The sequence below is a fragment of the Oncorhynchus clarkii genome, chromosome 20, assembly GCF_045791955.1.
Source record: "Oncorhynchus clarkii lewisi isolate Uvic-CL-2024 chromosome 20, UVic_Ocla_1.0, whole genome shotgun sequence".
NCBI classification, from domain to species: Eukaryota; Metazoa; Chordata; class Actinopteri; order Salmoniformes; family Salmonidae; genus Oncorhynchus; species Oncorhynchus clarkii.
Window position 1 is genome coordinate 40,192,601 of NC_092166.1, and position 144,179 is coordinate 40,336,779.

Sequence of the window (144,179 nt, forward strand, 5' to 3'; positions counted from 1 at the left end):
GTAGCCACCCTTTGCCTTGATGACAGCTTTGCACACTCTTGGCATTTTCTCAACCAGCTTCATGAGGTCACCTGGAATGCATTTCAACTAACAGGTGTGCCTTGATAAAAGCTAATGTGTGTAATTTATTTCCTTGTTAAGGCATTTGAGCCAATCAGTTGTGTTGTGAAAAGGTAGTGGGTTGTATACAGAAGATAGCCTTATTTGGTTAAAAAAAATGGTCCTTATTATGGAAAGAAGGTTAGAGAAACAACAGTCCATTATTACTTTAAAATATGAAGGTCAGTCAATGCGGAAAATGTCAAGAACTTTGAATGTTCAAGTGCAGTCGCAAAAACCATCAAGTGCTATGATGAAACTGGCTACTAAACCACTACTAAAGGACACCAATAATAAGAAGAGACTTGCTTGGGCCAAGAAACACGAGTAATGGACATTAGGCCGGTGGAAATCTGTCCTTTGGTCTGATGAGTCCAAATTCAAGATTTTTGATTCCAACCACCGTGTCTTTGTGAGATGAGTAGGTGAAGTGATGATCTCTGCATGTTTGGTTCTCACCGTGAAGCAAGGAGGAGGAGGTGTGATGGTGTGGGGGTGCTTTGATGGTGACACTGTCAGTGATTTATTGAGAATTTTAGGCACACTTAACCAGCATGGTTACCACAGCATTCTGCAGCGATACACCATCCCATCTGGTTTGCTCTTAGTGGGACTATCATTGTTTTTCAACAGGTCCCTGACCCAAAACACACCCCCAGGCTGTGTACGGGTATTTGGCCAAGAAGGAGAGTGATGGAGTGCTACATCAGATGACCTGGCCTCTACAATCCCCCAACCTCAACCCAATTGAGATGGTATGGAATGAGTTGGACCGCAGAGTGAAGGAAAAGTAGCCAACTAGGGCTCAGCATGCATGGGAACTCCTTCAAGACTGTTGTAAAAGCATTCCGGGTGAAGCTGGTTGAGAGAATGCGAAGAGTGTGCAAAGCTGTCATCAACACAAAGGGTGGCTATTTTGAAGAATCTCAAATATAAAATATATTTAGATTTGTTCAACACTTTTTTGGTTACTACATGATTCCATATGTGTTATTTCATAGTTTTGATGTCTTCACTATTATTCTACAATGTAGAAAATAGTAAAAATAAAGAAACATAAGTAGGAGTCTAAACTTTTGACTTGCAAGGTATGTATAAATAAATCTACATAAAAGCAATGAAGATGCTTGGAACTTTCAGGCATGGGTTAAACAAAGGATATGTTTTTCAGGTGTAACCCGATATGGGGCATTTGGGTAGAATGGTGGAAAACATGCTGCTGCAGCTCTCTACAAGGGACAAGGGGAGTGGTTAAATGGATCATGGCATAATTTCATAGCTGCATTATTATGTTGTACAATCCTACTCGGATAAAGAGAGCTATACTTAGAGAGCTACTTCCTCACGTCTCTGAATCACTTCTGTTTTTGGGTCTCTGGCCCATTTTCAATGTTTTGTCCCAACCTGTCGATGCAATGTGTCATCATAAGTCAAAAGCCTGTTTTGAAACACCATTACCCTCTAGTGGATATTCAGTGCACATGCATTCTTGATGAAATTATTATTTTTTTTGAAATAAAAAAAATTGACTTTAGTTTAGACTGACATGATGGTTGATACAGTAGATAAGTAGGTAGTCACATACACATGATCTGTGGTACTGCACCTTTAACATCCTGCAACAGATGTGGTTCCAGATGTTGTTGACTATCTGAGGGACATAATACAAAGCAGAGTCAATGATTTAGCCGGCCAACTTTGATGAGCAACCGGAAATAACCACAGATTTTATGGTTCACTTTAAAAGCTAAACTTAAATATGTCTTTTAGTTTGTTAAATCGATTAGACCATCACCATTTCAAGCTTATCTTTCTACAAAATAAAAAGTTATTTCATCATTGTTTCATCATAATTTGTCAACGAGATGTGGTTTCATTTTATTTTTGGCCGCGAAACGAGGCTACTCGTTGTATAGCCCAAATGTATAGCCCTGTTGGAAAGTGGACGGGTTTAGACATTTTCAAATATGTACTGTGATGTGGAATCTACATCGAAAATACATTGGATTTTGAAATAAGTCAACTGTTGTTTAGGGAGTGAAATTTCAACCACATGATTATGTAATCATGGTCACCAAATTTCAACATAGACAAACCTTATATTAAATATGTTGCATTTGTACCTTTAAAACAACGTCAGGTCTTGAACGTTATATCCACTATCAGAAAAAAACAATAGGCTGGTCAGCACCTCCTGCTAGAGTATATATATATCTATCTACAGTTAGCCTTTGGTCTCCCTGCCTGCCAAACCAGATCAATGTAAATCCATTCTGGGAGGGAGCCTCATCCTCCTCTTCTGAAGCAATAATTTATATGTTGGATTCACATCTCCATCTTTACCAAAAAGAATAGGACTAAATCAAATGTCATTTAAAAAGTGCATTTAAAGTTCGATTTGATTTAGTCTTATTCTTTAAGTTAGATTTTTGGTTGAGATGGAGACTTGAATCCAACATATCAATTATACATTTTTAGACAAACTGGATTTAAAGCCCCTGGCAGAGGTGGAACTATACACGCAGAAGATAAGCCTCCTTCAAATGTTGATATTTGGTTGCGTTGACAACCAAACACAATCCAATATCACTTTTGAAATACAATAAATAGCCTATTAACTTGTCAACAAGTTAACAAATTGTATGTTGAATTCAAGACTCCAACTCAACCAAAAATACAGGTTAGAGAACCGGATTAAGCCAGTGGCTCAGATGGAACTATCCAAGCAGTACATTGTTTTTCCAATTAAATTTAATTGCGCTTTTAGATGGTTGAAAGCATAGTGATAACAATTAACTTTTGGTAGTTTTTTGAGTGGATGAATATATACAGGCCCCCATGAGCCACCAGAACAGCTTCAATGTGTCTTGTCATTGATTCTTCAAGTGTCTGGAACGCTATTGGAGGGATGTGACACCAGTCTTCCGGAAGAAATTCCATCATTTGGAATTTTGCTGATGGTGGTGGAAAACGCTGTCTCCAGAATGAGACATACACAGACACACTCTTTAAGCCCCCTCTGCTCCCTCTTTTAAAGTCACAGAGATCTCTTCATGGAGCCAAAATAATGGGCAACTGGAAATAAATGACCCCTAAGCATGATGATCAATTGCTTAATTAACTCAGTAACCAGACCTGTGTGGAAGCACCTGCTTTCAATATACTTTGTATCCCTCATTTACTCAAAAGTTTCCTTTATTTTGGAGAGCAACCTGTCGGTTGCACTCTCATCGATCAATGTCTCAACCAAATATTTCCCAATTATTCAAGGACCTTACAGTCCTTTTTGCTCCAATCTCCCCCTTCATTCAATTGTCACATGACAGGTGAGACAGCCGTGGATACTTCAGCCCATAGAAGGACAACAGGGCCCCACACAGGTCTCTGTACCTGAGGCCATACAGGTACGGTGATTTGGGCAGCACTAGGAAGATGTTACACACCACTTGTAACTTTCGTCGTACGAGGTAGACCAAGGTGCAGCGTGGTACGTGTTCATGATTCTTTATTTTCTCAGAACACTAAACAAACCAGCAAAAGATTAACGACCATCACGTTGTGTAGGCTTTACAGAGCTAACAAGAAACAACATCCCACAACCTAAGGTGGCAAAACAGGCTGCCTAAGTATGATTCCCAATCAGAGACAACGATAGACAGCTGTCCCTGATTGAGAACCATACCCGGCCAAAACAGAAATAAAAAACATAGAATGCCCTCCCCACATCACACCCTGACCTAACCAAATAGAGAAATAAAACGGCTCTCTCAGGTCAGGGCGTGACACCACTAGGGAGGTCAAGGGCATCATGGTGGCAGTAGTGCCTGCAGCACCAGCATGGGAAAAACAGGAAGAGGTCTGGTCTGATATGTTCATTCTTAGCCAGTCCTTTTAAGCACTCTGGTCAAAAAGGGTGGTTCCATCACGCTGACAAGCTTTCTGACCTCACTCGGGTCGTTGCTATTTAATGTGCAAAGAAAACCAAAATCACATTCCTATCTTAAAAGCATACGTTCATCATTCTTCAAATTGTATTCACATCAGATTGGATGAGAACTTGACAGTTAAACAGGGTTTCCTTCCTAAGTTACAATGTTTGGTATATACAGTTTTAATAACATCAAAAATGACAAACAATATGACAATAGTTTTCTACATCTACCCACCGACCATTTCCCACATTCCCCGTTAGAGTTTTGGGCTGGCACAAGTATTCTGGGGACAAAGACATTCCATTAGTTGATACTTGAGAGCCAAGAGATACAGGTGAAGTCGGAAGTTTACATACACTTAGGTTGGAGTCATTAAAACTCGTTTTTCAACCACTCCACAGATTTCTTGTTAACCTATAGTTTCAGCAAGTCAGGTAGGACATCTATTTTGTGCAAGACACAAGTAATATTTCCAACAATTGTTTACAGACAGATTATTTCACTTATAATTCACTGTATCACAATTCCAGTGGGTCAGAAACTAAGTTGACTGTGGCTTTAAACAGCTTGGAAAATTCCAGAAAATGATGTCATGGCTTTAGAAGCTTCTGATAGGCTAATTGACATCATCTGAGTCAATTAGAGGTGTACCTGTGGATGTATTTCAAGGCCTACCTTCAAACTCAGTGCCTCTTTTCTTGACACCATGAGAAAATCAATAGAAATCAGCCAAGAACGAAGGAAAAAAATTGTAGACCTCCACAAGGCTGGTTCATCCTTGGGAGCAATTTCCAAACGCCTGAAGGTACCATGTTCATCTGTACGAACAATAGTACACAAGTATAAACACAATGGGACCACGCAGCCGTCATACCGCTCAGGAAGGAGACGCGTTCTGTCTCTTAGAGATGAATGTACTTTGGTGTGAAAAGTGCAAATCAACCCCAGAACAACAGCAAAGGACCTTGTGAAGATGCTGGAGGAAACAAAAGTATCTATATCCACAGTGAAACGAGTCCTATATCGACATAACCTGAAAGGCCGCTCAGCAAGGAAGAAGCCACTGCTCCAAAACCGCCATAAAAAAAGCCAGACTACGGTTTACAACTACACATGGGGACAAAGATCGTACTTTTTGGAGAAATGTCCTCTGGTCTGATGAAACAAAAATAGAACTGTTTGGCCATAATGACCATCGTCATGTTTGGAGGAAAAAGGGGAGTCTTGCAAGCTGAAGAACACCATCCCAACCGTGAAGCACGGGGGTGGCAGCATCATTTTGTGGGGGTGCTTTGCTGCAGGAGGGATTGGTGCACTTCACAAAATAGATGGATATATTGAAGCAAGACATCAGTCAGGAAGTTAAAATTGGTCGCAAATGGGTCTTCCAAATGGACAATGACACCAAGCATACTTCCAAAGTTGTGGCAAAATGGCTTAAGGACAACAAAGTCAAAGTATTGGAGTGGCCATCACAAAGCCCTGACCTCAATCCTATAGAAGACTTGTGGGCAGAACTAAAAAATCATGTGCGAGCAAGGAGGCCTACAAACCTGATTCAGTTACACCAGCTCTGTCAGGAGGAATGGGCCAAATTTCACCTAACTTATTGTGGGAAGCTTGTGGAAGGCTACCTGTAACATTTGACTCAAGTTAAACAATTTAAAGGCAATGCTACCTGTGGCGTACAGCAGGTCAGCCACCAGGGGGAGACTCATCATGTCCTGGTGACAGACGGTGTATACATCACGAGGCGATGGCTCCATCTGCTGGACGTGCCAGGTCTCGACGGGTTCTCCGACTAATTGGGGCTGATTGGGAGTTGGTGAGTAACAAAGGGCTGATTGCTCACCAGCTGTGCAAGGCCCATAATGCTGCCAGAAAGGACTCCTGTATAGTTGGGGAAGGTTACAGAGGTAACAGGAGTGAGTACAGTTTTGATCTCGACAGGATACAGCAAAACCCAGAGCCAAGAAGACGGTATCCCGGAGAGAGACTCATGGGGGAGACCTATCCTTTTCTTTTTTTAAATTTATTATTTAAATAAACACCCTTGAAATTGAGCTAATCCTACTCTGTCCGTGTCTGATCTGTGTAAATGTCTTGACCAAACCCCCTGGTCTGCCACATACCAAATACTAATTGAGTGTATGTAAACTTATGACCCACTGGGAATGTGATAAAATAAATAAAAGCTGAAATATATCATTCTCTCTACTATTATTCTGCCATTTCACATTCTTAAAATAACCTAAGACAGGGCATTTTTACGAGGATTAAATGTCAGGAATTGTGAAAAACGGAGTTTAAATGTATTTGGCAAAGGTGTATGTAAACTTCCGATTTCAATTGTAGTTGTCTCCTGTTTAATTTACGACTGGCTGTGAGGTGACAGAAACCGGCCCAGCCCCCCCTCTCCTCTTCTGTGGTTGAGAAAGGGCCTGGCTATTGACAACCATTGCCAAGCTGATCTGAGCCCTTGGATCCTCACGTGTATCATGACAGTCCCCCTCTGGTGGGTTCAACCTTGGAAGGATTCTGCAAGTTGCAACCCACCATAAAAATGAACACGGGATGTCCTGGTTTGTGGATCATCGTAGCGGTCCCCCTCTGGAGGTTTACCTTGGTAGACTGAAAACTGTTCAGATTGAGTCTGACTGACGTGTGTCAGTAAGAATTGATATCGACCTCAAGACATACATTGGGGCAAAAAAGTATTTAATCAGCCACCAATTGTGCAAGTTCTCCCACTTAAAAAGATGAGAGAGGCCTGTAATTTTCATCATAGGTACACTTCAACTATGACAGACAAAATGAGAAAACAAATGAAGGAAATCACATTGTAGGATTTTTAATTAATTTATTTGCAAATTATGGTGGAAAATAAGAAAAAGATGGTAGACCTCCACAAGTCTGGTTCATCCTTGGAAGTAATTTCCAAACGCCTGAAGGTACCACGTTCATCTGTACAAACAATAGCATGCAAGTATAAACACCATGGGTGTAATGCTCAATGAGTGAATGGGTGGGGAGTCAGGCGCAGAGAGCAAAGGATGCGGTAAAAAACACGCTTTAATGTCCAAAATCAAAGGAACAAAATAGTATACCCAAACAGGCATAACTATACAAAACAATATAGTACCCATAGGTAAAAATACCAGGACAGCGAGAAAACCCAACAAACACTAACACCTCTCACAAATACAGAAGAACAAGCCCGCACAAACAGAAGCGGGCTAAACGAACTTAAATAACCCCACCCTAACAACCAAACAATGAACAGGTGAAACCAATTAGACAAAACCAAACGAACACGGAACAAAGGATCGGTGGCAGCTAGTAGACCGGCGACGACGACCGCCGAGCGCCACCCGAACAAGAAGGGGAGCCACCTTCGGTAATATTCGTGACAGTACCCCCCCCCCCCCCTGACGCGCAGCTCCCGCAGCGCGCCGACGCCGGCCTCGGGGTCGACCCGGGGGCCGAGGCGCAGGGCGATCCGGATGGAGGCGATGGAACTCTCTCAACATAGATGGATCCAGAATATCCCCCACCGGGACCCAGCACCTCTCCTCCGGACCGTACCCCTCCCAGTCAACGAGGTACTGCAGGCCCCTCACCCGGCGTCTTGAGTCCAGAATAGCTCGTATCGTGTACGCCGGGGACCCCTCGATGTCCAGAGGGGGCGGAGGGACCTCCGGAACCTCACCTTCCTGCATGGGACCAGCTACCACCGTCCTGAGAAGAGACACATGAAACGAGGGGTTAATGCGATAATACGAAGGAAGTAATAATCGATAACAAACCTTGTTTATTCTCCTCAGGACTTTAAATGGCCTTACACACTGCGGACCCAGCTTCCGGCAGGGCAAGCGGAGGGGCAGGTTTCGGGTCGAGAGCCAGACCCTGTCCCCCGGTGCAAACACGGGGGCCTCACTGCGGTGACGGTCAGCGCTCTTCTTCTGCCGTCCACTCGCCTGACGTAATGACTCCTGGACGGCCCTCCAGGTCTCCTTAGAGCGCTGCACCCACTCCTCCACTGCAGGAGCCTCAGTCTGGCTCTGATGCCATGGTGCCAGGACCGGCTGGTACCCCAACACGCACTGAAACGGTGACATGTTGGTAGAGGAGTGGCTTAGTGAATTCTGGGCCATTTCAGCCCAGGGGATGTATCTCGCCAGCTCCCCTGGCCGGTCCTGGCAATACGACCACAGAAACCTACCCACCTCCTGGTTCACTCTCTCCAATTGCCCATTACTCTCCGGGTGATACCCTGAGGTCAGGCTGACCGAGACCCCCAGACGTTCCATAAATGCCCTCCACACTCGGGGGGTAAACTGGGGACCCCGATCAGAAACAATATCCTCGGGCACTGCGTAGTGCCGGAAGACATGGGTGAATAGAGCCTCCGCAGTCTGCAGGGACGTAGGGAGACCGGGCAACGGGATAAGACGGCAGGACTTAGAAAACCGATCCACAACGACCAGGATCGTCGTGTTTCCCTGAGAGAGGGGGAAGGTCAGTAAGAAAATCCACCGATAGATGGGTCCACGACCGTTGTGGAACGGGCAGGGGTTGTAACTTCCCTCGTGGCAGGTGCCTAGGAGCCTTACTCTGGGCGCACGCCAAACAGGAGGAGACATAGAATCGCACATCCCTCACCAAGGTAGGCCACCAGTACCTCCTCCTAAGACCTCGCACTGTCCTTGAAATACCTGGGTGACCCGACGAGGGTAGACTATGAGCCCACCGAATCAATTGATCACGAACAGCGAGCGGCACGTACCTACAACCCTCCGGACACTGTGGAGGCGCAGGTTCCTCCCTTAGCGCCCGCTCGATGTCTGCGTCCACCTCCCATACTACTGGTGCCACCAGCTTAGCCGCCGGAATGATGGGAGTAGGATCGATGGACCGGTCCTCAGTGTCATAGAGGCGGGACAGCGCGTCGGCCTTAGTGTTGAGGGAACCTGGTCGATACGAGATCGTAAAACAAAATCTGGTGAAATACATGGCCCACCTTGCCTGACGAGGATTCAGTCTCCTAGCTGATTGGATATACTCCAGGTTACGGTGGTCAGTCCAGATGAGGAAAGGGTGCTTAGCCCCCTCAAGCCAGTCTCTCCACACCTTCAGGGCCTTAACCATAGCCAACAACTCCCTGTCCCCCACATCATAATTCCGCTGCGCTGGCCCGGGCTTCTTCGAAAAAAAAGCACAGGGGCGGAGCTTCGGTGGCGTACCCGAGAGCTGTGAGAGCACCGCTCCAACCCCAGCCTCGGATGCGTCCACCTCTACTATGAACGCCAAAGAAGGGTCCGGATGCGCCAACACCGGCGCCTCAGTGAACAGCGCCTTCAACCTACGGAAAGCTCCGTCCGCCTCTGCTGACCACTGCAAACGCACCGGCCCCCCCTTCAGCAGTGAGGTAATAGGAGCTGCTACCTGACCAAAACCCCGGATAAACCTCCGATAGTAATTGGCAAACCCTAAGAACCGCTGCACCTCCTTTACCGTGGTCGGAGTCGGCCAATTACGCACGGCCTTGACGCGGTCACCCTCCATTACCACCCCCGAGCTGGAAATGCGATAACCCAGGAAGGAAACGGCTCGTTTGGAAAACTCACATTTCTCCGCCTTCACGTACAGGTCATGCTCCAGCATTCGCCCAAGAACCTTGCGCACCAGAGACACATGCGCAGTACGTGTAGCGGAGTAGATCAAAATATCGTCAATATACACTACCACACCCTGTCCGTGCAGGTCTCTGAGAATCTCGTCAACGAAGGATTGAAAGATAGCTGGAGCATTCTTTAACCCGTGCGGCATGACGAGGTACTCATAATGGCCAGATGTGGTACTAAACGCGGTTTTCCACTCATCTCCCTCCCGAATACGCACCAGATTATACGCACTCCTGAGATCCAGTTTTGTGAAGAACTGCGCTCTGTGAAATGATTCCACTGCCGTAGCGATGAGAGGTAGTGGGTAACTAAAACCCACCGTGATGGAATTGAGTCCTCGATAATCAATACACGGACGCAAACCACCATCCTTTTTCTTCACAAAAAAGAAACTCGAGGAGACGGGTGACATGGAGGGCAGAATGTACCCCTGTCCCAGAGCTTCCGTGACATATGTCTCCATAGCCAACGTCTCCTCCTGGGATAAAGGATACACATGACTCCTGGGGAGTGCAGCGTTTACCTGGAGGTTTTTCACGCAATCCCCCTGTCGATGGGATGGTTATTGGGTCGCTTTCTTTTTACTGAAAGCGATAGCCAAAACGGCATACTCAGCGGGAATGCGCACGGTGGAAACCTGGTCTGGACTCTCCACCGTTCTCGCACCGATGGAAACTCCTACACACCTGCCTGAACACTCATCAGACCACCCCTGGAGAGTTCCCTGTTTCCACGGAATCGTCGGATTGTGAATAGCCAGCCAGGGAATCCCCAGCACTACCGGAAACGCAGGTGAATCGATAAGGAACAGACTAATCCGCTCCATATGATTCCCCTGCGTAATCATATCCAAAGGAATTGTGGCCTCCCTGACCAGCCCTGACCCTAACGGTCGACTATCTAAAGAGTGCACGGGAAAAGGGGGTTCTACCTTAACTAACGGAATCCTCAACCTCTGAGTGAGTCCGCGATCTATAAAGTTCCCAGCTGGGCCTGAATCGACTAGCGCCTTATGCTGGAGAGAGGGAACAAATTTAAGGAAACAAATTAACAAAAACATGTGACCAACAGGAAACTCTGGGAGAGTGTGGTGCTGACTCACCTGGGGTAACCGAGGAGTGTTCTGCCTGCCCTCTTGACTCCCAGATGAACTCCTCCAGCACCGACCTGAAGTGTGCCCTCTCCGGCCACAACTGGTACAGGAGGAGCCTTCTCCTCCGATCTCCCTAGACGCGGCCCCTCCTAGCTCCGGGAGGGTCAGGAGATGGAACAACCTCTCACCCGCCGCTCGGCCCCCTGGAGGGTGATCGAACACGGCCCGGAAACGGCGGGTGAACTCCGGGTAGTCGCCCCTCGCTGAGTCGGGCCCGTTCCAGACAGCATTGGCCCACTAATGGGCTCTACCCGTCAGTCAAGAGACGAGGACACTCACGCTCTCCTTGTCCGAGGGAGCCAGCCGAACGGTGGCCAGGTAGAGATCTAGTTGTAGCAGAAATCCCTGGCACCCCGCCGCCGCTCCATCGTACTCCCTCGGAGGCGTAATGCGCAGACGCTTTAATGTCCAAAATCAAAGGAACAAAATAGTATACCCAAACAGGCGTAACTATACAAAACAATATAGTACCCATAGGTAAAAATACCAGGACAGCGAGAAAACCCAACAAACACTAACACCTCTCACAAATACAGAAGAACAAGCCCGCACAAACAGAAGCGGGCTAAACAAACTTAAATAACCCCACCCTAACAATCAAACAATGAACCGGTGAAACCAATTAGACAAAACCAAACGAACACGGAACAAAGGATCGGTGGCAGCTAGTAGACCGGCGACGACGACCGCCGAGCGCCACCCGAACAAGAAGGGGAGCCACCTTCGGTAATATTCGTGACAATGGGACAATGCAGCCGTCATACCGCTCAGGAGGAGACGCGTTCTGTCTCCTAGAGATGAAGGTACTTTGGTGCGAAAAGTGCAAATCAATCTCAGACCAACAGCAAAGGACCTTATGAAGATGCTGAAGGAAACGGGTACAAAAGTATCTATATCCACAGTAATACGAGTCCTATAGCGACATAACCTGAAAGGCCGTTCAGCAAGGAAGAAGTCACTGCTCCAAAAAAAAAAAGCCAGACTACGGTTTGCAACTGCACATGGGAACTTTTTGGAGAAATGTCCTCTGGTCTGATGAAACAAAAATAGAACTGTTTGGCCATAATGACCATCGTCATGTTTGGAGGAAAAAGGGGAGGCTTGCAAGCCGAAGAACACCATCCCAACCATGAAGCACGGGGGTGGCAGCATCATGTTGTGGGGGTGCTTTGCTGCAGGAGGGACTGGTGCACTTCACAAAATAGATGGCATCATGAGGGAGGACAATTATGCAGATATATTGAAGCAACATCTCAAGACACCAGTCAGGAAGTGAACTGAAAAAGCGTGTGCAAGCAAGGAGGCGTACAATCCTGATTCAGTTACACCAGCTCTTGCAGGAGGAATGGACCAAAATTCACCCAACTTATTGTGGGAAGCTTGTGGAAGGCTACCCGAAACATTTGATTCAAGTTAAACAATTTGAATGCAATGCTACCAAATACTAATTGACTGTATGTAATCTTCTGACCCACTGTGAATGTGATGAAAGAAATACAGCTGAAATAAATCATTCTCTCTACTATTATTCTGACATTTTATATTCTTAAAATAAAGTGGTGATTCTGACTGACCTAAGACAGGGAATTTTTACTAGGATTAAATGTCAGGAATGGTGAAAAACGGAGTTTAAATGTATTTGGCTTTGGTGTATGTAAACTTCCGACTTCAACTGTATGTACTTACGCCCTACAGTACCTCTGGGGAGCAGTCCTCCAGTGTGCCACAGAAGGTGTAGAAATACTTCCCTGGTGCTAGCAGGGTGGCAGAGCCAAAGTCAATAAGTCTGATGTGGAACTCTGTGTTGATGATGATGTTCTTATCCTTTATGTCCCTGTGGAAGATGCCTTTGTTCCTCAGATACGCCACTGCTGCCACCAAATAGAGAGAGAACGGGAGAGAAAGAGAGGAGAGATAAAGAGATGACATTTCACACAATACCCATCATTAGCACTTATATTTTTGTGCCCATAATTCACAGTTTCCTTTCTACACTCAGGTGCCAAGAGATTAAAGCACCCATTCTTCCTGAGATTGTCAACCAGAGAGAATGTCTCCCTCTCCTGTCCCAAAGATGTCTGAAGGCCCTCTCCATGCTTTTCCATCACCATCTGGAAGTAACTCTCGTTCTCAAACACCTCCCACACCTAGAAACAGACAGATGTATAGAGATAGAGGATGAACTGATAAACGAAGGGAAAAGAGACTTTCGATCTGTGTTTTTTAAGTGTATAAGGTTTGTGTTATTTTGTGTTTGTAGATGTTGGTTACCACAGAACCAAGTATGAAATGAGAAGGAAAAACACAAAGAGGATGAGAGAAAAGTTTGTGATCCCCTCTAGTCCTTTAAAATGTTGCCTCTTTACCTTGACAATGTTGTGGTGTGGTAGGCGGGTGAGTATGGCGATCTCCTGGCAGACACGGCCAAGCATGGGGTCATCTACCCGGCAGTCACTCACTATCCTGCCCTTCCTGATGAACTTCACCACCACCACCTGAGAAATTAGAGAAATTGATAATAAATTATTGTGGGACCTGGACTACTGTCCAGTCATGTGGTCAGGTACCACAAAGAGGAACTTTGGAAAATGACAATGGACACAGATCACGAGAGCTAACATTAATAATATGCATGTCAAGCTCTCCTGGCTCAAAGTAGAGGAGACATTGATTTCATCACCACTTGTTTTTGTAAGAAGGATTGAAAATATTGAATGCACCGCGCTGTCTGTTTAAACTACTAGTACACAGCTCAGACACTAATGCATACCCCACAATAAATGGCCTGTGAAGAGACCTCTGGTGGCAAGTCCAGAACAGACTATGCGAGGCACACAGTACTACATAAAGCCATGACTACATGGAACTCTTCTCCACATCAAGTAACTCATGAAAGCAGTAAAATCAGATTTAAAAAACTGAGGAACAGCGGACACACACACACACACACACACAAGGGTGGCACACACTAAACATGTTGTAAAATGTAATGTAATTATTATATATACATATATACAGTAACAGTCAAAAGTTTGGACACACCTACTCATTCCAGGTTTTTTCTTTATTTTACTATTTTCTACATTGTAGAATAATAGTGAAGACATCAAAACAATGACAAATCAAAAACAAATCAAAATATCTGTTATATTTGAGATTCTTCACAGTAGCCACCCTTTACCCTGATGACAGCTTTGCACACTCTTGGCATTCTCTCAACCAGCTTTACCCAGAATTATTTTCAAACAGTCTTGAAGGACTTCCCACATATGCTGAGCACTTGTTGGCTGCTTCTACTTAACTCTGCGGTGCAACTCATCCCAAACCATCTCAATTGGGTTGAGGTCAGGTGATTGTGGAGGCCAGGTCATCTGATGCATCACTCCATCACTCTCCTTCTTGGTCAATCAGCCCGTACACAGCCTGGAGGTGTGTTGGGTCAGTGTCCTGTTGAAAAACAAATGTAGTCCCACTAAGCGTAAACCAGATGGGATGGCGTATCGCTGCAGTTTGCTGTGGTAGACATGCTGGTTAAGTGTGCCTTGAATTCTAAATTAATCACAGACAGTGTCAACAGAAAAGCACCATCACACCTTCCCCTCAATGCTTCACGGTGGGAACAACACATGTGGAGATCATCAGTTCACCTACTCTGCGTCTCAAAAATGCACGGCCATTGCAACCAAAAATCTGAAATTTGGACTCATAAGACCAAAGGAGAGATTTCCACCGGTCTAATGTCCATTGCTCGTTTTTCTTGGACTAAGCAAGTCACTCCTTCTTATTGGTGTACTTTAGTAGTGGTTTCTTTGCAGCAATTTGAACATGAAGGCTTGATTCACGCAGTCTCCACTGAACAGTTTATGTAGAGATGTGTATGTTACTTGAACTCTGTGAAGCATTTATTTGGGCTGCAATTTCTGAGGCTGGTAACTCTATAAGGAACTTATCCTCTGCAGCAGAGGTAACTCTGGGTCTTTCTTTACTGTGGCGGTCCTCATGAGAGACAGTTTCATCATTGCGCTTGATGATTTCTGTGACTGCACTTGAAGAAATGTTCCGCATCGACTGACCTTCATATCTTAAAGTAATGATGGACTGTCATTTCTCTTTGATTATTTGAGCTGTTCTTGCCATAATATGGACTTGGTCTTTTGCCAAATAGGGCTATCTTGTCACGGTTGTTGAAGGATGAGGACCAAGGTGCAGCGTGGTTAGCGTACATTTTGCTTTATTTACGAATGACGCCAACAACAAACAATAAACCATACAAAACAAACCGTGAAACTCAAGGCTATGTTCCATCAAACAAAGTTAAAACCTTTTAACTTCTTGAGAATACTTGACACGCAGACGTCCCAAGTATGCCCCTGGAAATGCAAATGCGCTACGCTAAATGCTAAATGTACTCGTTACAACTCAATCTTTGATCAAAATTCACAAGCAGGGTATTGAATTAAAGCTACACTCGTTGTGAACCTAGCCAGCAAGTCAGATTTTTAAAATGCTTTTCGGCGAAAGCATCAGAAGCTATTATCTGATAGCATGCACCCCCCAAAATGCCAGCTCGACACGTAAACAACAGATTTTGCGATAGCCGGCGCTACCCAAAACGCAGAAATAAAATATAAAACATTCATTACCTTAGACGAGCTTCTTTCTTGGCACTCCTATATGCCCCATAAACATCACTATTGGGTCTTTTTTTCGTTTAAATCGGTCCATATATACCCAAAATAGCTTTGTATGGAAGTTGTGTCATTCAGAAAAAATCATCGTTTTTAAACGCTGCGTAATTTTTTAAAATTAAAAAAGTCGACGATAAACTTTCACAAAACACTTCGAAATCCTTTTGTAATCCAACTTTAGGTATTAGTAAACGTTTATAATCTATCAAAATGATTACAGGGCGATGTCTCTTCAATAGGTCTTCACTTCAAAAACAATGCCATCTGATCTCTCCCTCAACTGCATCCGGGTGAAGACTGGGAAAATGGAGGTCAGACAGAAGGATTTTCCAACAATTAATTCAATTGAAAATTAGGACAATGGCGCCATCGTGCGGAATTTGTATGAATTGCAGGCAGATTCCCATTAAATTCTGTTCTCTTTTAACAACTGGTGGAAGTGACTTATGGAAATTATTTTTTGCTTTCAGAGAGCAGTTTTTCTTGCGTTTTTCAATGAAACACACGATCTGTTATAGTCACAGCCGTGATTTAACCAGTTTTATAAACTTCAGAGTGTTTTCTATCCACACATACTAATCATATGCATATACTATATTCCTGGCATGAGTAGCAGGACGCTGAAAAGTTGCGCGATTTTTAACAGAATTTTCAAAAAAGGAGGGGGTAGAAGTAAGAGGTTTTCGCAGCTTTTTTTTACAAATCGCGCAACATTTTAACGTCCTGCTACTCATGCCAGGAATATAGTATATGCATATAATAAGTATGTGTGTATAGAAAACACTCTGACGTTTCTAAAACTGGTTAAATCATGTCTGTGGTTATAACAGAACGTGTTCAGGAGTAAAAATCCCAGGGAAAACTGTTCACCAAAAACACAAAAAAAAAATTCATCCGCCAGTCTTTGAACTGTCTAAGGCGATAGAAAATAGATGAGGTTCCGTTTACAACGCCTACAGCTTCCACACGATGTCGCCAATACTGGCATTTCTTTGCACGTTTATCCTTGGTGGGATGACGTATAGGCACTTCCTGTCTTGGGGTGCACCCAGGAAATTATGAAAGTGAAAAAAATGGACGATGATTTCAAGACTTGCTGCTATCGAATACAGATCGCCCCGTGATCAATTTTATTGATTATTAACGTTTATTAATACCTAAAGTTGGTTTACAAAAGTAGTTTGAAGTGATTTGTAAAAGTTTATAGGCAACTTTGTTAATTTTAAAAAGTGACGTTGCGTCGTGTAAAGGTGCATTTTCCTTGGATCAGACGGCCTTCATAAATGGACAATTTTGGCATACTTTGACGGATTTAATCGGGAAAAAGACCCAATTGTGATGTTTATGGGACATATAGGAGTGCCAACAAAGAAGCTCGTCAAAGGTAATGAATGTTTTATATTTTATTTATGCGTTTTGTGTAGCCCCGGCTACCGCAAAATCTTTTGTTTAGGTCTCGTTCAGGTATTTTGGGGGGTGCATGCTATCAGATAATAGCTTCTCATGCTTTCGCCGAAAAGCATTTTACAAATCTGACATGTTGGCTAGATTCACAACGAGTGTAGCTTTAATTCAGTACCCTGCATGTGTGTTTTAATGAAAGTTTGAGATTTATCGAGTACTATACTATAGTACTATAGGTGGCGCTCTGAAATTTCCGCTGATGTGGTTCCTGTGCAGGAACCAAGTCCGTAACAAGTTATTAACTTCCCACAAACACAGGTGGGGAAAAAGGGTACCTACAGTAAGTATGGTTCCCAATCAGAGACAACGATAGACAGCTAGCTGTCACTGATTGAGAACCATACCCAACCAAAACATAGAAATAGAAAATCATAGAAACACAAAACATAGAATGCCCACCCCAACTCACGCCCTGACCAAACCAAAATAGAGGTATAAAAAGGATGTCTAAGGTCAGGGCGTGACATATCTTCTGTATACCAACACAACTGATTGGCTCAAATGCATTAAGAAGGAAAGAAATCCCACAAATGATCTTTTAAGAAGGCACACCTGTTAATTGAAATGCATTCCAGGTGACTACCTCATGAAGCAGGTTGAGAGAATGTCAAGAGTGTGCAAAGCTGTCATCAAGACAATGGGGGACTACTTTGAAGAATCTAAAATCTCAAATATATTTTGATTTGTTTTACACTTTACTACATGATTCATATGTGTTATTTAATAGCTTTGATATCTTCAATATTATTCTATAATGTAGAAAATAGTCAAAAATAAAGAAAAACCCTGGGATGAGCAGGTGTGTCTAAACTTTTGACTGGTACTGTATAGAAAACACTGTCTCCTCTGGACTGACATGATGTTACAGTACCCACAACATGTGTGAGTACTGACCATCTTTAACTTTACTAGTAAAAGAGAAGCACATTGTCAGTCTCACCTTCTGTCAGTCTGAGAGTCTGCAGGCCTGCCACACAAAGCCGAAGGCCTCTTTCCCCATCTAGTGGAGTGGCTGGTATTCCTCTGAGAACTGGCCCTAGCACGCACGGGAGTGTTCCAGGTCCACCATGGAGTGGAGTGGCTGGTATTCCTCTGAGATCTGGCCCTAGCACGCACGGGAGTGCTCCAGGTCCACCATGGAGTGCAACGCCTCCCCGACCCCGCTGTGTCTGACCTCCATGGTCGAGTGCGTGAAAATATACAAATATATTATACATTTCAATAGTCTAAAGTGGAATACTCTTTTTGTACGATTTTATGTTTATGTCTTTTTTTTACAATACAAAACATTAACATGGCAACATACACAAACATACACAACATCACCCCTGCCCAGACCCACCTGCTTGCTCAACCTCAGTCTCCAGCTACCGTATCACTCTCTGCCACATGGCCTCAAACTGCACCATTTTGTTTGTTTTTCTCCATTGCCCACGCACTTTCAACATTTAGATAATAAAGCATGCTATTCCTTTCCGTTGTGTTAACGATGGAGGATGGTTGATTTCCAGGTTAAGTACACGTTTTTTCAAGATTGATGAGAAAAGTATCGTCCAACCCATTGGGTATCTCACTCATGCCTTGAAATATGCAGACAGATGGATTAAAAGTACATTTACATTGTAGAAGTTCTGACAGCTAACTTTCTAACTCCACTTAGGTCTGTTACGGTGACCGTATTACTGCCAAACTGGCAGTCATGAGTCATGAAGGTAGTCAAATTCCATGTGACTGTTTACTCACGGTAACTAGGCTTCTCCAAGCTCTGATGCTACTGTTAGTCATTTAGTAGCCTACCATACTTGCTAACTGCCTGGTACTCCGCACTCTATTGTCCCTCTAACCACTCTGACATCAATGCAAATGTCATCAAAAATCTAACCAAACACTTAATGAGAGCCCATGAGATAATGTTGCGCAACATTTCTATAGACTATGCAATTGTGTGAGAAAACAGAGTGATGGCTTCTACTAAATAGAGGAGGATCCCATCAGCTTTCTATAGACTAGGCCTTATATATTTATTTCTCAACTTTCCTAATATTAAGCACATTGCTTTTCTTAACAACAGTAGCATGGCCTACCTGGCTGGTATGACCATTAACCACGGGAAAAGCGTTCTCCATTTGCTATTTAAGTGCATGGATTACATGTATTTTTTCCACTGCCCCCATTTCAAAACAGGTGCATGATAATGGTCCATTCTAAATGAAATACATTTCACACATTATTTAGTATATGTAAAGACAAAATCAAGAATAGTCAGCCCATAACTTATGAACTATATATTTTCACTTGTGAATGATGCAAGAAGGCAAGGCCTTTTTTTGGCTACTTTTTCAAATTATAGTTGCACACCTCATGCAGCCTAGCCCATAGGCCTATATGTTTTGACAAGGTAGGTATCACAACTAATGTGGCCAAATAACTTCTTAAAATGAAGCACATTAATCTGCTTTACAAGGGTGTAGAGCCTAACTGGCAGACATAAGCAAGTATGATTTCACCATAAAAATGAACCTTCGTAATAAAAGCATTACACGCATAATCAAATTTGCGGTCACTTCTGATAATGTTTTTTTACGCTAACGGAACATTCGCGCTTATAGTCTACTGCTCTGTGCGCATTGCTGTGCTTATGTGAAGAAATAGCCTAATAGTTTATAAACATTACGTCCCAAAAATATTTTGATGCTAGTGGTTGTATTCATTTGGGATCTATCGGATCCCACAACTGTTCCAGAGTATGTTTGGAATATTTATTTCTGGCACAGAAATAGAATAGGTCAACTTTTGTACTATGGGGATAGTAGATTGATATAGGCTAGTGCTTTTGCTGTTTGTTAGGCTTACTCATCTTGTTGGCTGACAAAAAAGCAAATGTGGACAGTTCTTCCAACATCTTCAATATGCACCTTGGAATTGGACAAGGATGCAATCAGCCTGTGAGAAAGACCCAATCACATGGGGAGCCATGTGAGTGAGAGGTGTTTCGGAGTATGCAGCACTCAGGGAGAAGGGAATTATAATTATCATATTTAGCCCAGGGGCACAACGGCCACTGGCCGCAAAAGGCATGGATTTTTTGTTGTTGAGGGCATTACCTCCACATAAAGGGGAGGCCGCCGGGAAATTTGAGGCATTATTAAGTGCTTGTCAAATTGTGAATGAGAGACTGATGTGTCTCTCAAGTGTGTACAGCCTGTGCAAAAACAACAAAGCAGACAATGACGACTGGGGAAGAAACCAAAGGGAGTGACATATAAAGGGCAGGTAATCAAGGAGGTGATGGTGACCAGGTGAGTGTCATTATGCACGTACCGCTGGTGACAGGTGTGTGCCCTAACGAGCAGTCTGGTGACCTAGTGGCCGGAGATGGAGCACACGTGACAACTCTAAATTAAATAGGAGTACCTATTTCTTTGTTAATCGCTCAATACTGAATAGCCGCATGTGCGCAGTCCCTCAAATCACCTGGAGAAAATATTATTTTGATTTTATTCAGCCTTTTTCAATTGTATTCTTCATACTATAAAATAATATAAAATGACGCCACGGAATTCGAAGCAAATCTCGCTAAATGAACTAGTGTAGCCCACAGCCATATGGCATTGCCAGATCAGGACCTAACATAAGAACAACTCAGAGTATGACATTCTGTTCTTCTGAAATATACTACATTTTCTTCATATCATGTGTCATGACTGTCCTGTGAGGATCCAAATGGGTCAGATCAGGTTTGCAATGAATAACTCAACCAGACCCCTTTCACCCACAAAGAGGAGGAGGAGGAGGGAACTGGGCCGGGATGACAATTCATGTCCTGTTGTAAATTAAAGCAGAAGAAGACTCCCCCTCCAGTATTAACCAAAGGAATGGTCTTTGTTAACAGACTAACACGTTCAAAAAGTGAATACTGGAACAATATTTCTAACAACAGAAAGTATTTTTGTTAAGATAGTAAAGTGATTTTAGGCACCATAAGAGATAATTGTTTACTATAAACTTTGCATAGTAAGTAGCCACACCCAGAGTGAGGTCAGAGAGCATGTTAGCCTTACAGAACCGTCCCTGTCCAAATCCATAAAAGGATTTGTAAAGAAATGAACATTTAGATCAGGAAAGACAGGGAGTTGCAGCACACGTCTAAAGTGGTTGAACTCTGAATCTCATAGACCAGAACATCTCAAGGCTGCAGCTGTGTAAAGTGGTTTGAACCCTGAATACCAACAAGAGGTGGAGAAGAAAACTCCTCTCTCAAACAATCACTGGTACGGCTGAGTAGCTGTCCTAACTGAAGTATCTAGAAAAGTGAATTGAAGTGGGACCATTCAACTACTCTTCTCAAATCACCATAGTACGCTACTCTAATAACCAAAAGGTGAACCATCGACACGGCAGGCTAGCCTATCTTCAAATAAGCAGCTTCAGGAACAAAGCGAACTCTGTAGTTCTGTTCAGGACTACACAACGGACAAAGACATTCAGACGTAAACACATGAATGATTTCTTATTTCAAACGGGTGGCGGGTTCGTGTGCAAAGTATTTGATTAATGTGAGAATAGTTTCTAAAATGTATCAACGATAAGTCTCTCTCCCTCTCTCTCTCTCTCCATGTCATTGTGTAAGAAGCAGCCATATTCTTGTCAGTCCGCTAGGGACCTTTTTCTAATGTATTAAGTGTGTATGTTTATCCTGTGTTATTATTTAGTTAGCTAGGAAATAAATTATTAAACCAATTTGTGTAGTACTGAATCATAAGTATTGCTGTTTTTTTGCAGATGCGGGAGGTCACGACTGTTCAGAATTATGATTTGATAAGAGGTTATGATTAATACGTTGACTGTTTTATGGATGTTATGGGTAAAGACCTTTAGAGTTTAATTCGGGAGATGGTAACTCTTTAAACAACTGCTCTCATGGTGCCCCAAATTCCTAATGAGTTAATTGGTACCTGATTAATTTAACCAGGTAACAATTAAACATAGTTAGTTGATTTGATAAATAGCAGTCATCAGATTAATGAAAGTAAAGTCACAACATGTTTCTTTAGACCTAAAACAAATAATGCATTTATTTGAAGGTTTAGGCTATATGACATGGGTTTATTAGACTTTTTAAAATGTAGATGTTCCAAAGGTCTGCATCAGTGGATGTGTGGAAGACAGGAGAAATTGGTTTATGTTAATTAACGGTCAATTACTGTGAGACCGGCAGTTATTTGCTTGACAATCACCGGCTGCCAAAATTTCGTGACCGCCACAGCCCTAACTCTGCCCATAACTTTTAGACTTTATACAATTCCCAGAAGGCATGAATTACTGAGTCATTGTTAGTTTTACAAAGTGGAATACTCTCATATGTTTACTGAAAATAAAAATATTTCAACTACCTGTTTATTTAATAAAAACTAGTTTTTTTCCAGATCAATCAGGAATTTCCATTGTCTGTATACTGACCTCTACCAGACTAAGTGCGGCTGCGTCCTGTAGTGAAGCACTGTTGCTGTAGATGTCACTATGATGCAACATGGCATCCTGCTGGCCAGGCCTGCTCAGCCACACACCAAACACACACCTGCACTATGGAGCTCAGCCCTACGGATGTCACACTGCACCTCTGGAAGGAGGAGAGAAAACTAAAAAGCGGGTCGGACCAAGTCCGGGGAAGGGGTGTGCAGGAGCTTGGTGGTATCATCTGAGGTATAGTAGGAACTCGTCATTATCAGCATGCCCCCCAACACTAGGCATCTCTATACTTCCACTCAGGTCCGGCCCTCCATTCTCAGAGGAAAATGAATGTGAATTTACTACACGACTCTCAAACGATCTAATAACATTTTAAGATTTCAAAATCATATTTCTTGTCTGGCCAAAACACTGTAAAATGTACTTTTCATTAAGACCTGGTCCCACCCCGTTGAGGAGCTGCTGTCCTGGGCTACGGGTTGGAGGGTCAGTGGGTGACAGGTAGAGTGTCTCAGCCCCCTGGGACACGGGACCACCTGGGCTGCCTCCTCCATCAGCTCTGTAGTGTCGTTATCATCAGCCCTGTGGAGAGACACCTAGTTTTAGGTACCATCCCATATCAACCCCTCACCCCTAGGCACAGTTAAGCTCAGTCCCATATTTCCACCTAGCCTCTACAGCTCTGTAGTTTCATCAGCCTTGTGGAGAGACCTAGTTAGGCCCCTTCCAATATCAACCCTCTGCCCCTACAGAAACACTGAGAAAGTTAGGCCTAGTCCCATATCCACCCTTAGCCCCTACAATTGATCTTTACTTAGATCTACAAAGATTGTATTAGACATGCAATTCGCCTACTTGAGGGCCTCACCCCTGCTGATTTATCGTTATATTTTATTTGGTATTTGATTCATATGTGGGAGGTGTCAGTGGGAGGTATCAGTGCCATTTACTAGCCAAAGTGGAAATTAAAATCAGTATGAAAACCAAAGGGAGCATGACGCACCCACGCTATGTGGTTATTTCGGGACTGAACTAACTTGCCCACAGGTAACGAGGTGACTCACCTGACTATGGGTGTGGAGGTAACATCAGAAGGGCCCATGGTGGAGGGAGTGCTGCCCTGCTGCTCCATTCTTGTACTGGTCCCAGTAAAGATCCTGCCCTTTCCAGTGGAGCTGTTTCTCCCCAGTCCTGCCTGCTGTGCCATGGCCACGTCACCAGCCAGTAGAGAGGTGGGTTCTAGAAAAAAAAAAGTCATTATTTGAATAACAAGCACAATCCCTATTGAATTGTTCTTTGGCAGCCTTACTTTGATTACATAAAAGTACAAGTGATTTGGGGATTTGAGACACAATGAAGAAGAATCAGCGATGTGATCAGCACAACAATTGAAATCAGGAAGAATGGTTTGGAGGGTAGGTTCATTTTGGTATGTATGAAGGATGATCACACTTTGACTATGCAAAAAGGAAATGGATTTCATGAATAACACGAGCACGGGAAAAATCTGAAAAGTTAGTGATGAGTGAGAGCCAAACTTTTCCCTGCTGAAGTTTGCTTCCCATTGGGAGTGTGTGACTGCGATGAGTGACCATTCTAGGACAGGGTTAGGACGACGAGAGCATCTACAGGGGTCTGGAAGGAGTGAGATGGAGAGGAACAGACACTTACTGCTCTGTCTACTAGAGATGCAGGAAATAAGGAGTCTGACAAACACCCATAGCTGGCTGCCCTCCAACAGTGTTTGTTTTCATGGAGTGGAAAGCGCCAAATTGGATTACAGGATGCATCCCAGCCCAGGTGCTAATCTTGATGCTAAACCAATAGAGGTTCAGATGCCTTGTGTCCCTGGCACTATACACACACATTGTTAATCTCTACAACAGTGAGTGTTCCTCACTCCTGGTTCTGGAGAGACAGTGTGTGCAGGCGTTTGTGCCAGCCCAGCACTAACACAACTGGGACAATCAAAGTCTTTCTTGATGAATTGTCGATTAGCTGAATCAGGTGTGTTAGTGCTAGGCTGGAATAAAAGCCTGTACACACTACGGCGCCCTATAACAAAGAGAGAAAGAACACTGCTCTACAATGAAGAGAGAAAGTGAACTAGAAGAGTCAACCGTGTTGCTAGTGGAGGGGCTAGACGAGCCTGTGTGTAGAAACCCACCCACTGGATGATGGGGTAGAGGACTGGCACAATTCTCCGAGCCACAGGAACACTCATTGAAGGCAGGCATCAGGAAGGTGACATCCTGTAGGGACCAAAGACTGACTGAGGACTATTCAATAGAGCTACATTAGGGAGCCCACTACAGCATATGGACACAGCTACAAAATAAAAGTACTCTGAATTACTTTAGCTTATTGAATACAAAAGGTCCATAAAATGAGTCTAGTTTCTATCAGCCATTACCTCAAAATACACTGAAGGGTGCAGAACTCATAACTATGATAAAGATGGAAATGTATATTAGAAATGATTTAATTGAAAGCAAACCCCTGAACCAGAGTCTGTATGACATGAGGTGCAATTGAATACCTTTCCTGTAGCTCAGCGTTGCCATAACCCAGGAGGCTGAGGGTGGAGAGTGAGGAGACCACTGAGAGGGGCAAACACCCACACCATCCTAGAATACACCAGCCCCGAACCAGAGGAGAGGAGACGACTGTCCTCTTTGACTCCTGAAGGATGGCACATAGACTTCCGAGCAATAAATAATCTTGATCTTACATTATGCATGGAATTATATATAAAACATCATGTAAAAAGAATAGAAAACGAGAATACCATTCTGTCCTACCAGAGGACAGTTCCTTTCCATTTGGCTGCTCACAGTGTTGTGAGGGCTCTGGTGCTCTGCAGACTGGGAAGGAGAGGAGGGGGGAACACTGCTAGTTCTTGAGTCCTCCAGAGGTGTCTTTGGGTTCTCAGCAGACCAACCCATCCCCATCCCTCAGGGTTTCCCATACACCACCGCCCCCTGGGGTTTAATACAGAGGGGAAGGGAGGTTCCCCCCCTGCTTCGACTGGACACGGGGAGTACAGGAGGGGACGAAGTACAAACCTCTGAGGGGCCCCAGAGTTGAGGATCAGCATGGCAGATGTGTTGTTGCCTACCCTTACCACCTGGGGGCAGCCCGTCAGGAAGAACAGGATCCAGTTGCAGAAGGAGGTGTTTAGTCCCAGGGTCCTTAGCTTACTGATGAGCTTTGTAGGCACTATGGTGTTGAATGCTGATCTGTAGTCAATGAACAGCATTCTCACATAGGTGTTCCTTTTGTCCAGGTGGGAAAGGGCAGTGTGGAGTGTGATTGAGATTGCGTCATCTGTGGATCTGTTGGGGCAGTATGCGAATTGGTGTGGGTCTAGGGTATCCGGGAGGATGCTGTTAATGTGAGCTATGACCAGCCTTTCAAAGCACTTCATGGCTGCCGACGTGAGTGCTACGGGGCAGACATCATTTAGGCAGGTTACCTTCGCTTCCTTGGGCACAGGGACTATGGTGGTCTGTTTGAAACATGTAGGTATTACAGACTCGGTCAGGGAGAGGTTGAAAATGTCAGTGAAAACACTTGCCAAATGGTCTGCGCATGCTTTGAGTACACGTCCTGGTAATCCATCTGGCCCTGCGGCTTTGTGAATGTTGACCTGTTTAAAGGTCTTGCTCACATCGGCTACCGAGAGCGTTATCACAGTCATCCAGAACAGCTGGTGCTCTCGTGCATGCTTCAGAGTTGCTTGACTCGAAGCGAGTATAAAAGGCATTTAGCTCGTCTGCTACAGTGCTTCCTCCTTTAAATGTTGTGTCATACTGCGGCACACCTTGCGGGCTGCTGCAGCATTCTGTGGCATGTTATCGATTTGTTAGCCATTATTTCTGTTAATTGAAGTTGTTGCTAGTTTGACCACCAGATGACATCTTTGAGAAGCATTTGATAACCGGGAGGAAGGAGTAGACTGTCCTTGTAAATAAGAATGTGTTCTTAACTGATTCCATATGTGTTATTTCATAGTTGTGATGTCTTCAATATTATTCTACAATGTAAAAATATAGAAACTCCTGGAATGAGTAGGTGTGTCTAAACTTTTGACTGGTACTTGCTTAATTAATTTGATTAATATTATGGTGTTTCTATTCCATGAAAAACAAAAAACCCCAAGACCGTCTCGCTCTTGGAGCGCACACTGGATGTTCGGGTAGAGGAGTTGATATGAGCGTTCTAGCCTTACAACGGCAGTCAAGCTCCCGAGCTAACATTGGCTAGCTTGCTGGCTACTTCCAGACACAAATGAGACCACTCTGACCATTTTACACACCCTAGCAGAGCTAGTTAGGCAGTTTCTGTGTTAACCAGAGCGTTGGTGACTAACTGTGCTGCTGGAAACAATTTAATTACGCTTTTTTGCCGACGTTTACTGACACCGGCCATATTCAACGGGTGTTGAGCGCTCTTAAATTCATTATTCTGTGCTCTGGTACTCAGACGAGAGTGCTCTGACATCCGAGTAGAGAGACAGAGCGAATTTATGAACGCACCAGAATGTCCATTGAGAACGCTCAACGACTATACCATTTAGCTAAGCTAAGAATGACGGGAATAATCAAGTCAATAAACGTTGGATCGTTAGTTAGATAGCCTATAGTTAATATACTGGCAAGTTTGATGTAAAACTACTAACGTTATAGGTAGATAGCTAACATACCGGTACATACTGCTGCAATGATATACTATTTGGTTCGTAAGGACAGAGTAGCTAACAAATTGTCAGTCAACATAACGTGTAAGGTAACTTATTTGAAAAAAGATGCGCTGTATCGACTCTGCGGCTTGAGCATGCTTTTGGTGCATAGTCGATAGCACGCTGGACATCGGGCAAGAAGGTTTAGGGTTCGAAACCTGCTCCCTGCTTGTTTCATTTGAAGTCAATTATCAGTTTATTATTTGGTTTATATTGCCTATTCATTGTCAGCTAGAGACACAGCAGTGCATTTTCACACCAAACTCAGGCTATTGGACTAATCTTTAGTAAAGGTTGAATAGTCTATTGTTCAGCTATTATCCCCCCTCCCCAACTTGCATCAAATGGATGTCTTTTTGTCGAGAGCAAAACTTTTTTATTTTCAATCAACTTGTTCTGAAAGCAAAAATGAGGCTTCAAAGTTAAAAAAAAAAGAAGTTTTTGCAATCAAATATTTTGTAATAGAGTGCATAACGTTATGCAATTTATTCCCCCAAAATATTTAGAAAACAAAAAATGTATTTGAAAACAAAAAAATAGCTTTCAACCACCCTCCATTTTGTCAATTTTTGAGTGTCAGTTCGGCTACAACAATACTGTTCAGCCTTTCTTTCAGACACAAAGGAAGTCATAGCGGCCACCTACGAAGGACTGTGTGATGATGACATCTCAGGTAAGCAGCACTGAGCGTTCTTCCGTCCAACTTCTACATAGCTAGTAGTTAGCTCCTACGATGCAGTGGTGGTTCATAACATTCTACAATGAGACACAGATACATACATAAAGTAGAATGATAAATCATGCAATTATTATTCTCAAGCTAACCAAAAACATTTGGCTACGAACGCCTGTTCTTGCCATTTTCAGTTGAATTTATCTAACTTTCTTTCATGGCAACATGAAGCAGGCCATGTCCTATTTTTTTCATAGTCGATATTAAATGTTTCTCCTTAAACCACTTAGGTGTTGCTATAGCAGTATGCTTAGGGTCATTGTCCTGCTGGAAGGTGAATCTCCACCCAGTCTCAAATCTCTGGAAGACTGAAACAGGTTTCCCTCAAGAATTTCCCTGTCCAGTTTCCCAGTCCCTGCCAATGAAACACGTCCCTACAGCATAATGCTGCCACCACCATGCTTCAATGTGGGGATGTTATTCTCAGGGTGATGAGAGGTGTTGGTTTGCAGCAGACATAGCGTTTTCCTTGATGGCCAAAAAGCAACATTATGTCTTATCTGACCAGAGTACCTTCTTCCATATGTTTGGGGAGTCTCCCACATGCCTTTTGGTGAAGACCAAACATGTTTGCTTATTTTTTTCTGACTAGCTAATGTTAGCTAGTCAGTTAACCTGCTTAATAGCGATTTTCGTAAATTAACTTTATGACAGAAGAATATGCACAAACGTTTGTCTCTACATTAACTAACATATTCCTCTCAATTGTAAATGTTTTGCTTGACTGGTTATGATGTTAGAACTACTTACATTTGCTTCCACCGTAATGTTTTGTCAGCCATCTTTGCTGAAGAAAGTCACCAGCTTCGTCAAATTCATCATTGGAACCACTCGATATGATTGGTCATATAAAAAAACCTTGGGACCCAAATGCACCCCAGGTGGTGAGGGTAGGCAACAACATTTCCACCCCGCTGATCCTCAACACTGGGGCCCCACAAGGGTGCGTTCTGAGCCCTCTCCTGTACTCCCTGTTCACCCACGACTGCGTGGCCACGCACGCCTCCAACTCAATCATCAAGTTTGCGGACGACACAACAGTGGTAGGCTTGATTACCAACAACGACGAGACGGCCTACAGGGAGGAGGTGAGGGCCCTCGGAGTGTGGTGTCAGGAAAATAACCTCACATTCAACGTCAACAAAACTAAGGAGATGATTGTGGACTTCAGGAAACAGCAGAGGGAACACCCCCCTATCCACATCGATGGAACAGTAGTGGAGAGGGTAGTAATTTTTAAGTTCCTCGGCGTACACATCACAGACAAACTGAATTGGTCCACCCACACAGACAGCATCGTGAAGAAGGCGCAGCAGCGCTTCTTCAACCTCAGGAGGCTGAAGAAATTTGGCTTGTCACCAAAAGCACTCACAAACTTCTACAGATGCACACTCGAGAGCATCCTGTTGGGCTGTATCACCGCCTGGTACGGCAACTGCTCCGCCCACAACCGTAAGGCTCTCCAGAGGGTAGTGAGGTCTGCACAACGCATCACCGGGGGCAAACTACCTGCCCTCCAGGACACCTACGCCACCCGATGTCACAGGAAGGCCATAAAAATCATCAAGGACAACAACCACCCGAGCCACTGCCTGTTCACCCCGCTATCACCCAGAAGGCGAGGTCAGTACAGGTGCATCAAAGCTGGGACCGAGAGACTGAAAAACAGCTTCTATCTCAAGGCCATCAGACTGTTAAACAGCCACCACTAACATTGAATGGCTGCTGCCAACACACTGACTCAACTCCAGCCACTTTAATAATGGGAATTGATGGGAAATGATGTAAAATATATCACTAGCCACTTTAAACAATGCTACCTAATATAATGTTTACATACCCTACATTATTCATCTCATATGTATATGTATATACTGTACTCTATATCATCTACTGCATCTTTATGTAATACATGTATCACTAGCCACTTTAACTATGCCACTTTGTTTACATACTCATCTCATATGTATATACTGCACTCAATACCATCTACTGTATCTTGCCTATGCCGCTCTGTACCATCACTCATTCATATATCTTTATGTACATATTCTTTATCCCCTTACACTTGTGTCTATAAGGTAGTAGTTTTGGAATTGTTAGCTAGATTATTTGTTGGTTATTACTGCATTGTCGGAACTAGAAGCACAAGCATTTCGCTACACTCGCATTAACATCTGCTAACCATGTGTATGTGACAAATACAATTTGATTTGATTTGATTTGCATAATGAGTGCTCTAACTCCCCCTTGCGGTGGTCTGGAGCAATGAAGCCGTGACACTGGGTACCTCTAAAAAACTGATTTAAGTTTGCCTGCATTAAAGGCCCCGGTCACTTCCGGCCGCTTCTGGAGGAGCATTTTCTTGTCTGCTTACTGCCTTATAGAGTTGGTTGAGAGTGGTCTTAGTGCCAGCATCAGTCTGTGGTGGTAAATAGACGGCTACAAATAATACAGATGAGAACTCTCTTGATAGAGAGTGTGGTTCTCCTATACCTTCTACGAAAAGTCAATTTTGACAGAAGCTGCATCCCTTCCAGACAAAACCGGCTTTGGCAGAGGTACCAAACAGTGCATTGGTGAAAAAGTGATGAATCGGTGCATTGTGTGCATCAGTGCAAAAGTTAATATTCCTTTGAAATCAATAAAAGGTTTAATGTTGTTCAGATAGAACATCGAGACAATTTAGATATTTTATTGACTTCTGCGTTCTGGTGGAAAAAGCTACATAATGAAATTGGTAGGCTACATCCTTAACTTTAGACAAACATTTTCCCAATAAAGTCATCAATGCTACTCTGACCATTAATTTCACAAATATGAATCATGTTCCTTAGTCCTGTTAACTTGTCTTTTACTTTAAAAAATTATTACATATTTACAGTGCTGCTTAATATGAGGTGTTTTCTGAACAGAGAATACCATTGTTCACACTGGATATTTATTAATATATGTACAAATTAACTACAACAATAACAAATACAGTCTTCACTGAAAACTCAACCACTAACAAAATCTCATTATACAATTTTACATTTGAACAGACATTGTATTCAGTTTTACCCCTGCTGCAATGATAAAGGGCACAGCTAATAGCTTGGACAAAATGAAAATGCTTCTCGTGGTTTGACGGGTCATGTTTCAGAGGACTCGACCTTCGCCTCCCAAGCAGGTTGGGGAGTTGCAGCGATGCGACAAGATCGAAATTCTGGACAAAAATGGGGTAAAAATAAATAAATATATATATATATATATTAATATATATGTTTTAATGTTTCTGTACGTGCTTTGTGGGTAATGCTGTTTACACAATGATAAAACTACGTACATGAGTTCAATATCTATCAGCATAAGAGACGATCGAGAGAAATGGGAAGATGCTATGAAAATAGTATTCCAATAGTGTTCTGCTGTCCATCATTGAAAAAATTAAATGAGTTATCAGTCATTACAAATGTTTTGAATTTGAAATATTCAACCCAACACACACACCTCTGTTGGTATTTTAGCATCATGATGCAAAAAAACCCTCAAGATGTCATCATGTACCAGAGAGTTCATTATCACATCAACAATGCAGGGCTAGGAAAGCACTCAGTTCGTAGGGTAGGAAGGGCTCAGCCATGACTGACCATCATGGACAGTAGAGATAATGAGTGTATGCCACTGTCAGTCACTTTGAAAACAGGACCACAGTCCGATAGTTTTTCCTCAAAATGTGCTACTGTAGTCTACAGAAGTCAGCAGGATGGATAGAGAGAGGGTTCACTTTGGCTTCTACAGAATGCAGGACAGCTGTGTGTACCCAGAGCCATGTACAGTGGCAAGACAAAGTATGTGAACCCTTTGGAATTACCTGGATTTCTGCATAAATTGGTCATCAAATTTGTCACAACAATAGACAAACAGTGTGCTTAAACTAATAACACACAAGTTATTGTAATTGTCTTGTCTATATTGAATACATCATTTAAACATTCACAGTGTAGGTTGGAAAAAGTATGTGAACCCCTAGGCTAATGACTTCTCCTAAAGCTAATTGGAGTCAGGAGTCAGCTAATATTATACCTGGAGTATAATTAATGAGACAAGATTGGGGATGTGGTTTAGAGCTCCCTTACCCAATAAAAAACACTCGCAAAATGTGGGTTTGCTATTCACAAGAAGCATTGCCTGATGTGAACCATGCCTCGAACTAAAGAGATCTCAGAAGACCTAAGATTAACCTGGAAAGGGTTACAAAAAAGTAACTCTTAAAGCCTTGATGTTCATCAGTCCATGGTTAGACAAATTGTCTATAAATGGAGAAAGTCAAGCACTGTTGCTACTCCTTAGGAGTGGCCGTCCTGCAAAGATGACTGCAAGAACAAAGCGCAGAATGCTCAGTGAGGCTAAGAAGAATCCTAGATTGTCAGCTAAAGACTTACAGAAATCTATGGAACATGCTAACATCTCTGTTGACGAGTTTACGATACATAAAACACTAAACAAGAATGGTGTTCATGGGAGGATACCACAGAAGAAGCCACTGCTGTCCAAAAAAACATTGCTGCACGTCTGAAGTTTGCAAAGGTGCACCTGGCTGTTCCACAGTGCTACTGGCAAAATATTCTGTGAACAGATTAAACTACAGTTGAGTTGTTTGTAAGGAACACACAACACTATGTGTGGAGAAAAAAAGGCACAGCACACCAACACCAAAACCTCATTCCCACTGTAAAGTATGGTGGAGGGATCATCATGGTTTGGGGCTGCTTTCCTGCCTCAGCTTGCTATCATCGACAGAAAAATGAATTCCCAAGTTTATCAAGACATTTTGCAGGAGAATGTTAGGCTATCTGTCCGCAATTGAAGCTCGACAGAAGTTAGGTGATGCGACCGGACAATGACCCAAAACACAGAAGTAAATCAACAACAGAATGGCTTCAACAGAAGAAAATACGCCTTCTGGAGTGGCCCAGTCAGAGTCCTGACCTCAATCCCATTGAGATGCTGTGGCATGACCTCGAGAGCAGTTCACACCAGACACTGAAACAGTTTTGTAAAGAGGAATAGTAAAAAATTCCTCCTGACCGTTGTGCAGGTCTGATCCGCAACTACAGAACACATTTGGTTGAGGTTATTGCTGCCAAAGGATGGTCAACCAGTTATTAAATCCAAGGGTTCACATACTTTTCCACCCTGCACTGTGAAAGTTTACACGGTTTGTTCAGTAAAGGAAAATGTATAATTGTTTGTGTGTTATTAGTTTAAGTAGACGGTGTTTGTCTATTGTTGTGACCTAGATGAAGATCAGATAACATTTTATGACCAATTTATGCAGGAATCCAGGTCATTCCATAGGATTCACATACTTTTTCTTGCCACTGTATATAGAGAGTTAGGACACTTTTTTGAATATTGTTCTAATTCTAGACATTCAGTTAATTTAAATATTCCCCATGCAATTTTAATGAGGTGCTAACATGGCTGCCATAGAATGTTGACATTTATACAATGGGTGGGTCTAATCCTGAATGCCGATTGGTTAAAACTGCATTCCAGCCAGTGTCTATTCCACAAGTTACCACCAGCTAAATAAATGATTTACTCTGTTCCATCTGACTACGCAATCCGCTGTCTCATCAGCCCAGCCAGGCACTTTATCAACTTGATCTCCACTATAAAAAGCATCTAGACATTTTCTCACATTTCTTTTAGACTAACATTTAGTTTTCAACAGCGGAGATTTATATAAACCTTGCAATATTTGCAACATATTGTTTCAATATTCAAATTCGATCTCCAGCTTTCCCATAGTAATGAATGTGTCGGGAGCTGGGACGAGACAGACAGCGTTTCTTACATGCTGACCACACTGCTCGCGCACATGCATCTGTGTGTGCCATCACACGCACGTTGATTTTGTCCATATCAAAACGAACTCTGAACCAAATATATTAATTTGGGGACAGGTCAAAAAGCATGAAACATGTATGGTAATTTAGCTAGTTAGCTTGCTGTTGCTAGCTAATTTGTCCTGGGTTATAAACATTGGGTTGTTGTTATACCTGAAATGCACAAGGTCCTCTACTCCGACAATTAATCCACAGATCAAAGGGTAAACTGAGTTAGTTTCTAGTAATCTCTCCTCCTTCAGTCTTCTTCTTTGGATTTTGGTGGTTGACCACCAACTTTAAGGTGCATTACCAGCACCAACTGGACTGGATTGTGGACCTCAGTTCATCTTTCAGTCACTCACGTGTGTATATGCTCCTAAAAACCAATGAGGAGATGGGAAAGGCGGGACTTACAGCACGTCAAGCATCACAAAAAGACCCAAGTTCTATTTTAGCACCTGGCTACGTAGACGCTCGTTGATGCGTGCGAGCAGTGTGGATGCAATGATTGAATAACATGTAGGTGTAGATTTATTTTGCAAAGCTCGCACACGCTACGCGGGCGGTGTGGTCAGCATGTCAGCCAGTCGAAATCATGAATCAGCTGGCATAATATTTATGTATATATACAAAGAAATGTCAATTGAAAAAAGTTCAAACGAAACGAAGTGCAGCTAGTTTGCAGTCTTTCCAGCTTCAGTTTGAAGTCATTGTGTTAGCTGTGTTGTTGGTTAGCTCCTCTGAAAAACATTTTCCTGACGAGTGAGCACAATTTCAATGCCAGGCAAAATCGTGCCTCATTTGCTCCTTGTTATGGATGTTTCCAATTAAATGTCACCAGAAAACAGCTTAAACAAATGCAAATGCAGCTACTTTGCTGTTATTCTGTCTGCACGTTTGATGTGACTGTAAATTAGCCGTAGTTGGCTACCTATCAAGCAAGGGATAAGAACGATGCCAGCCAGTATGGCAATGGAACATTTAGAACGAACGACTGGGTCACGTCCATAGATACAGAACAAAAAGACTGAACGACTGGGTCGCATCTCTGGCAACCGAACCGATAGAACGAACGACCAGCCGGCTTGGGTAGCAACCCTAGATTTGTGTCGGGACTATATCTTGTGGAAGGATGAAATAGTATTAATACATTCTTCTAAATATGTTTTTTAATGAAAATATGTCAATCATTACTGGAATATGTGATAATAGTGATAGTGATAATGTCCTCGAACCGGTGTTTGGAGGATATATTGGCATGCGTTGTCACTTAAGTCATGTGAGCCTAGTGAAAACCTAGCCTAGCCTAGTGAAAACCTACGCACCGCTTGTACAGTCTTCAGATTTTGCTGCCTTGAATTTAAATCTGAAATAGGATTAAATAGGATTTTTGTTTTCCTGCTGATCTAGACAATCTACACACATTTTCAAAGTGAAAGGAGATGCATAGAAAATGTCTAAACGGATTCAAAAATATGAAGTAAAGATATCTTGATTGCATAGCTCTTGGTGGATGCACTATTGGCAGCAGTTAGTGCTATGATTCATTTTGAATAAGATTCCACCAACTTTGTACAAGTGTTAGGGCAACAAATATACATTGTGTTTGTCAAAATTGCTCAAGCTCAGTCAATTTGGTTGGGAATTATTGATGTATAGGAAGATTAAAATCTTGTCTCTGATTTTAAAGCAGATTTAGGCCAAGTCAGGACTGAGACTGGACCACTAAGGAACACATCTATTCGAAAGCCATTCTGGAGTGTTTTTGGCCTTTAAAGTCATATACATTTCCCTCTGAAAAATACAATTATACCCTAATGTTAGGTCTTCAGAGGAATGAGGCATGTTTTCCTGTAAAATGTTAGATTTGCTTTGCTCCTTTTATATTTATTTTGATCTGGACAAACTCCCCAGATATTGCCGGTGACATGCATACCCATAACATGATACTGCCACTACAATACTTGGAAATCCAGAGGTTTTCACTCTGTGATGTGTCGCGTTGGATTTGCCCCAAACGTTTCCTGTTTCCTTATTTAGGCCAAAAAGTTAATTTCTTTGCCATGATGTATTGCAGTATTACTTAATGGCCTTGTTGCAAACTGGATGGATGATTTAGAATGGATTTTTTAGCACAGGCTTCCTTCTTTTTACTTTGTCATACATGCCAGTAATATGGAGTAAATGGGATGTTGTTGATCCATGTATGTCTTTAGCCTCATAGTGATATCCCTGAGAAGTTTCCATTCTCAGCCACAGCACATTTAGGAAGGGTGGCCAGATCTTTGCAGTGTCTGGGTGATATGATACACCATCCAGAGATGAATTACCATACTTGACCATACTCAAAGGGATATTTAGTGGCTTGGAATTATGTTTAACCTCCCCTGATCCATGCATGTCTAAAAATGTATTACAGACATGCTTTTAAAGCTCATTGGTGGCTCTGAGAATGAATTATTGTTTGAGATGCACTATACACTATCCTCTGACGTTACAGAGACAGAGGAAGTTGCTCTTAAATCAAGAGAAAGACTACTTTTACAAACAGATGGACCCCATTCAAGAAATGGTGTGATTTTCTTTTATGAGCACATCTTGATAACGATGATTGTTTAGGCAAGTTTAAACTGTCTGCACTGTATCAGAGCTGTGGCATGCATGCTTTGTCAAGTAGAGCTCTCAGTTAACGACATTGAGTACAGGTTGATCTTCATACGGACGAGGCAGGCGGAGGAGCTGGGCAGAACACACACACATACACAAGAGCAGGGTTGGGCACACACTGGAGGTGCCACTGATGAGATCTTGTCCAGATTAGGCCTATCAATCACAGTTCTGTAAAATGGTCTATCCTAATGTGCTTGATGAAAGTCCTTCTTACTGTGCGGTCGGTTTCCCAAGACGTGGTCAATCTCTGTGACAATGCCTGCTGTCATCTTTGGAATGACCTACAATATATGAAGAGGAGAAACAAAACATTTGATTCAGTTAGTTGTAAAGTTGATAGCAGTAGTTAGTAAATACACCACAATAGATGTACTGTATCCAAAATATTCAACAAACAGTGTAGACTAGAGAGAGGGAACAGTTTTTGAGTGCTGAGAAAGGGATGCCATAAAAATGACATAATTTATTTACAAAAAAATGTATTTACTACATCCATGGTCCAAGTTCCGACCTGGTCGTCAGTAAGACAGCAGGTCTAGCTCAGTTGGTAGAGCATGGTGTTTGCAATGCCAGGATAGTTGATTTTATTCCTGGGATTACCCATGTGTAAAAATTGTGTCCACAGCTGACTGTATGTCGCTGTGGATAAATGTGTGTTCTAAATGTCATGTGTTGTTGTTATTATTATTATTATTATTATTATTATTATATATTAAAGCTTGAAATGTATTCTTCAAAGGGGTCCTGCTCCCCTAAATGTAGATAGCATATGAGAGATGCTCCTTGCCTCCATGGCCCTCAGGTTCTCTGCAAGCTGGATGGGGCTGGATGTTCCCAGCAACACTGAGCTCACTCCTTCATTCCTCAGGCACCAGGCTAGAGAAAGAGAGAGAGAGGTTAATCAGGACAAGTCCCTTGTGGAGGTAGTCCTTCCAAGACTCAAAATAGAGCAATCCTCTACATTTAGCATGGTTATCTGTCTGTACCGATATCTTACCGATGGCTAGTTGTGGCAGAGTGCAACCCAGCTTCTCAGAGATGGTAGTCAGCTCCTTCAGCTTGGCCTGTTGTTTTCTTCCATCCTCACTCACTATCTTCTCCTTCAACCAGGCATACGGCTGGAGGAGAGAGAATGGAGAAGGATCTGAGGACCAAGCAGACATTCATAAAACCCCTCAGATGTTGTTGGGACAAGAAGATACGAGCAGTACCTTCATGGAGGCCCTGGAGCATTCTGGGATACCATTCTCATACTTCCCAGTGATGATTCCACAAGCTAGAGGCGACCAGGATACCACACCCACACCTGCAATGGCACGTGGTAGTCAGGCCACATGACAGGCAAGGTAATCATCAGACGACCATGGTACTGAAGGACAAAAGAACTGGTATCTACACTTTACCTTTTGAGGCATGGAATATTGACTAGTGTCAAAGACCACAGCATGCACAGTCCAATATAGATGTCACTTGCCTATCTTGTGATAGAGCTCAGGCAGCTGTGTCTCAACCTTGTCCCTCTGGAAGAAATTATACTCGGCCTGCTCACACACTGGAGGGATCAGGTTAAACTGCCTAGCCACAGAGTACGCCTCCTAAAAGAACGAGGGATGAGAAAGAGAGGAGGAAGAAGGGGAGAGAAACATGGTGAGGAAAGTGGGATCTGAACTTTACTGACTGCATTCATCTTTTAAAGCTTGGCATTTCTTGTCAGACCAAACTTCAATATCTTCAAAAGCATTGATATTGCAAGACATCACCTGAACTTTTCAGACTTCATTTACCTTGTCAACCCCCTGTAGTGTTTGTTTACTTCCTAATGTCAGACTTCAGAAGCGTTCATTTCCCAAGCATGCTAGTGAATTATGTGGACAGAATCTAGATAGTAGGTCAACAGCAAATTAGAGTATGAAATTCATGTATTGTGAGGTTGTGAGGAAGTGTGTTCCTACTCACCATGATCTCCATGGCAGACCATCGTGATGTCCCCCAGTACATGGACATACCCTGGTTGATCACATGGGTCATCGCCCTCACAATCTCTGCAGAGACAAAAACAACAAACACCTGCTAGCTACAGGAGGGAAACATGGCTTTTTTGGACAAATGGGATGTTGTGGGTATTGGTGTAAGTTGGCATCTGCCCCTTTCTGCACAAAGGGAGTTGGGAGAGTATAGCAAAATAAGATACATTATGTTTTAGAGTGATGTTCCCCTGAAAATATACATTAATTGTCCGTTTACCTGTAAATGGAAGCCTGGTTGTGTTTTAAGTGGAACATACATAGAGGGAAACTGATACGATGAAGACACTCCAATGTTAAGGAGCAGGTGTGAGACATGAGGGCGCCTCACCTCCTCCTACAACAGATCACTTCTCATTACTAAAGGCTTTGTATCATTTCAGCCAGTAGTTTTGAAAGTAGCGCTTACAAGCCAAAACGGGTCCACGAAAATGTTTTATGATAACGTTCTGGTAAATAAATCAAATACAAAAATATTCCTGAAATGTGTATATGTTACGAATTCCAATTCCTACAATGTGATAGCAATTTGAAAGTGCTTAAAATCCTGTTCAATCTTCTTAAAGGCAAATATTGACTTTTGTTGTTTAATATCCTACTGGTCACACCAAGTCATTTCAATGTGGAGAATTTGGTAATATTTGTTAGATGAGATTCCAACCTATTTTAACCCTCTCAAAAAGACCCCTAAAGACCTAAAAGTTTGTTGAAATCACAATGTGTTATCACTATGCTTTCAACCATCTAAAAGCACAACCACATTCCAATGGAAAATCTCATTCTGATTTTTGGTTTAGTTGTCAGCTAAATGTGTTATCACTGCGCTTTCAACCATTTAATAGCAAAACAAAGATCAAATGGGAATACAATGTCAGATATTTTGTTTATTTCTACAACAACTTAATGTGTTATCACTGTGTTTCATCTAATAGCACAACCAAATGACCTGGATTGCAGTTGAGATTACATTAAAGTACATGATGCAAGTGTTCATTGCCGTCTGAGATTCTGTGTAGGTTATAATAGCAATTGTGAAGATTTCCACAGACCTGCGACCCTGAACTTGAATACTTTCTATGATTACATAAGAAGACATTTATTGTTACAGTAACTGCAAATTGTGGCCATGGATTTGTTACTCATTTTCAAAATGAATAAATACTGTTACATTAGCTTGTAAGATAGCCTTACCATTACGCTATTTACTGTCTTACAACCAAATATGAACATTTAATGGAGATGTATCTACTGCTTGGATAGTTAGATCTGAGCCACTGGCTTAATCCTATTATTTGATATATTTAGCTTGTATTGTTGGTTAGGATGGAGACTTGAATCCAACATATCATTTGTTAACTTGTCGGCAAGTTAATAGGCTAATTACCGTATTGCTAGTGTGTTATTGATTCGTGCCAGGTTGTCAACACAAACAAAATCAACATTTGAAGTGTCACGTTCTGACCTTTATTTCCTTTGTTTTGTCATTATTTAGTATGGTCAGGGCGTGAGTTGGGGTGGGCAGTCTATGTTTGTTTTTCTATGATTTTTGGATTTCTAGTATTTCCTAGTATGGTTCTCAATCAGAGGCAGGTGTCATTAGTTGTCTCTGATTGAGAATCATACTTAGGTAGCTTGGGTTTCACTGTTTGTTGGTGGGTGATTGTCTATGTTGATTGCTTGTTTCAGCACAGTTCTCATTATAGCTTCACGGTCGTTATTTCGTTTATTGTTTTGTATAGTTTGTATTCAGTGTTCAGTGCGTTCTTTTATTAAAAAATCATCATGAACACATACCACGCTGCGCTTTGGTCCGCTTCATACGACGATCGTGACATGAAGGAGATGTTTTTTCTGCTTGGATAGCTCCATCTGTGCCACTGAGCCTGGCTTTAATTCCATTTTGTCTACAAATTAATTATTGATATGTTGGCTTTAAGTCCCCATTTCCACCAAAAATCTAAGTTAAAGAATAGAGCTAAATCAAATCCAATCCAACTTTAAATGCACTTTAAATACAGTTTGATTTGATTTAATTCTATTTTTTTACTTAGATTTTTGGTTGAGATGGAGATGTGAATCCAACATACACTAAGAGTACAAAACAATAAGGACACCTTACTAATATTTTGCCCTCAGAACACTCTCACTTCATCAGGGCATGGACTCTACGAGGCGTTGAAAGCTTCCACAGGGATGCTGGCCCATGTTGACTCCAATGCCCCCCACAGTTGTGTCAAGTTGGCTGAATGTCCTTTGGTTGGTGGACCATTCTTGATACACAGTGGAAACTGTTGAGCATGAAAAGCCTAGCAACATTACAGTTTTTGACACAAACTGGTGCGCTTGGCACCTACTACCATACCCCGTTCAAAGGCACTTCAATATTTTGTCTTGCCCATTCACCCTCTGAATGACACACATACACAATCCATGTCTCAATTGTCTTAAGGCTTAAAAAACCTGTCTCCTCCTCTTCATATACACTGATTGAAGTGGATTTAACAAGTGACTTCAATAAGGGACCATAGCTTTCACCTGAATTCACCTAGTCAGTCTATGTCATGGAAAGAGCATGTGTCCTTAATGTTTCGTAAACTCAGTGTGTTTATAATTAACTTGTAGATTCAATTGGAAATCAACCAAAGCTTGAAACCCCAGGCCGACATATCTATTTTTAGTTGCTCCTGGACTGAATTCAAACAATAGCTGTTGGTGACTTCCCAGATATTAAATAGCATCATTGATGATGTATGATTGATAAAGTATGGTTCCATTTAACTTGCTCTGTTGAACCTACCTTTTGGAATGACTTCAATAGCAACAGTGAATCTATTTTTTTAAATGTTTTATTTCACCTTTATTTAAAAGTTCTCATTTACAACTGCGACCTGGCCAAGATAAAACAAAGCAGTGCGACACAAACAACACAGAGTTGCACATGGGATAAACAAACATACAGTCAATAACACAACAGAAAAATATACAGTGTGTGCAAATGTAGTAAGATTAGACAGGTAAGGCAATAAATAGGCCATAGTGGCGAAATAATTACAATTTTGTGCAAAAGATGAATGTGCAAGTAGAGATATTGGGGTGCAAAGGAGCAAAAAATAACTAACTAATAAATAACAATATGGGGATGAAGTAGTTGGGTGGGCTATTTACAGGTGGGCTGTGTACAGGTGCAATGATCGGTAGGCTGCTCTGACAACTGATGCTTAAAGTTAGTGAGGGAGATATAAGACTCCAGCTTCAGTGATTTTTGCAATTTGTTCCAGCCATTGGCAGCAGAGAATTGGAAGGAAAGGCGGCCAAAAGAGGAGTTGGCTTTGGGGATGACCAGTGAAATATACCTGCTGGAGCGCGTGCTACGGGTGGATGCTGCTATGGTGACCAGTGAGCTGAGATAAGGCGGGGCTTTACCTAGCAAAGACTTATAGTTGACCTGGAGCCAGTGGGTTTGACGAGGGCCAGCCAACGAGAGCATACTGGTCACAGTGGTGGGTAGTATATAGGGCTTTGGTGACAAAACAGATGGCACTGTGAAAGACTACATCCAATTTGCTAAGTAGAGTGCTGGAGGCTATTTTGTAAAGGACATCGCCGAAGTTACGGTAGGATAGTCAGTTTTACGAGGGTATGTTTGGCAGCATGAGTGAAGGATGCTTTGTTGCGAAATAGGAAGCCAATTCTAGATTTCGTTTTGGATTGTAGATGTTTAATGTGAGTCTGCAAAAGATAGTTTACAGCCTAACCAGACACCTAGGTATTTGTAGTTGTACAGAGTAGTGATGCGGGTGGTGATCGATTGAAAAGCATGCATTTAGTTTCACTTGAATTTATGAGCAGTTGGAGGCCACGGAAGGAGTGTTGTATGTCATTGAAGCTCGTCTGGAGGTTTGTTAACACAGTGTACAAAGAAGGGCCAGAAGTATACATAATGGTGTCGTCTGCGTAGAGGTGGATCAGAGAATCACCCGCAGCAAGAGCGACATCATTGATGTAAACAGAGAAAAGAGACGGCCCGAGAATATAACCCTGTGGCACCCCCATAGAGACTGCCAGAGGTCCGGACAACCTGCCCTCCAATTTGACACACTGAACTCTATCTGAGAAGTAGTTGTTGAACCAGGCGAGGCAGTCATTTGAGAAACCAAGGCTGTTGAGTCTGCCGATAAGAATGCGGTGATTGACAGAGTCGACAGCCTTTGCCAGGTCGATGAAGACGGCTGCACAGTACTGTCTTTTATCAATGGCGGTTATGATATCGTTTAGGACCTTGAGCGTGGCTGAGGTCCACCCATGACTAGCTCGGAGACCAGATTGCGTAGCGGAGAAGGTACAGTGGGATTCAAAATGGTAGGTGATCTGTTTGTTAACTTGACTTTAGAAAGGCAGGATAGTTTAGATTTAGGTCTGTAACAGTTTAAGTGGAGGTTCCTCAGCAATCATTCTCATGACAGCGCAATGGTTATAGTCAGTGACAAATATCAAAACTAAGCAGGGCTGGATGATGTTAAGACTCTGGATGGGAGACTAAAGGGATAGCTCTCCAGGAGGTCTTGCCCAGCCGACAGTTTTTTTCTGATAGTGAATATTACATTGAAGATCTGACATTGTTTCAAAGGGAAACATTTGACATATTTCATACAAGGCTTGTCTATGTTGAAAATTGGTTACCATGACAACATAATCCTTTGGTTGACATTTTACCCTCAAAAACAAAAGTTTACGTTGATTACTTTTTTCAAATCTTATGTATTTTCCACATAGATTCCACATCAAAATAATTTGACATATTTTACTAAACAAAAATATTAACGTAACATTCAACAATTTGAATGATTTTACTGAGTTACAGTTCATACGAGAAAATCAGTACATTTAAATAAATAAATTAGGCCTAAATATATGGATTTCACATGACTGGGCATAAGCCAACCCACTGGGGAACCAGGCCCAGCCAATTAGAATGAATTTTTCCCCACAACAGGGCTTTATTACAAACAGAAATACTCCTCAGGTTCATCAGCTGTCCGGGTGACTGGTATCAGACAATCCTGCAGGCGGTCACAGAGTCCGAGGTGCTAAAGGAGCTCCATAAACTTGACCCCCCAAAAAACATCTGGGTCAGATGGTTTAAACCCTTTCTTTTTTAAGGTTGCTGACCCTATAATCGCCAAGCCTTTCTGGGGAGGTTCCCATTGCTTGGAAGGCAGCCACGGTTCCTCCTTTTTTAAAGGGGGAGATCAATACGATTCTAACTGCTATAGGCCTATTTCTATTTTGCCCTGTTTATCAAAAGTGTTGAAAATAAAAAAAATAATCAACTGACTGGCTTTCTTGATGTCTATAGTATTTTCTCTGGTATGCAATCTGGTTTCCGCTCAGGTTATGGATGTGTCACTGCAAACTTAAAGGTTCTCGTTGATTCTAAGAAATGTTGTGCAACTGTTTTTATTGACTTGGCCAAAGCTTTTGATACGGTAGACCATTCCATTCTTGTGGGCCTTTATGGTCTTTGGCCTGGTTTTCTAACTAACGCTCTCTCAAAGAGTGCAATGTATAAAGTCAGAACATCTGCTGTCTCAGCCACTGCCTGTCACCAAGGGTGTACCCCAAGGCCCGATCCTACGCTTTTCTCAATTTATATCAACAACATAGCTCAGGTAGTAGGATGCTCTCTCATCCATTTATATGCAGATGAGACAGTCTTACACTCAGCTGGCCCCTCCACGGATTTTGTGTTAAATGCTCTACAACAAACCTTTCTTAGTGTTCAACAAGCTTTCTCTGCCCTTAACCTTGTTCTAAACACCTCCAAAACAAAGGTCATGTGGTTTGGTAAAAATAATGCCCCTCTCCCCACCGGTGTGATTACTACCTCTGAGGGTTTAGAGCTTGAGGTAGTCACCTCATACAAGTACTTAGAAGTATGGCTAGACGGTACACTGTCCTTCTCTCAGCACATATCAAAGCTGCAGGCTAAAGTTAAATATAGATTAGTTGGTCTCCTCTATCGTAATCGCTCCTTTTACACCCCAGCTGCCAAACTAACCCTGATTAAGATGACCATCCTGCCCACGCTAGATTACGGAGACGTAATTTATAGATCCGCAGGTAAGGGTGCTGTCGAGCGGCTAGATGTTCTTTACCATTCGACCATCAGATTTGCCACTAATGCTCCTTATAGGACACATCACTGCACTCTATACTCTGTAAACTGGTCATCTCTGTATACCCGTCGCAAGACCCACTGGTTGATGCTTATTTATAAAACCCTCTTAGGCCTCACTCCCCCCTATCTGAGATATCTACTGCAGCCCTCATCCTCCACATACAACACCCGTTCTGCCAGTCACATTCTGTTAAAGGTCCCCAAAGCACACACATCTCTGGATCGCTCCTCTTTTCAGTTCGCTGCAGCTAGCGACTGGAACGAGCTGCAACAAACACTCAACTGGACAGTTATCGCTATCTCTTCATTGAAAGACTCAATCATGGACACTCTTACTGACAGTTATGGCTGCTTTGTTGTTGTTGATTGTCTCTACCTTCTTGCCCTTTGTGCTGTTGTCTGTGCCCAATAATGTTTGTACCCTGTTTTGTGCTGCTGCCATGTTGTGTTGCTACCATGTTGTTGTCATGTTGTGTTGTTGCCATGCTATGTTGTTGTCTTTTGTCTCTCTTTATGTAGTGTTGTGTTGTCTCTCTTGTCGTGAAGTGTGTTTTGTCCTATATTTTTAATTTATTTGTATTTTTAATCCCAGCCCCCTTCCCCACAGGAGGCCTTTTGCCTTTTGGTAGGCCGTCATTGTAAATAAGAATTTTTTCTTAACTGACTTGCCTAGTTAAATAAAGTTTCTCACAAACATTGTGTTGTATAAAATAAATAAAACTATTCTGACATTGTATTCCCATTTAAACTGTGTTGTCCTTTAAAATGGTTGAAAGCGCAGTGATAATACATTTACTGTAGATGACAACTAAACAAGAAATTAGACTTTGTTTTTCGATCGGAATTTGGTTGTCCTTTTAGATGGCTGAAAGCATAGTGATAACACATTAGGAATTCAACAAACTTCTGGCTGACTTTTAGAGTTGGTGAAAAAAGGTTGTAATCTCATTGACGTCTCTCCCAAATATTACCCACATTTACATGTTGAAATAGTGTGGTGTGCGTGTGCCCAGTGGGTAGCTTGTAGAGGCTCTAATCAGAGTAGTATAACATTTGATGTAGCAGAAGTCACCCGTAGTGGACCTTTGTCAGTTCTGTAATGCTGCCTATGACCCTCTCTAATTCAATAAACCTCTCTCCTCTCATCGAAACAGTGTTTGTGTATGGCTCTTCACACCACAATGGCCCTGCAATACCACTCTACCCTCAGGCACAAACAGAACTGACAATGGTCCACTACGGGTGGCTTCTGCTACATCAAATGTTACTACTCATGATGTCTAACTAACCAGAAGCTCTATTGTAAGGAAACTAGAACATTCAATTCAATTCCATATACTTTAGATGTCCCGCAAGGGCAAATATGCTTGGCAAACGGTGCAATTTGGTAGCTTTACAAAATAAAATAAAAACGTTGGTAAGATGATAACAGTACAACTCAACAGGCAGTACAGTATATATACTGTACTGCCTGTTGAGTTGTACTGTTATCATCTTACCAACGTTTTATATATATATAAAAAGATGAATCTCACACAGAGCGCTTCGATTATGGGGTGGCAGGTAGCCTAGTGGTTAGAGCGTTGGGCCAGTAACCACAAGGTTGTTGGATTGAATCCCAGAGCTGACAAGGTAAAAATCTGTCTCTGATTCAGAGGTGTTGGGTTAAATGTGGAAGACACATTTCAGTTGAATGCATTCAGTTGTACAACTGACTAGGTCTCCCTCTTTCCCCATACCCTTACAAATGTGTAGTCTAATCAAGAAATGCAACAGGATGAATTGGGTTTGGGTGCATTTCTCCATAAATAACTACAATCATGCTGAACAACAACATGTAAAACAGGGAGAGATGGAAAAGATAGATGAACCTATGTCAGTGTGATTAAAAAAGTGATTCCCTTTCATGAGCAGCTCATTCTGTGAGCCTACAAACAGCGGAGAGTGCCAGAGTGTGTGGGTGAAACGGGTGGGAAGTGGAGAGGGGAAAATGTCAGGCATGAACAACAATACATCTGTTCTGAGATGGAAGAGAGAAATGGAGAAAGAATGGAAGAGATAGCTGTACATTGTTCATCAGATTCTATGAATTCCTAAAGCGGCAATCAGCAGTTGAAAAAATGTAAAATGTGTTCTTGTTGCCACTGTTCTGCTAAAAACTGAGGGACGGGGCTGGAGAATTGCAACCACTCTCAAATTCATAGACAGACCCACAGAGTTTCTAAAACTGGAGGTGCAACGTCATAAGAATTCCGGAAACGCTTGCCAAACAGACCAGGCTGGGGTTTGAGAAGACAATGAGAGAAGTGAAAAAATCTTCCTTTGTTGTTCATTTTCTCAAAATCTAAAAGGCACAACCCAGATTCGAGATAAAAGACTTAAAGAGCTGAACATGTGATTACTCCAACCTCGTGAAAGTGACTAACTGACACGTTTTAATTTTTGTCAAAAACATTTTTATATATTGAAGAAATGCTTTTGATTTGACGCCCTGCACATGCGCAGTTTGGTGTGCGGCAACTGTTAGAACAGATGCGCATGACCTTAGCTAGCCAACATTGACATGACATGGCATACGAGTGTGACCTGGGATTTTATTGGAGAAGCAGTTTCTGTCTATCTTTATACTGCACTGTCTTTGACAGAGCTATGGATGTAAGGACTGACCATCCATGATAACAAAATTATAGTTTTAACCATGGTTTACATTTACTTTGTTTACAAATATTGGGGTAAAACATACTTATATTTTGGGTTCTGATGAAGCAAGTCAGTTGAACTATACTTATGAGGCTTTTCTAAGTTATATTCTTCAAGAATCAATGGGTACATATCAACATTTTCCAAAAATGGACGTAACTGTAGTAACCCAGCTAACAAAAAAATGTTCCCACAACTTTAGAGAATGTTCCCTTCCCTCTATAGGTCATTAACTAACGTTTTCATAGGAACGAACCCAGGATGTGCTAGGAGTATTTCCAAGAAAATATTCCCTTTAATGTCAAATAGAACTTACCTAAAACATGGTTACCATGAACTCACTTAAGATATGAATGTTCTACACACGGGAATGTTGCAAGAACATTCATGTGTCCCGTTTCTGTGGGTTAGGAGAATATTCCATCAATGTCCCACCAAACATACACAGACCATGGTTGCCATGTTCTCAGGACATAAGATATTAATGTTCTAGACATGTTTCATGGGAACGTTGCAAGAACATTTATCTGTCCAGTTTTCTGTGGGCCTAAGAAGAATATTCCATCTACGTCCCACCAAAAACATACACAGAACATAGTTATCATGTTCTCAGAACATAAGATATTCATGTTACAGACACGTTTCATGGGAACATTGCAAGAATATTAATGTGCACAGTTTCCTGTGTTAGGAAAATAATCCATCATCATCACACCAAACATACACAGAACATGGTTGCCGTGTTCTCAGAATACAAGCCATTAATTTTCTAGACACGTTTCATGGGAACGTGGCAGGAACATTTATGTGTATCAATTGTCAGGACGTCGCTTTATAGTTCTAAAGAATTGCTCTCCCCCCGAAAAAAATCTTTACCACATCACTTCTTGTTACTGTTGCCGAGCCAATCAATGCCCTGATTGGTGAACCACGGATCCATTCATAGCTCGCTGTCTGTTAGCAAGGGTAGAGATACTCGCACACATATTTGACATACAGTAGATGGTCACATTGTGTACGTACAGAGTCATTATTATTCAACATGTCCTCACCTGGGAATTAAACGCACAACCTCACTACGCCATCGTGTTCATGTCAGGTATCAGTTCATCTGACTGTTCTCATCATTGATTTGATTGACTTATTTCAGAAATGTAAGGGCTGAAATGATACTCCCAGTCCTTAATGATTGCAAGCCTACCCATAACGTGATGCAGCCACCACTATGCTTGAAAATATGGAAAGTGGTACTCAGTAATGTGTTGTATTGGATTTGCCCCAAACATAACACTTTGTATTCAGGACAAAAGTGAATTGCTTTGCCACCTTTTTCGCAGTATTACTATAGTGCCGAGTTGCAAACAGGATGGATTTTTTGGAATATTTGTATTCTGTACAGGCTTCCTTCTTTTCACTCTGTCAATTAGGTTAGTATTGTAGAGTAACTACAACGTTGTTGATACATCCTCAGTTTTCTCCCGTCACCGCTATTAAACTCTGTAACTGTTTAACTTCATTGGGATAGGGGGCACTATTTTCACATCCGGATGAAAAGCGTGCCCAAAGTAAACTGCCTGTTACTCAGGCCCAGAAGCTAGGATATGCATATAATTGGTAGATTTGGATAGAAAACACTCTAAAGATTCGAAAACTGTTAACATAGTGTCTGTGTATAACATAACTTATTTGGCAGGCAAAACCCGGAGGACAAACCATCCAAGATTTTTTTTTTTTAGTTCACTGTCTTATCAATTGGTTTCAATCTAGATTTCTGAGGCATCTGGTTACAGTTCCTATGGCTTCCACTAGATGTCAACAGTCTAGAAATTGGTTGATGTTTTTCATTTGAATAATGAAGAAGTAGCCCTTTCCTTTCTGAGTGTTGAGCCAAGTGGACTGTTTTGTTTGGGGCGCGCAACCTGAAACTCGCTCCAATTTCATTTTATCCACTATTTAACACAGCATATTCCATCTTAAATTGTATCGATTATTTACATTTTAAAATACCTAAAGTTGGATTAGGAAAGTTGTTTGAAATGTTTGGACCAAGTTTACAGGTAACTTATTAGATACTTTGTAGCCATGTTGGGTGAGTTGGAACCAGTGTTTTTCTGAATCAAATGTGCCAAATAAATTGACAATTTGGGGATATAACGACGGAATTTATAGAACAAAAGGACCATTTGTGATGTTTGTGGGACATTTTGGAGTGCCAACAGAAGAAGATCTTAAAGGGTAAGGCATGAATTATATAGTTATTTCTGAGTTTAGTGTCACGGTTGAAATATGATTGTCATGTGTTTGTATGATGGGGTGTTGTCCTCAGATAATCGCATGGTTTGCTTTCGCCGTAAAGCCTTTTTGAAATCTGACACGGTGGCTGGATTAACAAGAAGTTAAGCTTTATTTTGGTGTATTGCACTTGTGATTTTATGAAAGTTAAATATTTCTAATAATTTTATTTGAATTTGGTGCTCTGCCATTTCACCGGATGTTGTCAAATCGATCCTGCTAACGGGATTTGATCCCTAAGAAGTTTTAAAGTAGGAAGGAAGCCTGTATCTTTGTACTGACTGGGTGTACTGATACAACATCCAAAGTGTAATTAATAACTTCACCATGCTCAAAAGGATATTCAATGTCTACTTTTTTTTGTTTTAACCATCTACCAATGAGTACCCTTCTTAGCGGAGCATTGGAAAACCTCTTTGTAGTTGAATATGTGGAAAGTTGTCAAAATTCGTGCTCAAGAAGAAATCTTACAGATTCCCATATTTGAATGAAAAACTCATTTAAACTATATCAGATAGGTATTTTAACTTGGACATTAACATGTTTTGATAAGAATGTGAGAGTAGGGTGATTCCCTTAGCTCCTTTCTCAAACTCATTCCACAGAGGGCCGAGTGTCTTCCTCCCTTGTAATTGATTGATGAAGTAAGGTCACTAATTAGGAAGGAACTCTTCTCGCCTGGTTGTCTTGATCTTTATTGCAAATAATAATAAATAAAACAGCAGACACTAGGCCCTCCATGTAAGGACTTTGACACACCTGTCTTAGCGGGTCTCAAATCCAGGCAATCAGCACCAATGACAAACACCATAAACACTGTCCCAATAAAGGATATCTCTAGGACATGTGCTTATTGGGTCGGTATAGTTAGGCCCTGTCCAGACTGAAAAAAGCCTAACCCTTCCTCCCTAGGTACTTGTGTGAATCTGAAACAACTTTATAGGTGTAAGGCTGTAAGAAATAGGGTGAACGCACTTTGAAGTAAATCTCAACTCTGTTAAAAGTACACTCAAGAAACACGTTTATTGATCATTGTGATTCAGGAGTATAATTAAAATATGTTAACATCACAGAAGATTGGTGGCACCTTAATTGGGGTGGATAGGCTTGTGTTAATGGCTGAAGCAGAATAAGTGGAATGGTATAAAATACATCAAAGACATGGTTTCCATGTGATCCCTGCTTTTTGTTGCTGTTTCCACCTTCCCTGCGAGCTGACCTGTCTCGAACTGCGAGGAGACCAAAGGTGGTGGGAGTACCTTTGAGGATAGTGGTGTCTGTCTATCACAGGTGAGGGATATTTTAGACAAACAAAAATATTTCTATAAGCAGTTGTTACAACATCAAGAAAATAACTTCAAGAATTGTGTACTGGTGGAGTCAACTAATAAAATAATGGACGACGTGATCAGACTGGTCCAGGACCCGAAGAACGGTTTGCAGTTCTCCCAGAGTCAGCTCGATGAGTTTAAACAGGAAAATGGCAAGATGACAGCAATCTGTAAGTCATTGAGAGAGGACTTTAGTTATGTATGTGAATCCATGATAACAATGACGGACAAATCAGATTATCTCGAGGGACAATCAAGGCAGAACAACATTGTTGTGGACGGAATTGCAGAATCTCCACATAAGACCTGGACAGAGTCTGAGAACAAAGTGAGGGAAGATGGACCACAGGAAGATTGAGGTGGAGCATTCCCACAGGATTGGAAAACCCACCACCGGCCCACGTGACAGGCCCAGGCCGATAGTGTTTCAAGTTCAAGACAGGCCCAGGCCAATCAAGTTCCTGATGTTCAAGGACAAGGTAGCTGTCCTGGAAAGAGCCAACAACTTGAGAGGAACATACATTTTCCTCAATGAGGACTATCCTGAAGCTGTGCGCCAGAAGAGAAAATAACTTATCCCGTCCAAGAAAGCTGCCAGAGCACGTGGGGACAATGCTTACATCTGCTATGACAGGCCAGTGTCCACCCTCATTCCCAAAAGCCTGGAAGGGATGAGAGAGCCAAGCCTATGGGTTCGTAGATTCAACCCCACAGGCTCACACACACACACCAACTGATTAATGGACCACGGAATTATTATTTTTTCTCTTGCTTAGTTTGTTATTTTCCATATTATGTCAATCTCTGAGAAGCTACACAGGAAAGGCCTATATTAATATATGTAGCCTTAGAAATAAGGTTAATGAAATAACTTACTAACATCAGATAACATTCATATATTAGCCATTTCTGAGACTACTTAGATAATTCCTTTGATGATACAGCAGTAGCAATACAAGGATATAACATCTATAGAAGAGACAGGAATGCGTATGGGGGAGGTGTTTCTATATACAGTGCCTTGCGAAAGTATTCGGCCCCCTTGAACTTTGCGACCTTTTGCCACATTTTAGGCTTCAAACATAAAGATATAAAACTGTATTTTTTGTGAAGAATCAACAACAAGTGGGACACAATCATGAAGTGGAACGATATTTATTGGATATTTCAAACTTTTTTAACAAATCAAAAACTGAAAACTTGGGCGTGCAAAATTATTCAGCCCCCTTAAGTTAATACTTTGTAGCGCCACCTTTTGCTGCGATTACAGCTGTAAGTCGCTTGGGGTATGTCTCTATCAGTTTTGCACATCGAGAGACTGACATTTTTTCCCATTCCTCCTTGCAAAACAGCTCGAGCTCAGTGAGGTTGGACGGAGAGCATTTGTGAACAGCAGTTTTCAGTTCTTTCCACAGATTCTCGATTGGATTCAGGTCTGGACTTTGACTTGGCCATTCTAACACCTGGATATGTTTATTTTTGAACCATTCCATTGTAGATTTTGCTTTATGTTTTGGATCATTGTCTTGTTGGAAGACAAATCTCCGTCCCAGTCTCAGGTCTTTTGCAGACTCCATCAGGTTTTCTTCCAGAATGGTCCTGTATTTGGCTCCATCCATCTTCCCATCAATTTTAACCATCTTCCCTGTCCCTGCTGAAGAAAAGCAGGCCCAAACCATGATGCTGCCACCACCATGTTTGACAGTGGGGATGGTGTGTTCAGCTGTGTTGCTTTTACGCCAAACATAACGTTTTGCATTGTTGCCAAAAAGTTCAATTTTGTTTTCATCTGACCAGAGCACCTTCTTCCACATGTTTGGTGTGTCTCCCAGGTGGCTTGTGGCAAACTTTAAACGACACTTTTTATGGATGTCTTTAAGAAATGGCTTTCTTCTTGCCACTCTTCCATAAAGGCCAGATTTGTGCAATATACGACTGATTGTTGTCCTATGGACAGAGTCTCCCACCTCAGCTGTAGATCTCTGCAGTTCATCCAGAGTGATCATGGGCCACTTGGCTGCATCTCTGATCAGTCTTCTCCTTGTATAAGCTGAAAGTTTAGAGGGACGGCCAGGTCTTAGTAGATTTGCAGTGGTCTGATACTCCTTCCATTTCAATATTATCGCTTGCACAGTGCTCCTTGGGATGTTTAAAGCTTGGGAAATCTTTTTGTATCCAAATCCGGCTTTAAACTTCTTCACAACAGTATCTCGGACCTGCCTGGTGTGTTCCTTGTTCTTCATGATGCTCTCTGCGCTTTTAACGGACCTCTGAGACTATCACAGTGCAGGTGCATTTATACGGAGACTTGATTACACACAGGTGGATTGTATTTATCATCATTAGTCATTTAGGTCAACATTGGATTGATCATTCAGAGATCCTCACTGAACTTCTGGAGAGAGTTTGCTGCACTGAAAGTAAAGGGGCTGAATAATTTTGCACGCCCAATTTTTCAGTTTTTGATTTGTTAAAAAAGTTTGCAATATCCAATAAATGTCGTTCCACTTCATGATTGTGTCCCGCTTGTTGTTGATTCTTCACAAAAAATACAGTTTTATATCTTTATGTTTGAAGCTTGAAATGTGGCAAAAGGTCGCAAAGTTCAAGGGGACCGAATACTTTCGCAAGGCACTGTATATATATTAGGAGCCATATTCTTGTAATGCTTAGAGAAGATCTCATGTCAAGTGTTATTGAAGTGCTGTGGTTGCAGGTTCACCTGCCTCATCTAAAGCCTATTATTTTGGGGACCCAATTATTTCAGCTACCCAAGAGTGGTAAAGTGGACTTTACTGGTTCTAACAGCAGACCTATCAGCTTGTTTCCAGCTATCAGCAAACTATTGGAATAAATTGTTTGAACAAATGCAATGCCTTTTCTCTGTAAACAAATTGACAACAGACTTTCAGCATGCTTATAGAAAAGAGCACTCAACATGTACTGACACAAATGGATGATAATTGGTTGAAAGAAATGGATCAGCAGCCTTTGATATTATTGACCATAACCTCGGTTTTCTTTAATGGGAACTTCTCTATTGTCAAACATGTAGGATGTGGTGTACCACAGGGCAGCTCTCCAGGCCCTGCTACCCTTTTTTATTTTTTTACCAATGATCTGCTACTGGCATTAAACAAAGACTGTGTGTCCATGTATGCTGATGATTAAACCATATACATGTCGGCAATCACAGCTAGTGAAGTTACTGAAACCCTTAACAAGGAGTTGCAGTCCGTTTTGGAATGGCTGGCCAGTAATAAACTGGTCCTGAACATCTCTAAAACTAAGAGCATTGTATTTGATACAAATCATTCCCTAAACTCTAAATCTCAGCTGAATCTGGTATGGTGTGATATGGTATTTTATTTATTCATTTAACCTTTATTTAACTAGGCAAGTCAGTTAAAAACAAATTCTTATTTACAATGACAGCCTACACCAGCCAAACCTGGACGACGCTGGGCCAATTGTGCGCCGCCCTATGGGACTCCCAATCATGGCTGCTTGTGATACAGCCTGGAATCAAATCAGGGTGTCTATAGTGACACCTAAAGCACTACGCTGCAGTGCCTTAGACCACTGCACCACTTGCTGTTGAACAAGTTAAGGATACTAAATTACTTGGTGTTACCAGAGATTGTAAACTGTCATGGTCAAAACATATAGAATCAATGGTTGTAAAGATGGGAGGAGGTCTGTCCATAATAAAGAGATGCTCAGATTCTTTGACACCACACTCCAATCAGAGGGCTAATATAAATAATAATAATCTCTCTTGGCTAAAAGTTAAGAGACTGACTGCATCACTTCTTATTTTTATAAGAAACATTAATGTATGGGACATTCCAAATTGTTTGCGCAGTCAACTTACATACAGCTCTGACACACACACCTTCCCCACCAGACATGCCACCAGGGGTCTTTTCACAGTCCCCAAATCTAGAACAAATTCAAGAAAGTGTACGGTCTTATATAGAGCTATTATTGCATGGAACTCCATTTCATCTCATATTGCTCAAATGAACAGCAAACCTGGTTTAAATATACAGATAAAGCAACAGCTCACTGCACATTCCCTATTGGACCTAGATGTTTTGTGTGGATATATTGATATGAAGGCTATGTGTGCTGCTTTAAAATGTATTTAGTTCTGACCTTTAGCTGTTCTGACTATTAATGTTCTGTATTGTGTCATGTTGTTTCATGTCTTGTGTGGACCAGGCCTGTAATTTCATGATTTTAGAGGAAAGGCCAATTGGCCTTCAAGAGATGCCCAATCTACAAGGGCAACAAGGCCATTAACCAAAATAGCCAATTAAATTGCTTTGAAAACCGAAATATCGCAGCTATTCTGTTATGAAAAAAATAAGTATATGTAAATGTAGATAAATAATTAAAATAAGCCTACATATCGAATTGCAGGTGATGGTCAGACCTATACTGACATGAGAGAAGCGCTTGAAAATGTAGCCAAACTTTAATGTCACTTTTAATTATATATATATATGCTGCTCCAATTTCAACTGTTCTGCCTGCGACTATGGAACCTTGACCTGTTCACCGGACGTGCTCCCTGTCCCAGGTGCTGACCTGTTGCACCCTCAACAACTACTGTGATTATTATTATTCGAACATGCTGGTCATTTATGAACATTTGAACATCTTGGCCATGTTCTGTTATAATCTCCACCCGGCACAGCCAGAATAGGACTGGACACCCCTCAGAGCCTGGTTCCTCTCTAGGTTTCTTCCTAGGTTCTGGCCTTTCTAGGGAGTTTTTCTTAGCCACCGTACTTCTACACCTGCATTGCTTGCTGTTTGGGGTTTTAGGCTGAGTTTCTGTACAACACTTTGAGATATCAGCTGATGTGAGAAGAGCTTTATAATTGATTGATGACCACATTTCCACTACCTCTCATAAATTGTTAGTACTTATTAATTCTATGTAGCTGGACATCTCTCCATCGTCTGCTTGAAATGTACTTTGAAGTGAATCTCAGCTCTGTTAAAAGTACACTCACGAAAAACAGTTTTATTGATCAGGAGTAACATTAAAACAGGGTGAAATGACCCACCAACATTAGAACACGATACAGAAATATATATGTATGCCAAAGATCAGAGGTTCACCAATTATGGCCTTGATGGGCTCGGCAACAGTAACAACGGGTGGTGGGTAATGAAACCCTTTTATTTTGGTGAGAACATTTCTTTGGGATCATCAGGTGACGTCCTGACAAATGATACACAGAAATGTTCATGCAACGTTCCCATGAAACGTATTTAGAACATTCATATATTTTATTCTGGGAACACAACAACCCTGTTCTGTTTATGTTTGGTGGGACGTTGATAGAATATTGTCCAAACGCTCAGAAAGCTGCACACAGGACTGTTTTTGCAACATTCCAATGGAACGTGTCTAGAACATAAATATGTTATATTCTGAGAACATGGCAACCACGTTCTGGAATGCTCTGTTTGTCATTAAGGACATTTCTAACTCTAACACCAGGACATACTAAATAGGTTCTCATGAGGTTTTTGCTAGCATACAATGTTCTCCTAACTAACGGAAAACTAGACACTCAAATATCTGGGGAACATTAAGGGTAACATTGCAAAAACGGTCACTTTCCCTAAAATTGTTAGCTGGGATAGGATCACAGCTGGGTATGTGCGTGTGAGATAGAGTTTGTGTGTGTGTGTGTGCGCGTGTCTGTCTGTCAGTCCATCTGTCCGTCCATCTATCCATCTGCTTTGCTTTCTGTGTCTGTCAATCGGCCAATCAGTATCGTATTTGGTAGTGATGGGCACATCAGAAGAGTCAACATTGTCTGTTGTTGGCCGTGGGGCAAAGACGATCTAGCAATCTTTCTTAGAAAATTTCTGCCATTGGGCTTGTGTGACAGACATCAGCAGCTCTGGGTGACAGGCTCAGGTTGTGTACAGTCTGGACCCCTGGTGGCTTGTTTTGGGCTGAGGGAGTAAGAGGGATCCGACCTTAGAGAGAACAGTAGGGGCTGACAAGAAATCTCTAGCAAGTTAGTGTTGTGACCCACTCTGTTATAGGAGAGCCAAGACAGAGCGGAAGTAAGTAAGCCGAGGAAAAGGCAGAGAAAAAAAGAGCAAAGAGACACAAATTAGAGAAAGAGAAATAAAAGAAGAGGAAAAGACAGAGAGCACAGTAGGGCTTCTATCTCCATGGAGACTAACCCCAAAATACACCAGCTACCCTCGAGGGGGACTCGAATCCTGTTTCAATAGAATGAGGGGAGGGGAGCAACACACACAGAGGCCTTGTTGAAACTTACTGAACACAGAGTGGGGGGGGGGGGGGGGGGGGGGGGGCAGTGTGTATATGCCTGTGTGAGTGTGTTTATTTGTGTTTGTTTGCTTGCTTGTGTGTATGTGCGTGTGTGTTTGTGTATGACTGTGTGTGCATGTGAAACAAACGAGTGCCAAAGTAAACCAACAACAATACCACCAATCACTCCCATCCCTGAGAGTCACCCTCTCATCCTCTCCCTCCCTTTTCCCCCGTGATCACTCACCCTCCATGGGGGTGTTGCTGTCGGGCCGGTTGGCAAACACCACATCCACATACTCCAGCTGCATCCTCTGTAGAGAGCTCCTCAGACCTGTGAGAGAGAGAGAGAGAGAGAGAGAGAGAGAGAGAGAGAGAGAGGTGGGTAGAGAGGGAGCGGGAGGGTGAGAGAGAGAAAAGGAAATGAAAGAGAGAGGTAAACACCTGTTAGAAACCTGCAGCTACAGAACGCAGAGGATCTGAGGGAAGGTGAGGGAGACCTTTCCTCCTCTGTCTCTCTTATCCTGTCAGATGAAGGCTTTGCTGTTTGAATCCCGAGAGGAGAGGAGAGGAGAGGAGAGGAGAGGAGAGGAGAGGAGAGGAGAGGAGAGGAGAGGAGAGGGATGAGGGGTAGAGATGAATGAGGTATTGTGTCTATCAGCTCAGCTCCATTCACAAAAACTAATAGGAGAGCAGACAGATGAATGGATGGAGAGAGGAGAGGATGGGACACAATAAGACAGGCAAAGAAAGGAGGTGTGTACATATGAGTGTTTGTAAAAGTGTGTTTACGTGTATACTGTATGAGTGTCTGTGCATGTGTGTGTGTGTATACATGTGTACATTTCTGTGACAGATGAATGCCAGTCCTTAGAGTTAATCATGTGAGGGAGTCATGCTCTTCCCTGTCACCATTCACACATCTTAATCCATGTCCTGTCATCTACAACCCGGTAATCCCAGTAGCCTTACACACATGCATGTGCACGTGCACACACACACTAATCTGAGCCTGCTCTGCCATGATTTTTATAAGACTATGAAGGGACTCTATTTTGAAGTGACTCACACACACTCACACGACTTGCACTGATCAAGCAGTCTTAAGAATGGGTAGCCTCTACGTGCCTCTATTTGTGGAGATTAGCGAGACGTGGATAGAAGGGTAATACATCAAATTAATTCCATTGGTGGATATTGGATAAAGGAGGAAACAAGCAAGGTCATGAACCAAGTCCTGTTTAAAAAATAGCTTAAAATATCCTGTCAATCAGTAGATAAAACCACCAAAAAACATTCCTGTCCAACACCAGTTTGCCTCACTAGTCCTCTACTCTTTACTATAGAAACCAGTTTAGACATCACTCAGAGATATGAATCAACTGTCTTTCTCGGCCCAACATCGATTATCTTGTGGTGACACCGCCACACCTGCCAATGCCCTTCAAAAAATGCTGTGAACAGCTGTCTCTTTTAGACAGTGTCTGCATCGATTGGCCAGCAGTGACATCCACATCAACAGTTTAAATAGGTTGTCAACAACTGTGTCTCTCAGCCAATCGTGTGCTTCATCAGTTAGCCTGCGGTGACATCCACCACATTATGGTGACACAGGCGCTGTGCTTCAGTATTGTTATCTATCCTCCAGACAGGACAGCTGAGCCCAACTAATTTGCTATGCTCTCTTTCTCTCCCTCCCTAAGTTTTCTTACTTTCTCTCAATTGATCTTGCCCGCTCTCTTCCTCTCTCTCCTCCCTCCCTCTCTCTCTCTCTGTCTCTCCCCTCTTCTCCCCATCCTTTATCTCTCATGCTAAACATATGATTCTGTTCAAGCTGATATGAATGTTAATACTATATGAGAGTGCTGCAGGAGGTGCAGGCACTGCTGTGGACGGGACGTTGTTGGGCTGGATCAGGGAATTGGTTTGGGGTAGCGTGCGGATTGGGGTAACCTGGGTGTCAGGTTTAGCTGTGTAACACCCTAAAAACTGTCAAATAGGAGACTGGAGGGACTGAAAGGGGAAACATGGAACAGTAAGGTGGGAGATGGCAGGAGAGGAGAGGAAAGGAAACGGAATGGTAAGGAGAGGACAGAAAATAACAGGGGAGGAGAGGAGAGGAAAAGAAAAGGAGATGCTAGGAGAGACAATAACAGGAGAGGACACTACAGGAGGGTATGGAGGGGTGCTCATGTCCATCATATCATATTACAAATGGACCAACTCAAGACCCAGAGACATCTGACCCTGAACGGTAGTAGAGACATACAGGTACTTCAAAAGAGGAGGTTAAGTTCAACTGAGCACACAGGAGGAAATAAAATACAATTGTATTGGCCACATGCCCATGGTTAGCAGATGTTATTGCGAATGTAGTGAAATGCTTATGCATCTAGATCCGACAGTGCAGCAGTATCTAACAATTTCACAACAAAACCTAATACACACAATCTAGTAAAGGAATGGGATAAGAATATATAAGTATAAAATATATGGATTAGCAGTGACAGAACGGCTAAGATGCAATAGATAGTAAAGAATAGATAGTGAAGGATACAATATCCATTATATACTGTATATATGAGATGAGTAATGCGAGATATGTAAACATTCTTAAGTGGCATTATTAAGTGGCTAGTGTTCCATTTATTAAAGTGGCCAATGGTATCAAGTCTGTAGGTAGGCAGCCACCTCTCAGAGCTAGTGGTGGCTGTTTAACAATCTGATGGCCTTGAGATAGAAGCTGTTTTTTAATCTCTCGGTCCCAGCTTTGACGCACCTGTACTGACTTTGCCTTCTGGATGGAAGCAGGGTGAACAGGCAGTGGTTCGGATGGTTATTGTCCTTGATGATCTTTTTTGCCTTCCGGTGACATCGGGTGCTGTGGGTGTCCTGGAAGGCAGGTAGTTTGCACCCTCTGGAGAGCCTTGCGGTTGTGGGCAGTGCAGTTGCCATACCAGGCGGTGATACAGCCCGACAGGATGCTCTCAATTGTGCACCTGTAAAAGTTAGTGAGGGTTTTCGGTGACAAGCCACATTTTTTCAGCCTCCTGAGGTTGAGAGCTCAATTTTTATGGAATGGTCTGGAATGGTCTGCCTACCTATTGTTATATGGCTCTTTCATACCGTCCCTAGGAGGGGTGCGTCACTTGAGTGGGTTGAGTCACTGATGTGATCTTCCTGTCTGGGTTGGCACCCCCACTTGGGTTGTGCCGTGGCGTAGTCTTTGTGGGCTATACTCAGCCTTGTCTCGGGATGGTAAGTTGGTGGTTGAAGATATCCCTCTAGTGGTGTGGGGGCTATGCTTTGGCAAAGTGGGTGGGGTTATATCCTTCCTGTTTGGCCCTGTCCGAGGGTGTCATCGGATGGGGCCACAGTGTCTCCTGACCCCTCCTGTCTCAGCCTCCAGTATTTATGCTGCAATAGTTTATGTGTAGGGGGGCTAGGGTCAGTTTGTTATATCTGGAGTACTTCTCCTGTCCTATCCGGTGTCCTGTGTGAATTTAAGTATGCTCTCTCTAATTCTCTCTTCCTCTCTTTCTTTCTCTCTCTCTCGGAGGACCTGAGCCCTAGGACCATGCCTCAGGACTACCTGACATGATGACTCCTTGCTGTCCCCAGTCCACTTGGCCGTGCTGCTGCTCCAGTTTCAACTGTTCTGCCTGTGATTATTATTATTTGACCATGCTGGTCATTTATGAACATTTTAACATCTTGACCATGTTCTGTTATAATCTCCACCCGGCACAGCCAGAAGAGGACTGGCCACCCCACATAGCCTGGTTCCTTTCTAGGTTTCTTCCTAGGTTTTGGCCTTTCTAGGTAGTTTTTCCTAGCCACCGTGCTTCTACACCTGCATTGCTTGCTGTTTGGGGTTTTAGGCTGGGTTTCTGTACAGCACTTTGAGATATCAGCTGATGTACGAAGGGCTATATAAATACATTTGATTTGATTTGATTTAGAGACGCAAACTCGGTCTCAACCCATAAGTCTTTACTGAAGACTCATCTCTTCAGTGGGACATATGATTGAGTGTAGTCTGGCCCAGGAGTGTGAAGGTGAACGGAAAGGCTCTGGAGCAACAAACCGCCCTTGCTGTCTCTGCCTGGCCGGTTCCCCTCTTTCCACCGGGATTCTCCGTCTCTAACCCTATTACAGGGGCTGAGTCACTGGCTTACTGGTGCTCTTTCATGTCGTCCCTAGGAGGGGTGCGTCACTTGAGTGGGTTGAGTCTCTGATGTGATCTTTCTGTCTGGGTTGGCGCCCCCCTTTGGGTTGTGCCATGGCGCCCCCCCCCTTGGATCTTTGCCGTGGCTATACTCGGCCTTGTGTCGGGATGGTAAGCTGGTGGTTGAAGATATCCCTCTAGTGGTGTGGGGGCTGTGCTTTGGCAAAGTGGGTGGGGTTATATCCTTCCTGTTTGGCCCTGTCCGGGGGTATCATCGGATGGGGCCACAGTGTCTCCTGACCCCTCCTGTCTCAGCCTCCAGTATTTATGTTGCAGTAGTTTATGTGTCGGGGGCTAGTGTCAGTTTGTTATATCTGGAGTACTTCTCCTGTCCTATCCGGTGTCCTGTGTGAATTTAAGTATGCTCTCTCTAATTCTCTCTTTCTCTCTTTCTTTCTCTCTCTCGGAGGACCTGAGCCCTAGGACCATGCCTCAGGACTACCTGACATGATGACTCCTTGCTGTCCCCAGTTCACCTGGCTGTGCTGCTGCTCCAGTTTCAACTGTTCTGCCTGTGATTATTATTATTTGACCATGCTGGTTATTTATGAACATTTGAACATCTTGGCCATGTTCTGTTATAATCTCCACCTGGCACAGCCAGAAGAGGACTGGCCACCCCGCATAGCCTGGTTCCTCTCTAGGTTTCTTCCTAGGTTTTGGCCTTTCTAGGGAGTTTTTCCTAGCCACCGTGCTTCTACACATGCATTGCTTGCTGTGTGGGGTTTTAGGCTGGGTTTCTGTACAGTACTTTGAGATATCAGCTGATGTATGAAGGGCTATATAAATACATTTGATTTGATTTTGATTTGAAGAGGCGCTGTTGCGCTTTCTTCACCACGCTGTCTGTGTGTGTGGACCATTTCAGTTTGTCGGTGATATGTACCTCGAGGAACTTAAAACTTTCCACCTTCTCCACTGCTGTCCCTTCGATGTGGATAGGGGGCTGCTCCCTTTGCTCTTTCCTGAAGTCCACGATCATCTCTTTTGTTTTGCTGACATTGAGTGAGAGGTTATTTTCCTGACACCACACACCGAGGGCCCTGTCCTCCTCCCTGTAGACTGTCTCATCGTTGTTGGTGATCAAGCCTACTACTGTTGTGTCGTCTGCAAACTTGATGATTGAGTTGGGGGCGTGCATGGCCACGCAGTCGTGAGGGAACAGGGAGTACAGAAGGGGGCTGAGAACACACCCTTGTGGGGCCCCAGTGTTGAGATTCAGCGGAGTGGAGATGTTGTTTCCTACCTTCACCACTTGGGGGCGCCCGTCAGGAAGTCCAGGACCCAGTTGCAAAGGGCGGGGTCGAGACCCAGGGTCTCAAGCTTAATGATGAGTTTGGAGGGTACTATGGTGTTGAGCTGTAGTCAATGAACAGCATTCTTGCAGCAATCAATCACAAGAGGGAGAAGAGAAAATAAAAAGTGATGTGGATATGAAAAGGAGGGGATTATAGAGGTGAGCTGGGGCATGGAGTGATGTGGAGGATAAGACATAAGGAAGAGGAGGAGAGGAAATCAGCCACTTTACCTTCAATTATGTGCTTTCTGTTGAGTCCTCTCTCTGTCTCCGCTCTGGAAAAGAACACAGAAGTAAATATACACACAGAAAAGTATACACAAAAGGGCACACACCAGTGCATGCACACACAAACACACACACACACGCACGCACGCGCGCGCACGCACGCACGCACGCACGCACACACACACACACACACACACACACACACACACACACACATACATACATACATACATACATACATACATACACACACACACACACACACACACACACACACACACACACACACACAGAGAGAGAGACACACAGACGCACAGATTTACAGTGACTAGAGCATTGAACTTGTCCCACAAGCCTCTAATGAGCTGTCTACAAATCGATGAATAGACAAGAGACACAACAGGACCTGGGAAGTGTCGGTAGCGACAAAACAAAGTTTATGGTCTGTCAGCACTGAAAATGCTATTCTCATAGTGGATGTCTGAGTCAATGAGAAACCGTCAGCAACATCATCCTCTTCTACCCAGCCCTCCCCCATTACTATCCATCTTCTCTCTTTCTTCAGTCCTTTCTTTGTCTTTCTCTCCTTATTTGTTTCTCCATGCCCACCCCCCTCTATTTTTTTAATATATGCCAGTTAACAGACACTTTCAGGCAAAGCAACTTACAATACCGCTTGAATACATTTTACACATGGGTGGCCCCAGCAGGACTCAAACCCACAACCTGGTGGTGACATGCTCTACTGACATGCTCTACTGACAGAGCCACACAGACTCTCTTTCTTGCTCTGAGAGTTGGGGACTGATATTCCAGGCACACAGAGAACTGTAGCGTGGGGCTGAGTCATCCTGGATCTCTGGCTGTGTTATTCTCTGTTATGTTATCGGCTCCCCCAGCTGTGTGTGCAAGTCTGTTCAGAGATGCAGAGAGCCTTGTCAGGCCCCAAACAGACTGCCAGGCTGGTTGTTAATCATCTCTCTCTCTCTCTCTCTCTCTCTCTCTCTCTCTCTCTCGCTGTGCACTACTTTTGGCCTGAGTATGTGCACATATCTTAGACACCCTCCTTCATCATAGTGCAAATCCAGCCTTTTGTGGCTCTAGTGCACTGTAAAGGGAAGAGAGTTTTAGTTGAGATTTAACCTGCAGACACGGCAGAGTCAGTAGCAGGAACGACTCCGACCTGACCAATTATCTAGATCCTCATTAGGAACCTCAAATAGACAGGATATGTCTAATAAAGAGAAGATGAACAGGTTAGAGCTCACTGATGGATGATCCTGTTCAACTTCTGTCAAGACAGAACTCAGACAGAACTCAGACAGAACTCAGACAGATCTCAGACAGAACTCAGACAGAACTCAGACAGATCTCAGACAGAACTCAGACAGAATTCAGACAGTATACGGTATAGGAGAGCCTCAGTACGTTCAAAGATCTATCCTACTTCACGCACCTCAGAATCACATTGGCGTGGTGCTCAGAATGTCTGAGGAGGAACATACTTACTTTCCTCCCCAGTAGAGCTTGGTGGTGATCACCAGACTCGACCTCCTACATGAAGACAAAGGGAGAGAGATCAGCCAGACAAACAGAGGGAAAGACATGGACATCCTTATCCTGATGAATATAGCCTTATGTAATGTCTTAATACTGTAGGGGAGTCAACAATATGGATCCTTCAGCTTTTTATACATGGTATTCAAGTATGAAGAAAAGTATTCTGGGACAGGTTCTCTGAACTTTGATAGGATACAGTGTATCTACTCAAAGTAAAGTCAAATCCCCATTGCTTGGCTGTTTAATGTTTCAATCGGAGGCAGTGAACCGACATGAACTGAAGAACTGGAGACTGAAGACGTTATGATTGGAAATGTACATTGGAAAAATGAAGCAGCAAAGATGTATGAGATCAGTATGTGCTGATAGCTGAGGCCTGACCACCTACCAGCCTTTGCATAGCCAAGAACACATAACTTTCCTCTGGTTGCCATGGTTACTGCTGCAGACCTATTTAGCAGATGGGTGGATGAGTTATATTGGTGATGGAATTGAGATAAATCTGTGGTTTGATTAATGGTAGACTAACGGTAGATTAACGTTTGTTAGCTGGCCCCGTCTCCCCCTCTCTCTCTCTCTCTCTCTCTCTCTCTCTCTCTCTCTCTCTCTCTCTCTCTCTCTCTCTCTCTCACACACACACTCACACACAGACAGACAGACAGTCAGATACACACAGTTTAAAGATGATACATACCTCCAGCACTTTTTCTTGATGATGTTCCCCAGGATTATCTCGGCTCTGTAATAAAGCAGGGAGAATAACTCTAAGGGCGTGTGTGTGCGTGTGTGCGTGTGTGTGTCTACATGGTAGTAGCTGAGACAGACAGACAATACAGTTGTCATTTAATTAGCCTGTTTGTCAGCGGTGCCGGTGAATAAACAAAAGGCCAAGACCAAATGGTGCACAGAAAGCTGCAAAAGAAGCTTTTTCTGATCAAGCGCGTGCCAAATTACGGGACCACATCAGCAAACCTACCACATCATCCTCGACTGACGAAACACCATCGCAAGTGGAAGCTAGTAGTCATACTTATGCATCAGCTAGCACTAGCAACCTCACAGTCCCGGGCAGAGAACTCACTGCCTGGGCCCGACAATGACAGTGGCCTTGCTCCACCTCTACTTCCTCCCCTGGAGAATAGTGACTAGTGAAGACCTCCTTCTCCTCTTCCTCTCCCAGAAAAGCAAGCTGATGACTGCCAGAGACCCAGCGGCTAGTGGACTGGTTTTACGCAGCACAGACTTTATTTCAAAGTTGTGCGAGAGCAGAAGTCGGCTAAGGTAGGCTTTTGGCCTACAGGACAGTTCTATAGTCCCAAAAATATTTTGGTTACTGATTAGTATGCTGTTGCATTGACAATTTGTTTTACAATCTGCAATGTTTGAATTTTCCCCTTTAATTACTGAACAAGTAAGTACTGTGCATTATTGCCGCAGGCCAGCATTCTGAATAGCAGCATTGCGACACCGTAGGCCTATAGCTTTGTAAAACATAAACATTAGGCTTAACATGAGGAAATGGCGACCAAATACAAACAAACATGTATCCATTAAAGGAAATCTATAGGCTACTACAAGCACTAGCACCTGACTGGCACAGCGGTCTAAGAAACTGCATCTTAGTGCTAGAGGCGTCCCTATAGACACTGGTTTGATTCCAGGCTGTATCACAACCAGCTGTGATTGAGAGTCCCATAGGGTAGCGCACAATTGGTCCAGCATCGTCCGGGTGAGGGTTTGAAAAATAAGAATTTGTTCTTAACCAACTTGCCTAGTTAAATAAATAAAAACATCATCTGATAGGCAGCCGCATAGATCTCGAAATTTCAGAACCATGGACAGCGATTGTCTGTTCTTTGTGAGTGGCTGACGGGGAAACTGTGCTACGCTAGTGGTGCTACACATCGGTAGGTGACTTTACAATGTCAAGTGCTTGAGCATTGATAAAGCGTTCCAATCTGTTGCTAAATCCAACCAACCCAGAACGCTGCGTTTAGAAGTCATTCGGGAACATAGCACGTTTAATACTGTATAACAGGAACTACTATTAGAATTTGATCAAATGAACCATTCCGCATTATCAATGCTCTCCATATACACTGTATGCATCCTGTACTACGTTCAATCATGTGTGCATGGAAGTATAAATGTACTAGTGTGGGTGCCAGCTTGTTTCAGCCTTAGCTGAATTCTCGGTGTCTTGGCAAGGCAACTATGTTGAATACATAAACAGTCTGGCATGCACCCACGCTGTAAACCTACTTGCTTTAGAACTAATCCCATTCCATATGGTTGATTCACACCACTGTCAGCTTGGCTGACCCCTACACTGCTTTGCTTTATCTTGGTCAGGTCGCAGTTGTAAATGAGAACTTGTTCTCAACTAGCCTACCTGGTTAAATAAAGGTGAAATAAGAAAAACAAATAAAATAGCCATTCCTGTCCTCTGGTTTCAGGTAGGTAGGTAATATGTATTCAGATCACACTCACTTCCCCCCAGCGTAAACTTCGGCTGTGTCGAAGAGATTGACCCCGTTCTCGTAGGCGATGGTCATCAGCTGCTCAGCCACCTGAGAAACACAAGAGGCTTTATCAACCCAGGAGAGAACAGAGAGCTGGCAGCTGAGAGGCAATCGGCAGAGACAAAACAAGAGAAAAGATTTTTGAAACTCAAAATGAAACTGAGCAGTTCTCTGTAGCTCAGTTGGTAGAGCAAGGGCACTTGCAACGCCAGAATAACGGGTTTGATTCCTGGACATCATGTATGAACACACATGACTGTAAATCTATTCAGATCAAATCATCTGCTAAATAGCATATATTGTACTGGGTAGAATTCAGCAAAAACAAATGAGAGAAATACATTTTGGTTGGGATTTGTGCCATGCCAACGTTAACATGTGGAAACAGTGACAGGGAAACTAAGGGAAACTAAACCAAAGCATGGATTGTTGTCAAACCAACGTGTCATTTGGGTGAACTATCCCTTTTTGTACTATTTCAATGTTTTAGTAGCTAAATGAATGTTGTCTTGTTATCTAGTTTGTGGGATCTCCCTGTTACTATACATAAAATACACAATATCAACACCCTGTAATTTCCCCACAACACTTTGTCAACATCATTCTACTTTTTGTACCTGCAGGCCACTTTCACAAGGACAATGCAGTCTACCAGTATCAGCGTCTCCAGTAGACAAATGTCACAGTTCAATGCCCTCACTCCACCAGTGTGTGTGTATGTGTGTGTGTGTGTATGTGTGTGTGTGTGTGTGTGTGTGTGTGTGTGTGTGTGTGTGTGTGTGTGTGTGTGTGCTTGGCATGCACGTGTATGCGTGTGTCATGTATGTAAATGTGTGTGTGTGTGTTTGTTCAACTGTGTGTGAACTGTCTTCATGTCCTTCTCTCTGTCCACGTGTGAGCCAAAAAGCCTCTGGGGTTTTGGCCCATGGATCTGAGAGGCATCAGGGTGAGGGAGTGATAAGGCAGAGGAGGTCTTGGTGCTAACAGGAGCTGACTGGGAAGGAGATCTGTTTTGGGATGACCACACTAACCAGGGGTCCGGGATAGCTCAGTTGGTTGAAATGCTGCGCTGGTAACACCAGTGTTGTGGGTGCAATTCCTTAACGGTCTCATGCATAGCTTGTAATTTGAATCCTGACTTACCTCATCTGAAATCTGACCTCCAAACGTTACCCAAGTACCTAGGAAAAATACATGTCAAAGTCATAATTCTGGAACAAAAAAAGCCATTTGTGCAAAATGGAACATTCTAATCTATACTTTAAACCCCTATATGTTGATAGTGATAGAAAGTGTCACCACAAGTCACCCAATTGCTAACTTTGGACACAGAAATATGACTAACACTCTCAAATCCAACATCTAACAAAACATGTGAAAGGTCAGAGGGCACAGTAGGATAAGTTCTGGCAGGTTCAGTACTCCTCTTGTTTCTCTCCCTGTCACAACCCTGGCCTCGACTATACTTACCCATGATTCACCACTGCTAAACCCACCCTGGGTGGAGCTGCGTGTGTGTGTGTGTACGTGTGAGTCCTTTCATGTGTGTGTGTGTTATGATGCTAACTTTGCTCCCGGTCTTTGCATGGTAAAGCTACAGCCCCTCTGTCCTTGTCAGAATTGCCTAGCATCACCCCAAAATAATTCAGTTACTGTGTGTTTACTGTTTGTTGACTTCTCCCTTTACCCTCAATTACCCCCTCAGTGTTTCAGCTGGGTCATTAGAGTTGCTGTACAAGGCAATAGGCGAGTATGACTTATTTGCCTTGCTCAAAAGCACAAGGATGACTTTATATTGTACTATTACTGCACACACACACACACACACACAAACACACACACACACACACATACACACACACACACACACACACACACGCACAGAAGACAAACACAAAGAGAGTGTTTATCTGTCGGGTTGCCTGATAACATCATGAAAATGATGCGTATGCATCAATGGGGCCGGAAGCCGTGCTTGTTATGATTCTGAACGGACAAATAGCTAGCAACAATGACAAGAAGCTCCCATATGGGGAATCGTAGGTGGCTCGTTTCATTTTTTCTTGTTCTTGATACCATGTCTCGTTTTGAAGTGTTTTGACTACTTTCATGTCAATGTTAATATGGTTCAAATTTGGCAGCTAGCTAAACAACAACTGCAACAGTGTATTTGAGAGACAACATGTGCTCCTTTTTCTAAGCAAGCTCCGTCTGTTTTGCCCCGTAGTTGTGCACTAGTCGATTCTGTTGCTAAACAACCAATCCGTGTATGGTATAGTTGCTTAAGTATTCATAAGGCAGATGAATTAAATCAATCCTATCAAAGTTGTGCATTAGATATGGGTGATAATTGAGCAGCTTGTTTTCTGAAACCAGGAGCACTGATTAAATATTAACAAGAATAAGATTAAATTACTGTAAATAGCTGCACACTGTCCCTCCACACTCAGAGTATAGAAGATGCAAAACTTTGCCTCTCTGTATCTATGTCACTGGCACACACACACACACACACACACACACACACACACACACACACACACACACACACACACACACAGGACATAATGTGTAACAGAGGTTACACATGGATGCTAATCAAATCATTAGCGATTTGTCACTAATGCTAATTAAACATACTCACCGAGGCCCAAACAGGAAACACGCAGGCCTGATTTCCCCAGGTTGCTGTGGAAAACACATCCCATAAAGTTATTGAGATGAAGAAAACTAGTGTTGCGTGTTCATGATACTAGAAACACACACACACACATACACACACATCCTCTTGCCTCTTGACAATCTAACAATGGCATGCTATTAGATGGGATGTAAACACATGAGACATGTACACAATTCACTGGCAGCCATTTGCTCCGTTTTGCGCCAAACAATTGAAAAGGAACAGAAAATCAATTGTAGTCGCTGCGCGGAGCGTTTAATAATGATCACTGTGACCTTTATTGACCTCCTCATATTTGATCAGGGAGAATCATTGGAACACGAGGTCACCTCTGTCGCTGGTCCAATCGTTGAATCAGAACTGAGAAATTACTGGGAGAAGAGAGTTGATTTAGCCCATCTATCACACACTACACTCTCACATTGGATTTTCTCTGGCCCTGAAGCATTGTGATTTCTCTGGCCCTTGAGTGCTATATGGGCTGATTGGACTTGTTTCATTACTTCATACTGTACCTCTGTGGGGTTTGAAATTATATGTGTGATTTTGTACAAAACAATAACTATTTTTTGTTGTTTAGTAAGCCATCAATCTTTTTTCAGTCTATTATGTTTTTTTTTCTAAATCAGACTCTTAAAGAAATACACACAGATATTTGTATTTATTTCACCTTAATTTAACTAGGAAAGTCAGTTAAAAACAATGTCTTATTTTACAATAGGGTTCTACACCCGGCAAACATTCCCGTAACCCAGACAATGCTGTGCCAATTGTACGCCGCCCTGGATCGAACCAGGGTCTGTAGTGACGCCTTGAGCACTGAGATGCAGTGCCTTAGACTGCTGCGCCACTCGGGAGCTCTTACTCACATACAGTATACACACATGCACGCACGCACGCTCACATGCACACAATTTCGCACACACAACAGAGATAACAGACAATTCTACCCTAAAACATTACATTGTTATTGTCTGCCTCAGGAACACAACACGACTATCTGTAGCATCTCCCACCATCACCACTGCAGTGCTATTTTATTACTCTAATACGACTGCAATCGCAAACACTTTCACATTTATCTCTCTCTCTCTCTCTCTACCTACCCACCCTCTCACCCCCCCTCCCTCCCACCCCCCCTCCCTCCCTTTCTCTCGCCCCCTCACCCCCTCTCTCTCGCCTCGCCCCCCCCCCCCCTATCTCTCTCTCTCTTTCTTGCTGTCCCACTGACCATTAACTCTCTCACAGTATACCTCTGATCTATGGCTCTCTTCTAAAGCCTAATTTATTCCAAGCTAATTCTCAATTTCCTCCTAGCTGATCCACGCTAATACAAAAAGAGAGGGAGCGAGAGAGAGAGATAGAGTTCCTCTCATGGAGTAGGAGAAAATAAGTAACGACTGGAGAAAAACCCAAGGCCATTGATTTTCACTCATGCACGCTAGCATGAATGTGCACGCACGCAAACACACTCATGCACGCTAGCATGAATGTGCACGCACGCACACATACACACTCATGCACGCTAGCATGAATGTGCACGCACGCACACAAACACACTCATGCACGCTAGCATGAATGTGCACGCATGCACACAAACACACTCATGCACGCTAGCATGAATATGCACGCATGCACACACCCCATTACTCACTGTAATGCAGGACTAAACGTCCTTACATATTCCTGAATCAGAGAAAACAGCAACGTCTATCTCTAAGAAATATGCCGCTGCTCTCAGGCAAAGAGACGTTTTCACTGACTCCATTCTCCATTAAGACTACCAACACCATTAATGACACTGTTAACGGCTAAGCAAACAACTAATGGGCCTTACAGGGCGAGACATGGCCATTTGAATCGAACCCCATGTTATCAATCATCACTTCAGACCAATACAATTAGGCATGTACAACATAAGGCTAAATCACCCTCAACCACTAGCAAAACTGTGATGTCATGCCTTAGACCATTGCGCCACTCGGGAGGCCCCCAAGACGCGCTTCTTAACACCCACTCGCTTAACCAGCTGCACCAATTTGTCGGAGGGAACACCGTTCAACTGCTGACTGAAATCAGCTTGCAGGCGCCCAGCCCGCCACAAGTAGTCACTAGAGTGCGATGAGCCAAGTAAAGTCTCCCCCGGCCAAACTCTCCCCTAACCCGGACGACGCTGAGCCAATTGTGTGCCGCCCTATGGAACCCCAGGCTGTAGTGACGCCGCAACACTGTGGTGCAGTGCCTTAGACTGCTGTGCCACTAGGGAAGCTTCTAATACACATTCAAAGATCACTTCTTTCTAATAAATCCTGCAGAGTGATAAGTGCACCTGGGATCACATCTGAAAGTGTTCTAGATTACCCTGCAGAGCTCTTCCCGTAGACCGAGAGATATGTGCATCGTTTGGGAAGGTAGCTATAATCTCTAATGGCTGACCTCAGGCAAGGTGTCTCTCGTTAGGGAAGCAGCATATGTAGCGAGCTACGGGGCACCAGGGCAGGGGGTGATGATTCCAGAGATTAGACTTTACTCAAGTCTAGAAGTGGAGGGAGAGGAGTGGGAAGATTTAACCTTGAGAGTTGTAATGTGTGCATGTGTGTTTGTTTGTTTGTATGTGGGTGCGCATGCGTGCGTGCTTGTCTGCTTGCCTGTGTGTGTGTTTATTTTGCAGAAGACATTTGTTCTAGACTAGGCCATTTACATAGTAGAACACATTCAGTACAGTCAACATGCAAAACATATAGTACATTAAACACAGTTTCTTATGCATGGGGGATGCCTAAATGTGAAAAAGCCTTAAAGTGAAATGTCAAATGAGCCACATGAAGACACCCCAATCATACAAACCGTCCTGTCACGCCACATAAACATCTCCTGCTACGTCGCTATAGCTACTCGCTAGCGCTATTTTTATCCCATATTCCCACATCCTCTGTTTAAATAGATGATCAAATTAGCATCTAGTGAGACTTATTAAATCACACCCTAAAAATAGTGGAATAGTCACCACTTACACTCCAGGAGAGATATAATGAATCACTGAGAAGCCGTTTCATAGCTATCTCATCAAACTTAGACTATGGAAAATAACTTTGAGGGAAAGTTGGGATATTAGGGGCTGCCAGAGAAAAGCTTTGAAGCAGAGAGAGGAAATTATAAACTAAGCCGGCAGCCGTTGCTCAGGGATAGCCTGAAATTGTCCTTGACTGACACTTGGTGGACCGAGAAAAGAGGGTGAGGAAGAATAGTGAGAGAGAGACAGAGGGAGGGAGACAGACAAGTAGATGGAGGAAAGAATTGGTACAGAGGGAATTGGAGTGATAGGGGATGAGAGCGAGAATGAGAGAGCGAGAGAGAGAGAGAGAGAGAGGGAGGGAGGGAGAATGAGAGGGAACGAGAAAGAGAAAGAGAAAGGGAAAGGGAAAAAGAGAGAGAGAGAGTCCAACATGTAGATAGTCACAGAGGGGAGAATCTAAAAATCCAAAAGTCTATGCAGATCAAACACACTTCGCTAAATGACACAGAATGAGAAATGTGAAATGACAGCTGGTCCCCCACAGGGTTCAGTCAGTGTGTGTGTGTGTGTGTGTGTGTGTGTGTGTGTGCGCGCGCGCGCACGTGAGTGCGTGTGTGCGTGCGTGCGTGTGTGCATGCTTTCGTTAGTGCATGTGAAATGTGAAATGACAGCTGGTTCCCCACAGGGCTCAGTGTGGGTGTGTGTGTGTCTGTCTGTGTGCGTGCATGTGTGCGTGTGTGCGTGCATACCATGTGTGTGTGAGTAAATGATCTGTGCATGTTATGGGGCCCAATTAAACTTTAATACTGGACCCCTGGAATTGACTGGACATCAAAGGTACTGAATGGGGAGGGAGATGGGTCACATACCCAGCACAGCCACTTTGTAACTTGTGTATGGAAAATTCAACATCTCGAGTCTTCCTTGGTCACTAATTACATCGGTGGGCAATTTACTGTATTATAGAGCTAGTGTTTAATACATAGGTTTGCTGAAGACATACAGTTGAAGTCGGAAGTTTACATACACCTTAGCCAAAAAACTTTTTTTTCACAATTCCTGACATTTAATTCTAGTAAAAATTACCTGTCTAAGGCCAGTAAGGATCACCACTTTATTTTAAGAATGTGAAATGTCAGAATAATAGTAGAGAGAATGATTTATTTCAGCTTTCATTTATCACATTCCCAGTGAGTCAGAAGTTTACATACACTGAATTAGTATTTGGTAGCATTGCCTTTAAATTGTTTAACTTGGGTCAAACATTTCAGGTAGCCTTCCACAAGCTTCCCACAATAAATTGGGTGAATCTTGGACCCGTTTATTCTAACAGAGCTAGTGTAACTGAGTCAGGTTTGTAGGCCTCCTTGCTCGCACATGCTTTTTCAGTTCTGCCCACAAATCTTCTATGGGATTGAGGTCAGGGCTTTGTGATGGCCACTCCAAAATCTTGACTTTGTTTTCCTTAAACCATTTTGCCACAACATTGGAAGTATGCTTGGTGTCATTGTCCATTTGGAAGACCCATTTGCGACCAAGCTTTGACTTCCTGACTGATGTCTTGAGATGTTGCTTCAATATACCCACATAATTTTCCTGCCTCATGATGCCATCTATTTTGTGCACCAGTCCCTCCTGCAGCAAAGCACCCCCACAACATGATGCTGCCACCCCCGTGCTTCACGGTTGGGATGGTGTTCTTTGGCTTGCAAGCCTCCCGCCTTTTCCTCCAAACATAACAATGGTCATTATGGCCAACAGTTCGATTTTTGTTTCATCAGATCAGAGGATTTTTCTCCAAAAAGTACGATCTTTGTTCCCATGTGTAGTTGCAAACTGTAGTCTGGCTTTTTTATGGCGGTTTTGGAGCAGTGGCTTTTTCCTTGCTGAGCGGCCTTTCAGGTTATGTCGATATAGGACTCATTTTACTGTGGATATAGATACTTTTGTACCTGTTTCCTCAAGCATCTTCACAAGGTCATTTGCTGGTGTTCTGGGATTGATTTGCACTTTTCACACCAAAATACGTTAATCTCTAGAAGACAGAATGCGCCTCCTTCCTGAGCGGTATGACGGCTGCATGGTCCCATGGTGTTTATACTTCCGTACTATTGTTTGTACAGATGAACGTGGTACCTTCAGGCATTTGGAGGTGGAGGTCTACAATTCTACAAGGTCTTGGCTGATTTCAGCAAAGAGGCAACGAGTTTGAAGGTAGGCCTTGAAATACATCCATGGGTACACCTCCAAGTGACTCAAATGATGTCAATTAGCCTATCAGAAGCTTCTAAAGCCATGACATTATTTTCTGGAATTTTCTAAGCTGTTTAAAGGCACAGTCAATTTAGTGTATGTAAACTTCTGACCCACTGGAACTGTGAATTATAACTGAAATAATCTGTCAGTAAACAATTTTTGGAAAAATGTGTTTTGTCATGCACAAAGTAGATCTATAGTTTGTTAATTAACAAGAAATTTGTGGAGTGGTTGAAAAATGTATGTAAACCTTCGACTTCAACTGTGCATACACTACCGATCAAAATATTTAGAACACCCACTCATTCAAGTTTTTTTTTCCTCTATTTTCTACATTGTAGAATAATAGTGAAGACATCAAAACTATGAAATAGCACATATGGAATCATGTAGTAAGCAAAAAAGTGTTAAACACATCTAAATATATTGTATATTGCAGATTCTTCAAATAGCAACCTTTTGCCTTGATGAGAGATTTTCACACTCTTGGCATTCTCTCAACCAACTTCAACTGGAATGCTTTTACAACAATCTTGAAGGAGTTCCCACATATGCTGAGCACTTGTTGGCTGCTTTTCCTTCACTCTGCGGTCCGACTCATCCCAAACCATCTCAATTTGGTTGAGGTCAGGGGATTGTGGAGGCCAGGTCATCTGATGCAGCACTCCATCACTCTCCTTCTTGATAAAATAGCCCTTACACAGCCTGGGGGTGTGTTTGGTCATTGTCCTGTTGAAAAACAAATGATAGTCCCACTAAGCCCAAACCAGATGGGATGGCGTATCGCTGCAGAATGCTGTGGTAGCCATGCTGGTTAAGTGTGCCTTGAATTCTAAATGAATCACAGACAGTGTCACCAGCAAAGCACTCCCACACCATAATAACTTATCCTCCATGCTTTACGGTGGGGAAACACACATGTGGAGATAATCCGTTCACCCACACCGCATCTCATAGAGACACAGCGGTTGGTACCAAAATCTAAAATTTGGACTCCAGACCAAAGGACAAATTTCCACCGGTCTAATGTCCATTTTTCATGTTTCTTGGCCCAAGCAAGTCTCTTTTTGTTATTGGTGTCCTTTAGTAGTAGTTTCGTTGCAGCAATTTGACCATGAAGGCCTGAATCACGCAGTCCCTTCTGAACAGTTAAGATTGAGATGTGTCTTTTAATTGAACTCTGTGAAGCATTTATTTGGGCTGCAATTTCTAAGGCTGGTAACTCTAATGAACTTATCCTATGCAGCAGAGGTAACTCTGGGTCTTCCATTCCTGTGGCGGACCTCATGAGAGACAGTTTCATCACAGCACTTGATGGTTTTTGAAACTGCACTTGAAGAAACTTTCAAAGTTCTTGAAATTTTCCATGTTGACTGACTTTCATGTCTTAAAGTAATGATGGAGCTGTTCTTGCCATAATAGGGGCTTGGTCTTTTACCAAATCGGGCTATCTTCTGTAAAAAGTCACAACACAACTGATTGGTTCAAACGCATTAAGGAAAGAAGTTCCACAAATAAACTTTTAACAAGGCACTACTGTTAATTGAAATGCATTCCAAGTGACTACTTCATGAAGCTGGTTGAGAGAATGCCAAGAGTGTGCAAAGCTATCATCAAGACAAATGGTAGCTACTTGTCTTCACTATTATTCACAACGTAGAAAATAGTACAAATAAAGAAAAGCCCTTGAATGAGTAGGTGTTCTAAAAATGTTTGTCCAGTAGTGTACATAGGTTTGTAGAGTCTAATGCAGACAATTCTATGATGCATGATTTACTAACACTTTTAGATTATGGGAAACTTATGTCTCTGCCTCTAAGAAGTTAGTGGTCACACAATTCAGCAGTATTGCATTGCATTCTGTTTTTGGCCAATAGAGGCAGGCTATTTGGTTTATCTGTCTGTCGAATAAGAACTGAGCTGTCCATCCCTGGTACCCTGAAGTGTAGTGGCCTATCCAATACATCACCCTGGTGCTATTTACCAGTCAGAGTAGGGAACTGTACTAAATGGTGTAAGTAGTGGAATTCCTGTGATTGAAGGTTTATGAGAGCATCTGATGTGAAATGGGAAAAGTGGCCAATAGTGATAAATCAGTACAGTAGGATATACAACCATACACAAACTGGTGCATGCACACACACACACAAACAGAATACACAAGAGTCACAAACAGTAACGCACGGAACACAGACATACAAAAAGGCACACTCAAACTCACTCACACATACAGAGGGGCATCCAGGCATGGAATGATAAATGGCTCATTCTGGGGGAAAACGCCAGTGTAAGGGGAAAATGCCAGTATAAGGGGGAAAACGCCAGTGTAAGGGGAAAATGCCAGTATAAGGGGAAAACGCCAGTGTAAGGGGAAAATGCCAGTATAAGGGGAAAACGCCAGTGTAAGGGGAAAACGCCAGTGTAAGGGGAAAACGCCAGTGTAAGGGGAAAATGCCAGTATAAAGGGAAAACGCCAGTGTAAGGGGAAAACGCCAGTATAAGGGCAAAACGCCAGTTAAGGGGAAAACGCCAGTATGAGGGGAAAATGCCAGTGTAAGGGGAAAATGCCAGTATAAAGGGAAAATGCCAGTATAAAGGGAAAACGCCAGTGTAAGGGGAAAACGCCAGTATAAGGGCAAAACGCCAGTTAAGGGGAAAACGCCAGTATGAGGGGAAAATGCCAGTGTAAGGGGGAAAACGCCAGTTAAGGGGAAAACGCCAGTATAAGGGGGAAAATGCCAGTGTAAGGGGAAAACGCCAGTGTAAGGGGAAAACGCCAGTGTAAGGGGAAAACGCCAGTGTAAGGGTAAAACGCCAGTGTAAGGGTAAAATGCCAGTGTAAGGGGAAAACGCCAGTATAAGGGCAAAACGCCAGTTAAGGGGAAAACGCCAGTGTAAGGGGAAAACGCCAGTGTAAGGGGAAAACGGCAGTGTAAGGGGAAAATGCCAGTGTAAGGGGAAAACGCCAGTGTAAGGGGAAAATGCCAGTATAAGGGCAAAACGCCAGTATAAGGGGAAAACGCTAGTATAAGGGGGAAAACGCCAGTATAAGGGGGAAAACGGCAGTATAAGGGGGGAAATTCCAGTATAACAGAAAACTGCCAGTATAAGGGGAAAACGGCAGTATAAGGGGAAACGCCAGTATAAGGGGAAAACACCAGTATAAGGGGAAAGCACCAGTATGAGGGCAAAACGCCAGTGTAAGGGGAAAACGCCAGTATAAGGGGAAAACGCCAGTGTAAGGGGAAAACGCCAGTGTAAGGGGAAAACGCCAGTGTAAGGGGAAAATGCCAGTATAAAGGGAAAACGCCAGTGTAAGGAGAAAACGCCAGTATAAGGGCAAAACGCCAGTTAAGGGGAAAACGCCAGTATGAGGGGAAAATGCCAGTGTAAGGGGAAAATGCCAGTATAAAGGGAAAATGCCAGTATAAAGGGAAAACGCCAGTGTAAGGGGAAAACGCCAGTATAAGGGCAAAACGCCAGTTAAGGGGAAAACGCCAGTATGAGGGGAAAATGCCAGTGTAAGGGGGAAAACGCCAGTTAAGGGGAAAACGCCAGTATAAGGGGGAAAATGCCAGTGTAAGGGGAAAACGCCAGTGTAAGGGGAAAACGCCAGTGTAAGGGGAAAACGCCAGTGTAAGGGTAAAACGCCAGTGTAAGGGTAAAATGCCAGTGTAAGGGGAAAACGCCAGTATAAGGGCAAAACGCCAGTTAAGGGGAAAACGCCAGTGTAAGGGGAAAACGCCAGTGTAAGGGGAAACCGGCAGTGTAAGGGGAAAATGCCAGTGTAAGGGGAAAACGCCAGTGTAAGGGGAAAATGCCAGTATAAGGGCAAAACGCCAGTATAAGGGGAAAACGCTAGTATAAGGGGGAAAACGCCAGTATAAGGGGGAAAACGGCAGTATAAGGGGGGAAATTCCAGTATAACAGAAAACTGCCAGTATAAGGGGAAAACGCCAGTATAAGGGGAAACGCCAGTATAAGGGGAAAACACCAGTATAAGGGGAAAGCACCAGTATGAGGGCAAAACGCCAGTATAAGGGGGGAAATGCCAGTATAAGGGCAAAATGCCAGTGTAAGGGGAAAACGCCAGTATAAGGGCAAAATGCCAGTGTTAGAGGAAAACGCCAGTATAAGGGCAAAACGCCAGTATAAGGGCGAAACGCCAGTATAAGGGCAAAATGCCAGTGTAAAGGGAAAAATGCCAGTGTAAGCAAATGATCTTCCCATTACCCTTCTGTGGGTAAGACCAAAAAGAACAGGTTAAATCATTTGCAACTACACCTCTCAAAGTCAGATGTGAGAAATTCCAATGTCTGGGAGACACTCATCTATTACTGAATGGTGGGCGTCTTTGGGAAAGCAAGGAGCTTTAGGTGATAACGGTTTGGTTCTAGACTGGACTGATGTAGGGTGTTTGAGATAGGGGGTTGCAGACTGGAGTGAAGTAGGGGGTTTGAGATAGGGGGTTGCAGACTGGAATGAAGTAGGAGGTTTGAGATAGGGGGTTGCAGACTGGAGTGAAGTAGGGGGTTTGAGATAGGGGGTTGCAGACTGGAGTGAAGTAGGAGGTTTGAGAGAGGGAGTTGCAGACTGGAGTGAAGTAGGGTGTTTGAGATAGGGGGTTGCAGACTGGAGTGAAGTAGGGAGTTTGAGATAGGGGGTTGCAGACTGAAGTGAAGTAGGAGGTTTGAGATAGGGGGTTACAGACGAGTGAAGTAGGAATTTTGAGATAGGGGGTTGCAGACGAGTGAAGTAGGAGGTTTGAGATAGGGGGTTGCAGACGAGTGAAGTAGGAGGTTTGAGATAGGGGGTTGCAGACGAGTGAAGTAGGGGGTTTGAGATAGGGGGTTGCAGACTGAAGTGAAGTAAGGGGTTTGAGATTTATTTTTTATTTATTTTTATATCACCTTTATTTAACCAGGTAAGCTAGTTGAGAACAAGTTCTCATTTACAACTGCGACCTGGCCAAGATAAAGCAAAGCAGTGCGACACAAACAACAACAGAGTTACACATGGAATAAACAAGTGTACAGTCAATAACACAATAGAAAAAAAAGAAAGTCTATATACAGTGTGTGCAAATGGCATGAAGAGGTAAGGCAATAAATAGGACATAGTAGTGAAGTAATTACAATTTAGCAAATTAACACTGGATTGATAGATGAGCAGATGGTGATGTGCCAGTAGAAATACTGGTGTGCAAAAGAGCAGAAAAGTAGATAAAAACAATATGGGGAGGAGGTAGGTAGATTGGATGGGCTATTTATAGATGGGCTATGTACAGCTGCAGCAATCCTTTAGCTCCTCAGATAGCTGATGTTTAAAGTTAGTGAGGAAAATATAAGTATCCAGCTTCAGTGATTTTTGCAATTCGTTCCAGTCATTGGCAGCAGACAACTGGAAGGAAAGGCGGCCAAAGGAGGTGTTGGCTTTGGGGAAGACCAGTGAAATATACTTGCTGGAGCGCGTGCTACGGGTGGGTGTTGATATTTACCTAGCATAGACCTAGCAGGGTCTTGTAGATGACCTGGAGCCAGTGGGTCTGGCAACGAATATGTAGCGAGGGCCAGCCAACTAGAGCATACAGATCGCAGTGGTGGGTGGTATATGGGGCTTTGGTGACAAAACGGTTGGCACTGTGATAGACTGCATCTAGTTTGCTAAGTAGAGTATTGGAAGCTATTTTGTAAATGACATCGCCGAAGTCGAGGATCGGTAGGATAGTCAGTTTTACGAGGGTATGTTTGTGAAGGAGGCTTTGTTGCAAAATAGATTTCTAGATTTCATTTTGGATTGGAGATGTTTAATATGAGTCTGGAAGGAGAGTTTACAGTCTAGCCAGACACCTAGGTATTTGTAGTTGTCCACATATTCTAAGTCAGAACCGTCTAGAGTAGTGATACTAGTCGGGCGGGCGGGTGCGGGCAGCGAACGGTTGAAAGCATGCATTTGGTTTTACTAGCGTTTAAGAGCAGTTGGAGGCCACGGAGGGAGTGTTGTATGGCATTGAAGCTCGTTTGGAAGTTAGTTAAGACAATGTCCAAAGACGGGCCAGATGTATACAGAATGGTATTGTCTGCGTTGAGGTGGATCAGGGAATCACCCGCAGCAAGAGCAACATTGTTGATATATACAGAGAAATGAGTTGGCCTGAGAATTGAACCCTGTGACACCACCATAGAGACTGCCAGAGGTCCGGACAACAGGCCCTCTGATATGACACACTGAACTCTGTCTGAGAAGTAGTTGGTGAACCAGACGAGGCAGTCATTTGAGAAACCAAGGCTGTTGAGTCTGCCAATAAGAATACGGTGATTGACAGAGTTGAAAAAGCACATTTTTGTTTTCATTCATTTTTTTTACGATATAGCCAATTTTGACGTTCCCATCCAGTGGGAATTGCCTAGTTCAGCCTCCAGGGCAAGATCCGCCAAAATAAAAGTCAACCTGCAAATTATTTAGCTATCGTTAGCTGCTCGCTGAGCCAGTCACTGAAATGATGTTGCTATTAACCAGCTATTGACTAAGTGCTACACAGACAATGTTGAATGCTTCCAACAAATGCTAGCTAGCATTATTATGAGTTTTCATGAAGCAGCTGTTATGCCGCGAGTGATTGCAGTAGCCTCCCAAGTCAACTGCTGTGTTCAGCTGAGCCAACGATACAAAGTAGCATTATCAATCGCAGGGAAACATGCTTATTTACCAACTGATTTCTGATTACAGTCCCTCTTAAAGGGAAACTTCACCGCTACACTAGAATCTGTTCTGGGTGCTTTTCCAGTCTCCCTACATAATCATGAGTGATGAGATGTGTTTCAGGCATAATTATGCACCATAGCCGTATATTTGAATTTTCGCACCAGGAGAGTGATGTCATCGCTTGATAGGGGTGTCATGTTTTGTAGCAATTATTGTGGCCTTGGTGTTTCGCGGATTGCACAATCACGCTAGTCGTGAGTAGATATGGTTGTCCTTGTTCAATAGAGCCATTGGACTTGTCTCAACGATGTTCCTATCTGCCACGACATTAGGTTGACTCATTTTCCCTGGCATTGTAAAGCCCTACTTCCTTGTCAAATTGTGTTCCCACGCTCGAAGGCGGGCTTTTTGAAAATGGGAGCAGTACTAGTTTTCTACAGGCTAACGGGAGCTATATTACCATGCACTGTCTGTCCGAGATTGGTAAATAATTCCAAAGGCTGCTTTCGATGATTCTTCTTTCCAAGAAGACCTGGACGACGGAAAACGTTTCAGTGTTCTTTTACAAAGGGACATACAGCCATTTTTATTTGAGCTGGAATACACGGAAGAGGAGTTGAGACAGCGAGAACAAAAATTGTGAGACCAGCAAGCAGCGATGGCGATTCAAGACTGGTGGAGCCTATGGGGGTGCGGTTCACTGAGGTATACATAACGGTGTTCAAGCACAGACAGCTCTTACTGGAGAACCTAGCCTAGCTAGCCTCAGTGCATCTCATTAGGAGCAAAACTGGAGAAATGTCTTGATGATGATGACGACGAGTAAAGGAATGATTTTGGCTTCATGAGTCATATTAGTCGTTAAGTAACTGTACCTGTGCTGTTGTAGCTAGCTAGCTAAATAGCTAGCTAGTTAACATGTGTCTGTGAGATGTGTCATATTCTGCATCGTGCTGCTACATTAGGAATATAGACAGTACACAACGATTGTCCATTAAAGAATAATAGCGTTTTTGTCATTCTCTTTCAGACAATACTGCTTGGTGGCCTAAAGATTATTGTTGGAGTTTGTTGTACATGGGGAGAAGCTAGGCAGAGGACACTGAATCCCCTTGCCTGCGTGCGTTGTTGGGGACATTCAAGCAATTTATCCCTCACGGGATGGACAGTATGTTGAATACAAAGAAGTCGTTGACTCTCAAGAGGAGATGTGAAACGTCCCAAAACAACAATCTCCCCTGGTATCAAAGTGACTCCAAACACCTCACTGCAACGCACATACAATCATTCCCTTTGTATAACTGTAGTATTTATTATAGGCGTTAGTAGTATATGTTTCTTCTACTGTATACACTGAGGGTATAAAACATTAGGAGCATGTACCCCCGTTGACGTCAGAACAGCCTCAATTCGTCTGGGCATGGACTCTACAAGGTGTCGAAAGCGTTTCACATGGATGCTGGCCCATATTGCCTCCAATGCTTCCCACAGTTGTGTCAAGTTGGATGGATGTCCTTTGTGTGGTGGACCATTCTTGATACACACGGGAAACGGTTGAGCGTTAAAAAAAACAGCAGCGTTGCAGTCTTTGACACACTCAAACCGGTGTGCCTGGCACCTACTACCATACCCTTTTCAAAGGCACTTCAATATTTTGTCTTGCCCATTCACCCTCTGAATGGCACACATACACAATCCAGTCTCAGTTGTCTTAAGGCTTAAAAATTATTCTTTAAGCTGTCTTTTCCCCTTCATCTACACTGATTGAAGTGGATTTAACAAGTGACATCAATACGGAATCAAAGCTTTCACCTGGTCAGTCTGTCCCTAATGTTTTGTACACTCAGTGTATATGCCATACATTGCCATAACTGCTCCTGCATACTGCTGTGTAAACTCACCTGAGCATTTAAACTTTCTCTTGCCATGTCTACTTGTTTGCTATATTGACAGACTAATCTACTGTCAATCTACTTACTATTGACAGACAAATCTACTGTCAATCTACATACTATTGACAGACTAATCTACTGTCAATCTACTTACAATTGACAGACTAATCTACTGTCAATCTACTTACTATTGACAGACTAATCTACTGTTTTATTGAAACATGTTTACTTGCCAACAAATTAAAGTTGAAATGATACACCAAGTTCATGCATCACTTGTTTTAGCTACTTCCAAATACATTACATGAATACCACAATGAATTGATCCAGAAGTTGAAGTCAATACTTTGTTTTCTGATGCTGCTGGAATCATTTAGTCACTTATCAATACCCTTGTAAAAAAGATTATATAAAACATTTGATCAAACTCCACTATATACATGTATACAAGAGCTAGCAATATCTACACCACAATGCAGTTGTGAGCATACTAGGCATTCTATATGATAGTACAACATCAGTCTAAATGAATATGGATGTTGTGTAGGCTGAATGTTCCAGACAGGGTCCTGAATGTTCTTCAGCTGGTGAACCTTGTTTTTGGCAGCTGGTTTAGCAGTCTTTGGCGCTGTTGGCAGGGTTGTTGGGTTTGGGAAGCTGTGACTGGCTGCTTGTAGACCGCTGTCTTGTCTGTTCTCCGCTCCGCAACCAGGTGGACAAGCCTCTCCCTGAAGTGGTCAGTTCTGGGTTCGTACACTCTTCAATCACCCACTACTTCGACCTCTTGTAGAAGATTTGTTTGTACTGAAAGTCTCCTGGAAAGACATGAAGACAAATCAAATCAAATTTTATTTGTCACATACACATGGTTAGCAGATGTTAATGTGAGTGTAGCGAAATGCTTGTGCTTCAAGTTCCGACAACGCAGTAATAACCAACAAGTAATCTAACTAACAATTCCAAAACTACTGTCTTGTACACAGTGTAAGGGGATAAAGAATATGTACATAAGGATATATGAATGAGTGATGGTACAGAGCAGCATAGGCAAGATACAGTAGATGGTATCGAGTACAGTATATACATATGAGATGAGTATGTAAACAAAGTGGCATAGTTAAAGTGGCTAGTGATACATGTATTACATAAGGATACAGTCGATGATATAGAGTACAGTATATACGTATGCATATGAGATGAATAATGTAGGGTAAGTAACATTATATAAGGTAGCATTGTTTAAAGTGGCTAGTGATATATTTACATAATTTCCCATCAATTCCCATTATTAAAGTGGCTGGAGTTGAGTCAGTGTCAGTGTGTTGGCAGCAGCCACTCAATGTTAGTGGTGGCTGTTTAACAGTCTGATGGCCTTGAGATAGAAGCTGTTTTTCAGTCTCTCGGTCCCAGCTTTGATGCACCTGTACTGACCTCGCCTTCTGGATGATAGCGGGGTGAACAGGCAGTGGCTCGGGTGGTTGATGTCCTTGATGATCTTTATGGCCTTCCTGTGACATCGGGTGGTGTAGGTGTCCTGGAGGGCAGGTAGTTTGCCCCCGGTGATGCGTTGTGCAGACCTCACTACCCTCTGGAGAGCCTTACGGTTGAGGGCGGAGCAGTTGCCGTACCAGGCGGTGATACAGCCCGCCAGGATGCTCTCGATTGTGCATCTGTAGAAGTTTGTGAGTGCTTTTGGTGACAAGCCGAATTTCTTCAGCCTCCTGAGGTTGAAGAGGCGCTGCTGCGCCTTCTTCACAATGCTGTCTGTGTGAGTGGACCAATTCAGTTTGTCTGTGATGTGTATGCCGAGGAACTTAAAACTTGCTACCCTCTCCACTACTGTTCCATCGATGTGGATAGGGGGGTGTTCCCTCTGCTGTTTCCTGAAGTCCACAATCATATCCTTAGTTTTGTTGACGTTGAGTGTGAGGTTATTTTCCTGACACCACACTCCGAGGGCCCTCACCTCCTCCCTGTAGGCCGTCTCGTCGTTGTTGGTAATCAAGCCTACCACTGTTGTGTCGTCCGCAAACTTGATGATTGAGTTGGAGGCGTGCGTGGCCACGCAGTCGTGGGTGAACAGGGAGTACAGGAGAGGGCTCAGAACGCACCCTTGTGGGGCCCCAATGTTGAGGATCAGCGGGGAGGAGATGTTGTTGCCTACCCTCACCACCTGGGGGCGGCCCGTCAGGAAGTCCAGTACCCAGTTGCACAGGGCGGGGTCGAGACCCAGGGTCTCGAGCTTGATGACGAGCTTGGAGGGTACTATGGTGTTGAATGCCGAGCTGTAGTCAATGAACAGCATTCTCACATAGGTATTCCTCTTGTCCAGATGGGTTAGGGCAGTGTGCAGTGTGGTTGAGATTGCATCGTCTGTGGACCTATTTGGGCGGTAAGCAAATTGGAGTGGGTCTAGGGTGTCAGGTAGGGTGGAGGTGATATGGTCCTTGACTAGTCTCTCAAAGCACTTCATGATGACGGAAGTGAGTGCTACGGGGCGGTAGTCGTTTAGCTCAATTACCTTAGCTTTCTTGGGAACAGGAACAATGGTGGCCCTCTTGAAGCATGTGGGAACAGCAGACTGGTATAGGGATTGATTGAATATGTCCGTAAACACACCGGCCAGCTGGTCTGCGCATGCTCTGAGGGCGCGGCTGGGGATGCGATCTGGGCCTGCAGCCTTGCGAGGGTTAACACGTTTAAATGTCTTACTCACCTCGGCTGCAGTGAAGGAGAGACCGCATGTTTTCGTTGCAGGCCGTGTCAGTGGCACTGTATTGTCCTCAAAGCGGGCAAAAAAGTTATTTAGTCTGCCTGGGAGCAGGACATCCTGGTTCGTGACTGGGCTGGATTTCTTCCTGTAGTCCGTGATTGACTGTAGACCCTGCCACATGCCTCTTGTGTCTGAGCCGTTGAATTGAGATTCTACTTTGTCTCTGTACTGACGCTTAGCTTGTTTGATAGCCTTGCGGAGGGAATAGCTGCACTGTTTGTATTCGGTCATGTTACCAGACACCTTGCAGACAGATCACAAGGATGTGTAAGCATACAATAAACCATGTTCATTTGTAAACAAAAAAGGGTAGAGTAGACTGGTATGTATTTTGTTACACCCAGAGTTAATAATGGGGCATTGAGATGTTCTATTAGCAAAGGTGGGAAATGTTTGTTATGTATGAGCACCTACAGCTGTGCGGTTGAGTAGACAAGCACAGCCAACAATAGAGTGAATAGGCTAGAAGTGTATACTAACAGCACCTCTCCCCCATGCTAAATAATTGACTGCAAGAGTATGAAAAGGTTGAGGGGGCTTGACTTGTAGACAGTCTAGTCATGTATTGTTGTGTATGAGCACCTACAGTAGTGTGGTTGAGTAAAGAAGCACAGCCAACAATAGAGTGAATAGGCTAGAAGAGTATACTAACAGTCCCTCTTCCCCATGCCAAAGACCTGACCTCATTGGTGTGAACATTTTATGGAGTACTTGGCTTGTGTATTGATGATTTTGTTTTCTCAAGAGGGGATTGTGCTTTCATAAACACCTTGTTGCTGTCCTGGCTTGTTTCGCCCAGGATATCATCAGTTCAGGACATGCACCAGTACAATTACTAGGTGTCTCATGGACCACTACTAGGCACTATATCCACCCATCCCCCTTGTGTCAAAAGATCATGCATACTAACCTTCACACACACATTACCCACACCCAACAGACACCAGTCAGTTACACACACCATCCCCTTCTTACTAATACCTCTGCTTTTCTCCAATTTAGACTCCAAGCTTTGCATAAACAATCAACTAAGCCTTCATAATACAGAGAATACTACAGAAGAAGTTGTAGCTGTATTGATGGATGTGGTTTTGACCAGTGACACCAGGTACTGGGAGTATGAAAGTAGCTTCTGAAACAGGAACAGCAGGCCTCCAGAAAGAATGACTATTCAGTGGTGATGTTCATTTGATGAAAAACAGAGATTCTGACTCACTGAGTTGTTGGTGTTGTTTTGATATTTCACTATTGACTATTTTGAAGCGAAGATGAATTGGTATTTTGTTTAATTTTTTTACCCTACCACACCTAAGCGATTATAGCCTCAAGTCTGCTTTAGTATGATGCTACAAGCTTGGCACACCTGTATTTTGGGAGTTTCTCCCATTCTTTGCTGCAGATCCTCTGAAGCTCTGTCAGGTTGGATAGGGAGCCTCGCTGCAGGGCTATTTTCAGGTCTCTCCAGAGATGTTTGATCGGGTTCAAGTCCGGGCTCTAGCTGGGCCACTCAAGGACATTCAGAGACATGTCCCAAAGCCACTCCTGCGTTGTCTTGGCTGTGTGCTTAGGGTCGTTGTCCTGTTGGAAGGTGAACCTTTGCCCCAGTCTGAGGTCCTGAGCGCTCTGAAACAGGTTTTCATCGAGGATCTCTCTGTACTTTTCTACGTTCATCTTTCCCTTGATCCTGACTAGACTTCCAATCCCTCCACCATGCCTCACTGTAGGGATGGTGCCCGGTTTCCTCCAGACTTGACGCTTGGCATTCAGTCCAAACAGTTCAATCTTTGTTTCATCAGACAAGATAATCTTGTTTCTCATGGTCTGAGTCCTTTGGGTGCCTTTTGGCCACTCTACCATAAAGGCCTGATTGGTGGAGTGTTGCAGAGATGGTTTTCTTTCTGGAAGGTTCTCCCATCTCCACAGAGGAACTCTGGAGCGCTGTCAGAGTGACCATCAGGTTCTTGGTCACCTTTCTGATCAAGGTTCGTCTCCCCCAATTGCTCAGTTTGGAAGGGCGGCCAGTTCTAGGAAGAGTCTTGGGGGTTCCAAACTTCTTCCATTTAAGAATGTTCTTGGGGACCTTCAATGCTGCAGACATTTTTTGGTACCCTTCCCCAGATCTGTGCCTCGACACAATCCTGTCTCGGAGCTCTGCGGACAATTCCTTTGACTTCATGGCGTGATTTTTGCACTGACATGTCAACTGTGGGACCTTATATTGTCAGGTGTGTGCCTTTCCAAATAATTTCCAGTCAATTGAATTTACCACAGCTGGACTCCAATCATGTTGTAGAAACATCTCAAGGATGATCAATGGAAACAGGATACACCTGCACTCAATTTCGAGTCTCATAGCAAAGGGGCTGAATACTTATGTAAATAAGGTATCTGTTTTTTATTTTTAATAAATTCGCAAAGTTTTCGCTTTGTCATTATGGGGTATTGTGTGTAGATTGATGAGGAAAAAAGTAAGCTAATATAGTGGCAACAAGACATGGACAATGTTTATGCCTAGCTCCAGTACATTTATTTACTCCTCATGGAGTCATGGAAAGATTTAGCAAAGGTGACTTACACTAGTTCCTGGTGCTGAGCTTGATGTTGATGGGATCGGACTCTGTAAATAGAACACATAGACGAGCGACATTAACATCTGCGGTAGTTAGTTAGCTAGCTAGGTAATGGTTAGATATGGTCTGGTAGGCTGTAGCTAACGTACCCTAAAGTAGCTAACATTAGCATGCAAAGTTACAAATCACATCTGCAGATACCAGCTGGCTAATTACATTGATATGCGGTGGAATGTCTAGTCAGCGTGCTATGAAAGCTAGCTAGCAAAATTTTGGTTTAGACCACATAAATGTAGTTTGCTACCTAATTTAGATACGTTACCTCTGCTCGACTTGTTTTCTGCTGCGCTGATGTTGGCTGATTGGATGCCTTCATCTTTGAAGTGATGGGGGAAATCAATGGAATAGCTTCACTTTTCAACTTTCTATGACCTGGCAACCCCATCAGTTGAGATCATATTTTTCAGGTCATTTTCGAAATCCGCAGGCTGAAAGTGCTGGCCTTAAACACAGAATTCTCCACGGGAGGATTCACATTATAAGCAGCGTTCTTTATTGCCGCCAGCCACTGTCGGCTCCGAGGAATATCTCCGGCAGGTAACTGATGAAATGTTACCCCAGAAGCCTGTACTTGCTTGTAGTTGCACATACACTAAACTTTGCAGTTGTTGTCAACACAAAAATAAAAATAGATAGTTATTGTCAGCTGATGTTCTATGGCTGGTCCAGTTAGTGACATTAGCTACCTGTTGACGCCCATTCTCAGCTCAACTGGATCCACCTCGACAGGGGTGGAACTACGTCCTGTAATCGCTATCAGTTCTGGATATTTTGGTTTGCTTACAAACAGGAAATATAGCTGGCCCTTTCCTACTGTTCAGATGCAGAAACGCGTGTATTTGCGTGTAGTGAGGAAATTCAAGATGTGTATGACACATATTATATCTTAATAACATATTCATGGTCTTATACTGTGAAAGAGCAGCGGTGAAATGTCCCTTTAATTTTGGGGCTGCATGTCTACAACTTCAGGATAATTTAAACAGGCTAACCATTTGTTTTGTCAGTCAATGTCGAGCTAGCTATCTAACTATGTAAGTAAGCTAGCAACAACAATTTGCTAAGCAGCTGGTTAAGTCACTGCACTGGTGACCAATGTCCTTGCTATGAATTTTTGCAGGAGATAGCCACTGCTTTGTTTTTATTTTCTCACAATTGCAAACAATTAAATCACTGTCACAACATCTGTCATACATTTGCTAGTTATTCTGCCTATTTCATGCAAGGTCATACGCGAGCACAGGGATATCATAAATCAGGAACTATGTTTTCGTTTTTTAAATGGCGAATGCTCTGGAATAAAAAAAATGAATATGAGTTCCACATCCTACAAGACAGATCGGTTGAGGGACGAGCATCGCTTAGGAGTGACGCCATCTGAATCGAGACAATGGCTTAAGGTCTGATAAGTTACAAGTTTATTAAAACCGGTTGCCCAAAGCCAGCTCGGGAGGACACACTGCTTGCGTCCCAAATGGCACACTATCCACTATATAGTGCACTACATTTGACCAGGGCTCATTTGGATCTGGTCAAAAGCAGTGTACTTAATAAGGATTAGGTTGCGATTTATTCAGATGATTTACATTTGAGTAATTTAGCCCAGGGTTTCCCAAACTCAGTCCTGGGTCAAACAAATGTGACTATGGTTTCTATTTCCCTCTAAAAGTTGCCTTTGAAAGCTCTTTAACAGTGTAAACACACACACACACTGCTGGTCTGTGATAGGCGACTGTCCAAGTAAACAGTTCACTGACTCTATGCACACTCACAAGACTATATACATACATTACTGTATATATTCACTCACTCACACTTACTACACTGACAATCTCACACAAAACCCACACACATTCACATATACGCACACACACACCGACACAACACAAACACACATACACACACTCGTGCATACCGACACAGTACAAACACACATACGCACACACATTCACACTTTTACACTCATCATATGCTGCTGCTACTCTGCTCTTTATTTTACTCGTATTTGTATCTATCCTGATGCCTAGTCACTTTCCCTGCCTTAATATTTATCTCAAGTACCTCTTAATCGTGCACATTGATATGGTACTTGTACTCCCTGTGTATAGCTCCAAATTGATCTGGTACTGGTACTCTCTGTATATAGCTCCACATTGATCTGGTACTGGTACTCTCTGTACATAGCTCCACATTGATCTGGTACTGGTACTCTTTGTACATAGCTCCACATTGATCTGGTACTGGTACTCTTTGTACATAGCTCCACAATGATCTGGTACTGGTACTTCCTGTACATAGCTCCACATTGATCTGGTACTGGTACTTCCTGTACATAGCTCCACATTGATCTGGTACTGGTACTCCCTGTGTTTAGCTCCACATTGATCTGGTACTGGTACTGCCTGTATATAGCTCCACATTGACCTGGTACTGGTACTGCCTGTACATAGCTCCACATTGATCTGGTACTGGTACTGCCTGTATATAGCTCCACATTGATCTGGTACTTCCTGTACATAGCTCCACATTGATCTGGTACTGGTACTGCCTGTATATAGCTCCACATTGATCTGGTACTGGCACTGCCTGTATATAGCTCCACATTGATCTGGTACTGGTACTGCCTGTATATAGCTCCACATTGATCTGGTACTGGTACTGCCTGTATATAGCTCCACATTGATCTGGTACTGGTACTCTCTGTACATAGCTACACATTGATCTGGTACTGGTACTCTTTGTACATAGCTCCACATTGATCTGGTACTGGTACTCTTTGTACATAGCTCCACAATGATCTGGTACTGGTACTTCCTGTACATAGCTCCACATTGATCTGGTACTGGTACTTCCTGTACATAGCTCCACATTGATCTGGTACTGGTACTGCCTGTATATAGCTCCACATTGACCTGGTACTGGTACTGCCTGTATATAGCTCCACATTGATCTGGTACTGGTACTGCCTGTATATAGCTCCACATTGATCTGGTACTTCCTGTACATAGCTCCACATTGATCTGGTACTGGTACTGCCTGTATATAGCTCCACATTGATCTGGTACTGGCACTGCCTGTATATAGCTCCACATTGATCTGGTACTGGTACTGCCTGTATATAGCTCCACATTGATCTGGTACTGGTACTGCCTGTATATAGCTCCACATTGATCTGGTACTGGTACTTCCTGTACATAGCTCCACATTGATCTGGTACTGGTACTGCCTGTATATAGCTTCACATTGATCTGGTACTGGTACTTCCTGTATATAGCTCCACATTGATCTGGTACTGCCTGTATATAGCTCCACATTGATCTGGAACTGGTACTTCCTGTATATAGCTCCACATTGATCTGGTACTGCCTGTATATAGCTCCACATTGATCTGGTACTGGCACTGCCTGTATATAGCTCCACATTGATCTGGTACTGGTACTGCCTGTATGTAGCTCCACATTGATCTGGTACTTCCTGTACATAGCTTCACATTGATCTGGTACTGGTACTTCCTATATATAGCTCCACATTGATCTGGTACTTCCTGTATATAGCTCCACATTGATCTGGTACTAGTACTGCCTGTATATAGCTCCACATTGATCTGGTACTTCCTGTACATAGCTCCACATTGATCTGGTACTGGTACTGCCTGTATATAGCTCCACATTGATCTGGTACTGGTACTTCCTGTATATAGCTCCATTCTTGTGTATTTTATTCATCTTGTGTTACTATGTTTCTTTTATAATTATTTGTTTACTCTACATCGTTGGGCATGGCTCATAACATAAGCAAGCATTTAATAGTAAAATCTACACTGTTGTATTAGCCACATGTGACAAATACATTTTGATGTAATTTTTCCATTCCATTGGTTCACTAAGCTTGTAGCATCCCATACCTTACCAGCAAACTGGTGTGAGACTTCCTTATAAAGACGTAGAATCATTCAGACTGAAAGATACTTTCTCCAATGCTGAGAGCTCCCGCTTGTTTGGGAGTTGCAGAGATGAGCCAAGATTGTAAGAAGTGGTAAAAAAAAGTATTTAATATATATATATATATACACTACTGGTCTAAAGTTTTAAAACACTTACTCATTCAAGGGTTTTTCTTTATTTTTTATAAACAATGAAATAACACATGATATCATGAAGTAACCCAAAATGTATTAAACAAGTCAAAATATATTTTATACTTCAAATAGCCAACCTTTGCCTTGATGACAGCGTTGCAGACTCTTGGCATTCTCTCAACCAGCTTAACCTGGGATGCTTTTCCAACCGTCTTGAAGGAGTTCCCACATATGCTGAACACTTGTTGGCTGCGAGAGTGTGCAAAGCTGTTATCAAGGCAAAGGGTGGCTACTTTGAAGAATCTCAAATATAAAATATATTTTGATTTATTTAACACTTTTTTGGTTACTTCATGATTCCATGTGTTCTCTCATAGTTTTGATGTCTTTACTATTATTCTACAATGTAGAAAATAATCAAACTAAAGAAAAACCCTGGAATGAGTAGGATGTTCTAAAACTTTTGACCGGTAGTGTATATGTAAGTATTTTTCACATCTCCATGACAACTGTGAATGACTCTAACGGCCGTATTATCACGTTGTGGTTCTGTCTGGTCGCGTTGCTCGCGCTCTATATCAGGATTACACCCTCAGATGTTTTCCCAATGTGGCATGTGAGGCAGAGCGTGACAGCTACACAAACACACACACACGAGGATGCACACACTCACACCCACACACCAGTGGCAGTCAGTGCCGTTTAAGATCAGGAGGACGGCACCAACTTTACACTCGTGGGAATTGGCCTATATTAAAATGTTTCTTACAGAATAAATGTGAAAATGCATATGCATAAGAGTGGTAGCAATTGAAAGGTAACAGTTTGAAAAGTATTAAATTGAGGACACAGCATTTCACCTGACACAAGACTGAATCCAAACATTACACTGTTGATTTGATGTGGATTTGACATTTATTGTACTTTTCTCTGCATTTGTTTATATCGAAATCTAAAAATACTTTGATTACATTCCCTGACATGATAAAAATATGAATGGAAAATGTGGGGGGGTGCAACATAAGAAGAAAAAGACAAGGGTTTGAGTGAGAGGTCAAACTGCTGTCTCCAAGTGGCCGCACACCTCTCTAAAGTGTGCACAGTTCCTAAGTCATTTCAATGCACTTTTATGACTCTAAGAAGAGTCTTCAACTATAAGGTGTTTTTGAGCTCTTCTAGCTGGGCCGTTGAGGAACTAAAACAAGAACACTTGTCGTTGTTTTGTTTGGAACACAACCCTGCATCTCTGCCATCACAGAATTACTGTTGTTGTTTACGCAATCAAAAACATCTTATTATAAATGAAAGGAGTCTTGAGACACTGTCATAGTGGAAACTCCCACAGCAACCGCAAGGCGGAGGGGCCTACGAGCTCTGAGGTCTCATGCGCCCGTCATCTCACATCTATGCCAAAATATTATATTTTTGACAGTAACCCTCTTTTTTAATTTTCACATGTAGCAAGCAAAATATTTGTGTTGTCCAATCTACATGGGTAGTCGGTGAGCCAGACAGACAGTATACACTGAGTGAACAAAACATTAAGGACACCTTCCTAATATTGAGTTGCACACTATCGCAGTTGGAAGCTAGTAGCCTTAGTGATGCATCAGCTAGCACTAGCAACCTCCCAGTCCCGACAGAGAACTCACTGCCCGGGCCCGGCTTAATGTTCCAGTCTAGTTGGTGCTAAAGGAGATGAAAGGGGCGCGGCTCTGTTGCATCCTGCAGTGTGTGTGACGTTTGGTGTGGCGTTCTTTTATGTTTTTAATTTGTACACTTAGTTTACAAACTATCTGTCAATGATGGATTTACAGTGGTGGGGTTTGGACTGATCTTGTTGATGGTGTACATACCCGCTACGAACGGACTAAATAATGAAAATGCTGATGGCAGCGGAATCCAATACAGCAGAGAGTTCTTACTACAATGCAACTCAAACACGAACGCCATGGCTATCCCAATAGCCCATCTAATCCCGATTGTCTGCGAGTGGATTACAAACCTAAATGCAAACGTGGAAAACACGGAGGAATCAGACAAAGACTTAAAAAATTCAAGACCAAACCTCCCTTACCCACCACCTTGCTGATCAATGCGCATGCACTGAGGGGAAAAACCAGGAGGCCTGTTTGCTGGCGTTTACTGAGACTTGGCTGGATGACAGAGTCCTGTACAGGGAAGTGGAGTCGGCCGGCTTCACTCTGGTTAGAGCGGACGGTGATCTGACAGTCACAGGGAAACTTCACTGCGGGGGCATCTGCCTGCTTGTCAGCGATCAGGGGTGTAAATCGATCCTGGTAAGAGAGACACTCTGTACCCTTGACATTGAACTGCTTTCTGTGTCACTGCGACCCTACTATCTGCCCAGTGAGTTCCACCAATTGTTTGCTACCGTTGTGTACATCCAACCAAAAGTTAATGTAACAAAGGCATCAGAGATGATTAATAATCTGTCACAGAAACTGGAATCCATTTCCCCTGACGCACCCACATTTATTTTAGGGGATTTTGACAACTGTACATTGCACAAAGTCTTGCGCACATACCACCAGTATGTGAAATGTCACACTAGGAAAAATAAGACTCTTGATTTGTGCTATGGGACAATACCAAATGTGTTTCTGCCACCACCAGACCTCCCCTGGGATCATCAGACCACAATGTTGTCTACCTCAGGCCAACCTACTGTCGCCTCCCGGAGAGGGAGAAACCTACAGTTAAAACTGTCCAGATCTGGAACGACAACAGGTATCACTTGTCTCCGAGGGTGTGGGAGGTACAGTGGCTTGCAAAAGTATTCACCCCCCTTGGCATTTTTCCTATCTTGATACCTTACAACCTGGAATTTTTTTTTTTGGGGGGGGGGGGATTTGTATCATTTGATTTACACAACATGCCTACCAATTTGAAGATGCAAAATATGTTTTATTGCAAAACAAACAAGAAATAAGACACAAAAAAAGAAAACTTGAGCGTGCATAACTATCCCCCCCAAAGTCAATACTTTGTAGAGCCACCTTTTGAAGCAATTACAGCTGCAAGTCTCTTGGGGTATGTCTCTATAAGCTTGGCACATCTAGATACTGGGATTTTTGCCCATTCTTCAAGGCAAAACTGCTCCAGCTCCTTCAAGTTGGATGGGTTCCGCTGGTGTACAGCAATCTTGAAGTCATACCACAGATACTCAATTGGATTGAGGTCTGGGGTTTGATGAGGCCATTCGAAGACATTTGAATGTTTCCCCACCACTCGAGTGTTGCACTCGAGTTTTGCTTTAGCAGTATGCTTCGGGTCATTGTCCTGCTGGAAGTTGAACCTCCGTCCCAGTCTCAAATCTCTGGAAGACTGAAACAGGTTTCCCTCAAGAATTTCCCTGTATTTAGCGCCATCCATAATTCCTTCAATTCTGACCAGTTTCCCAGTCCCTGAAAAACATGTTCTTGGGGTGATCACTGTGTTCTCGGGGTGATGAGAGGTGTTGGATTTGTGCCAGACATAGCATTTTCCTTGATGGCCAAAAAGGTACATTTTAGTCTCATCTGACCAGAGTACCTTCTTCCATATGTTTGGGGAGTCTTCCCACGTACCTTTTGGCGAACACCAAACGTGTTTGCTTATTTTTGTCTTTAAGCAATTACTTTTTTTATGGCCACTCTTCCGTAAAGCCCAACTCTGTGGAGTGTATGGCTTAAAGTGGTCTTATGGACAGATACTCCAATCTCTGATGTGGAGCTTTGCAGCTCCTTCAGGGTTATCTTTGGTCTCTTTGTTGCCTCTCTGATTAATGCCCTCCTTGCCTGGTCCATGAGTTTTGGTGGGCAGCCCTCTCTTGGCAGGTTTGTTGTGGTGCCATATTCTTAAACATTTTTGATAATGGATTTAACGGTGCTCTGTGGGATGTTCAAAGTTTTGGATATTTTTGATAACCCAACCCTGATCTGTACGTCTTTGTCCCTGTACATCTTTGTCACAACTTTGTCCTTGACCTGTTTAGAGAGATCCTTGGTCTTCATGGTGCCGCTTGCTTGCTGGTGCCTCTTGCTTAGTGGTGTTGCAGACTCTGGGGCCATTCGGAACAGGTGTATATATACTGAGATCATGTGACACTTAGATTGCACACAGGTGGACTTTATTTTGTGGATGTTGGACTTCCTGAGCCAATGGTCACAGCGGGTCAAAACAGGTCCCCAAGTGTAGAGCACACCAACACAGGCTCTCCTCAGGGATGTGTTTTCTCCCCACTCTTGTACATCTTGTACACTAATAGTTGTACTAGTTCCCATCCTGACAGACACCTCATTATGTTCGTTGATGACACTGCCTTGATCAGCCTGTTACATGATGATGAGGAACACCATGGCCCGGTCCTAGATTAGAGTGTAGAGTGGTGTGACGAATCACACTTGGTCCTCAATACCAACAAGACCAAAGAGATAGACTTCAGGAAGCGTATCTCTGCAACATCTATCAGAGGTCAGAACATAGAGATTGTAGAGGAACACAAATATATGGGTGTTCTCTTGGACAATAAGCTTCAGTGAAGTAAATGTACAGACCTGATCTACAAAAAGTGTCAATAGAGACTTTCTAAAAAAGTTGGGATCTTTTAATGTTAATTTTACTATACTGACTCTGTTTTACAAATCTTTCATTTGTAGTATTTTAACTTTTCGTATTGTTTGTTGGTTTGGCAATGCCACTGTCAGCCAGAGAAATATGAGGGATTATCACCACAGCAAGCAAGGTACTGGTAGTCAAACAGACAGGCCTGGATGAGATCTTTAAGGTCAGGGCCCTCAGCAAGGTACTTGGAGTCAAACAGACAGGCCTGGATGAGATCTTTAAGGTCAGGGCCCTCCACGAGGTACTTGTAGTCAAACAGACAGGCCTGGATGAGATCTTTAAGGTCCGGGCCCTCCGCAAGGTACTTGGAGTCAAACAGACAGGCCTGGATGAGATCTTTAAGGTCAGGGCCCTCCCCAAGGTACTTGGAGTCAAACAGACAGGCCTGGATGCGATCTTTAAGGTCCGGGCCCTCCCCAAGGTACTTGGAGTCAAACAGACAGGCCTGGATGAGATCTTTAAGGTCAGGGCTCTCCCCAAGGTACTTGTAGTCAAACAGACAGGCCTGGATGAGATCTTTAAGGTCAGGGCCCTCCGCAAGGCTCACAAAATCATTTTAGACCCAAGCCACCCCATGTACCCAGACTTTGAACTACTCCCCTCTGGGCGCAGGTATAGGGCACCACTCGGCAGGAAAAACAGAACTAGGCAATGATTTGTGCCAAGTGTGATATCCCTCTTAAATAGCTCAGGCTAATGTTCCTATCGACCCAGTAAGGCCAGCAGGGTAGTCTCTTTTTATTGGTATGTAACTGGTATGCAAGTTGTATTGTCAAGTTGTTTTGTTATTTAAACACCACTTTAAACGTGTACATGACACTGCAACAAAATTTCCCCATGGGGACAATAAAGTAAGTAAAGTAAAGTGACAGTGGCCTTGCTCCTCCTCTTCTTCCTCCCCTCGAGAATAGTGACAGTTCCTCTAGTGAGAATATGGGTCCTCCATCTCCTCCTCTCCCAGAAAACCAAGTTGATGACTGCCAGAGACCCAGCGGCGCTCATGAGAGCGGCATCGAAAATTCATTCTACTATCTGCAATGTTTGAATTTCCCCCTTTAATTACTGAACAAGTAAATACTGTGCATTATTGCCGCAGGCCAGCATTCTGAATAGCAGCATTGTGACACGGTAGGCCTATAGATTCGTGAAACATCAACATTAGGCCTAACATGAGGAAATGGCGACCAAATACAAATAAACATGTATCCATTAAAAGAAAGAAAAGTTATAGGGTACTACAAGCACTAGTATTCAGGTGTGAATCACAATAGACAAACATAGGCTCATTCTGTTCAGAGCAACCCAGGGTATGACACCATGTCATCTTGTAACTGTACACACATAGTGATCATCAACAGTGAGACTGTATATGAGTTTTATGATAAGAAAATGTGAAGTGCACATTTGGACTCACAGGTGTTTGGCTTGTTTGTATGACATCAAAGTGGAATTTATTATAATCCTCAACGCCTCATTTTACAAAAAACATTAGGTCCTCTTAATTTACAGCATTTCCCTCACTCAGACAACAAAAAGTGTGCTAAAGTTGCCCAACTAGTGGGAGGGATGGGACAAACTTCTTGTGCGTGCGATGCTCACGGTCAAAACTCATACAGCGCATTGAAGCGCAGAGCCTGAGCTCTGACGTAATTTATAGCATGCTACTGTACAAGCACTGTATTCCCATTTAAGCACTTATTAGTGCCCAATTTGCCATTTTCAACCCTTATACATACGGGTACGAGCATGGCCTTATTTCTATTATAGCAGATTGGATGACTGTCATTCATATTCCATTCACCAAGCTCAATGTAACATTGATAGGTTCAGGTTATTATACAATGCTCGAATTTGCCCTATACCCATCATGAGGTTGTGTCACGCCCTGACCTTAGAGATCCTTTTTATGTCTCTATTTTGTTTGGTCAGGGCGTGAGTTGGGTGGGCATTCTATGTTGTGGGTTCTATGTTTTCTATTTCTGTGTGTTGACTGGGTGGGGTTCTCAATCAGAGGCAGCTGTCTATCGTTGTCTCTGATTGAGAACCATACTTAGGTAGCCTTTTCCCACCTGTGTTTTGTGGGTAGTTGTTTTCTGTTTTGTGTGTCTGCACCAGATAGAACTGTTTCGTTTGTGCCGCTTTGATCATTTTTGTTCTAGTGTTCGGTTATAAAGAAAAATCATGGACGCGTACCATGCTGCACCTTGGTCCTCACCTTCTTCCACCAACAGCCGTTACAGGTTGCTACAACCTAGCCTACAAATTGAAGTCTATAACACACAGTTGAAGTCGGAGGTTTACATAGACTCGTTTTTCAACCACTCCACACACTTCTTGTTAGCAAACTATAGTTTTGGCAAGTCAGTTAAGACATCTACTTTGTGCAGGACACAAGTAATTGTTTACAGACAGATAATTTCACTTATAATTCACTGTATCATAATTTCAGTGGGTGAGAAGTTTACATACACTGTTGACTGTGTCTTTAAACAGCTTGGAAAATTCCAGAAAATTATATCATGGCTTTAGAAACTTCTGATAGGCTAATTGACACCATTTGAGTCAATTGGAAATGTACCTGTGGATGTATTTCAAGGCCTACCTTCAAACTCAGTGCATCTTTGTTTGACATCATGGGAAAATCAAAAGAAATTAGCCAAGACCTCAGAATCTTTTTTGTAGACATCCACAAGTCTGGTTCATCCTTAGGAGCAATTTCCAAATGCCTGAAGGTACCACGTTGTTCTGTATAAACACCATGTGACCACGCGGCCGTCATACTACTCCGGAAGGAGGCGTATTCTGTCTCCTAGAGATGAACGTACTTTGGGGTGAAAAGTGCAAATCAATCCCAGAACAACAGCAAAGGACCTTGTGAAGAGGCTGGAAGAAACGGGTACAAAAGTATCTATATCCACAGTAAAAAGAGTCCTATATCGACATAACCTGAAAGGCCGCTCAGCAAGGAAGAAGCTGCTCCAAAACCACCATAAAAAAGCCAGACTATGGTTTGCAACTGCACATGGGGACAAAGATTGTACTTTTTGGAGAAATGTCCTCTGGTCTGATGAAACAAAAATAGAACTGTTTGGCCATAATGACCATCGTTATGTTTGGAGGAAAAACTGGAGGCTTGCAAGCCGAAGAACACCATCCCAACCGTGAAGCACGGGGGTGGCAGCATAATGTTGTGGGGGTGCTTTGCTGCAGGAGGGACTGGTGCACTGCATAAAATAGATGGCATCATGAGGCAGGAAAATGAGGTGGATATATTGAAGCAACATCTCAAGACATCAGTCAGGAAGTTAAAGCTTGGTCGCAAATGGGTCTTCCAAATGGACAATGACCCCAAGCATACTTCAAAAGTTGTGGCAAAATGGCTTAAGGACAACGAAGTCAAGGTATTGGAGTGGCCATCACAAAGCCCTGACCTCAATCCCATAGAAGATTTGTGGGCAGAACTGAAAAGCATGTGAATAAGGGGGCCTTCAATCCTGACTCAGTTACACCAGCTCTGTCAGGAGGAATGGGCCAAAATTCTTCCAAATTATTGTGGGAAGCTTGTGGAAGGCTAACCGAAATGTTTGACCCAAGTTAAACAATTTAAAGGCAATGCTACCAAATACTAATTGAGTGTATGTATACATATGACCCATTGGGAATGTGATGAAAGAAATAAAAGCTGAAATGAATCACTCTCTATTATTATTCTGACATTTCACGTTCTTAAATCACTCAGGACTCAGGAGACAGAGACAGATTGTGATTCTGAGAGCCCAAATGATCAGTTGACGTCATTTCCGGTCACGACTTGCAGACTTGTTTTTGAGTTGCTGTGCGTTTTGTTGCCAACCTGTTTTGCTACCTGACAAATTTACGGTTTTTACTTTTTAATTACCGTTTATATTTTTGTTTTTTCCTACTCAACTTTTTGACTCCGGACGCTTTATCTGGACACAGTTCGTCAGGACCTCCAACAGCCGAAGCTAAGTAGTAACATTAACATGATGCCTTCTAATTGCAGTCGCTGTACTCGCCTTACGGCGAGGATAGCTGTGCTACAAGCCCAGCTTCAGACGCAATCGCTAGGCAAGGGTAATTTCAGTGTAGGAAAGGATGAAACCGCGTCTGTGCCACCAGTAAGTACAGATAGTAGTATAAATCCTCTGGCACAGTCCCCGCAGCCGGACAACTTTCTCACGGTTTCTGGAAGGAAATGCTGTAGGAACGCTCAACCGGTGTCGCTCATTCAGCCGACAGAAACTTTCAACTGGTTTTCCCCATTAAGCGGGTCGGAGTCAGAGGCCGAGTCTTCTCTGGTCTCTACTCCTCCCGTTACGGGGTCTGAGACGCCGAAGCTTCCCACCATTAGCTCTGACAAATTGAAAACTCTAGTCATTGGCGACTCCATTACCCGCAGTATTAGACTTAAAACGAATCATCCAGCGATCATACACTGTTTACCGGGGGGCAGGGCTACCGACGTTAAGGCTAATCTGAAGATGGTGCTGGCTAAAGCTAAAACTGGCGAGTGTAGAGAGTATAGAGATATTGTTATCCACGTCGGCACCAACGATGTTAGGATGAAACAGTCAGAGATCACCAAGCGCAACATAGCTTCTGCGTGTAAATCAGCTAGAAAGATGTGTCGGCATCGAGTAATTGTCTCTGGCCCCCTCCCAGTTAGGGGGAGTGATGAGCTCTACAGCAGAGTCTCACAACTCAATCGCTGGTTGAAAACTGTTTTCTGCCCCTCCCAAAAGATAGAATTTGTAGATAATTGGCCCTCTTTCTGGGACTCACCCACAAACAGGACCAAGCCTGACCTGCTGAGGAGTGACGGACTCCATCCTAGCTGGAGGGGTGCTCTCATTTTATCTACCAACATAGACAGGGCTCTAACTCCTCTAGCTCCACAATGAAATAGGGTGCAGGCCAGGCAGCAGGCTGTTAGCCAACCTGCCAGCATAGTGGAGTCTGCCACTAGCACAGTCAGTGTAGTCAGCTCAGCTATCACCATTGAGACCGTGTCTGTGCCTCGACCTAGGTTGGGCAAAACTAAACATGGCGGTGTTCGCCTTAGCAATCTCACTAGGATAAAGACCACCTCCATTCCTGTCATTATTGAAAGAGATCATGATACCTCACATCTCAAAATAGGGCTACTTAATGTTAGATCCCTTACTTCAAAGGCAATTATAGTCAATGAACTAATCACTGATCATAATCTTGATGTGATTGGCCTGACTGAAACATGGCTTAAGCCTGATGAATTTACTGTGTTAAATGAGGCCTCACCTCCTGGCTACACTAGTGACCATATCCCCCGTGCATCCCGCAAAGGCGGAGGTGTTGCTAACATTTACGATAGCAAATTTCAATTTACAAAAAAAAAAATGACGTTTTCGTCTTTTGAGCTTCTAGTCACGAAATCTATGCAGCCTACTCAATCACTTTTTATAGCTACTGTTTACAGGCCTCCTGGGCCATATACAGCGTTCCTCACTGAGTTCCCTGAATTCCTATCGGACCTTGTAGTCATAGAGGATAATATTCTAATCTTTGGTGACTTTAATATTCACATAGAAAAGTCCACAGACCCACTCCAAAAGGCTTTCGGAGCCATCATCGACTCAGTGGGTTTTGTCCAACATGTCTCTGGACCCACTCACTGTCACAGTCATACGCTGGACCTAGTTTTGTCCCATGGAATAAATGTTGTGGATCTTAATGTTTTTCCTCATAATCCTGGACTATCGTACCACCATTTTATTACGTTTGCAATTGCAACAAATAATCTGCTCAGACCCCAACCAAGGATCATCAAAAGTCGTGCTATAAATTCACAGACAAAGATTCCTTGATGTCCTTCCAGATTCCCTCTGTCTACCCAAGGACGCCAGAGGACAAAAATCAGTTAACCACCTAACTGAGGAACTCAACTTAACCTTGCGCAATACCCTAGATGCAGTTGCACCCCTAAAAACTAAAAACATTTCTCATAAGAAACTAGCTCCCTGGTACACAGAAAATACCCGAGCTCTGAAGCAAGCTTCCAGAAAATTGGAACGGAAATGGCGCCACACCAAACTGGAAGTCTTCCGACTAGCTTGGAAAGACAGTACTGTGCAGTACCGAAGAGCCCTTACTGCTGCTCGATCATCCTATTTTTCTAACTTAATTGAGGAAAATAAGAGCAATCCGAAATTCCTTTTTGATACTGTCGCAAAGCTAACTAAAAAGCAGCATTCCCCAAGAGAGGATGACTTTCACTTCAGCAGTGATAAATTCATGAACTTCTTTGAGGAAAAGATTATGATTATTAGAAAGCAAATTACGGACTCCTCCTTAAATCTGCGTATTCCTTCAAAGCTCAGTTGTCCTGAGTCTGCACAACTCTGCCAGGACCTAGGATCAAGAGAGACGCTCAAGTGTTTTAGTACTATATCGCTTGACACAATGATGAAAATAATCATGGCCTCTAAACCTTCAAGCTGCATACTGGACCCTATTCCAACTAAACTACTGAAAGAGCTGCTTCCTGTGCTTGGCCCTCCTATGTTGAACATAATAAACGGCTCTCTATCCACCGGATGTGTACCAAACTCACTAAAAGTGGCAGTAATAAAGCCTCTCTTGAAAAAGCCAAACCTTGACCCAGAAAATATAAAAAACTATCGGCCTATATCGAATCTTCCATTCCTCTCAAAAATTTTAGAAAAGGCTGTTGCGCAACAACTCACTGCCTTCCTGAAGACAAACAATGTATACGAAATGCTTCAGTCTGGTTTTAGACCCCATCATAGCACTGAGACGGCACTTGTGAAGATGGTAAATGACATTTTAATGGCATCGGACCGAGGCTCTGCATCTGTCCTCGTGCTCCTAGACCTTAGTGCTGCTTTTGATACCATCGATCACCACATTCTTTTGGAGAGATTGGAAACCCAAATTGGTCTACACGGACAAGTTCTGGCCTGGTTTAGATCTTATCTGTCGGAAAGATATCAGTTTGTCTCTGTGAATGGTTTGTCCTCTGACAAATCAACTGTACATTTCGGTGTTCCTCAAGGTTCCGTTTTAGGACCACTATTGTTTTCACTATATATTTTACCTCTTGGGGATGTTATTCGAAAACATAATGTTAACTTTCACTGCTATGCGGATGACACACAGCTGTACATTTCAATTAAACATGGTGAAGCCCCAAAATTGCCCTTGCTAGAAGAATGTGTTTCAGACATAAGGAAGTGGATGGCTGCAAACTTTCTACTTTTAAACTCGGACAAAACAGAGATACTTGTTCTAGGTCCCAAGAAACAAAGAGATCTTCTGTTGAATCTGACAATTAATCTTAATGGTTGTACAGTCGTCTCAAATAAAACTGTGAAGGACCTCGGCGTTACTCTGGACCCTGATCTCTCTTTTGAAGAACATATCAAGACCATTTCAAGGACAGCTTTTTTCCATCTACGTAACATTGCAAAAATCTGAAACTTTCTGTCCAAAAATGATTCAGAAAAATTAATCCATGCTTTTGTCACTTCCAGGTTAGACTACTGCAATGCTCTACTTTCCAGCTACCCGGATAAAGCACTAAATAAACTTCAGTTAGTGCTAAATACGGCTGCTAGAATCCTGACTAGAACCAAAAAATTTGATCATATTACTCCAGTGCTAGCCTCCATACACTGGCTTCCTATTAAGGCAAGGGTTGATTTCAAGGTTTTACTGCTAACCTACAAAGCATTACATGGGCTTGCTCCTACCTATCTCTCTGATTTGGTCCTGCCGTACATACCTACACGTACGCTACGGTCACAAGACGCAGGCCTCCTAATTGTCCCTAGAATTTTTAAGCAAACAGCTGGAGGCAGGGCTTTCTCCTATAGAGCTCCATTTTTATGGAACGGTCTGCCTACCCATGTCAGAGACGCAAACTCGGTCTCAACCTTTAAGTCTCTACTGAAGACTCATCTCTTCAGTGGGTCATATGATTGAGTGTAGTCTGGCCCAGGAGTGGGAGGGTGAACGGAAAGGCTCTGGAGCAACGAACCGCCCTTGCTGTCTCTGCCTGGCCGGTTCCCCTCTTTCCACTGGGATTCTCTGCCTCTAACCCTATTACAGGGGCTGAGTCACTGGCTTTACTGGGGCTCTCTCATGCCGTCCCTGGAGGGGGTGCGTCACCTGAGTGGGTTGAGTCACTGATGTGGTCATCCTGTCTGGGTTGGCGCCCCCCCCCTCCCCCCTTGGGTTGTGCCGTGGCGGAGGTCTTTGTGGGCTATACTTAGCCTTGTCTCAGGATGGTAAGTTGGTGGTTGAAGATATCCCTCTAGTAGTGTGGGGGCTGTGCTTTGGCAAAGTGGGTAGGGTTATATCCTTCCTGTTTGGCCCTGTCTGGGGGTGTCCTCGGAGTGGGCCACAGTGTCTCCTGACCCCTCCTGTCTCAGCCTCCAGTATTTATGCTGCAGTAGTTTATGTGTCGGGGGGCTAGGGTCAGTTTGTTATATCTGGAGTACTTCTCCTGTCCTATTCGGTGTCCTGTGTGAATCTAAGTGTGCGTTCTCTAATTCTCTCCTTCTCTCTTTCTCTCTCTCTGAGGACCTGAGCCCTAGGACCATGCCCCAGGACTACCTGACATGATGACTCCTTGCTGTCCCCAGTCCACCTGGCTGTGCTGCTGCTCCAGTTTCAACTGTTCTGCCTTATTATTATTTGACCATGCTGGTCATTTATGAACATTTGAACATCTTGGCCATGTTCTGTTATAATCTCCACCCGGCACAGCCAGAAGAGGACTGGCCATCCCACATATGCTCTCTCTAATTCTCTCTTTCTTTCTCTCTCTCGGAGGACCTGAGCCCTAGGACCATGCCCCAGGAATACCTGACATGATGACTCCTTGCTGTCCCCAGTCCACCTGACTGTGCTGCTGCTCCAGTTTCAACTATTCTGCCTTATTATTATTCGACCATGCTGGTCATTTATGAACATTTGAACATATTGACCATGTTTTGTTATAATCTCCACCCGGCACAGCCAGAAGAGGACTGGCCCCCACATAGCCTGGTTCCTCTCTAGGTTTCTTCCTAGGTTTTGGCCTTTCTAGGGAGTTTTTCCTAGCCACCGTGCTTCTACACCTGCATTGCTTGCTGTTTGGGGTTTTAGGCTGGGTTTCTGTACAGCACTTTGAGATATCAGCTGATGTACGAAGGGCTATATAAATAAATTTGATTTGATTTGATTTGATTTAAAATAATGTGGTGATCCTAACTGTGAAAACTGAGTTTAAATGTATTTGGCTAAGGTGTATGTAAACTTCTGACTTCAACTGTAGGTGAACCGGTCAAGAGAAAAATTGGAGTAATCAAGACAGTGACACATTCAATACTGCATTGCACACTCTTCCCTGCATCTAGCTTATCTGAATTCATTAGTCCGAACTGAACTAAAACGAGAGTTTCTATTGGACAAATTCAGGTAGGCCCTCCCCATTTTATTCAGTTTGCTTCCATTTAAGAAACAATTTGCAACAGAATTGGCGGAATGAATACACCCTGAACACTTGCACACACAGTTGACTTTCATAGCAGCCACATACAGCATCATCACTTTGCTTGTTGTATAATTCCTTCTCTCATCTACACGCTCTCCTCCTCACCTTCTCTTGTGGACTTCAGTGCACAACACAACAGCTGTCTGTGAGCAGGCACAATAACCTCTCCAAGCCAAACCGTCATACCAGAACCGCTAACAGCTACACAGCCTACATCGTTGTCACCATATTAAAGTCAACAAACTAGAACTAACGGATTAGTAAACCTACAATCCATGTGTACAATCACCCAGGACTGTGTATGGCAAGCAGTTTAGCAGTTACACTGGTGGGCCTAGGTGGCAATAAATTAATACAACCGAAAGCTTACCTTGACTAGGAAAAGTTGCAGTATTGGATAACTTTAGCCAGCTAGCTAACATAAATCACATTCCTCCCTGTTTGAGTCAGATTGTTGAGTAGGCTAAATTAGCTGCAGTAGCTAAGTATGTCTCTGCTGTCTCTGCTGCTTCTCCTTCATTTTTGAAGAAATTAATTAGTTCAAAACTGTTCAACTATTGTCCAACTATTCACCACATTTTATGCGCTGCAGTGCTAGCTAGCTGTTTTCAGTACTATATTCATTATCTGATTCTTTGATTGGATGGACAACATGTCAGTTTATACTGCAAGAGCTCTGGTAGGTTGGAGGATATCTCCGGAAGTCATCATAATTACTGTGTAAGTCTATGGAAGTGGGTGAGAACCATGAGCCTCCTAGGTTTTGTGTTGAAGTTAATGTACCCAGAGGTGGAAGGAAAATAGCTGTCCTCTGGCTACACCATGGTGCTATCCTAGAGGGTGCTGTTGAGGCTACTGTAGACCTTCATTGCAAAACAATGTGTTTAATCAGTTATTTGGTGACGTGAATATATTTAATATAGTTTTATCTAAAAGGGATAACCTTTTTAAAGGAAGTTGATGTATAGCATTTACTCATACTTGTTACTTTTACTCAAGTATGAGATTAAGTACTTTTTCCACCACTGTACTTAAGTACATTTACAAACAAATGTTTTTTTACTTTTAATATTGTAATGGTTGACTGACTTTTACTTTAGTCATTTTCTATTGAGGTATCTCTACTTCTACTCAAGTATGACAATTGAGTTATTTTCCACCACTGCGATTTGCTCATCTTCATCAAATCCATTCACATTCAATTACTGTAGTTGCCTCCATTGTAAAAACTGTCCCTTCATCTCTCTCTCCCACTGTTTCTGCTGTGATACAATGACCTCACACAGACATCTTACAGTAGATCTACAGATCATTAAGCCTCAACAAGTATTTCATATAGAACTATTATTACTCTTCCTCAAGTCATTATTATGTACCTTTTTAGAGTACGGTTTAGGTACTTTAATACTCACTAAGCCTCTTTCATTTTGCCATAAGGAAGCGGAAATGATAACATATAGACTTCCACGTGAACCTACAACGCGTATTTTACAACTCATTCATTAATACTCTAACTTGTGATTAAGTTTGGATAATCACTAATGCTGTCCGGGCACTGGTATTTAGTTATATATACTGTATACTTACATCATACACATGTAGTATGCATAAAAAAAAACTCTCCAAAGCTCTATATTTCATAAATGAATGCTTTACAAGTCATGAATAAGGGATCGTAACCACACATGCATTGGTGCTGAGGAAAGCAGGAATTGTCATTTATATGGTTACTATACATAATACACATAAACCTACACATCTCTTAAACACATCTCTAAACAACTTATACATTTAAAGTAAAACATTCTAATTCCCTCATAAATGTATGGATGTCATCATTTGTTGTTCATAAACCTGCAGGCAGATTTAACTGTAACTGACTGAGCGCAATAACCATTCCTCACTAGGGAATGGCAATAAATAACAAAACAATAAAATGTCCTTGCATCTTGTACTGGGACCTCAAGTCACTGAGGAGTGGAGCTTGTGACATCCACTTACTCCAATCCATAAACATTCGCCATATACAAGATTGCTCAGTAACTCAATCCTAAACACTATAACTCAACACTTAATGATCAATACACTCTGTATGGAAAACACTGTACAGTTCATTAACTAACACACAATGACTCATTACGTAAGACTCTATACCCACCGTGACCCCGGCCTGATTTTGTGCTTCTAAGCCTTCTTAAACATTGTGTGCTTCTGTTTTTTGTATTGGATTTGTCTATTTCTTCTGCAACCGCTGATACCGACCAGCGGTTGACAGGGGCTGAACTAGAGCGGTGTTTGTGAGAAGGGTGGATCTCGAAAACGGTTCTTCTCATAAAAACGTCTGAAAGTACAAATGGTTTGAGCTACAAACTATTCACAAGCCACAGAGTCCCGTATTTTAAATGGTGTTGCCTTACTGTCTGAATTTAAAATATTCTGTGTCACTGACCTACTCAATGCCCCATAATGTCAGCGTTGTAACTAATTAATGACAAATGAAAAGCTGAATAGTTTTGAGTCAATAAGTATTCAAACCCTTTGTGAAGGCAAGCCTAAATAAGTTCAGGAGTTTAAAAAGTCTTAAATGAAATACGTTGCAAGGACTCAATGTGCTCAATAATAGTGTTCTTGAAGGACGACCTCATCTCTGTATCACACACATACAGATAATTGTAAGGTCCCTCAGTCGAGAAGTGAATTTCAAACACAGATTCAACCACAAATACCAGGGACGTCTTCCAATGCCTCGCAAAGAAGGGCCTCTATTGGTAGATGGGTAAAAAAAGGAGACTTGAAATATCCCTTTGAGCATGGTGAAGTTATTAATTACACTTTGGATGGTGTATTAATACACCCAGTCACTACAAAGATACAGGTGTCCTTCCTAACTCAGTTGCTGGAGAGGAAGGAAACCGCTCAGGGGTTTCACCAAGAGACCAATGGTGACTTTAAAACAGTTACTGAGTTGAATGGCTGTGATATGACAAAACTGAGACTGGATCAACAACATTGTAGTTACTCCACAATACTAACCTAATTGGCAGAGTGAAAAGAAGGAAGCCTGTACAGAATAAAACATTCCAAAACATGCATCCAGTTTGAAACAAGGCAATAAATGAATACTGCAAAAAATGTGGCTAAGCAAATAACTTTTGGTCCTGAATACAAAGTGTTATGTTTGGGACAAATCCAATACAACACATTACTGAGTACCACTCTCCATATTTTCAAGCATAGTGGTGGCTGCATCATGTTATGGGTATGCTTGTAATTGTTAAGGACTGGGGAGTTGTTCCAGGATAAAAAATAAACGGAATGGAGCTAAACCAGGTTCAGTCTGCTTTCCACCAGACACTGGGAGACTAACTCACCTTTCAGCAGGACTATAACCTAAAACACAAGGCCAAATCTACACTGGAGTTGCTTTCCAAAAAGACAGTGAATGTTTCTGAGTGGCCGAGTTACAGTTTTGACTTAAATCTGCTTGAAAATCTATGGCAAGACCTGAAAATGGTTGTCTAGCACTGATTAACAACCAATTTGACGGTTCTTCAATCAATTTGCGAACATTTCTAAAAACATGTTTCACTTTGTCATTATGGGGTATTGTGTGTAGATGGGTAAAACATGTTTTTCACATTTAATCCATTTTGAATTCAGGCTGTAACACAACAAAATGTGGAATAAGTCAAGGGGTATGAATAATTTCTGAAGGCACTGTAAGAGTCGTTAGAAGGTAAGGGCTTCTGTTCTTCTACATAGATCATAGGAAATGCCAGGGCATAGTGTCTATAACCTGTAATATGCTCACATAGTTGCTGTCACAAACTCAGGTGGATATTAATTTCCAATTTATGTACTTTTTTATCACGTTTTTGCAACTGTTTTTCAAATTGTGTTGTGTTTTACTTGTTGCCCTGAAAAGAAAATGGTAAAACACTTGAATGTGACACTTCTTGGTTCCATGTGGGTCTAATGCTTTATAACACATGAATGAATAAGCTACTACAACATTAAATCGTAAACACTATACGAATACTCATTACTTAAGCACCAATAACTCATTGACTAACATGTATAACACATGAATAAGTGCTCATTACCACAATTACAACAGTAATTCATCTACGTACCGGTACTTCATGCCAGTGAGCTTGGCGGTGGACTCCTTGAGGTTGTGGTGGTAGCGGTTGGTAAAGGAGCCCAGGCTGCGGGCGATGAGGGCCACCGTACGGAAACGTGCCCGCGCCTGGCTGGCCGTGTTGGCACTGGTGGCATTCTGCTTGCTGTGCCCTCCATTCCCCGGGGGCCTCAGCCCTCCTCTTCCTCCGTCCTGGTCCGAACATGCAAACGACACCTGCATGGTGGTGGCTGTACTGTCGGTGGTGGTGGTGGGCTGCTGGGTCTGCTTGCCAGCCTTGCTCCAGTCTTCACTGGGTTGTATGTGTCTGTAGTGTCTTTGTCTCTCCTGAAGTGTTTTTTGTCTCCTTTAGTGGTCATGCACTTGACTGTTTTGTCGAAAAGTCCCCTCTCATTCTACCTCTTTCTCTCTGTTTGTTATACCTGGCTCTCAGCCCTTCTCTTTCTCTTCCCTCCTCTTCTCATACTAGTCTGTGCCACTGGGGAGGTTCTCCGGGAGAAGGGGACAGCGGGTCCACTGCAGTGAAGGGGTCTCCTTCACCCTCCAGCGTCGGCTAAACCCTCCAGTCAAGAACCAGGAGCGGGAGCGGACTGCACTGCATACAGAGCAACACACACAGCCACGCACAGACTCGCTCACATACAGACCTGCTCACACACAGACTATCTTACACACTCATAACCAAATCTTAACAGACCAACACACACACTCTCGCTCTCTCACACACAGACAAAAAAAAATGAAGAGATTCCTAGATTGTCCTTAAACTTCAAGGAGAAGTGAGCTGTCCTGTGAGGAAAGCAGGAGTCCCACTAAGACTTGCACCCCACCAGGACCTTTGGTAGTGTAGAGAGCTGATGTGCAAGCGTCCTAGCCCAGGAAATCCCGCTTCTAAAAGTCCACCATGCTGAGAAGAGAGGGACAGCTTCCAATGTTCTGCTCAGAAGGAAAACGTGGTGAAAGTGCTCCGTTTGATACAGAGACCCCAGAATGATAGTGAGGAAGTGAAGAAGAGGAGGAGGAGAAGGAGGAGGGAAAAGGACGAAGCATGATCCCTCTCTTCTGGAAGGAAAGGGCAGGCGTACAATGAGAGGGGGAGTGAGGAGCCGAGAAGGAATGCATGCTGGTGAGTGTGAGAGTGAGCGAGGGAGTGATTGAAAGAGAGAGACAGGCTGCTGCCTCTAAATGACTGGCTGAAATAACCACAGTGTTTCCTCACTAGCGTCACACAGAGAGAGAACACAGTGTGGATGGAAGGGACAGAGCTGAAGCCAAGTGGTGTGTGTGTGTGTGCGTGTGTGTGTGTGTGCGTGCGTGTGTGTGTGTGCGTGCGTGTGTGTGTGTGTGTGTGTGTGTGTGTGTGTGTCAGAGTGTTTGTTTATTGAGGTAGATGCTCAGTGGTATTATAAGCATAGCTGCGTTAAGTACAGGTGCAGGGAGTGCTACAGCACTCCCTAGTGGTGAGACAGTAAAACTGCAGAAGAGGTATAAGAACTTGTGTTGTTGCAATTAAAAACTGTTATTATATATTTTTTCATTTCATTAATGGTAAAAATAATAATAATATTGGCTATAATATAGTGTAATATAGTATATAAAAATGTAAATAAAATCTTCAAACTGTACAACAAAGCCTTGACAATGCACCATTGATTTCCATTTGATTCCTTTCTGTAGGCTAATAGTAGCATTTACAAGGTCAATCAAAATCAAAATGTCTCCGATAAATATCTATTGTCAAAATGTATATATTTCCATGGCTGAATTCCTGTAGTTCAATGCTTCCCATGGCGCCTCCTTCTGGCTATTGGGAAAAATATTAATAGTGCGGTTTCAAATGTATATGACAAGGTCAGCAATCCCGGATAAAATTAACTAACTTCCAAAGAGGGAAAGATGATTAGGATGGACTATCCATACCAAACTTTAAATTGTATTTCCAGGCACTTCCAGTAGTTCTCCCCATCCTAAATAGGTTTAGACATGATTATTATGCCCCCTGGCTGAGTATAGAGAGACAAGACATATGGTGTCTCCTATATCCCTAGAAGAGGTGTTCTTCACTGAAATCTTCACTGAAATATCACTTAAATAATGTAAAATACGCTTCGGTCCTATTATTGCTCACATCATTTATATTTGGCGGAACATTTTTAAACAGTGTAACTGGGAATCAAAATGTCATGCCCACATGCCAATATTCACAATAATGCCTTTTCTATTTGGAAGGCGGAGTTTTGCTTCCCCCCAACGGTCCAAATGTGGAATCCGTACTCTTACCAATATCATGGACAGTAATGATTTGAGAACATTCCAAGATGTAAAAGATACATACACATTACCAGGCAATGTTTTTCTATATTTACAACTTAGTTCAGCTATGCTGGCCTATGGAGTCCCCTGGGAAACCCAACTACTGAACCATTCAAATCAAATCAAATGTATTTATATAGCCCTTCTTACATCAGCTGATATGTCAGTGCTGTACAGAAACCCAGCCTAAAAGGGTTCCAGGGTTCCATAGCCGCAGGCAGAACAGTTGAAACTGGAGCAGCAGCACGGCCAGGTGGACTGAGAACAGCAAGGAGTCATCATGCCAGGTAGTCCTGAGGCATGGTCCTAGGGCTTAGGTCCTCCGAGAGAGAGAAAGAAAGAGAAAAAGAGAGAAATAGAGAGAGCATACCTACATTCAGACAGGACACCGGATAAGACAGGAGAAGTACTCCAGATATAACAGACTGTCCCTAGCCCCCCGACACATAAACTACTGCAGCATAAATACTGGAGGCTGAGACAGGAGGGGTCAGGAGACCCTGTGGCCCCATCCAATGATACCCCCGGACAGGGCCAAACAGGCAGGATATACAGTTCCTTTCGAAAGTATACGGCCCCCTTGAACTTTGCGACCTTTTGCCACATTTCAGGCTTCAAACATAAAGATATAAAACTGTATTTTTTTGTGAAGAATCAACAACAAGTGGGACACAATCATGAAGTGGAACGACATTTATTGGATATTTCAAACTTTTTTAACAAATCAAAAACTGAAAACTTGGGCGTGCAAAATTATTCAGCCCCCTTAAGTTAATACTTTGTAGCGCCACCTTTTGCTGCGATTACAGCTGTAAGTCGCTTGGGGTATGTCTCTATCAGTTTTGCACATCGAGAGACTGAAATTTTTTCCCATTCCTCCTTGCAAAACAGCTCGAGCTCAGTGAGGTTGGATGGAGAGCATTTGTGAACAGCAGTTTTCAGTTCTTTCCACAGATTCTCGATTGGATTCAGGTCTGGACTTTGACTTGGCCATTCTAACACCTGGATATGTTTATTTTTGAACCATTCCATTGTAGATTTTGCTTTATGTTTTGGATCATTGTCTTGTTGGAAGACAAATCTCCGTCCCAGTCTCAGGTCTTTTGCAGACTCCATCAGGTTTTCTTCCAGAATGGTCCTGTATTTGGCTCCATCCATCTTCCCATCAATTTTAACCATCTTCCCTGTCCCTGCTGAAGAAAAGCAGGCCCAAACCATGATGCTGCCACCACCATGTTTGACAGTGGAGATGGTGTGTTCAGGGGGATGAGCTGTGTTGCTTTTACGCCAAACATAACGTTTTGCATTGTTGCCAAAAAGTTCAATTTTGGTTTCATCTGACCAGAGCACCTTCTTCCACATGTTTGGTGTGTCTCCCAGGTGGCTTGTGGCAAACTTTAAACAACACTTTTTATGGATATCTTTAAGAAATGGCTTTCTTCTTGCCACTCTTCCATAAAGGCCAGATTTGTGCAATATACGACTGATTGTTGTCCTATGGACAGAGTCTCCCACCTCAGCTGTAGATCTCTGCAGTTCATCCAGAGTGATCATGGGCCTCTTGGCTGCATCTCTGATCAGTCTTCTCCTTGTATGAGCTGAAAGTTTAGAGGGACGGCCAGGTCTTGGTAGATTTGCAGTGGTCTGATACTCCTTCCATTTCAATATTATCGCTTGCACAGTGCTCCTTGGGATGTTTAAAGCTTGGGAAATCTTTTTGTATCCAAATCCGGCTTTAAACTTCTTCACAACAGTATCTCGGACCTGCCTGGTGTGTTCCTTGTTCTTCATGATGCTTTCTGCGCTTTTAACGGACTTCTGAGACTATCACAGTGCAGGTGCATTTATACGGAGACTTGATTACACACAGGTGGATTGTATTTATCATCATTAGTCATTTAGGTCAACATTGGATCATTCAGAGATCCTCACTGAACTTCTGGAGAGAGTTTGCTGCACTGAAAGTAAAGGGGCTGAATAATTTTGCACGCCCAATTTTTCAGTTTTTGATTTGTTAAAAAAGTTTGAAATATCCAATAAATGTCGTTCCACTTCATGATTGTGTCCCACTTGTTGTTGATTCTTCACAAAAAAATACAGTTTTATATCTTTATGTTTGAAGCCTGAAATGTGGCAAAAGGTCGCAAAGTTCAAGGGGGCCGAATACTTTCGCAAGGCACTGTATCCCCACCCACTTTGCCAAAGCACAGCACCCACACCACTAGAGGGATATCTTCAACCACCAACTTACCATCCTGAGACAAGGCAGAGTATAGCCCACAAAGATCTCCGCCACGGCACAACCCAAAGGGAACCCAGACAGGAAGATCACGTCAATGACTCAACCCACTCAAGTGACGCACCCTTCCTAGGGACGGCATGGAAGAGCACCAGTAAGCCAGTGACTCAGCCCCTGTAATAGGGTTAGAGGCACATAATCCCAGTGGAGAGAGAAACCGGCCAGGCAGAGACAGCAAGGGCGGTTCGTTGCTCCAGAGCCTTTCCGTTCACCTTCACACTCCTGGGCCAGACTACACTCAATCATATGACCTATTGAAGAGATGAGTCTTCAGTAAAGACTTAAAGGTTGAGACCGAGTCTGCGTCTCTCACATGGGTAGGCAGACCATTCCATAAAAATGGAGCTCTATAGGAGAAAGCCCTGCCTCCAGCTGTTTGCTTAGAAATTCTAGGGACAATTAGGAGGCCTGCGTCTTGTGACCGTAGGTATGTACGGCAGGACCAAATCAGAGAGATAGGTAGGAGCAAGCCCATGTAATGCTTTGTAACCATTCAATAATGGAATTTATAAAGTAATTATCTGTGCTCCTGAAAGGACTGATCTCTATAATATATAAAAAAAACTTTTATAAAGCTAATATTCTTAGATTGCCATTAAACATGCATGGTCCACAGAACAACAACTGGAACAGAATATGGAAAAATATGACCTTGGCAACTCGTAATCTGAACCATCAATTTATACATTTTAAGCTTATTCACAGACTGTATTTAACACCAAGGAAATGTTTTACGATGAAATTGGCCCCAACTCCCACCTCTTCACTGTGTCCCCTAAATCAGGTAGATACGTTCCTCCATATGATGTGTGAGTGCCCGGCAGTTAAATGCTTCTGGAGCAAAGTTACAAAATTAATTTGTAAACATTCAATGCTTTGAATCTATTATCTTACATAAAATGGATCGCTCCTGAAATCTTTCAATCAATCAGAGATGATTACTGCTGGCAGGAAGCGCTGCCTCAGTGGATCGAGACATTTTGGCTGGGTGGGATTGGGGGAATGGGTGGAGCCCCAGTCATTTTTTGGTTTCTTTTCCTATTTATACTCAATTTATTATTACTTAAACTTGAAATTTGATCCAAATGATCAATATGTTGTAGTTATGTACCTTTTGTAATGGTTTTTTAAATCTTATTTTTGTGGCAGCCCACAGGTACAATGTATGAGATAATGAATAGAAAATATATGGAATATGAAATTATATGAATTCAAATATTTTACCTGTACCCCCCACAAAAATATGTTTTTAAATACTGGTAGCCAACCAAAGCAACCTGCTATCACAGACCCAAGGAATGAAAGCAATGAGCATGCTGCATCTACCTGACTGGCGCCGAAACCTTAGCCTCTGAGGAGCAAGATGCTAGCTCCACTGGCTGCAACAGCTCCGCGTTAGCCCCGGCACCAGGCAGAGAAGCATGCTGCTGCACCCACAGAGAGCATTTGGGCAGCCATGGCTGAGCTAGCTGATCAGCCTTTCCAACCCAAGGATGACTTCGCCTTCATGGGAAACGTATCCCACTTCAGCCAGGTTGGTTCGCCTTCATGGGAAACGTATCCCACTTCAGCCAGGTTGGTTTGACAAATGGGAAACGTATCCCACTTCAACCAGGTTGGTTCGCCTTCATGGGAAACGTATCCCACTTCAGCCAGGTTGGTTCGACAAATGGGAAACGTATCCCACTTCAGCCAGGTTGGTTCGCCTTCATGGGAAACGTATCCCACTTCAGCCAGGTTGGTTCGACAAATGGGAAACGTATCCCACTTCAGCAAGGTTGGTTCGCCTTCATGGGAAACGTATCCCACTTCAGCCAGGTTGGTTCGACAAATGGTTCTGGCTGCGTTATGTCAAGGAAGACCATTGAGTGCTTTGTTTCTCATGCGTTTAAGGCAGTGGAGAAATTGATTATCAATGAGGAAAATGTTAGAGTCAATCGCATTTTTGTTAAATGGTGGTTTTGCAAACTGGTGCAAAGCAATCAAGAGATTCTGGGAACATGAGAAATCACACTTGCACACAGATCAACTACAAAAATTGCTGCTTCAGGTAGCACACCAAACAATGCCTTGCTATTACACTTGCTGACGTCCAGACTTCGGAGAGACTGGATGAGATCCTTCTACAGTTTGATCACACTGTACAGAGGGAGATAGTCGCACTCATCTGAATGTGCCTTCTATTGTTTGACAGCTGATTGCACCACTGATGTGAGCACGATGTAACAGTTCTCATGCAGTCTACAGTACGTCGACCAGAACCTGGAGTCACACTATGATTTGGGGGGGGGGGGGGTTACCATGCCCCCGACTCCACAGCGAAAATTTGTTCTTGTGTGTAAAGGATATTTGCGTTTAAACATTCCCATGGAAGAGCTCCAGGGATTCTGCTTTGATGGAGTAAGTAACATGTCAGGCCGTTTTTCAGGTGTACAGGCTTGACTGAAAGAGGTATTTCCAGGTACCATGTACAGCATGTGCACTGTAGGAACAATTCATTGGATTTAGTTTTGCAAGAAGTTACCCGCGAGGTGAGCCTTGTGCATTGTGTGGCCGTCGTCATAAGGGAATCACACAAGCACAAGCAGTTATACAAGTTGCTTTTTGTTGTGGAAGAAGCTGTGTCCAACCAGGTGGTGCATGCACACAGTGGCGATTTTAGTATGGAAATCTTGGTGGTGCAAAAAAAATCATATGTGGGACGTATGCCAGCAAAGCCACTACTCAACACAACACTAAAAAATTAATTAATTGCCCTATAACGGTGACAAACGGTGCCCACAAACTGTTAGGGCCTACATAAAGCTGTCACAACAGCAGTCTCAACAGCAGTCCTAACACCTTACCACTGCTACACCTGGCTATCAGCTGAGCCTTGTCTGGCAGCGAAACAGCTCATTCAGTCTCATTTACTGCCTTTAAATGTTTTTTGCTGATATGGCTGACTTGCTTAAACAAATGTGGTTGAAGAGGTGAAAATAGACCAAATTATTAGGGTGAGGCACATGGGCTACTAGCAGGTTACTACACAACATACACTTAGTATTGCTTTCTTAGCTACAGTATACATATCTCCCTGGCATATTATATAATTTATGCAAAAGCATACAATACATTTTTGGAGTCACTTGAACAGGAAAGTGTCGCGGCGATCCTTCTTGTAGGCAAATTTTGTCATCAAACTTTGGCATTAAAGTCTGGCATTCTCAAAACAACTGTTAACTCGGAACTGCAAAATCTGACTTTAGCGAGTTCAAGACAACTGGGAAAATTTTTGAATCATGACGATGACAGTGATCTTCAGGTCGTAGCTCTGGAAAGAGGTCCGAGTTCCCGATTTACTTCCGAGTTGGATGAAAGTTCAATACGTATTTTCCCAGTTTTAGCTCGTTTTTCCCGAGTTCCCAGTTGACTTGAACTCACTAAAGTCAGATTTTGCAGTTCCGAGTTAACAGTTGTTTTGAGCGAGGCACAAATCATGCTTCATTGACCGCATGGCCAATGTTGAATGTTTAGAATTTTAAACTAGGAAAATTAATAACAATTTAATAACAATTTGGATTGGCAAAAATTACAATGTGAAATCACAATCATTTTGTCCTTTTTTTTTCACCCAACTCTTAACGTAAATCCAATGACATGGTGACGCTTGGTTGATTTCACGTTGAATTCACGTTAGTTGAAAACTCAAAACTAGGCGTCGAACTTACGTCTGTGCCCAGTGGGAAGTCTAAGTCTGCTGAGCTCTTCTTAAATAAGCAACCAGAAGCAGCTATCTATTGTGTTCACATGTCTAAGTGATACGAGCCAGAAACAGTACTGTGAAATAAAGTGTAACAACGTTCTACCCTGCCTCTGATATGCTCAGCTCCGTTCCACCAGAGCTGCATGCATGTGTTCCTTTACTCCAGCCTCCCCCACAGAACACTGATGTGAAGACGCAGGATTTCACAGCTCACTGAGTAAAGCAAACCCCAGGGCCATGGCAAGACTTACTTATATCCTTTATGAATTCATTTGATAACTCTGAGTTGTATCTGTCTGTTGATGTTTTAGAATCGAATACACAATGTTGCACATTGTATTTCTGTAAATCTGATGGGTTCTCTTTTGGTTGCTGTGCCAAGAGACATGGTGTCTTCTGTGTCTAATGTATAAGAACCCAATGGAAAAATGAAGATGAATTATAATGATATTTTATTTTAACAAATTCAGTGCAAAAACAAAAAAAAGATTGGTAAACTATATTTATTTCCTTCTAATTTAACCATAACAAAATGGTCCACAACAAACTTAGCAAAAGACCATGATTTGCCATACTCAAAGTACTGCATCAAGAACGCCAAAAGATTTTCACAGAGACATCCAAAAGCCTACCACCATGAGGCAAGTGTGAGTTTGGGTAGATCTAAGCTGTGAGACCTGTGAGAGACAGTCCAGTACATTTTAGGTAGAGGTTGAACATGGTGCTGAGATGTCCATCACGCGTGTGCCTCAATGCCTGTAAGCCAAAATGTCCTCCTTGTCCAACCCATTTAAAAGTATGTCACTCAAAGTTGTCAACTAGAACTGACACATTCTAGGTTGGAAGAATCCCCGACGGGCAATGATGACTCTGATTATCCCCCGGCTAACTACTTTACCACAGTAAGAATCTATAAATGAGTTGTGGAACAGACAGCTTAGATTAGAATGTCACTGAGACAGAGACTCAGCCTATATAAGAAACTGTGATAAGCACACAGGGGAATATGAGAATGCACAATTAGGTTGTTAGAAACTCCACAAAAATTGAAGATTAAGTCCCCCTATCTGCTTTGTTCTCCAATAATTATACATAATTGACTTCCTCGTTAAATAAAGATAAAATAAAAAACATAATTCAGCAAGGCCAATTTATGAATCACACTATCTGTATGTTTCATTTTATTGCAGGCAATTCCTTTCTCAAACCCGAAAACACACAGTACAAACCAGTTGAGTTGTCACCGGGAGTGTAGGCAAGACTTAATTACGTAGAAACAACAGTGCATATATTACACATAAGAGAATACACTATGGCAACCTGTGTTTTTCTTTGGCATTCAGCAGGATCCAGGATAATTGCTATCTGAACTTAACTTCCTGTTAAAAGAACAGGGTTGAATAAACATTTTGAATGAGGTTGTGAAGTCACTGCTGCTGCTGTTGTCTTTCTTTCTCTCTCTTTCTCTCCATTTCTCTTTAGATTTCTTAATGTCTTTCTCTCTCCCTCCTCTCTACTGCTTTATTTCTCTCTTTTCCTATCGCTCTCATTTCTTATTTGATTTCTTTCTCTCTCCATCCCATCTCCTTCACGCTCCTTTCTTTTCCCCTGTCTCCTTCCCCCCTTCCCCCTCTCTTTCCCCTCAGCCCATCTGTTCCCCTCTCTCCATGCTAAATCACCATTCACCACGCCTCTCTCTGTCTCCACGCCAGACCATACTAATCTCTTATGTTGTAGATGTGCCTGGGCGCAGTAGTCATTAACATGCAGCTCATATCTAGAACTACAAATCCAAACTACTCGAACTAGAATCAGCCTCCAATGGTGTTGGCATTGACTCCATGCTAACTTATTAGGCAACTCAAATATTACCCTGGGCTGTTTAGCACGAATGTACTGCGGATCAGAAGGAAGCTGAGGGAGAGAGAGGGGTGTGGCCAGGGAAAGGTAAAGTAATCAATTTTTTTGTCAGCAAAGCCATGGTATTGTGTGTATCACTGAGTAAGGGAAGATTTAGGCTGATCAATGTTATGGTTTCTCTGGCAATTCATCTGGCAATTCATCATCATCATCATCACCACCACCATCATCTTCGAGTCAACTCAAATTCCATGTCCAACATTTCTTAATTGAAAAGCATTGAAGATAATTGGAATTGGAATTGAAGTGTACTTATTGAATTGTCTGGAATGGAATTGACCCCAACCCTGATACAGTTTACAGTGATAAAATGGTTAGGGAGTCAATACATCCAGATCCAAAAGGCCCTATCCCTGGCATCAGTGTTGGTGATGCCCGTGTGTTCACCTGAAGCACATCAACCATAGTACAAAGACAGCTGTAAAGGATTAGAGGTTGACTTGAAAGGCTTGGAGATTTTCAAATATAGTTCTGTAAAAGGCATAAAGTATGCACAAATGAGGATCTTACTGCTAGCTATAGGCATTTATATGATAAACTATAGGCTTTTCTTATGCTATATACACACTCCCCTCTGTGTTTATGCTGACTAAAAATATAAACGCAACATGCAACAATTTCAAAAATGTTGCTGAGTTACAGTTCATATAAGGATATCAGTCAATAAATTCATTAGGCCACGATCTATGGATTTCACATGACTGGGCGGGGGCGCAGCCATGGGTGGGCCTGGCTCCACAATGCCCTCCCAGGCCCACCCATGGCTGCGCCCCCGCCCAGTCATGTGAAATATATTCAGCTTATACTGTACATACTATATGCATTGTACAGACACAATCTATTTTACAACAGTTATACCTCTGCCCTCAACCTCTCCCATCTATTTCTGATGTCCATCAAGTTTGATTTCACTTAGCCATATATTTTAAACTGTGCTGTTTCATAAAAGTTCTGAACCTACTTTTGTATGACTGACGCCTTTAGTGAGAGGTCTAATGCTTTAATATTTAATAATTTCTGCCTTCCGAATTCATATTAATTAAGTAAATAAGCCCTTTTAATTTTGTCTGGCTTGCCATTCCAAATAAAATGGAAAAAATGTTTGGTCATATAATAAAAGAAACAGGTCACCTATCGTAGGCAAGAAAATAGGTAAACTGAGTTAATCAGGGTGATTTTTCCACAAATATACAGGTATTTACCTTTCCATGGTAGCAAGATCATGTACATTTTTGCTAACTTTCTATTAAAAATGTATGGAGTGAGATCATTTCTTTCTTTCGGGATATGTATACAGAGTATGTCCACATCACCGTCAGACCATTTTATTGGTAAACTACAAGGTATTGTAAAAGTTTTATTTTTTAGTGATAAAATACGTAATTTGTGGTTGTGGTTGCAACTAGATCCTCTATACGGCTGTGGAGGGACCCAAATTGTGGATTTAAAAGACAACATGAATCATCAGCGTACAATAACACCTTTGATTTAAAGCCCTGGATTTCTAATCCCTTGATATAATACTGTTGGATCTGATTTTAACAGCTAACATTTCGATGGCCATAATCAATAGATATGCTAATAGTGGACAACCTTGATTTACTCCTCTTGACAGTTTAAACTTTAGTAGCCATTATTTACTATTTTACCTCTAAGATTACTATAAATATCTTAAACCCATTTTATCAGAGATTTGCCGAAATTGAAATATTCCAGGCATTTTTTTACAGTTGAGTCAGAAGTTTACATACACTTAGGTTGGAGTCATTAAAACTCGTTTTTCAACCACTCCACAAATTTCTTGTTGACAAACTATAGTTTGGTTAGGAGATTCCAGAAAACGATGTCATGGCTTTAGAAGCTTCTGATAGGCTAATTGACATCATTTGAGTCAATTGGAGGTGTACCTGTGGATGTATTTCAAGGCCTACCTTCAAACTCAGTGCCTCTTTGCTTGACATCATAGGAAAATCCAAATAAATTGGTCAAGACCTCAGAAAAACATTTGTAGACCTTCACAAGTCTGGTTCATCCTTGGGAGCAATTTCCAAACGCCTGATGGTACCACGTTCATCTGTACAAACAATAGTACGCAAGTATAAACACCATGGGACAACGCAGCCGTCATACCGCTCAGGAAGGAGACGCGTTCTGTCTCCTAGAGATGAACGTACTTTGGTGCGAAAAGTGCAAATCAATCCCAGAACAATAGCAAAGGACCTTGTGAAGATGCTGGAGGAAACAGGTACAAAAGTATCTATATCCACAGTAAAACGAGTCCTATATCGACATAACCTGAAAGGCCGCTCAGCAAGGAAGAAGCCACTGCTCCAAAACCACCATAAAAAAAGACAGACTATGGTTTGCAACTGCTCATGGGGACAAAGATTGTACTTTTTGGAGAAATGTCCTCTGGTCTGATGAAACAAAAATAGAACTGTTTGGCCATAGTGACCATCGTTATGTTTGCAGGAAAAAGGGGGAGATTTGCAACCCAAAGAACATCCCAACAGTGAAGCACTGGGGGTGGCAGCATCATGTTGTGTGGGTGCTATGCTGCAGGAGGGACTGGTGCACTTCACCAAATAGATGGCATCATGAGGCAGGAAAACTATGTGGATATATTGAAGCAACATCTCAAGACATCAGTCAGGAAGTTAAAGCTTGGTCACAAATGGGTCTTCCAAATGAACAATGACCCCAAGCATATTTAGTTGTGGCAAAATGGCTTAAGGACAACGAAGTCAAGGAATTAGAGTGGCCGTCACAAAGCCCTGACCTCAATCCCATCGAAAATTTGTGGGCAGAACTGAAAAAGCGTGTGCGAGCAAGGAGGCCTACAAACCTGACTGAGTTACACCAGCTCTGTCAGGAGGAATGGGCCAAATTTCACCCAACTTATTGTGGGAAGCTTGTGGAAGGCTACCCAAAATGTTTGACCCAAGTTAAACAATGTTAAGGCAATGCTTCCAAAAACGAATTGAGTGTATGTAAACTTCTGACCCCACTGGGTATTTGATGAAAGAAATAAAAGCTGGAATAAATAATTCTCTCAAATATTATTCTGACATTTCAGAATAATAAAATAAAGTTGTGATCCTAACTGACCTAAGACAGGGAATTTTTCCTAGGATTAAATGTCAGGAATTGTGAAAAAACTGAGTTTAAATGTATTTGGCTAAGGTGTATGTAAACTTCCGACTTCAACTGTATGTGAGAATTCTGTTCACATACCACCTGGGCCGCCCGCAGGGGGTATGGGTAGGCAACAACACGTCGGCCACGCTGATCCTCAACACTGTGGCCCCTCAGGGGTGTGTTCTTAGTCCCCTCCTGTACTCTCTGTTCACCCACAACTGCATGGCCAAACACGAATCCAACACCATAATTAAGTTTGCTGACAACACAACAGTGGTAGGCCTGATCACTGACAATGATGAGACAGCCTATAAGGAAGGGGTCAGAGACCTGGCAGTGTGGTGCTAGGACAACGACCGCTCACTCAATTTGAGCAAGACAAAGGAGCTGATCGTGGACTACAGGAAAAGGCGGGCCGAACAGGCCACCATTAACATTGATGTGGCTGCAGCGGAGTGGGTCGAGAGATTCAAGTTCCTTGATGTCCACATCACCAACGAACTACAGAGGGTAGTGCCTACGGCCTAGTACATCAGTGGGGCTAAGCTTTTTTGAAATCCAGGACCTACAGTATATACTAGATGGTGTCAGAGGAAAGCCCAAAAAATTGCCAAAGACTCCAGTCACCCAAGTCATAGAATGTTCTCTCTGCTACTGCACGGCAAGCGGTACCGGAGCGCATGACTGCTGAACAATTAATCAAATAGTCACCGAACTATTTACATTGACCCCCGATATTTGTTTTTCACATTGCTGCTACTCACTGATTATTATCTGTGCATACTCACTTCACCCCTACCTACATGTACACATTACCTCGACTAACCTGTACCACCAAACATTGACTCGGTATCGGTACCCCCTCTAATATAGCCTCATTATTGTTATTTTATTGTGTTACTTTTTATACATTTTTACTTTAGTAACTCTTTCTTGAACTGCAATGTCGGTTAAGGGCTTGTAAGTAAGCATTTCACGGTTCACCTGCTGTATTTGGTGCATGTGACAAATACAGTTTGATTTGGTTTATTTGTAGCAAAAATAAACCAGTGGATCCTTCTGGTCTGGAGCCTCAACTGCCTAATTTAACTAGCTAGTTCCCATTGACATAAAATGTGTTCATGAACATGAACCCTTTATTTATTCTTTATCTTGTGTGGAATGTTTTCACTGACTGTGTCTCTGCATTATCCACCTGTCAACTTGTGAGTCTGAAAATGGACACTGAAGGTGACGTAATCTGCATTGTAAGTATAAATGTAATGTTCAAAGCCATAATTTTCAAATACAGATGTTACAGGAGGTAATTTGGAGATTCTAATGTGTTTCAGATGCGACCTTCCAGTGACTTCCCCCAATATTCACCAACTTAATTGAGCAAAAATATTTAGATTCTTTAAAGCACTCATTTAGTTGTCATGAGTCATTCATTCAAACTTTTTAAAGTATACCATAGCATGCTATTGTGATTTAGTGAACTTTATAATTTCATGCATTGAATTTGACTGTAGCCAAGCTATAGCATGTAAGGTAAAAAGCAACATTTTCCATTCATTAAAATACATGCCAACATATATTTATGAAATATATGTTGGAATGTACTTTACTAGCAACCACAGCATACTGTCAAAATGTATTTCCACAACATATATTTAAATATATAAACATATATTTAGAAATACAGTACTAGTCAAAAGTTTGGACACACCTACAGTACTTATTAGATGTTTTCTTTATTTTACTATTTTCTACACTGTAAAAAAAATATTGAAGACATCAAAACCATGAAATAATAGTTATGGAATCACAAAGTAACCAAAAAAGTGTTAATCAAATCGAAATCTATTTTATATTTGAGATTCTTCAAAGTAGCCACCCTTTGCCTTGATGACAGCTTTGGAAACTCTTGGCATTCTCTCAACCAGCTTCACCTGGAATGCTTTTCCAACAATCTTGAAGGAGTTCCCACATATGCTGAGCATTTGTTTGCTGCTTGTCCTTCACTCTGCGGTCCAACTCATCCCAAACCATCTCAAATGGGTTGAGGTTGGGTGATTGTGGGGGCCAGGTTATCTGATGCAGCACTCCCTCACTCTCCACACCCGTTGTCAAATAGGCCTTATACAGCCTGGAGGTGTGATGGGTCATTGTCCTGTTGAAAACCAAATGTCCCACTAAGCGCAAACCAGATGGGATGGCGTATCGCTGCAGAATGCTGTGGTAGCCATGCTAGTTAAGTGTGCCTTGAATTCTAAATAGATCACTGACAGGGTCAACAGCAAAGCAACCCCACATCATCACACCTCCTCCATGCTTCACGGTGGGAACCACACACGCAGAGACCATCAGTTTACCTACTCTGCGTCTCACAAAGACATGGCGGTTGGAACCAAAAATCTCGAACTTCCACCGGTCTAATGCCCAATGCTCATGTTTCTTGGCTCAAGCAAGTGTCTTCTTCTTATTGGTGTCCTTTAGTAGTGGTTTCTTTGCAGCAATTCAGCCTGATTCATGCAGATGCAGTCTCCTCTGAACAATTGATGTTGAGATGTGTCTGTTACTTGAACTCTGTAAAGCATTTATTTGGGCTGCAATTTCTGGGGCTGGTAACTCAAATGAACTTATCCTCTGCGGGCAAAGGTAACTCTGGGTCTTCCTTTCCTGTGGCGGTCCTCATGAGAGCCAGTTTCATAATAGTGCTTGACGGTTTTTGCGACTGAACTTGAAGAAACTTTAAGTTCTTGACATTTTCCGGATTGTCTTAAAGTAATGGACTGTCGTTTCTCTATGCTTATTTCAGCTATTCTTGCCATCTTCTGTATTTTTCATATATATATTTACCTTTATTTAACTAGGCAAGTCAGTTAAGAACAAATTATTATTTACAATGGCGGCCTATACTACCCCTACCTTGTCACAACACAACTGATTGGCTCAAACGCATTAAGGAAATAAATTCAACAAATGAACTTTTAACAAGGCACACCTGTTCATTGAAATGTATTGTAGATGACTACCTCATGAAGCTTGTTGAGAGAATGCCAAGAGTGTGCAAAGCTGTCATCAAGGCAAAGGGTGGCTACTTTGAAGAATTAAACAAATATTTTGATTTAACACTTTTTAGTTACTACATGGTTCCATATGTGTTATTTCATAGTTTTGATGTCTTCACTATTACTCTACAATGTAGAAAATAGTAAAAATCAAGAAAAACCCTTGAATGAGTACAGGTAGGTTTCCAAAGTTATGATTGGTACTGTATATGGAAACTGACAATTTTGTAATATGTCCATATACAGTGCCTTGCGAAAGTATTCGGCCCCCTTGAACTTTGCGACCTTTTGCCACATTTCAGGCTTCAAACATAAAGATATAAAACTGTATTTTTTTGTGAAGAATCAACAAGAAGTGGGACACAATCATGAAGTGGAACGACATTTATTGGATGTTTCAAACTTTTTTAACAAATCAGAAACTGAAAAATTGGGCGTGCAAAATTATTCAGCCCCCTTAAATTAATACTTTGCAGCGCCACCATTTTCAATTTTGGTTTCATCTGACCAGAGCACCTTCTTCCACATGTTTGGTGTGTCTCCCAGGTGGCTTGTGGCAAACTTTAAACAACACTTTTTATGGATATCTTTAAGAAATGGCTTTCTTGCCACTCTTCCATAAAGGCCAGATTTGTGCAATATACGACTGATTGTTGTCCTATGGACAGAGTCTCCCACCTCAGCTGTAGATCTCTGCAGTTCATCCAGAGTGATCATGGGCCTCTTGGCTGCATCTCTGATCAGTCTTCTCCTTGTATGAGCTGAATGTTTAGAGGGACGGCCAGGTCTTGGTAGATTTGCAGTGGTCTGATACTCCTTCCATTTCAATATTATCGCTTGCACAGTGCTCCTTGGGACGTTTAAAGCTTGGGAAATCTTTTTATATCCAAATCCGGCTTTAAACTTCTTCACAACAGTATCTCGGACCTGCTATGTGTGTTCCTTGTTCTTCATGATGCTCTCTGCGCTTTTAACGGACCTCTGAGACTATCACAGTGCAGGTGCATTTATACGGAGACTTGATTACACACAGGTGGATTGTATTTATCATCATTAGTCATTTAGGTCAACATTGGATCATTCAGAGATCCTCACTGAACTTCTGGAGAGAGTTTGCTGCATTGAAAGTAAAGGGGCTGAATAATTTTGCACGCCCAATTTTTCCGTTTTTGATTTGTTAATAAAGTTTGAAATATCCAATAAATGTCGTTCCACTTCATGATTGTGTCCCACTTGTTGTTGATTCTTCACAAAAAAATACAGTTTTATATCTTTATGTTTGAAGCCTGAAATGTGGCAAAAGGTCGCAAAGTTCAAGGGGGCCGAATACTTTCGCAAGGCACTGTATGTTTGTACATATAAGGCTTAAACATGTACTGTATTTAGATGTCTATATTATTTTTCCGTATGAGTGTGATTAACTTTTATTCAAATCAGGCTCGTTGACATAACAAACAAAGAGCCTTTTATGCCATATTTGAAGACACACCAGTACTGTTGACTTAACACACGAGGAAGCCATAACATATTTGGAAAAACCTTTCAGTATGCGGTCTTATTTACATACCATAGTTGAGAATATGTTCATGTGTCAGTGTGAGCCATTTAGTCCCAAGTCAAGAACTAAAACAGAATCATACACTATACACACTATCATACACAGATTCTCAGTGTACAGAACAATAAAAACGTGATATGTTCTGTTCATCACCACTTACTAACTGTTAGTTCATCAACACTTAGTTTTATTTGACCTTTATTTAACTAGGTCAGTTAAGAACAAATTCTTGTTTTCAATGACGGCCTAGAAACAGGAACTGCCTTGTTCAGGGGTATTGATCATTCACATACTGTTCTGCTGAACCTGTAACACATTTCACGTAGGGTCAAGAACACAGGGGAACTGATGAGCATACCTGATTCCTCCCCTGAGGTCACACCTGATTGGCCTATTACCCATGAGACATGACACATGAGATGAAAGTGTGTGTGTGTGTAAATTAGAAACAGTTCATGTGTGATGGTGGAGAAGACCATGGGTTTCATAGTGCAAAGATTACCATCTAGTGTTGGAGGACAGCCACTACAGTAGTGATATGAGATGCTCATGTCTCTGTCTTCCCTGTACTATCAGACCCTTTATTTGGGTATAGGTCCATTTATTCCGTTCCAGCCATTACTATGAGCCGGTCCTCCCCAATTAAGGTGCCACCAAACGCCTGTGTTCTCAGTCCCCCACTCTGTTGTCTATCTGGGAGTCTTCACTGATATTCAGAGACAAGTCCTTACAGAAAAACCCACACTTGAGAAATGGTTGTGGTGCTATAATCTCATACATTTCCAACAGCACACCTTTACAGGGGTTTATACATTTCCAACTAACCCATCAAATAAACACATCTTTAAGCCCAATTTTTGGGTCGAAAAGACAAGTGTCTGGGTGGGTCGCAGACATGGAGTGCTGAACGACAACGTCTGTGACCCTCCAGTGCTCCACCACGTCTTTTTGTCTGCATTGTTGTCACTTTTGACTGCAACTTGTATTTTCTACCATACATTTGGCTTTAGCCAGGGTGACTCACATCAGTCGTGACCCCATTCCTCATCCACCATTTTGGAAACACTGCCACCTGTATAAACATAAACCCTCATTCTCTCTCCAACTGCTCCCTGTCCTCCTCAGTAACATGTGGAGGTGTTATCTACTGTTTTCAATATTTTGTGGTATTAAGTACAGGTGGAGAAAGACATATTGCATTGAATATGTCATAATTGTCACGCCCTGGTCTAAGTATTTTGTGTTTTTCTTCATGTATTGGGTCAGGCCAGGGTGTGGCATGGGGTTTTTGTATTGTGGTGTGTTTTGTCTTGGGGTGTTGGTGTGTATGTATTGGGATTGTAGCTAGTGGGGTTATCTAGCAAAGTCTATGGCTGTCTGGAGTGGTTCTCAATCAGAGGCAGGTGTTTATCGTTGTCTCTGATTGGGAACCATATTTAGGCAGCCATATTCTTTGAGTTTGTCGTGGGAGATTGTTCTTAGTGTCTTGATGTCCTGATTCTGTTGATGTCCTGATTCTGTGTTTGTTTACACAAGTATAGGCTGTTTCGGTTTTCGTTCATTACGTTGTTTTGTAGTGTTTGTGTTAATTCGTGTTTATGTTGTTCATTAAACATGGATCGCAATCTACACGCTGCATTTTGGTCCGACTCTCCTTCTCACCTAGAAAACCGTTACAATAATAGCGTTATTAAACACTTTTAGTAGCAAAACTCAACAGACATAAGATAATGAAATACTAAGTTCTACAGAAATTTTATTCAAATTTATTCAAATCAAGCTCATTGATGTAATGAACACAGAGCCTTTAATGCCATATTAAAAGACACATCAGTACATTCTATTGTGGACACAACAGGAAGCCATGCCATATTTGGAAAAACCTTTTTATTAATAGACATGAGTTAAGTATACGTTCAGGGGCCACAGTGGACCTTCATAGTCCCAGGAAAAAAGCTCAAACAGAATCATACACTATATTGTCACGACTTCCGCCGAAGTCGGCTCCTCTCCTTTTTCGGGCGGCGATCGACGTCACCGGCTTTCTAGCCATCGGCGCTCCATTTTTCATATGTCCATTTGTTTTGTCTTGTTCCATGCACACCTGGTTTTCATTCCCTATCACACTGAACGTATTTAGTCCTCTGTTCCCCTCCATGTCTTTGTGTGAAATTGTGATGTTATGTGGGTATTGTTACGCGCCAGACTTTTGTTTATGTTCCGTGTTTTGACCACGTTATATGTACTTCTGTGCTTTCGTTTGGACCGGAATAAAAAGTGCGCCTGTTAACTACACTCTGCTCTCCTGCACCTGACTTCGCCTCCAGTACACACCCTTAACATATACACACTATCAAAAACAAGTTCTCAGTCACAGGAGGCTGCTGAGGGGAGGATGACTCATAATAATGTCCAGAATGGAGTGAATGGAATGGTATCAGACACATGGAAACCATGTGTTCGATGTGTTTTGATACCATTCCATTTATTCCGTTCCAGCCATTACTATGAGCCGGTCCTCCCCAATTAAGGTGCCACCAGACGCCTGTGTTCTCAGTATACAGAACACGAAAATGTGCAATGCTGCATTGTGTTCTGTTCATCACCACACTTACTAACTCTATTGGACATTGGTTTAGTGATATTGATCCTTCACATGCTGTCCTGCTGAACTTGTTACACGTTTCACTCTAGGGTCAAGAACACAGAGGAACTGATGAGCATACCAGACTCCTCCCTGAGGCCACATCTGAGACACGACCCATGAGATGAGAGTTGATACCCACACTGCATATGCAAATGAGAAACATTACAGTAAATGGCTGAGTTCCAGGCCAACTACATTGCAGACGCATGCCAGATCTCACAATGAATAGGATAGGTGTCTCACATTTAATCCACATCATGTGATATAGCAATCTGATACTGACTGCCCAGTAGATAATGTAGCACACAACCATTGGTTGATGTAACGCAACGTTTGCAGTGTAGTCTTTTCAGAGTGGAAGGACATCCACTACTATACCCTGTACGGTCAGAGGGGGACCCTCCACCTGCATCTCCCCACATACTCAGACCATGCGTGTCAGTAGAGGAAGGTGGAGGGTCCCCCTCTCTCTGTGGTCCATTTGAGGATCTTCACTGATGTTTAGAGACAAATCCTTGAAGCAAAATCTACACTTGAAAAATGTTTATAATCGCAGAGTTCTTTAGAGAAGGGAACTGTACTGTATGTTTAGATTTAACATTGTTTGCCACTCATAAAACCAAATGTACAGTGAGGAGAGAAAGTATGTGAACACCTGCACAGTTTTCACTTCATGTTGCTGTTTTCGAGTCTGAAATGTTGAAACTTTTAGGCCTAGTTTCAATCAGATGAACCATTAACCGGCGATTGCCGACACCCGCATAGCCAATGGTGGCACCTTAGTTTTGGCGTCGGAGGGGTAACTGCATTGGAGCTGTCAAAATCGGTGATCAGCTACTCTTGATCATTTTCATGAAGCCACACCCGTCCCACTCACTTTAGAAGTTCAGAACAAGAATGTGTAGGCTATATAGAAATAATTATGCTCAACTTGAAAATAATGAACATTTCTATCAGCCTAATCGAGGTGTAGATTACATCTCACATTCCAGTGTTCCAACATGTAAACAAGGCTGCATGGGACTTCTCGTAATGTGACTCCGTGCAGCCACGGAGTCACATGTCCACTTTAGGTATAATGCCAGGAGCCACTTTTGGATTTGACAGCTCTAATGCAGTTCCACCGCCGACACTGCCAAAACAACCGCTATGTGGATGTTCACTAAAGCGGATCTGATTGAATAGAGCCCTTAATGTATTTATAGTTTTTTACACTTGCCCTTTAAATGAGGCTGCAATTCTGACCTGATCAGATATTATTTGGTATGTGCACTCCCTATACTATTATGTCTGGTGCTCTAAACACTGTAGCTATAGCCATCTGTGACTTAAGCTTTTCTCATCTAAGGAACATAGCAAAAATCTGAAAGCTACTTTCACTTGCGTTCTTCTACCTCTCCCACTCTGAATAATCTCCAACTCATACAAAACATGGATGGGCAAAAACTGAACACATTACTCAAATTCTTGCCTCACTTCTCCTAGCCAAAGAACCCTTTTGGAACCATTATGTACACAAACACACTCTCACCTACCTTAAAGACTTGCTCATACTCATTGACTTGACTTCTGTGCACCCAGCAGAGTCAGACATTTTATGATTTGAGTTTCGACTTGATAGAAAATAAAAATAACTTGAGACTTAACTTGGACTTAGAGCCTCAAGACTCAGGACTTTGACTTCAAATTAGGTTATGTAATGTTTTGTCACTCATTTTGTGGCACAGTTTTCATGGATTATAATCCACACAGCCAGAGACCGTAGCCACAGCATCACCCTTGCAAAACAAAATGTGCAACAGAGTGGCTAGTGAAAGGCATACCCGGCCCTCTGATTGAACCATCAAACTGTCAATCAAGTTGTTTCATGTTTGATATGATACATTTGACCAATTCCTACCCTCTGAGTGGGTGCAATGTTTATTGTGCACATGAACATTTGCAAGATTCATGAGGTAGAAGTTCTGTTTATTTAATTCAATGCCTGGTTTTCTTTGTTCATATTTCCTGGGTTATGTCTCTGTCATTCTGGTTGTGCATAATAGGAGCCACACGCCATAGTGCGCATAGAAATATGCTTTGTAGCCTGCGAGCCATGCTTTGGAGTCAGTACACTGATTAAGATACAATTATTGTTCCATGTATGAATGGTGAGGAAATATCATTAAGTCTGACGAATGTAGCAATGTAACAATGGGTGTGGAAATGTGTTGAAATTGAAACATTTGAGTTTGCGTAACTTTGCGTAACACATGCACAATGCACAATGTAGCCGAATCGAAGTCCACTATTAGCCTTAAAGTGGAAATGCAATGCATCAATGGGACTCAACTAAACGATCTAAAGATACTGTGTGTTAAAATGTAAATAAAGGGGACAAAGCCTATAATGGGATGACATGTTTAATGCATCTAAAATGCCAAACTTGCACATGTTCAAAGCAAAATGGGTCAATGTGCTGAAACGGATGACTGTGTTTTAAGCATTAAAAGAGGTCTAAAGGAGCATTACGTTTAACAATCATCAACAACTGTGTCATTGTAAATTGAGAGAATTAAAAGTGAATGATGCCGGATTAAATCCCAAATAAGACCCAACTGGAGAGGGCAAGGAGCATTTAAATTCACTCTATGCAGCCCGGAGAAGCAAACTTGGAGTGTGTACGCAAAATGAATGCAATAAAAGTATTCTTGTTGATGGAGGACATTTTGAAACTGTGAATGAGGGTCTTGAAGCATTTGATTGTAACGGCCGTTGGTGGAAGAAGGTGAGGACCAAAGCGCAGCACGTGTTCATCGTTTATGAAATAGAACTGAACACTAGATACAAGGTTAAAAAAAAAAGAACAACCGAAACAGCTCCATCAGGTACAAAACAGAAAGCAACTAACCACAAAACCCATGTGGGCAAGAGCTTCCTGAGTATGGTTCTCAATCAGAGACAATAATAGACAGCTGTCCCTGATTGAGAACCATACCCGGCCAAAAACAAAGAAATACAAAAACATAGAAAAAGGAACATAGAATGCCCACCCTAGTCACAAATTGATGTTGTTCTCAATTACTTTAAGAATGCTCATGAATCTGTGCTAGAGCTGGTCACAGAGGAGGAAAAGAAACAGGAGAGCATTAACTATTATCAATCAAGAATGAGGATTTATTAACATTTCCTGAAAGAGGTGTAAATATGGAAAAATGCTGAACAGGAACCAAAAACACTAATTGAACCCACATGGCAGTGAAATAAAGTATTCTAAGGCTGCATCACCCTCAGTGTCATCTGCACCCCTAAAAGTTGAGGCAGAGGGAGCAGTGCTACTCACTCGCAACCGTCATAACAGGGCAAGCATGCATTGGAACTGGAGAAAGCTCAACTGGAACAACAGAAAGCTCAATGCTAGGATGGAAAAAATGGAACTGGAAACGGACAGAGCAACTTAAATTGTCAGACTGAAGGTCCTGGAGAGTTTTAAGTCAATTTCTCAATCCCATGCTGAATTAACTCCTATTTTGAGAACCAGGATCCCAAGGTATTTTAGGAAGCTGAACCATCACCTGTTGAGCTTTCAGGATTAGGTGCAGTTCCAAAAGAACCCACTACGAAGGGTTTTACAGAAACAGACAACAAAGATCCACTACAAAGGGTTTTACAAGAGACAACAAAACCATCAAAACCCATTCCGAAAACAGTCACCAGGATAGGCTCTATTACCTGGAACAGTACACCTCTGGTCAGCCCAAGGATCCGGTCTGCAGTTGTCTGCATATGGAAGCCAGAAGAGGCTATGCAGAGGCTAAGAGGTTGTTAATTAAAGGAACACTTGGGTAATGAAATCACAGTCACCACTGCTTACATGGAAAAGGTTTGGAACTGGACAAACATCAAACAGGATGGTGGAAAGGGGCTTGGTGGCTATACACTCTAACGCTATGCAAGACCTACAGAACATGGAAGAGCTTAATATACCCTCCAACTTAACGTCGAAACTTCCCTATAAACTAAGGGAAAAATGGAGGTCTACAGCATGTGATATTTTAGAGAGAAGCCACCTGAGGGCCCAGTTCAGTGACCTTGTGATGTTCATGGAAAAACAGACCCAAACATTGCAGGATACGTTGTATGGAGATATTCAAGATCCCCTGTCCAACAAAAGGGTTTTGAAAACCAAAATAGCAGCAGACTTTACACAGTAAGTCCAAGAGTAGGGGAAGCAGCTTTGCCACTGCAGTAGCTGTAGTGGCCGATTGCGACTCTGAAAAACCTTTAAAGAGCAGGGGAAGCAGCTTTGCCACTGCAGTAGCTGGAGTGGCCGATTGCGACTCTGAAAAACCTTTAAAAGAACAGTGAAAGTAAAAAAGACCAGGCACTAACCCTTCTGATGCTCCTAGTATCTTTTGTGTATTTTGTGCTGGTTAACATGCATTGGTCGACTGCCAGTAGGTGAAGGCACAGCCACACAAAGCCAAGGTTGAGTTTCTGTGATTATTAGGCCTTTGTTTCAGCTGTTTGATGAGAGGACACTTAAGCAAATAATATAAAAGAACAGATTGTGTACTTGGAATTGTGCCAGTTTAAGTAAAGATGTAAATGGAAGCACGTCTGTGTGTAGCGTGGTTCATTCTGCGTTGTGCAATTTAATGAGGACACTGCCACAACTGGAGGTCTGCTTGTTGGATTTTTATTTGTCCTGCGCACGAAGAGACAATGTAAAAGATGTTAGCCCTTTGCACAGTCACAGCTCTCAGGCACCTCGCTAACTGAAGGTAAGGCAAGAGAGAGCAACCAAAAAGAAATAACACATGCTGTGTGCACACATTCAGTGCACAACAGCACACCACAATATAATACAATACAAGTAAAATGATATACAACATAGATCGGACAAAAAAAAATACATACAGTGGGGCAAAAAAGTATTTAGTCAGCCACCAATTGTGCAAGTTCTCCCACTTAAAAAGATGAGAGAGGCCTGTAATTTTCATCATAGGTACACTTCAACTATGACAGACAAAATGAGAAAAAAAATCCAGAAAATCACATTGTTGGATTTTTAATGAATTTATTTGCAAATTATGGTTTTCACACACAGTTGCTGGTATTTTGGCCCATTCCTCCATTCAGATCTCCTCTAGAGCAGTGATGTTTTGGGGCTGTTGCTGGGCAACACGGACTTTCAACTCCCTCCAAAGATTTCTATGGGGTTGAGATCTGTCAGGCAAGAGAGAACAATAGGAGGGTTCGGTAACACAGATACCCCATGACGAACCAAACCAAAATATACAAAACATTCAAGTGTATTTACAATATACAGTAGATATGAAAAGTGTGCACTCAAAAAAAATGACATTAGCTATGCAGCTGTAAGGAAATAAAAAGTGTACTCTGAATTATTATTATTATTATCAAATTATTAACATCCCCTCTTGACCTGGCCAATTTGAACTGGTCCTTGTGTGCAACTTAGTGCATAATCTAGGAGAACAACATTACACTGCTACATGTGTTAAGCTATGCGTTTCTCGATTCTGGTAGCTCAGCAACATTTTGTACTGAAATTCTGGAATGCACAATGGGGCAGGAGAGTCGTACCAACAGCTTTGGCAATGTAGAAGGTGACACATTAAATGTAATTGCAAAAACGTATGACGATGAACAAGCACAAGCTCTTCAACAAAATCATCTTCTACAGGAACAAAATCATATGCTACAGGAACAACTCGATTTAGCCAAAACTAAATACGTGTTGCGTAATGGTACTGAAGGTAGTTAAGGGGTCAAGCGCAGGAGAGCAGAGATGTCAATGTAGCGTCTTTAATAGGGAAGTCCCAAAACGGTACAGGTACAATGTCCATAAATGCCCAAGACATGGGAACACACAGTTACTCACGGAAGCAGAAAAACAACGCTCCTTACTATACTTAAGACACGGTACACGTAAAGAAACTGAGGAAAAAAACCTCAACGAGCAACATGAACAATAATCCCGCACAAACCTAAGCGGGGAAACAGGGGAAAATATACACACAGATATTAAAGCAAATAAAAACCAGGTGTGAATGAACCAAAGACAAAACAAACGGAAAAGGAGAAATGGATCGGTGATGGCTAGTGGGCCAGCGACGCCGACCGCCGAGCCCTGCCCGAACAAGGAGATAAACCACCTTCGGTGGAAGTCGTGACAATACGATGATGTTCACGCCAAACTAGATAAATCTGAAGAGTTATCTACCAACAGGAGCGCTCAACTTGATAACATGCATGCAGTTTAGTTGAACGTTACTCAAAGTAACACGGTTCTACTCAAAACGCTGCAGACCAAAGACGATCAGTTAATGAACACAATGACTGAGTTGGATGGCTAGTCAGCAGAACTCATTGAAGTCGCTGACCAAATGAATGATGAGAGAAGTCAGGTGATGAAAATGGAAATATTGATTTCTAAGCAAGCGGAGGAAATCTCATCACTGAATATCTCTCTCCGTACTCTTGAGACTACGGGCAACTCCGTACGAGGCCGCCAAGCATAAAACAAATCTAGTTGTAAACTCCCCTATGAGAACAGTGAGGAGCAGACAGGCCCCTAGATGGGGGATAATCTTAGAACACATCTAAGATATTACTGAGGTTGACCACACTGGTCGTGTGGTCCAGTGGACTTCCACCTCAAACAATTGGCAACATTTTTTTTAAATAGTCATGAATTGCCATGTGTAGGTTCAACTACAATACAACTAGTAAAATGCTCTAATCATGTGTTCCGGTAAAATAATATTTCAGAAGAAAGGATATCTGGTCCCCTTGAGTACCAGTACCAATACCAGCAACAGCCATTCCAGCTACAATCAGTAAGAAGGTAAGAGACCTAGCCAATCAAATTACCCTTGACAACAGCGACATAGTAGTTAGGAGTCACTCCGAGTGCAACACGGGGAAGGGAATCTCCAGTGCACTCTTCCAATGGTTAACACACATGCCACTAATAAGTAGAATCCTCCATTTAGGAGGAAAATTATTAGAAGTCATGAACCATGATCACACCACGTACGACTGGTCCAATACTTAAAGAGTACTTTCGTCGTGAGGTTAGCTCCTCCATGGATAACAAAGCTATGAAATATAATTCTTCAGACCTATCGCCACTACAATAGTGGAAGACACAGTGACCTGTAGTAAAACCACAACAGACTCCCTCGACACCAATTCTGACGGACCTCCAGGCATTGACCTGAAAATTACCTGACTCCATCAGACTCATTCTGAACAAGTTGTAATCTGCCAGGATACTTAATTTTCTTCCCTTGACATGCGCGGTTGTGTAAGCATAAATGCACATGCACAACCAATTTGGATTTATGCTAGGATCACTTAAGGGTCAGAGCAAAATACCAGCCTTTGACTCTACAGCTACAGCACTCACCATTTTTTTCCCCCTAGAAGTCCATAGGTCATCCATGTAGACTACCCAAAACTTGTGCCTTACAGCTGTAGACGTATCATATAGTTATCAACTTAGGATAGTGCCTAAGCAACACACCAAGTAGGAAAACCCTAGTGTTGACATTAGAGACAATGCCATGATAGTCATTTTGCCAGGACATTGGACGTATATTGAATACAGTCCAATTAGATTATTTTTGTGTGAGAACTATATTTTGTATATCTTTTGTTTATGCTTTCATTCCTTTTCGGTTCAGTTCCTTTGACACTTAGGGAATTGAACCCTGTGGCACACCCATAGAGACTGTCAGAGGTCCGGACAACAGGCCCTCCGATTTGACACAAAGAACTCTATCAAAGAAGTAGTTGGTAAACCAGGCGAGGCAATCATTTGAGAAACCAAGGCTGTCGAGTCTGCCAATAAGAATGTTGTGATTGACAGAGTCGAAAGATAACCAACAACTTACGACGTTTGGAATGAGACTAACTTGAGGTAAAGAACAATTCATTAATTAGAAGACTAATTGATCAGATAATCAAATATCTGAAAGGTTACACATTAGGAAAATTAAAACTTTGTAATCTGAAGATTTTCCTTGGTGCCCCGACTTCCTAGTTAATTACATTTACATGATTAGTTGAATCACGTAGTAATAACTACAGAGAATTGATTTGATAAAATAACAGACTTCAATTTAATGATGCCAAAGACACAACACCTTCAAGGCCCTTACCTGGCAAACACGCTCATCTAAGTCTTGCTAAGATTTCGGCACAAGCATATTGCCATGATGGCAGACATCGAAGGAATGTTCCATCAAATATGTGTCCATGAAGATGACTTAGACTTCCTGCGATTCCCATGGTGGTAAGATTGTGACACTAAAAAAAGAGTAAAGGAATACATAATGATGGTACATCTCTTCAGCGACATATCCTCTCCAAGTTGTGCAAACTTTGCACTGCGAAAGATGGCAGAAGATAACTGTGAGAGTACAATGAAGACGTGGGTTGAAACCTCAAATCAGTGGCCACCGAAGAACAAGCAATCGCTCTAACAAAAAAAATGAAATGGGTTCAAGTTGACCAAGTGGGTCAGCGACAGTTGCACTGTGCTGGCTTCTATCCATGATGAACACAAAGCCAATACGAACTGGAACTAGAAAGTGATGTGTTTACCTTCTGAGTCACTGTCACTGTCAAGAACAGACCCCTTACAAGAAGAGGTATTCTCTCAACTGTCAGCTCTGTTTACAATCCATTAGGTTTCCTTGCCCCATTCCTCTTCAAGGCAAAGCAAATTCTTCAAGAGCTCTGCAAGCTAAAGTTGGGATGGGACGAAGTCATCCCTGAAAAACACTCTATTTCATGGAAGACATGGCTCTCAGCTGGACCAGCTGTCCAGATTGACAGGTGCATGATGCCTGAACATTGGTCAGGTCAAGACCGCACAGCTGACGCAAGTGAACAAGGTTATGGCATGGCAAGTTACCTTATGTTCACAAACGGTATGGAAAAGGTCCACATCGCATTCATGCTGGGGAAAACAAGGGTGCATTCATGCTGGGGAAATCAAGGGTGACTCCACTCAAGCAGATGACAATCCCAAGACTGGAACTTGCCGCAGGAGCATTGGCGGTGCGAGTGGACAGGATTTTAAGGTTGGAGCTCCAGATTGAACTCGAGCAGTCAACTTTCTGGACAGACAGACAGTCTGTACTAAAACACATCCTCAACGATACCAAGAGATTCCATTCCTTTGTGGCTAATAGGGTTTCTGTGATCCGTGACCTATCGAAAGGAAAACAGGGGAGGTATTTGAACTCCAAACACAACCCAGCCGATGAAGCCTCAAGACATTACCATGTTAAAACTTTCCTGAAATCAAAGAGATGGCTCAAGGACCAGAATTCCTGGAGAAAGCAGAAACACAATGGCAAAAAGTCCCTGAGGAGCTTGGCTCTATCCCTCCGGATAATCCAGAGGTGAGAAAAAACGTTGTTGTGAACAGTACACGTGTGGGAGAATCAGCAAACTGACCAGCAAACTAATTGAGTGTCACGTTCTGACCTGTGTTTCCTTTGTTTTGTATTTATTTAGTATGGTCAGGGCGTGAGTTGGGTGGGCAGTCTATGTTTGTTTTTCTATGTTTTGGGGCATTTCTATGTTTCGGCCTAGTATGGTTCTCAATCAGAGGCAGGTGTCATTAGTTGTCTCTGATTGAGAATCATACTTAGGTAGCCTGGGTTGCACTGTTTGTTTGTGGGTGTTTGTCTATGTTGATGGCTTGTTTCAGCGCAGCTCGCATTAGCTTCACGGTTGTTATTTTGTTTACTGTTTTTGTATAGTGTTTCAGTGTTCAGTTCTTTCTTTAATTAAACATTCAACATGAACACGTATCACGCCGCATCTTGGTCCTCCGATCCTTCTCGCCTCACCTCTTCAGATGAAGAGGAGGACGACCGTGACAGAATCACCCACCAACCAAGGACCAAGCGGCGTGGTAAAAGACAGCGACGACAGCAGCAGCAGCAACAACAACAGCGGCCAGCATCACAGGACTACACCACTTGGGAGGAGATAGACAGATGGGCGATCGACCCAGGGAGAGTGCCGGAGCCCGCCTGGGATTCGATGGAGCAGTGCGAGGAGGGTTACAGGAGAATGAGGTTGGCGAAGGCAGCACGGCAGTGCGACTGGTACGAGAGTCAGCCCCCCAATTTTTTTGGGGGGGGCACACGAGGGGTGGAGCTAAGCCAGGTAGCAGGCCTGCGCTCACTCCTCGTGCTTATTATAAGCAGCGCGTTACTGATCAGGCACCGTGTTATGCGGTTAAGCGCATGGTGTCGCCAGTATGTGTCCATAGCCCGGTGCGCTATAGGACAGCCCCCCGAGAGTGTCATGCGAGCACGGGCATCGAGCCAGGGCGTATGGTGCCTGCTCAGCGGGTCTGGTCGCTGGTACGCAGTTTTGGTCCAGGGTATCCTGCGCCGGCTCTGCGTGCTGTGTCTCCGGGGCGCTGGGAGGGTGCAGTGCATCCTCTGCCTGCGCTCCGCTCGTGCCGGGTGAATGTGGGAATGGAGCCTAAGGGAGAGGTGCGTGTAGTAAGCACTAGATCTCCCGTGCTTACCCACAGCCCGGTTCAACCTGTGCCTGCACTCTGGAGGGTCCGGGCTAGAGTGGTTATCCAGCCTGGGGAAGTGGTGCCAAGGTTGCGCACCAGAGCTCCAGTGCCCCCCCACAGCCCGGTCCTTCAGGTGCCTCCTCCTAACCCCAAGCCTCCTGAAGGTCTCCCCAGCCTGGTGGTTCCTGTGGCAGCCTCACGCACCAGGCTGTCTCTCTGTCTCCTCCCTGCAGGTGGTCCTGTCTGTCCGGCGCTGCTGCCGGAGTCTCCCGCCTGTCCGGCGCTGCTGCCGGAGTCTCCCGCCTGCCCGGCGCTGCTGCCGGAGTCTCCCGCCTGTCCGGCGCTGCTGCCGGAGTCTCCCGCCTGTCCGGCGCTGCTGCCGGAGTCTCCCGCGCCAGAGCCCCTCAGCCCAGAGGCGCCAGAGCCCCTCAGCCCAGAGGCGCCAGAGCCCCTCAGCCCAGAGGCGCCAGAACCCCTCTGTCCCGAGCTGCCGCCCCTCTGTCCCGAGCTGCCCCTCTGTCCATTGAGAAGAGTGGCCATGGTTAGGAAGCCACGGAGGCGGACAATGAGGCGGACTAAGACAATGGCGAAGTGGGGTCCGCGTCCCGCGCCAGAGCCGCCACCGCGGACAGACGCCCACCCAGACTCTCCCCTATAGGTCAAGGTTTTGTGGCCGGAGTCCACACCTTTGGGGGGGGACTCCGTGATCATCCATGATGTTTCTACTTCAATTGATTGGACACGATTTGGAAAAGCAGACAGCTGTCTAAACAAGGTCCCATAATTGATTGTGCATGTCTGAGCAAAAACCATGCCATGAGGTCAAAGGAATTGTCCATAGAGCTCCGAGACAGGATTGTGTCGAGGCACAGCTCTGGGGAAGGGTACCAAAAAATGTCAGCAGCATGGAAGGTTCCCAAGAACACAGTGGCCTCCATCATTCTTAAATGGAAGAAGTTTGAAACCACCAAGACTCTTCCTAGAGCTGGCTGCCAGGCCAAACTGAGCAATCGGGGTAGAAGGTCCTTGGTCAGGGAGGTGACCAAGAACCCGATGGTCACTCTGATAGAGCTCCAGAGTTCCTCGTTGGAGATGGGAGAACCTTACACAAGGACTACCATCTCTGCAGCACTCCACCAATCAGGCCTTTATGGTAGTGTGGCCAGATGGAAGCCAGTCCTCAGTAAAAGGCACATGACAGCCCGCTTAGAGTTTGCCAAAAGGCACCTAAAGGACTCTCAGGACAGATAGTAATGGCGCCGACAGAGATGGTCGCCTTGCTTCGAGTCTTTAGGAAACTATGCAGTATTTTGTTGTTTATCTATTATTTCTTACATTGTTACCCCAGGAAATCTGGGGAAGTCTTATTACATACAGCCGGGAAGAACTATTGGATATTAGAGCGAC

At 42.9% G+C, this 144,179-nt stretch overlaps 1 pseudogene; it reads right to left on the reverse strand.

Annotated features, from left to right (window-relative positions):
- Window positions 1–36,498: 36,498 nt before the first annotated feature.
- LOC139377426 (voltage-gated potassium channel subunit beta-1-like) lies at window positions 36,499–112,669 on the reverse strand (annotated as a pseudogene).
- Window positions 112,670–144,179: the final 31,510 nt, after the last annotated feature.